Raw genomic sequence first — 118,572 nt, forward strand, 5'->3', positions numbered from 1 at the left:
AAGTGGAGAATGGAAAAATGAAAAGAAATCAAGCTGATTAGTTTCCAGAGTACACGGGGTATCTATCGCTAACTGCTAGGAGGTTTCAGCTCTTAAAAATCTTCCTGATATGTGCAATTAGGGAGCTATTTATTCAGTTGCTGCAGTTACTGCATGTCCCTTTTATGTGTTTTTCTCTGCCATGAACTACACTAGAATTTTAATACATACATTGCAATCTAGTAGATGGCATAGTGTGCTGTAACATTGGAAAAGAAGACATCAGAAAACAAACAATACAGCTTTCCCTAAAAAATATCTGTTAGTACCTGGCTCCTGAGATGCATTTCCATCATCTCAGAGAATTTTTATAACTTTACAGAGACTTCCTCTGGGATGATAACTAAAAATCCTGCATGAAGAGGTAGCATTTAAAGTAGAGATATATCCTCAGCTGGTGCAAATGGCAGAAGTGAAACTGCAGCAGATCATTCTAGCTGAGGATCTGATCTAACTAGTATGCAATTTTCCAAAAACCCATGGTCAGAGATGAGTAATGCAGGTCACAGAATGGCATTTCAGAGCAGAGGGTCCTTCTGTGAGTACGCTGACTCTGACAGCTAAGATAGAGCTGGAAGAAATTTTCTTTTTGATTTTCTGGATGAAGAACTGAAGAGGGCAACCATGATGCAGTCACATCTCTGGCAGCTCAGGCCCTCACAAATCCCAAGGCTGGCTCTGCAGCAACTGGTTTGTAACCCCTACACTGGTTAGAATAACAGAGCAGTTCTTCCTTTTCCATTCCTTCTTGTTTTCCCTAGACCACATCATTCCTAACTTATGTATTCTTATGATACTCATGAAGGAATCTACTTTTTTTTCTAATATCTGTGTATATTTTTTTAGTTATTAAATAGGACTTCTCTGGTGAACTGTGGTTGAGGAGTCCTACTGACTGGCAGGTTGAGATCCCACAGGAGTGTTAAATTTAGATGAAATTAGAAGATGATGGTAGGCAAATAATTTTTCTTTTCTGTTATGATTTCAGTTCAGTCTCTACTGAAAGTGCATTGCAGTAAGTGCTCAGGTCCGCATCACAGCTTGCATTCCTGTTGCTTCGGTCACTGACTCATGCTCGCGAGCTGAGTCAAGATGTGGGAATAGAGAGTGAAGGCTGCCAATTAGATTATTTGGAAAAACACTTGGGCTTGAGTTTTACAACAAGTGGCAAAGGAATTGAGCTCAGCTTGCCAGTTTTATTTCTTGTCCTCAAATAAAATTTTTCACTGTAGTCTCAACTGTTGTACTTTCCTTTTGTATGCTTATTTGTCAAGACTTGAACCTTTGCTGTTTGGAAACAGAACTGACTTGGGCGAGCACATGGAAAATTCTGGGAAAAGTTTCCCTCTGCCAAAAATCAAATTACAGCTTGGGGGTGAAGGGAAGGAAGAACAATTATTGTTGTGATTCTCGCACCCTGGTAGTGTTTCTTTGCAGAATATTTGCTTCAAATTTCCGTGTTGCTCCCTTTTGATCAACATCTCACTGTTGTTCTTCCTCAGGCAATATGCAAGCATGGGGATGGGGCTGTATGCCTCAGACAGCCTGGAGCATAGCTTTATTCCTGTTTAGAGGTTACTGAAATTAAAGCACATAAAGAACAAATTTTAGCACCAACAGTGTCATTTTTCAGCTGGTAGGAATTTCCGTGAAATACTTGTGACAAGACTCATTTCTCAGAATACTCTTCACAACAGGGTGAAGGCTCTTGCATTTCATATATAATCCATCTACAGTGATTTGTCTTTCTCCTCTGCAAAAAACACTTGCATTCAAAGAGGCCCATATGAATCTTATCTTGGTTAGCATCAGCAAATAAAATCATGTCTTCTTGAGCTAAAACACTGAAGGCTTTATACCTTATGCTGAAAAACTCAACTAGTAAATTCATAGTTTTTCCAGACTCATATCTTCTGTTATTTGGGAGCACTTATCAGTGACTTGCACAAATGAAACATGATTATTGAAACATGGTCCTATTGATCAGGAATTCTAGATTATATGCATAATTTTGGTACAGGAGCATGGTTTTTAGTGGTCAGAGTTTCATAGCAGAATTTAAAAACTGTACATTAGTTTTCCAGGTTGTCATGATGCTGTTAAAACTGAACACATAACGCAGCCAAAAGATTTTGCTGCTTCTTCACCTCTCAGAGCATAAATTCCGTGTAGATGGTTGTCTTCTGTGTTTATACAGTGTTCTGCACATGCAGGATTTGGACCAATTCAAATGTGCTTCCTGAGCTCACACAAGTTATTTAGAAATCTTGCTGTTTTTTTTTGCCTTTGGGAAATCAGGTACTTCCCCGTGGCAATTTGGTTTTGTCACAAAGAATGCATAAAAAGTCCTATTTTGCTGAAGATGGGATGGAACAAGAGGGGCCAGTTTTCTCTCTTTCCAAGTCCAACCAGTAGCTGGTCTAAAAGAAGCCTCTTCTGGCCTTTCATCCATTCCACAATCTTGTTGCTTGTCTGGGTTTCTGATCTTGGCTATTTCTAACATACAGACACAGCTTTGGAATGCCCACAGGTCCAGCAGTTGGGGACAGTGCCTGCCCTGCAGAAGCCTGTAACCTGCTTCTTTCCCCAGCTTAGTTAACACTCAGTCTCTCCAGGCAGGTGTATTTCAATTCTTACAGATATTTCTCTGAGTGAAGGGAAAAAATATTCTTAGGATTTGATGGATGTTTAAAAAGTGTTGTGGCATATGTAAAGCAGCTCCTTTTCAGTGCTTTTATAATCAGTAAGCAGAAACAGATGCTTGAAAATGATATTAGGGAGCAAATCTGCAGCAAAACAAAATCAAGTAGAAAGGTCGCTTAGCAGGCATCAGCCCAGTAATAAATAGCAATAACAACAACAATAATAAATAACATTTTTTCCTATTCTGTTAGGAATTGATATTGCCATCATATTATTCAAAGTTGGTTTTCATTAGCTGCCCTTTCTCTTCTGCTGCTGCATATTGCTCAAGTCATATTGGTGGTATGTTGTATCCACTGTTGCTACTTCTTCTGTTTGCTTTATGGTTTCCTTTTTCTTTCTGTGCCACTGTCTTCTCCTTGTGCCCTAATCCAAGCTTTACTAATCATTCTTTTTTTTCCTATCATACATTACAACACTGTTGGGGTTGGAAATTTAAAAACATAAGCCTCTGCTTCTTTTTGCAGTATGGTCAATTTTCTGCTTTACTTTTCCGGTCTTAGGTCTTTGGTACAGTCCTTGGAGATGATTCCCTGACATACACTTCCTGTTCTCCTGTTTTGTCACACAGGACCACATCTCTATTCTTGCCCCAAGTATACTGCAACCTCCATCCCACTACTGTTGTGGCACAAAAAAATTATCACATACAACAGTTGCATAAATCAGTTATTTGATGCAGTTTGGCATCATGCCCATCTCTAGATTCTTCATTACATTTGTTGAAAACCTGCATTTCTGATAAATCATTCTTTGTAGTTCAAAACATTTTTAAGAACACCCCAAGGATGCACAGGACTTTTCCCTGCTGTTGGAACCATGCAGTTAAAAGTTTGACAATTTTTATTTTGCCTACTTTTTTTTTCAATTCTATTGCAATTTTACTATTTCATGACTGAAAGCATATCCAGTGGAAACAGGGTGCTCAAGCCAGAAATCTGGTATGCCACACTGTGTGTTTTTTCCCTTTCTGCCTTATTTTTAGTTGCCAAACATTCCAGAGGAACCAGCTTGTCTCTGACATCCTGCTCAAAAAAAAAAAAAAAAAAAAAAAAAAAAAAAGTACTAAGAGTAAGAAACTTCAAGGCTTTCTATTGGCTTTATCTTTCTCCTAAGTGAGGCCAGATTGGAAGAGGTGGTAACTTGCTGGGAGATGATCGCAAAATGACAGTGCTTTGCTCATAGCCTTAGGCTGTCACATGAACAATAACAGTGCTGTTGCTGTCTCCGCCTACTCAGCCCTTTCTCAAAAAGCACTTCTTGAAGGCAGTTCTCAAAGTCTCTACACTAGCCATGCAAAAAGCTTGAAGAGCATAAAAGCTTGTCACCTTTCCAATCTCTCTTGACTTGGAGAAAAACACGTGCCGTCAAGAATTCATTTCCCTGTCAGGAGTAGGTTTCATACCATTACCACTTCCATTGCGAGCATTACTGCAAAATCTTCTGTCCGATCAATCTGTTTTATTAAAGCTTCTGGGGCCTTGCTACAGCTCATACACGCAAATGCGGTTTACACTTCTGAAAAGAGAGGAGCTCATGGAGTGTATTCCAACTAAATGTTGACAGAATTACAGCTATTTTTAGGTTTTATATCTGTTGCAGTACCGTTCTAAAGCTTGCTGGAAAGAAACCATCAGGCTGCTTCTATCTGAGTCTCATAAACTGAACTCACTTTTAAACTTGCCTTAAGCTACAGTACCTTTTGCTTCTTTTCGTTTTGTCACTGTATGCATCCCTCTCTGTCTGCTATTTCTTGAAAACTGGGAGCCTCTCAGCTGCAGAAACCCGTAGCAGTGCAGGTGCCAAATTCATACATGCCATTTGAAGACTTCCATCCTTGTGGGTTTCTGGGTTTACAGCACACCTCTCTGGAGACTTATGATAGCTGAAACAAATAGCAGCCTGAAAATTTCTAAAGCCTCTACTTTAGCCCTCACTTCAGATAACATAAAAATGTGTCTCCATCCACACAAAATCATAAAACTAGACACAATCTTCTTTGTTTCTGATATCTTGGATTCTCTCTCTTCACACTCCTGGGTATTTTCTACGTTCAAGTCAGATTCCTCTGCATGTCTATCCTCTTTCCTCTCCAAACGCGCTCCTCCTCCAGACCCTGGGTCTCTCTGTCTCTTCCAGAGCAGTTTCTGCTGACTGGGTTTATGGGACAGCCCCACTTCTTTGAAGACTTGCTGCTTCCTCATGCTCCAGACAGCTGTGTCAACGAGCCTTCCTGGGTAGCTTGAGCCCAGAATTGTGTCCAGACATTTAGTTCTGGGGTAAAAAAAATAGCTGAAATGTCCAAGGAGACATGGAAAAATTGAGCCCAATATGTTAAAGTCTGCAAGGACAGAAGAACAAAATGGAAACCTGAAGAGTAAGATTTTAGACATTTCTCTTCAGTTTGTCTCCTCAGGAGTAAACCTATGTTTTATTTCTCATGCGATACTCTTGTATACAGCCAGGAAGATGAAATTTGAAATGAATTAAACTAGCATAATTTTACTCCAGACAGTGAATCACTTTTATCTGCCTGCTATTTTTATGGCCTCCTTCACTATTGTATATGTAAACCTCTCTGAAACATTTATGGGTTTGTCGTCACAACACTGCTTCAAGGTAGAGAATTATTATCAGCTCATTATAACTGGAGAATTGAGGCACAGAAAAATTAGCTATTTGCTCAAGGTCAGGTAAGGAGCTTCAAATAGAAACTCAGTGCCAGTTCATTGGTTTCCCTCTCCCATTTGAGGATGTTTTATAGTGTACAGCTTTATATATGCTTTTGTGCTTTTGAGAGTTTTACAGCTATTAAATGACTGATTAATGACTGACTCTCATTCATTTATTAAAAAAAAAATCTCAGAACAGTTAGTACTGCTGACACACATACTGAATTGAGATTCTTGGCATATGAGTCACGAATTACATGTATTATTCAGAGGTTTCATAGACAGTGACATGACTGCAGTTTATAACCCTGCTCCCCCAAGGGACATATACTAATTTGTTCTGAAGGAATCTCCAGAAAAAAGTGTCTAGGTATTTATATCCACACTAATGCTGGGAAGACAGGTGGTTCTAATATCTAAACTTCCTCTATCTTTTTGTGACAGTATAGGGTAAATATCTTACTGTGCTTCACTGCATATTACTTTATATTTCATTATATATCCATTGTTGTTCTTGTGCTAATACTTGTATGTGAAAAGTTGCAATTATAAAAAAAAAGTGGAATGACCTACTTTCTAGCACAATTGTTCTCCATTCCGCTATAGACTGAAACATTAAAAATAGCTATTTTAAAAAGTAAAGTAGTTTTAATGCAGTCTCTGGCTTCTATAGAAAGGCAGGTCAATCCAAATCAGGCAAATACATGGAGCTGTGCAAATAATTTTTTTGTTCAAAGGCTGAATTGAAAAATGTAATGAAAAAAATGCTATCCTTAACAAATTCATTTTTAAATGCAAATAAAAATGAAATTAAATTAAAATATATGAACTCAATTAAACATTTTATTTGATCTGAAAAAGTAATGTTTTATAGCATTTTAAATGAAACCAAATACTATTTAGTAATAAATATGATACTATTTTCCAAATTGAGGACTCCCAGCTTTATTCTCACCATTCACGATTAAGTGTTTGACTACAGTGTCATTCTCTTGCTTGCTTTTTCTGGTTGAGACATCCCCACCAAAATGTCCTATAATCAAGTGACTAGAGACTTAACCTAATCTAGGATGACATTTTACTTTTTATTTTTAAAAATAGAACCCCAAATTTAGGGGCCAGGCTCCATGATGGGTTTTGTTCCAGAGAATCCAGACACAGAGAGGTGCCTGCCAGGCTGATGACATAGATGCTTAGCTGTGGATTGACAGCTACTTTGATTAAGCAACTGTTATTTCTCCTTCATTTCATTTTTTTGCTTAGTTCAGATGACTCTTCTTCCATCTAATTTCTGAGTGTTATCTGGGGACCCTGTACACCTTACATGGGGCTGAGGATTCTGGTGGGTTAATTCTAGGAATTAAATGTTGTAATGCTGAAGTAAGAAATGACAAAGACTTGTCTTATTTACTCTAAAGAAATTTTTAATGGATTGCGATGTGTGTGGGAGGTATGAACTGTAGTTAAAGAAGTATCTTAGAGCATTAGATAATTTCAATGAGTTAGTAAAATACACAGTTAGGGCATGAGTACATTTGATGAACTGGTTAGCTGCTGTCACAGGGAATTTTGTCAGTGACTTCAATGGGCTAGCAAATTCACCCATTTAAGGAAAGGAAATGGTTGAACAACCCCGTATTTTTTTTCTTTATCTTAACACATTTTTCTTACATAATTTTCAAAACACTAAGCAACCATTTCATTTCTCCCAGCTTTCATCAGCCTTTTGTAGTGTATGTTTGCTAAGAAAATCCATCTCAAGCATTAATCGTTAACTCAAAACCCCTGGCTTTTATGAACCAGCCTCCTCTTCTCTTCTCTTCTCTTCTCTTCTCTTCTCTTCTCTTCTCTTCTCTTCTCTTCTCTTCTCTTCTCTTCTCCTCTCTTCTCTTCTCCTCTCTTCTCTTCTCTTTTCTTTTCTTTCTGATTAAAAGCCTACTGTCATCTTCCAAGCACACTTCATTAGGGCTCTGGAAATAATTGCTGGTTACAGCCTGTTCTGAAGGCAGCTAATCGAGAGAGGGAGGGTGGAGAAGAGGGTGTTTATTTCCATAGTGGCTAATCTCCCAAACGAAGAATCTGATTATTCAACACCCACACTGAATTTATACCAGCTAATGCGGTAAATGTATGCCAGTGGCTCACATGTAATTGAAACAGAAAGGGCCCTGGTTCTGGTTAGCAGCACCTGGGGTGGTCTTGCTTTCCCCTGCAGCACCTGTTTGACTGGGGTCTGCTATTGAGTAACAATCATGTAGTACAAAGGGAGGTTATATTATTGGGTACATTTTAATTCTTGCTGGTATTAGTCATAGCTGCAGTGACTCATCAATCTGGCTCACAGAGTAAAAGCAGATTTATGCTTTATAGGGTTTAGCAGTTGGCAAGTGATTGTTTCCCCTTGGTGAATCAGACTTTTATTTATTTCGTGTAATCAAGAAGGAACTGTCTGTTTTCTGACCTTGTAGGTTAGTGAAAGGGAACAAAAGATTTTTTTTAATTGTTATTTTTTGGCATCATGCAGTTCGCAGAACAATGCAAAACTGATAAATGAACACATTCTGGTTGGCTGGCTGCTTGGATTATAGCCGCATGTCACATTATTTCAATTACTCTGTAGAATTCTTTTCAATTAGCAGAAATAGCTATTCTAATGCAAATAAAGTAGATTTCATACTCTTTAGAATCAGTCAGGGAAGATGGTCCCTTCCAGCAAATATCTGGATAGCCTTTTAATGCAGAAGGCACTGAAAGTTCCTCAAATAATCCTGTTAAACTCTTGCTGGACAAAAAAAAAATAGAGGAGTTTTGCAACATGCCTGGCTACTGGACAGAATTTATCCTGCCAGATTACAAACACGTCTCATGCAAATTATGAAAAAAAAAAAAATCGGATGGCAGGCTGGGACCATGGTAAGCGGCTCAAGGACAGCAATCTGGATAACAGACCGAAAATGCGTATAGTCATTCCTCAGTGACAGTGGTGCTGAAAGAATTTATAAAAGCTAAGAATAACTATCCAGAAATAATTAATTGGTTAGTGCTTCTTATCCAGATAAGGAGAAAATGACTTTTGGAAAGTTCATGAAGTTCCTAAACTCAGTATTTTGTTTGAAGAAAATGGCTTCACCAGCATGAAGCACACTAATTCACTCCTTTGTCCTGGCACTCTGTAGGCATTTTGCTAAGACCTGTAAATGATCTGCAATATGTTCAGAGAGTGCCAACAAACATTATTCCTCACTATAGCTACATTTGTTGCATAGCTTTTGAAGCTGGCTATTTCAAAATGTTTTTTCCTTTCCATGTTCAGCTACAGAAAGGTTTCAAATGCATTAAAAAACACTGGTGCTCAGCAAATCTAAACTAAATTGAACTGTATGGACTGAAATGTCACCAATAGTGTTGTCAAATGGAGGTTTTTTCAACTTTATTTCAAGTAGCTGTCACTAGTGTCCTCCTCTGGTAAGCTGTGGAGCAGGCTGTGGTGGCTGGCTGTGTACAGCGTCCCCTTGCAGCGAAGCATCTGCAGAGTCAGCCCGCTGGTAGGACCTGGTCTCTGAACATTGCGTCATGAGGGAATGGCTTCTCCGTCTAGTGACTGCTTTCCTGTTGGCCACACTGTGGAGATCTTAACATGTTGTTTTATTAAGGTCCTAAGTTGAGGAAGAACATATTCAGAATGCAAATGAGAAAAATTGTAGTTCCTCAAACTATATATTTGAAAAGGTATTTTGAAGAGGATTCCATGCTTCTTTTAAACCAAACCTTTCCAGCAAGCAAAAAAGCTCCAGCTTTGAGATAGGAACCAAATCTGTATTAGGTATAAATAAAGCATGACTGACTGATCCATTTAGCAGGGTTGGGGTCATCATGATAAAAGCTCCCGTGAACAGTTTTTTCATTAAGCAAGTCTTAATAATATTAGATTACTAATTTGAGAATGTTTGCCAGCAAAGAGTATGCTTTGCTTAGCAGTGTGTGGTCAATGAATTTATTCAAATGATCTGTGGACACTGCAGTTTCTTCTTCATTGGGATCTATAAGGAGAAGTTAAACAATCATGTGGGGGGGGGATGGTTGATCAAGATGATGAATTAGTGATCTGAGATCTCTTTCACCACTACATTTTTACTTAGTAAAGGAAAGATAAAACTATGGAAAACTACGACTGTAGATCTGAGTTCAGAGATGCGTAATTTGACTTGAAAGAAGATCTATTTCTATTGAAGTTGGTGGGTGATCTCTGGATAGATCAAAATTCATGCTTAAAGCTAGAGTGTTATATAACTTAGACAAAGACTGAAAGAAGTGCTTATCTTGAAGAATGTACTTAGAGCACATTCCCAAATTATGGTCTATGACAGTGGATACTGAGGTATTAGATTCCTTATCTCAGCCCTGATAATAAAGGGACGCACCCTTGTAATCTCAATTTTAGAAGCAAATGTTGTTGGATCTCTTCCTGTAGGCAACAAGATTTACTGTTGTGGGTAAAATGACCGTGAATAGGCCCAGCAGAAAAATTACTTGTGAGACACATGATAGAGCTGTGCTCTTCCACTTTCTGTTCATCAGAAACACATTGCTCCTGTGACCAGCAGATGTTGACAGCATAAGCGTAAAAATAATACATTGTATTTGTTGTTCCTTGTACTAGCCACTGTACAAAGATATAGTAGCTGAAATTACTAGTAGTCAAGATTTTATTATGACTCTTAAGATTTCTAGTGTGCTTCTTAAAGCCTTCTTTCCTGTTGTCTTATGATATGCAAGAATCTAAACTATTGCTTAATAAAAAAGCTTTCTTATTCACATAACCATGTAGGAAAATCTTAAAATTCCAAAGCCAAACACAAAATAGAAAGAACACAGCCTTTTCTTTTCTTTTTTATTTCTTAAGCTTCACAATTTTTGAAGTCAATCTCAAGGTATTGCTTGCTCTTCATTTGGAGGGCTCCCAATACTAAGAAAAAAGCAGACCCTATCGCTGGGGGACTGCTCTGTCTACGTATTACAAAATAAACAAAGGGTGGGGAAAATTAAACTGTTTTTGTGATTTTGGAAATTAAGCATATGGAGATTAAACTGCCAGTTCTTTGAAAACATTTGGTTATGTAGATATGTAGGGTCAGTGGCCAAGACATCACAGAGGCAGTCTGTGGTAAAACTGACCCTGGCTGTTCCTCTTGAAGTGAGACAACTGCTGTAAAGTGTAAATGAAGGAGTTGCTAGATCACTGACCAGCACAAAAATGGAATCAGCTGGCAAAACCTGTCACTTATTTAATAAGAATCACCGTGAAGAATCTCAGTGAGCTGCCTCAGTTGCTATTATTTTTGTCTCTAGGTTAGTGGTTTTCAGTGCTTTTCATTTTCTACACTCCAAAAAAGAAACAGGGCGATTGTGCAGATATCTGTGGGAGCCACAGAGTACAGAGTGAAAACCATTGCTTTGGTAAAACCTGAGGTCTTAGATTTAACCTATTAATCTGCATAGCATTACAAGAACTACTTAACAGGCAGTGACATCCTTCCTTACCATGTTTCCACAGTTTATTGATGTCTCATGGTCAGCTGAGACATCCACACTGGACTTTTCTTGCTCTGTAATAGAAAACATCGATGCCAAAGTATTCTTTAAGAGGGCACCTCCACTGCAGAATTGTCATCTCACACTAGGAATCTGAAAGGGGAACTCTCCTGATTTGCCAAACTAGCAAGGTCTACCAAACCCTGCCTGTTTGTTTTAATTTTACACAAATAGGAGAGGAGTATGATGTCACTGTGTGAAGTACTTTTGCTGGTCTAATGTTATTTGTGGCACAGTGGATGAACTGCACATGTTGACATTTTAAGTATGCTTGTAATCACAAAGGGTATCACAAGTCATGAATGAATGGTCTTGCTTTTTTATTTGATTAGAATAAATTAATAGAAATCTATTTGATGAAGGTTATACTGATTTTGATTTTATTTTTTTCAGTGGAGTTCTGTGCTCTTCTAGTGTGGAGATAACATAGCAGCCAGGTTCTTCATTAATCTGGCTTCCCTGAAGTCAATGGAGTGATGGCCAGCACCTTGGTGGCAGTGTCCTTAGGCAAGCTGTTAGTAGCAGGAAAAGGACTGTAGGAGGCAAAGACAGGTGTTGTCTGACTGACACAACAGGAAAGGAGCACAGATTCAGACTCATTTAGAGTTGAGGACACTTCTGAAATAGAAGGAGCTTGCACAAGGGAACAGATTTTATCTGAACCATCATGGTATCTCCTTGCTGGCAGTAAACTCACAAGTGAGTTAGCTTTTATCCTGAAAAGGGATTGACAGGCATGGGACGCAGGCTGGGACAGAACCTCCCTAAATTATGGAAATTCTGTGTCCTGAGTGATAGACACATGCAGTGAGACATATGCTTCTTTATAAATGCTAGAAGTCTGAGTAATAAGAGGGGGAACTGGGATGTCTAGCTATCCATGAAGACACCAGCATTACAGACACCTTGGAAAGTTAATGGAAAAGAGGGTGGTCAGTTATGGGGATAAGAATTCAAAACAACAGCTTTTAATGCCGAATAGTAGTAAAAGAAAAGAAAAAAAACCCTAGTTGTTAGAAATAGAGAGCAAAAAACAGGTAACATGATTATGCCACTGAGCAAATCTATGGTGAATTTCAAAGAACAACAACAAATACAATCAAAAGCATGAAATGTATTCCATAGAAGGAATGATTAAGTTATCTAGGAAAGAGATGCCTAAGGGTGGATAAGATAGAGGTCTATAAAATCACATGTGGTGAGCAGTGGATTAATAGGTGTCAACTGTCATTTCTAGTACAAAAAGTAGGGGCATCAAATGAAATTAGTGGGAGGTAGGTGTAAAAGAGAGCACAAATATTATTCTTCACGAAATAGTTGATCTTAGGAACTCTTTGCCACAGGATGCTGTCAATGCTAAAAGTTTACACAGCATTAAGGGGGAACTGAACAAGTCCATGAGTAAAAAAACAGAAAACATTATTAAATGAAAGAAAAATCCATATTTTTCTCAGGAAAAGTAGCTGAATTTTGTCTGAAAATATTGCAAGAATGAGAATGTATTTTGGCGAGGTATCTTGTGTTTTCCTTAAACAATGATTGTTCCTTAGACTTTGACTTTTGGCCACTGTTGGAGACAGGATACTGGACTAAATGTTTTTTTGATGTAACCTACTACTACTATTCCAAGGTTATATTGTTATGAGTGCCACTTATTTACAGCAGCTAAAGATCCAACCCATCAGCTATCAGAAGTTCACTTAGATGTTATGCAGCTTTTGCAGCTACCAACAAGTTCCCAAAGAGTTTCCCTTCGCAGAATCTCTTGGCCTTACAGGTAAAGCAGTTCTGCCTGTTTCTAGCCACATTAGACTATCAGTGAGTCACTTGTTAGGACTGCAGCTTATGGAAGCTTGTGGAGTAAGACATGGGGTCAAATGCTTCATTAGCAAGGGTAGGATGCACCACCCTGGAAAATCTTTTTTCCTCAATAGACCCTTGATAGTTCTAAAATCTAAGAAATGGGTTTTTACAAATAAACAACATCTGTGTGTTATCAGTATTATCCATCTTCAGGATGGAACACATTCAACTGGGTAGAGTCTGAAAACCCTCTCAGGAATATTTCAAATCCTTTTCCTAGGCAAAGCAAATGGATACTTGTGCCCCAACCCTACAGCCCACAGATTCCTGTGTTCACTACGAACCCCAGTGACCTCACTGAGTCTATACAGCTAGTCAAACTGCAGAACAATGCATTGCCTTTGATAGCCAGGAGACTATGGTGTTTTTGATGAGTACATTCCAATTTCATCACTTCTTCCTAATGAGAAAATTCAATTAAGATTGTCCTTCAGAGAATGAATTAAAATATACAAAGGGTGTTAAATGCAAAAGTGTTAAGCATCCATGTAAGCTCAAATCAGATATCTAAATGATCAGATGAGAAACACAGCTCTTGAGAACAAAGGTGCACCACTAGATTTATCACAACCTAACACATTTCTGTATGATTTAAAGGAACACAGTTGATATGCATAGTTTGGAAGTGAAATAGGAAAAACTGCAATCATTTATTAAGAAGAGATATGTGTGACTGCCAGTGATTTGTGTAAAAAAATTCCACATTATGAAAATAATCATCTCAGTTTTATCATAAATGAAAAGTTTATTTTAAGTATCTCCATATTTAGAGTAAACACAAGAAAGAAAAGGTAAATGACATTTTACTTCTCAGTCTTGATTCAGCAGAAGGACGTCTATGGTATAAAAAATTAGAAAATGTAAATCAGTTGCTTTCTTCAAGCTTTTTTACTCATAAAGGTAGGAGTTATTCATTCAACAACTAACCATGCGTTAATTATTTCTTCAGCAGACTCACTTGTGGTTTCACACAGTTTAATCAAACTTTGGCTCAGACTATAGTGGATAGTTACACTGTAATATAATTATTTGCTGGCAAAAAAGGAAAGCTTAACAAATGGGAAAATCCTACCTTTTGCCTTCTAAAATCTGGTTTATTGCTGCAAGAGTCACTAGTTTGTCTGGTTCCCAGTTCTATTTCTTTATGCCCTCTTGACTGCAAGATATCGTTTGCTTTCAATTAATTGATAGTGACTGCCCAACGTGTAGCAAATGCAGAGTAAAATGGGCTTATAAAAAAATCTCACCATAGAGATGGGTTAAGTTGCCTGCTTTGCTTCACATTTGCAACGGGCTAAGACCATGCACACAACCAGTCACTGTGGTTCTGCTGACAGGCAGTTTAGATGTGCCAACTTGTGCCTGTGGGAACATATCATTAAACTGCTTTATCCAGTACTTCACTGCATTAAAAAAAAGCTATGGTGTATGTCAAGGTTGTGATAAAAGTTTTATTTTATTGATACTACATGTAAATTAAATATGTAGTCATATACCAAATGAAACTTCACATTTTCTATCCAAGTTCTACTCAGCTGAGCTTCTTATGCTTAATTAGTGCACAGCTTTCTGTGTCTTATTTCCAGTACCAAGTGTACTTCCAGAGAAAAAGACATTAGATATTATCATTTTTTTGGATTTTATTAGTATTCAGAGGATCTCAGGACCACACAAGGAGCTCTTGGCAAATGTCAAATGTAGAGTTTTCCACAATACTGGGTGGCTGCTTCTTTGAGACTTGTTTGCTTCAGTTACGACCAACTGTTGCAAAAACATGTTGCTGTGCTCTAATGTCTCAACAGGTTATTAATTCATTTTTCATTGAGACTCCATGCGTAGATAAGACTCCACACCTAACATGCAGCTACCTCTCCCTGTCTGAATTCTTTCCATGAGAGAACTATATACATATTTGCCTTCTTTTTTATTGCTATGAGTGGGATAGAAGTCTGCAGATTCAGCAATAGATAAGAAAAATTATTCTTCTCTGACAATCTGATAGCCAAGTAACTTTACCCCTTGTATTTCTGCATTCTGTTTGTGTAAAATTAAAAATGAAATAGTTTAGGAAACTGACAGTATTTATTTACTCTTTCCATGTGCATGTGATAATGTGGGCTTTAACTTTGTATTTAAAGTATATCTACATTTTGAGCTGATAAGATTCAATATTTTAAATGTAATCTGTAAAAGATGCATATTAAATGTGAAATCAGTAGAAATTCTGCAGCAATGAATAGAGCATTAATCTGAGTTATGTTGACTCTCTCAAAATCAGGTGTTTAGTCTAAGCTAAAGATATAGCGTCGAGAGAGTAAGAGAGAGAGAGAAATGTGCAGGTTATCATTAAGTCCATTCTGAAATAAGTATCTAAAATAGATGGCACAAAGTCTTCCTCTGGAGATGCTTACCTCCTCTCATCAACAACAAGCTGAGCTTTGACGATAAGCTTCATTTTAACACCTTACTTTTTAATGGCTAAAATTAGGTGACATGAACCTTATCTTGCAAGTATCTACTCTCATCCAGTACAGCAAAGCGTTTAATAGCGTGCTTATATTTAAATGTAAGAAAAGTGCCATCAATCTTTCTAAGTGTTTTGCTGGAGCAGGGCCAGAGTGCTCATCACTTTGCAGGATCAAGCACTAAATTTTTAATGGTGTGTAGCACTTGAAATCTCTATTGATATCATTGCTCTAATATGCAGTTGCAGCTTTGAAATGTGAAGGCCAGACTTGAATGGATTTGTTTATCACTCATCCCTGATACTGTCTACACCAGAGGGAACTGAAGGTGTAGAAAAAGAGCACATCTCACATTTGGCTCAATACTGAACATCTGAAGGTCATTTTCATTGGGGATCTTCTTGCAATTTACAAAGACAAGAATGTTTAGAGCTCAGATACTGAAGTGGGAATAGATTTCCACACTTATTTAATTTACTTCATAGTTTACTAAGGCTACTTTAGGCACCTACCTTAAGTGCAATTCAGGACATATGAGTTTAGGAATCTGAATTTCCTTTACTGTCCATGGGAAAAAACACTCAGAGGACCAGTCAGAACATTAGTGTTAGCTGCCCATAATCTCCAGTGTTGCCCATTTTGCTATTTAATTGCAGAATTAATGTCTGGTTGTTTCCCGGCAAGGTATAAAGTACACATGGAAAATTAAGATACTGGAAGAACACAGAGCACCTTTTTGAGCTCATTTAACTCCTCTGCAAATTGGCAAGTAAACTCTGCTTCCACTGAAGTCTTGTGTCTAAGCAGCACAAAAGCGTTTTTCACGGGTATTTGCCATATTTTACAGTAGTATTCCACAGCAATCTAGATAAGTGGCCTGCAAAAGCTATGTTGCCGTTTGAGTCTTAGAAGCTAAACTTGTTTGTATTTGTATACATATCATACGGATAAAATAGAAGCAACTTAATCGTGTTATGCCTTAGCTTTGAATGTGCTAAATATAGCACATATTATCATTCTGCCAAAACAAACATACTGAATTAGTGACAAATGTCCAGAAAAATAGATTTTGACTCATTTACCACCCAGTCTAGTTTCCAGAATGGCCAGGAAGAGTGAAATACTTCTCTTGCCTACATTATTGTTGTTTTAGGCTAAGGAGAGGATTGGCTTAAACAGCTCTGCTCTGACTTTTACTATACTGTTTGACTTATTACAAATCTAGTCAAAACAAAGGAAAGAAAACATTTCAGATTTTGATGACTGTTACATGCTGATTTTTTTGAAACTTATATAAAACAGAATTTTGCATTTGCTTCACTGCCTCTAGCTGTTGCAATAGTGTTTGGCAGTTTTGGTCAGCCAAGCTGACTAACATTTCTTCTTGGTCTCCACTGCAAATGGCTTCATTCCCAGAACGGTCTGGTCTAAGATGATGGCCTAAATCTCTGCTCTCTCACCCATAGTGGGAAGAGAAATATCTGCTTAAGTTAGCAGATATTGACTGTCCAGTATGCTGGGCAAATGCACCAGCAAAAGCAGAATTAATGTGGGATGGATCAATTTATACTATCTTCTGTCACTTTCTTACATAAAGGAAGGAGGGAAATTAACACTCAGATCTATTTGTTGATGTGAAGCACTGTGTCTTAGTTTACAGGAGAAAAGACCTTATCCTGACATGTTTATTGATGGATGTCAATATCTCTACTGATAGCCTTCAGATGTGCTGCAGTCACCAGTTTTACAGACTGTTCCAATATACTTAAAACTCAGCTCAGATGTCAAACAAATGCCTAGCAGCGATATCTACCATTCTGAAAGAAAGAGTGAGATCAAAGGAGACTGGCTGAAGTTTGTTTGCAAGACCCTTCCACTGTCTCAGGCATGGCATTATTAGCAAATATGTACTAAGGAAACTGTCCAAATGTCTGTTTCTGGTATCCTATTCTTAATGAGCCTTGCATACACCTCTGGCCTCACAGAGGTGCACAAGATCATGTGGCTTAGCAGAGTATAAGATGTTCTTCCGGTGGTAGTGGGTTTCTATTCTACATATCAGAACAGGTGAAATAATGTCTACTCTTGCTTTGTTTATGGAAGACAGCTCAGTCCCTACAAATATAAAGCAATGGGTATCCAACCAGTAGCTTTAACCTTCCTCAAAGGCTTCTAATTTCTGTCTTCATACAGGACTCTCTGTAGGTGACCTTCCCTCAGAACTTCCTCTTGGTGTTACCTCAAATTATGGGACTGAGACCCATGTTCTGCTATGTATTATGAATGCTGTCAGACTCCTTTAAGATGGGGGGTCTTAAATTCCACATCCTATTCTGCACCCACAGACATATGTCATGGCCTAATCTACCTACTTTTATGGCTCTGGAAGATGAAGAACTTGTAGATGCAACATTTTCTTGGACTAAGGGGGTCTCCTATGGTAGAGGTTCTCTGAATAATGAGCTGTGATGGTGCTGCCACAGCAAACAATATGTGCAACCAAACAATCCAAAGGAGACCATTTTGGATTAAAACATGGTTTGGTTTGATTTTTTGATCTAAAAAGTTGACTCATGGTAAGGAAATGAATAGCAGAAGTTCATCTGGTGTAGAAATTCACCTGACTTAACTAATTAGAGAAAGTTACCTGCAATGCTTGCAGTAGGGTATTTCTGCAGCCTGACCCCACAAGAAAACTTCCCTGAGCCAAGATTCAGACCAGGAAAGTCATCTAGATGGGATGAGAGCCTCAAGCCTCACATGTAACAGCCAGGTAATGCTGGCCAACAAAATCTCCACACTTAAGTCACACGAAACTGTAGAATGTAGAGGAGGTAGATGATCACCTGGAGCAGAATATTTTTTACTATTCACCTTCAAATTATATTAAACTTATTAATTAAATCCAGAAGGTTCTGGAAACATTAGTGTTGCTATCCTCATTAAAAAAATGAGGCTGCAGAATTAGAAAAGGTAAAGGCTTCCTATCAGAGAAAGGAAGAAATGCCAGCACAAAATTAGGACTCAGGAGTTCTGGTCCTGCATGAATGCCATTAATTTCCCAACTATTAGTGAAAGTAAGTGTGATATTATTCTCATTACCCAACAGATCATTATGGTAATTCTAATGAAACTATTTAATTAATTAACTGATTACCTAATGTGAGTAGGCCTAAAGTTCAAAATTTCCTATCCTCTATGGACTTCACACATTACACTACAAAACTGCTTTTCTAACATAATCAAAGCTGGCAAAAATGCTATTGAATTTGATTGTATGCTTTTGTTTTTTTCCCTCTACCTCTTCCACCATAAGCAGACTTCAGTAAAAAATAGTAATCCTCTAAAGCATTCACGATACAGCCAATATGGAGACTTTCCTTGCTAAGTGGAAATAAATCAGTATTTTAGGGTATCAGGTTTGGAAGCGCACAGTCCCAGCCCCCTCTGGATTAGCATCCTCATTGCAAGTCTGCTAAAATGCACATTGTACAATTGTGCCTGAAGGCAAGTTACAATGGTTTACATTAAGAACAGAACTGGATTTGGGACAGCGAGTTTAGCAAGTATTAGGATAACGCTTCTTTCTTTAGCATTCTCTAGTCCTCACCCCATTTCTAAAAATTGCTGAACTATTTACAAATGTTTAAGAGAACCTCTGTGTTATTAGAAGAATGTTTACACTGCCATGAGTTGCAAATACAGTGAGAGCTATACAATCAGGGCCCACCCCACAGACAAGAGCAGCAGTGTATTGTTGAAATATGTACTGGTTCAACTCTCCGCTACCATACAAGGCAGCTCTGCATTCCTGCTGGTAACCTTTTATTACCTCCTAAGTTTTCCAGATCACTGCCAGATTTCTTGAACTTCGTGGAATGATTACAGGCTTTATAAATATAAACCTCAGATTCTGTTTGGCAGCTTCGTATGAGAATACCAAAATGAAGAAAATAAAAAAATATTTCAGAAAAGACTAAGACCTTTTTGGTGTTAACAGCTGCAGTTACACAATTTACAGTTTCAATAAACTTTACTGGTTAGAGTGAACCAAGTCTCAAAATAGCACGGTGATGTTGTTATTACACCCATTTTACATAGGATGTTAGCTGGAGAACAGAATGCTCTAGGAATTTAGATAATGTCACACTGCATTCAACAGAGGACTGAAATTAGACATCAGATGTTTCTGCTTTCCAGTCCTAGTCTGCAGTCTGCTAAACCGTGCTGACTCCTTATGCCTTTAGACAGGAAGAAAGTATTACATAAAAAGGATTCCAAACAGCTTATATTAGTACAATCATAGTATTATGACTGAATTTGAAGCAGCCACATTTCCATTTGTTATTTGTAAATAAGAAATTTTTAAATGAATATTCAAATTTGGAGAGTGTCCCCCCAAACTATTAGAAGAAAATGAAGTAATGAGAAAGATACAAGCCCACAAAAACAGTCTGAAAAGCCTCTAAATACATGCCATATAGAGAATTTTCTAAACGAAAAATGTTTGGATTCCTGGAATGCAGAGAGATGCTGTTTGTATGCTGCCCACAATGTTCTGGCTTCCTATTCTGAAAGATCATTAAAATGGTTTCTAAGAACTGATGAACTATTTACTGATTTTATTCTTACTGATTATGCCTGATTTCTGTCTTATAATCCTATATACAATTTAAAAATTATTTCTTAAAAAGTGCCTCCCAGCTCGTTTCAGTTGGGACTTTAAAGCTACATTATTTCTTTTCTTGATGAAAATATGTATCCAACAGAGACAACAGTTCAGCCCCAATAGCTTCCACTGAGTCAAATTCCTATAAAGTATAACTTGTTTGCTAGTACCTGGAAATCCCACAAAGGTGTAGGTACCTAAAACTTAGTTGTCAGAATGTGCCATTTTTAGGTCCAGGATCTGAACTGTGGAAAGGGTTAGTGCCTTGGAACAGGACCCAGAATTACCAGCGTACGGAACAGGGAGTTGGTCCACCAAAACACACCAATAGGAAATGCTGAAAATGCCAAACAAACACCCAAATTTTTCTGCCTCTTTGAAGCTTACTCGGATCAGACAGAAATGGCTGCAAACCCTGAGTGAAGGCATTTTTAGAGACACTCTTCCAGCTGAGTTGTTTGTGAATGTGTTCTCCATGTGGGAATGTAGTGTGTGTGTGTGTGTGTGTGTGTGTGTGTGTGTGTGTGTGTGTGTGTGTGTGTGTGTGTGTGTGTGTGTGTGTGTGTTGTGTGTGTGTGTGTCTTCCTCCTGTAACCTCAGCCAAACTTGGCTGAAGGATAGAGGTCTAACACATAGGGAAGTTCCTACAAGGTTTGTGAAACTTGTTTCACAAGTTTCATCTGTTAATGCTTCTGCGGAGGCTCAGTCTCTAGAAGACAACAGAAAATTCTCATGGGCAAATAAGATATAATGAATTCCATAACCATGGGAAATGCTTTAGTTAGAGTTTATGTCTTATTAAACAGCAGAAAAACCTCAGACTAGAGTTCTCTTCTGTATGAATTCTCTGCTGTCTAATAAAATGCAGACATAGATAAAAGTTGTAAATACACTTATAAGCATGTTTTCCCATATGGATTCTCTGAAGTCTAGTAAGGGGTAAACTCCTGCAGCAGCATAGTATAATACGTTTAGAATGTCAATTAATCACAACAGTGCTGTAAGCTGAACTTCACTGGTTCAAGTACTTGGGGAACTGTTTGTTCTGAGTCCCAGGATCCAGATGGGTCTCTTTACTGGGAGCTTTGGGTTAATTAGGGAAGGCTCAAAGGAGCAATGCATTCTCAAGGGAGAAATAGCACCTGGTGGATACCTTTTAGTGATATGTGAAAGTGAAAACCAGAGCAGGCCATGAGACGTAACTGAGGTGTAAAATTGACCCCATTTTTGGAACAGGCAGGTCTGTGACTATAACTTGGCTGGACAAGGCCCTGAGAAACTTGATCTAGCTTTGAAGTTTGCTCTACTTTGAGCAGGGGGCTGGACTTAGATGACCTCCAGAGGTCCCTTGAACTTAAATCTTTCTATGATTTTATGATCCCTTATTCCCTGAATTCACAGTTAAAAGGAATGTGATTGTTTTGCTATTACTGTGAGGTAATAAATTATCACCATTGCATGAACATTTGGTACAAGGCTGGGATGCGTTTAGTTTCTGGGAAATTAAAATAGACATTAGTGTTCTGCTTACTTGTGAATATAGGAATATACTCAGACTTTTTCAGATGCCTTCTACCAGCGTAGCTATGTTTTACTGGTGATTTGATTCCTCCTGATAGTTGGAAGTGTTATAAAATTAACCTCAGACAGCAGATTTCAGTATAGAATATTATCACACAACAACTGTTTTTTTTTGTTTTGTTTTTTTTTTAATTCCAGATCATGCTGTTTTCCACTCCACACAGTCTCCTGGGCTTACAGACACCTCCTCAGCTTATTTCCTCATTAAAATCTTCAGAAAATCTCTTCTCTCTTCCGGTTCAAACCTTCTTCTTTCATCTCTGTTTAGTATTTTCCTGGGTTTTGCCTTGTCCATTCAGCATGTGTGCTCTGCGTAACACAGACGGCATCTGCTGGATGGCTGAAGAACTTCATGGCTTTTTGTGGCTGCTGTGATTATTCTAATTACTAGAAAAATAAAAATCAAGACTTGTTATGGGTAAACAACTAATCTAGTGCAACTAATAAATAGTTAATATTTTATTATGATGCAACATTTTTAACAAATGTTAAAGTTAATAAATATATGAAGTTTGACTAGTTGCTCATAAACTGACTGCAAAAGTTTTCTACAACAATGCTAGGCTTGAAGCCAGATCTGAACAATGCTTGGCTTAATCTGTAGCAGATACATCCTCTTATTTGGGTCGTTTTTCACTTGTGGGGGAGGGGATGGGGAAACTCTGATCAGTTACATTTTTTTGTGATTGCTCATAGAAGTCAGCATTGCTGCTGTGATGGCGATATGCTGAAGCAGGTACTGCCTAGGTGCTCTGCAGAGTGTAAAGTAAAAAATATCTGGCTCATTTTTTTAATGATTTAAACAGTGAACATAGGGTGGCAATATACAATCTGAGCCTAGTCCTGGCTCAGAGGGTTTTGGGCTTCTAGTCCCTAAATCTGATTTATCTGTCATTTGTTAATAGAAAAAAAGACGTTAAAAAAATAAACATGCTATTTTCCATATTTTGACTAATGCCCCTTGCCCCCTTCTCCTGGATTGCTGATGATCTTTAGATGGTTTGTCTTCTGTCTACTATTTACTTGTTGAACCTCTTTGGTAGTATACTTGATTTTATTCCGTATCACTGCTAAGATCTATACTTAACTGATCTATTTATATACTTAACTTATTTACTGAGGGAGTGAATAAAGACAGAATCTGAAGGCCCAGTGCTATGGGCCTTTTAGGCCTTTGCATTTTGAAGTGCTAAAGGTAATGGATACAATATATGAAAGTGGTTGATCAGTTACAGACTTTGTGTGTGCAGAGAATCCTCAGCTTTCATACCGGTAGTAAGCAACTCTTCATAATATGGCTCAAAATTATATCACTGAACCTAGCTCTGAGTGTTCCTACTCTCTACTAAGACTGATAATGACAGAGTGGTATGATTTTAAGAGCATAAGAGAATGTAAGCTAACATTCAAACATGTACATAGTGGGGCCCACCTGCAGCAGCATGTGTGGAGAGTGCCTGCAGTGAGGTGACTCCACAGCTTGATGGTTGGGATGTTCTTCCAAAGTATGTGAAACACTGATGCTGAAAAAGTTCAGAGGCTAGCATCCAGCTGGAAGCAAACGCTTCACTCATCCAGCACTACTATAAAAGGTGAACACTCTTTCCTGTGTTTTACAGAGAAAACTATAATGAAAATAATTCTCGTGCTCAACTGAGTATTGCGGGTATGCAGCAGGCAGGCTTACACTCTCAGCTGGGCTGGGTGCCAGTCAGTGCTAGGATAAAATAGTGCACCTCTGTAGTCCTGAAGTGCGAAATGGTGTGCAGGTCTAGCAGAAGATTTTGTGTTGGCCTGTTGCATCCTTTTCCATGTACAAGAGCATTCACATACATTGATATAAGTCAGACTGGAATCTTCTCTGATACTGCTTTGCTTGACCGTGGATAAGAGAAAACCAGACGGGCCACAGTGACCCTGCAGATAGCTTTTGTGTAGGTGATTTTTAGGATGGCTTTCCACTATGACGCCACAAGGTTTGGGGCTCTGCTGTGGTGGAAGAGCAGGCCCAGGACATGAAAATTCTTGTGCAGACAATGACCTCAAATTGTTGGAACGAGTCTCTGCCCTTGAGCTGCTGCAGCCTCATCCTGGCTCTGTCCATCCCAGTCTTAAAGGACTGCCCTTGCGCCCTTGTGCCCTCGAAGAGCCTGCTGCTGGCTGCCTCACTGTTCCTCCCCTGGGCTGCCACAAGCAGAGTTTGCTAAACCAAGCTTTATCACCCTCCCACCTCCACCTCACCCATTCTTCTGTGAATGGATGGTCTAGAGCTTCCAAGCACCTCAAGTCAGTTCTGATTGCAAACAAACAGTTTTGTGATGAGGGTTGTTACTCCAACAAACCCAACAATTTTGCTTCACGCCAACAACTGCGCTCCATGACACTCCATATCTAGGATTCAGTAGGAAAAAGGGGAATTTGCTGTATTAGCTTTGCTCATTAGCACAGTTTTTTAACAGACATAGACATTAGATTCCAGAGGTTACAGTTACATATCTTTTACATATATCTTCTACATATATCCTATATATATAACATATATATATCTGTGTGCGTGTGTGTACTATATATATTTAAAGCTACTTAAGGTGTGCTTTTCTTTTCTTTCTAGCATAAAAATAACTATAATAAGCCTTGCATGTAACCTTAATCTCAGTAAAAGTTACAGGTTATTCCTACCATCTACAAACATTCGTAACTCAAAGATGAATTTCTTTAGCTTCATTCTTTTACAGATGCCATGGTTTTGGCAAAGCCTTTGCCAGTCTGGTCTTCACAGACCATGAAGATGACCTTTCCTTAAGTATAATGTATAGTAAAATTTCTTAGTAACAGTTGCATAAAATCCAAAGCTAACTCTATCTGCATGCGAAGGTGCATTCCAGAATACCGTCCTATATAGAACTGATGCAGCATTGATTTTACGTCATCCTCCAGAAGGAAAATGGTTTGCCTGGACTTTATATAAGACACATTATTTTAGCAGTGAGCCTCAAAGGATAAGGAAAACCCTGTTCTTTGTACAGTAAGAGCTACAGTGGCATTACCACCTTTGCTTCATCTAGACTGTAATGACTCCAATTAATGCACTAGCAGTTTGGAATTAAATGAAATACAGAAATAAATTTTGCTATATAGATTTAAAGTGATTACGGAAAAGGTTAAAATGTAAGTGCTAAAAGCCCTTCACATGCATGTGTATAGATATCTCATGAAGAGCAGCGGGAGGCATGCATGCTCAGAGCATCATAGCGCTCCTTTATTCTCAGGAGGGACCTGAAGAGGTTGCATTGCAACACTTGTACAACAGGCATCGTGTCACTGGGCTCTGCAGTATCCAGAAGCTCTAGCCAAGATTACAGACAGGTTAAGTGACGCAGAACTTAACATTCATCTCAATGGCATTTCAACTTGTCTATAATTTTTGGACACTAGACAAATTCCAAAATTTCAGGGAGTGTTAGAAGCATAAGAATCCTAGTGATTTTAGGGGAAGTTTGAAAAGGTTGACTGCTATTGCCATATGGAACAGAAAAGTCAAGTTCCCAGGTGTCCCAGTTAGGTCAGTGACAGAATGCCCTCTTTGGTGCCATCTGCTGCAATAGCTTAAGCTAGACAATAATTGCAAATAGGTATTATTCCAGTAGGAAACAAAGAGGAAAACCTACAAAAAAAAAAAATTGGTAAAGAACAAGCATAGCGTCCTAGGTCACGCAGCAGATTGAATAGGACACCTTGAAGAGAACCTCCCTGACACACTGTCCATAGTCTTCTCTAACAGTTCTAAAGTACTGTATCTATCTGCTGTAACAGTCTTGACTGCAATTAAATTGATGTCCACAGATCCTCCTGTATGCCAAGAAGAACAAGTTCTACTTGAAATCCTTTATTAACCCTTGATGATGTATAAAAATGATATAAAGAGCTACGATAACCACAGTAGTGATAGCCTCACACGAAGTACTTCAGGACAAGGCTGCCCTCATAGATGAGTGTACACTGCTCCACCACAAAACAGGTTCAGCTCTCGTTTTCTCCTGACTGGAAAAATACATATAACATATGTCATACATGAATCCTCAAAACTATTTACCTGTGCTAGAATATACAAGTACATGTGAGGATTTATCGATCAGGTACAGCTATTTGGTCTAATCCACAGAAAGAACTTAACTATGTGTCTATAGATACATAAAACCATGTTGATTTTATATGCATATACATGCACACACACCTATTGGAAGAGAGAGAATGTAAGTGCTTTCTCCAAAAAGTGTTAAAACTCTCATCTAGTGCAGGACTTAAGAGTCACAGCATTACTATATAATGAATTCTATTTTAGCACCTCCAGTACAACAAAACATCTGCGCATCATAACTTTTTTCAGTTTCTTCTGAAGCTTGTTTTGCATTGCCTTGTTCATTGCAACTTCAGAAAAGTACGAATGACCATGTTCTTCCTAAACCTCAACAGAACTAGTTAAACTCTGCTCAACACATTCAATATTTCTGCTTTCCCACTTATATTTTCTTTGGTGGCAGGTATACTTAAAAAAACGTATTAGTAATTTGAGGCAGACTTTTTCATCTGGTGGCTCATAATGGTTTTGAGGAATTTCAAGTCACTGTCCAGAACTGATGGTGACATGGCATACATGGTATAATAAAATCTTCAAGGTAGTATATACAAATGCTGTAAGATTGTCAGATATACAGAACAGTGAGGAAAGAAGGGTAAGCAAGCACGTTCAAACCTGTGAGGAAGCCAGCTTGCTGAATAATTTCTCTATTGCTGATTCAGTGATGGCTGAGGCATGCTCATCTCCCACCCCACTTCTGTCCAATTCCTAGTGTTAGCTTGTTGTACTGTATAATCCTAGTCATTCTTCACAGACAATTGTCAGAAGCACGCTTCTACTCTAAAAACAAACTTAGAGTCTCAGCGACATACAGTGTCTCAATACTCACATAACAGGATGAGACAAGCAAAAAGTTACTTCCTGAATGTTAAGTTTAGGCCTTTCCTTCTCATGCATATTGATTACAAGGCTCTACAGCCAAACCTATCCTCTGTTGTGAGTCGCTTTGTCTTTATTTAGTACTTACACTATAATCACTTAAAACCATATAAGATAACTGGTGGTGGCACAATAAATAGAGCTGGCTTAGTGCTTCTTCACATTGGCTCTTCCAGTCAACTAACTTTCTGAAAAGGGGGTGACAGCAGTTATAATGACCAAATACTTATAAGGTTCTCTTATCAAAGAGTAGACTCTCAAGAGTAGAATTTTACTTTCATATTTGAGGTTCAGAATTTCATCTGCAGAGTAGCAACCTGTATTACTGAAGTATGCAAAAACATCCACTTTCTAGTCTTAGGTTGCTAAGACAAATATATGCATAGGGTTCTCCATGATTTAAAGTGTTATGACATTGTTTTTATTATGGTAGTGACAGAATGAAAACCTCCTCAGTGCTTGTTTTGGAGCTTCAAGATGTTGACATTTTCTTTCAGCTAACATTGTAAGCATTACCTTGAAAGGAACATAAATAGTTCTCCTAATGAGTATAGGAAGGAATTTAGCACTCCTAATTATTCCCTAATTTATTGTGTAGTCACACAGCATTACCTTTGTCTCCCCTCTGTATCCTCCTTCTGCACCTTACACTTGACTTATGACATGGCCCTTCCCAGTTATTGCTGGGATATAGATTAAACTTTGTCTACTTGTACAGCTAGAGGCACCAGGTTCTAGAGAAAAGAGCTGGAAAGGTGCATGCCAAAGGGATTAGACTTCTTAGTAACAGAACTAGCTAAAGACAGCAAGCTCATATGCTTCAAGAGGCATAGAAACAGCGAGTCCCAGAAGATGGACTATAACACAGCAGTGCTAAGTGCTGAGGTAATGCTCTTCATCCTCTTAAGGTTATGCAGAAATAACTTTTATTAAACAAAACTGCATTGAACAAGCTTCAGAATTAAAAGTGGATATAGGGCTACCATGAGTGCAAGCAATCACAGCTAAGTGGTGGTGCTTGTGACATGGGGAGGATGGCAGGGAAGAGGAAATTGCACAACAGCTTTCCACAGAAAGTTACAAATATCAGCTGCAGCTCACAGAACAGATGGTCACAAGCAGGCGAGGACAGATCTACTCAAGACAAGTAAAATCCAAACCCTATAAAGCCATCTTTGTAGATGATCATTAGGGAAGCCTTGCTCCCTTCCCCACAGGGGATAGCAATCCCACAGCATGTCCAGGTATGGATTAAGGAACACTTTGGGAAAATGGAAACACCTTCACTCAACATGGCAGGAGTCCAGCCTCATGGATATGAGCTGACAGACATGTGCTTTTTGAGACATTCTAAGGACAGCAGAGAAAGGCTGTACAGGCTTCCAGAACATGGACCTGAAGTTTAGATCTCCATTAAGACAATATACACTTGTGCTCTGTTATTAGTTTTGCAGTACTCAACAGATCACAAAGCACTTGAGTATTTTCTCAGCCCCTTACCTCACCCATGTAAATTCAAAACTTTCAATCTTATGTCATAAAATAGAATCTTCTATGTGAACAAAGTAAATTCACACTAAATTTAAGTTGTATATTTTGTTTGAACAAGACCAATTGTTTTAACACCCATAAGCACAAAGATAACATTACATAATATTGCGAGTGCTAAGATGTGTGAGAGATTGTGTTCCCAAATTTCTGCTTGTCCTTGAGGTTCTTCTTCTACTTTGTGCTTCCCAGCCAGCAAAGGAAATCCCACAAGAACAGAATCAGCAGACATCAAGTGAGCAACACTAATTTTTATTTTCAAGTGTTACAACATAGGCATCATAAAGCTTAAAAAGAGAGCTGAACATAAAACTTGCATAGTCTTTTTCCCCACCTCCCTCTCCAAGGTTGAAGACTCTCCATTTGTTGTTTAGCTCAGAGAGATAGTTAAAGTTTCACTGTAATCCTTAAGAAAGGGAACCACAAGAAACAATTCATTTGGTTTCTCTAGTAAGCTAAAAAGCTAGTATACAGCCAATCTTTTTTTTTTTTTTTTTTTTACTCAAATACTGGAAGTCTCATGGGAAGACTTTTCTGCTTTGGTTTCCTTTTGCAGAATGACATTCTCAGAAATACATATGCTATTCTGTAGAACGACATTCTCAGAAATACATATGCTATTCTGTGCCACATCCCTCTGACAGAAGGCACAATTTATGAAAAGAACATTCATAAAAACAGAAATCAGTTCTGAAAGAACAAAAATGAAACCCACCAAGACAAGTCAAAAAAAATTTTTTTTCTTATTTTGGGCAAGAACTTCAATAATCATCTCCCCCCCCCCAAAAACAAAAATCAAAGTAACTTTAATCTTTATAAAATGAAGACATCTCTAGGTAAGAAAAGTTGCAAGAAAAAAAAAAAAAAAGAGTAATATGAGCTAAGATTGTTTTTCTAGGTACTCCATAAACTAGATGTTAGAGTACTCACTATCCCTCAATAGCCTGTGTGTCAACAATGAGCAAGCAAGAGCAAGCAGTTACAGGCAACCTTTTATTTATTTATTTAAACTTTGTTCTCCCTGCCTGCTTGAGGTCTAGTGAACAAAAATGCATGTGGCAGTGAAGTTGATCATTTTGTTTAAAGTGCTTGATGAAAGCAGGGAGATTATTAAAAATGATAAATTAATTTGTCAAAGTGTAAGAGCTATATTTATCATTTAACATATAGGAAGAAAAAAGGGAGCATATTTCACATTTTCTTCTATTAAACAAGACATAGCAAAAAGATCCTTCGTGGTGAAGAGCTCCCTTAACCTGTATACAGTTTGTAACACTTTTTTCCTATATTTCTGTGATAGAAAAACATTTTACATAAAGACTCAGGAACAAAATCCCAAAGAGGAAAATATTATCATAGCTAAGGATTGAAGATTACAGAGCATGTTTTCTACTCATTTAAAAAAAAAGTCTTTGGGAAAATGCTGTTTAATACTTTCAATACCTTTAAATGCCCCAGTACTATATACTTTACAGTAGAAATGCAAGAGACTTTGGAACACAGCAACACTTAGTTTTGTGTATGTCTTCTTTCTCTTAAGACATCATCTTTTTCTTACATTCCACTGAGCAAAAGACCATTCCTTCTATTGGCATAAACTTCTGGCCAATTAGGCACTTGCTGCAACAGGAACACAAGAAGCACTCCTGAGTAGCGTGCCAGTTGAAGTTGTTGTACGTCACACGTTGAACTTCCGGATCTATAGCATTATGACAGCCTTGGCAGATCTGATCAGTTAAAAGAATGAAAGCTTAAATAAAGCATAGACATCCTCTCCACAATTCCAGGAAAAGCTGAAATTCTTGGATTTTTTTGGAAATTAACAGGATAATAGACAGGTGTTAAAAGATTTTTAACTAAAATTCTGGCTTTTGATTTTTTGCTTTTCTAAAGCAAAGTTTTCAAGCAAATTGAAGGCTAGCAGACAAAATAACAAAATGCACAGAAGTCAGTTGTTGCCGGAATTAAATTCAAGACCATTATGGTGGTGATGACCTTCTAATGCCCAAAACAGTATAAGAGCTTGTTATGCCAAACACAACCATAGATTTTCATATATTAAAAGATACATTTCAAAAGACAAGTTAAAAAAATATCTTTTTGTGCATTGGCAGGTGTAAAACCATGCCACAGAATTAAAGGTTTCTAGAAAAGTTTTAGATGTAATTCATCTCATGTAGCTTTGGCTGCCAAAAGTCATCATCTAAATCTCAAGACAGTTAATGAAGAGAAAAAAGTCTCTCTAAAAGATGAGCTCCTCTCACCTACCTCAGAATAGCTTTAACACTCTCTAGCTGGCTAGAGATAACAGTTTCTCTCCATTAACTGTATAAACAATCTAGATGCAGATTAGACGGAACTCTCAACAAATAGCTGCTTAATTGGTAGAGACAAATAGACTAATCAGCTCCTGGATTATAGAGTTCCTAGCATACGTAGGAATTAAGAACTACCATGCTTTCCCAAAACTCCAGCTTTATTGTCAGTCTGCTTTGTTACAACTCGTAGTTAGAAATACACACAAAATAATGAAGTGCCTAGATTGTAGCTGCCACTGCTGACTTTTAACAGACCAAATAATCATGAATTTGAATCCCACTGGTCACAATTAGCCATAATTGACATAAACAAGATTTTTAGCTGCACTACTCATCAATATATATTTCACTCATCCTGTTAGACAACCCTGCCTCATCACTAGAAAAAATTACGTCCATTTTCAGACACCCCATCCAACCCCCACACTCCTTAGTTTTAGATCAAGTTTAGGAAAGAACAAAATACCTGGCTGCTTATAAAGTTTCTTTCAAGGGGAGGGAGGGGAGAGAATGCCTGACTTGGGCCCAAATTTGCATTCAATTCCCATTTTTCAGATACTCTCACACTAGGGAAAAGTAGAAGTTTCATGCTCCATAGGTACACTCCTTTCTTTCATAGCACCAATACACCTGCAAGGATCTTACCGCAGCATGGTTCTTCATGTAGCATGGTTTACAGACAGGCTTGTCATTCACCATTACATAGATTTCCCCAGCCAAAACACAATCACAATCAAAACAGCAAAAGTGCTTCAGATGCCAGTTTTGACCTTCCGCTTGGGTATATTCATTGCTGAATATTAGCTATGAGGAAAATACAACAAACATTAATTCATGCATTTGAATAGTATTTCCTTCAATAAAGATAGCCTCAGGATGTTTTGTAACTTCCCAGTAACTGTAGTTATTTCCACACCACAAGTGAATGTGTTAGTTTGACTTTGTTTCCAAAACCTTCCCATTCATTTATTGTGAATAGTAAATGCCAAAGACATCAGGCAGCCTGTTTTCTGTAGTCTGCATAAGGTGTACCGTAGTAAGGCACTCCACCTAGTGTCCCTTTGTGAGGGAACAGTTTGTGTATTACATACTCATCCTTGCAGACTGCACAAAAAGACCCCCAAATCCAAAACAAAACTGTGGATTTTCCCAAATGCAGTGTGTCCATTGCAAGGAACTAGAGCCGACATGTAACTGCAAACAGCTAAGACTGGTGCAGGGACATCATCCCCTGTACTGAAATACTTCACTTCAAATCACATTCAGTTTTCAGAATGGCAAACCTGTGTTTTAAAACAAAGGACTGGGATCTTTCCTACCTCATCACATCCAGCACAGCGAGGTTTTTCACTATCACAATAATGTCTTCCACAGTACAGGTTACCATTCTTCCAGAAATAGATCATGTCTACTAGAAGTTCACTGCAAGTGCAGCAGACAAAACAAGCTGGGTGCCACAATTTGTCATACCCAGCACGCTCTGCGTAGACAGCTGGGTCACCTTCTTTCATGTTCAGTTTGCAGCGATAGCAGAACTGGAAATAATTTATTACAAAATTAAGTAATTCTATGAAGAGATATGTTTACGGCAATTATATGTTACCTACGTGTTTCAAAAATTCCATTTTCCTAGACTGAAATTAAAGCATTACTTTACCTCCATGATCAGATAATATGACATGAAGCCACAGTACAGGCTTAACTAGGCAATTCAAGATGATTTACACACTGACATAGCACTAGTTAAGTGGATTATTACATTTTGCTATACTTGCATTCTTGGAATTACGGTCCAGTTCCTATAAAAGATTCCAAGAGATAATTAAAATTCATGTTATGTTTTATGAGGCTCACATGCTTAAGAATAAGGAACTTCCATCAAAGCTAACTGACTAGACTAAGACTGGAATACGTGACAAGAAAACAGCTGTGTACTTATAGGTCATGAGAAGATCAAGCCTTATCACCATCACCAATGAGGAAAAATTTATTACTGTTCAAACTCATTCTGCTTAAGGCTGCATTCTAGGGCTGCTCAGTCACTTTTGGCTATTGTCCAATATGCTGTGATTAACCATCTTGGGATGAGGAAAGCAATTATGGAAAAATAACTAAAAATTTTATGAACATACTACACTACAAATAGTCCCCCAGAAGTTCATAGATGATCTTCTGCTCTATACCTTCTTACAGAGAGGATTTTGTCATCAAGTCAAAGAACACAGGTGGCTTATGTAACTGAAACAGTTTAATCTATGGTTTAATCATTGATTTTGCATTTCCTGCAGTCCAATCAGTCTGAGGACTGGGCTGAGTGTTCTGGGATGGTTCCCTCCACAATCTACATTACTACAAGTCCAGCCCCTAATGGACTTTTTTTTTTCTTTTAAATATTAAAAGAAAGTCTCAGCTATAAAGTCCATTGGTCAGATTCTAACACTTGCTTCAGATGAACAATTCTAAAATACAGAGGGAAATACATCAAAAGGGTAGAGAGAACAGTCTATCAAACAAATAAAAGGGGAAGTATAAAAACATTTTTAAAGCTTTTTGAGTCTTCTTTCTGCTCCAGAACTCATACTCTCACAGAAGTCAGTTGGCAAGTTTAGTAGTATGACCCTGAGCAACACAAGATGATACTTTTACCCATCACTCATAGCATCCTCAGCCTTAGAAGACTAAAAGGCAAAGAAAATAGCTACTAATAGTTACTTTAAAAAAAGGTAACACTTATTCTGCAGAGTATCCATTTTTCTGTTATTCAGCTTTTAATCATAGTGAAACAATGTCATTATTACAAAGACAAGTATTATAGGTAGATTTACATCACCAGTGGAGACCTTTTTTTTTTTTTTTTAATCTCATGCTAAGAGAACTGCAGTCCATTTCTATAAATTCACTTTTTTTTTTTTTTTTTTTTTAAATGCAGTCTGCTTTAAAGCATTGAACTTGCAAGAGATGCCAAAGAATACATACTTTCAGACTCAGTCAGGAAGATGACTGATGACAAATAATTTGGAAAACAAAGATGCAGAACTAATGGATAGAAAAAAAAGTGTAAACAAGGAAAATGATTCTCCTGTTAAGTGTTCGTCAGCTCTGTGTCTGTGGTTCTGAGCTGCTTAAGAGAAAAAAATTTAGATATTCTCAGCTAAACCCAGTAGCATATTCAGCCCCACAGCAGAAGTCACAGAAAATCCTTAAAAATAATGAGAACTTAGGCATATTATTTAGGTAATAGGGGTACATTTAGCACCTAAAAACATATAAGCAACTCAAAAGCACACTGTTTTGCTTTTAAACGTCTTCCTAGGTCACTACGAAGAGTGATAAGAAGTGTCTGGCCTAAACTACAGCAGCCTTGCTCAGTCAGGTAGCTGAGTTAACCCTCCCTTCACCCCAAACTTCTTAGGAAGTAAAAAAAAAAGTGTAATGTAAAACCAAAGCACCTTTTGATACAATTATTCAACAGGAAGGACATGAACTCCCTTGACTTAAGGCAGTCCAAATCAGTTGGCCAGCAGGGTACAATCTAAGGTGTACGTTTCTGTAGGCTTTACTCAAGGAGGTAAGTGAAGAATTGCTGTGATGAAACTAGGGTAACTCAGCAGAAAAAGCTGAATTGCACAAAATGACAGTGATCTATCAGGCCATTATGAAATAACTCTTTAAGGACTACATAATGTCAGAATATCCAAGAAAAGAAAATGGTGAAAATAACAGAATAACTCAATTCTGAAAGTAGCCACAGATAACCAGACCAGTTTGGCACAGATGATGACCGATTACAGCAAGTAGAGATGGTCAAAGCTAAATTTTAAGTGTTCACTTCATATTCCATCCGAAGTGTGCCAGATGAAATATAGTCGGTTGGTTAAACACAAAAAAAACCCCACACTCACTGAAAGACATATGCTAAAATTATGTTAACAGATATACTTTTATCTTTATCTAGAACTTGAATATTCATTTTTTCCCATAAGTAACCTAGAGACAAATCATTTTTTATTTTGGGACTCAAAAGAGCACAAAACAGTAACACTTCTGGAAATCAAGTAACAGGAGTTTTTGCCACCCTGAAGTGAAAGTCTACTACCAGAAAGCAATGGAAGAGTGAAGAATGGCTTAAGGAATTGTTGGTAAGAAGCTACTTTAATTTGGTACTTCACTTATTGTGCCCCTATTTAGGATTCATAAATAGGTAGCTGAGACATGCACAGCAAAAGTTTGCAGGATATAATAAAGCAGTTCTGACATAAGTGTAGTTTTAGCAATATCAGTGAAAACAGGGTAATTTTCCATTACTCATTTTTGTTGAGCTATTTCAAGACAAAAATTACATGCCAAAGGGAAAAAAAAATATCGATCTGAACAGCTGGCTAGTCAACAGAGCGGTTGTGCAATCATAGAGCCTGGCTTGCTGCAGGTGGGAGGGAGAGGTGTAACTTTACTATTTCTTAATTTCATTTTAAAGACAACTCATCAGTTGTGTAATCTCAGTGCTTTTCCAAGAAGGACGAAGAAAACACAGGCTACCAAGGTTAAACTAAACTCTTGAAGAGTGGAGCAATCAGTCCTTAAGACTATACAAGTTTCTTCATTATTATTCTGCAAAGGCCATCCTGCTATACTGTATCTCCCAGCTAACATTTTGTGCAATGGGCATGGATAGATGATCTAGGAAGTTGTTTATTTGTTGCAGCTTACTAAATACTGTTAGCAGTCAAGGGTTCTGAGCAAACACTAACACACATTTCCAATTCCCCCTTCCTTCTTTCTCTCCCCATATTCTTAGCGTTCCAAATTAACAATGTTAATTGGATTAAAATGACCAGAGAGAACACTCAAATGGTAACCTACCTTTCATTTCTCATACTTACATACTGAGATGCCTTCTGATCTGCTGACTTGCCCTCCATTGCTCCTACAGCAGCTGAGGTGCCTCTGTCACCATTATTCACGTTATTCTTCTCGGTAGCTTTAGCTTCCACCTCACCAGGAAGCTTGATATCTCCTACGCCGAGTGCCTCGTTCTTATACTTCTTCACAAATTGTTCCATCTGCTTCACTTCGCTGGGAGATAGCTCGTGGCATTTTGAAGGATCCTGATCATGAGCGGGCAGCTGCTTTGCCAACTGTTTCTTCCTGTACTGTGCGCCTTCTGAGCCAGCAACAGGCTGTTTCTCCTTTGGAAGCATCTGCATATACTGTCTAGCCTAAACCAAGAGGAATTAGACATCAGATGCCACTTCAGCTATAGACCCATCCTTTTAAAAACAAACAAATGACTAAAATCAGCTCTATTGTTGTTAGAGACAGCCAAATTTCTCAAAAACAAGGTTCTTTCCGTAAACACTAAGCTCCCAAAACATAGTAGATGCAGATAAAAATACAGCAGGCACATTAATTGGCTTCTTCCCAGCATAAGGGACAGGCTTTCTTTTATGACTTTTACAATGTGTAGAATACTTACTCTGAGAAGTAATAACTCTGAACAGTAATTAACATTTACATAGCACTCTGTCTCTTAAACTGTCTAAAAAAACCCACTGATCATCAGGATAGCTTTAAGAAGTAGAAGCTGAAATATCTTGCCTGAGGCACACAGCCCATTGCAGAAATAATTCTAGCCAAATAAAGAAGAAAGCTTCATTTTAATAAAGCAAGGACAAGCCTAGGAAGTGAAAACTGTAACTGAATGTTAAGCAACAGTGAATTTAGATTGGAATGTTTAATTCATTCCCTGAAAAACAATATTTTAGAGAGGCAGGTCAGAGCTAATATGATTCTAGCATGGATCACAAAACCCAGCAGTACAGTAAGTTAACAATTAAAGCCTGAAAACTGAAGCAAAATCCTCAGAAGGCTATCTACTGTCTCATCTATTTGAGCTGCAAACATACTGGAAGCGAGCTTTTCCTTTGGATGTCAACACTGAACTTTTTCTTACCATATACAGTAAAAGCTATATGCAAGCCAGTGTTCCCCCTTAACTTTAAACAACGGCTTTTTTTTTTTTTTTAATTTTAAACCCACACTCCATCCAGTTTTTTCAAGTTCTACTAAAAAAGGCAGATTAGAGAAACTGCACTCCAGAGGACTTACAAATAACATTTCTTATTTTCTTCTTAAGAAAAAATAAAAATATTTGAAGTAGTCCATACAGAGGAGCTACAAGAGGCAAATTTATCCTTTTGATAAACTCTACTTGTTCATCTCCTATCAACCCCTGCCTTAAACACAAAGAAAAAGCAGCTTTGACTTACAAGTGTCTGATTCTGAACAGGAGGAGCCCACTCATAAGTGACAGTATTGATGGATATATTCTTCTTGGCTGGCACTGGATTAGTCAGTATCATCACATTACGTTTATACATGGGAATGCCATCATTTTTCAGCTTTGCAATAAGGGTTGTGTATTTTGTATCTTCAAAGAGTTTCCCCACTTTCCGATCTTCCTCATTGCTTGTGAGGACATCATGCTCTTCCTGGCCACATTTGCAGTTGCGGCATATTTTTCTGAAATTCAGAGAAATAGCAGCAAAGTTATAAACTCAGCTGCAAACTACATCTCACACTAGCTGCATGCACAGTAATGTCGTCACTGGGAATCTCAAACCTTGTTTTCAGTGTTTTGGTAAGGGCATATGAATTGTTCTCCAATTTTTCAAAGACCTCTTGAGGATATTCTTGATTTCTTCTGTTAAATCCTTTGTTTACCAAGATGATGATCACAGAGATATTTACCACTTACATTAGCACTTGTTAATAAAACATCATTCTTTCAGTGAAGCTACAGTACAGACCTTGCACATACATGTCTTATCACCCACCTATCAGATTTATTATGGGGAGTCATTGATCAGTTATGACCTAAATGCACCCACATGATAGCCAGTGATCATTTAGTTAGGCTTTCAGTTTGTAAGGCTCTCTTTATACACTCAGTTTCACATTCTGTACTATTTCCTCCACTATGCCTATTTGCCAATTACTCAAAACACTTGCTTGCAGCCCTATAATGTTTTGTTTTCCTAGAAAGGAAAAAAAAATGCATACAGCCATATGTAAAGTACAACTGCACCAAGATCTCTTAAATGCTGAACTTCCGGACAGAAGATGACAGAAGAGCAATTTGCTTATACAGACAAAGCCCTTCAAACAGCTCTGAACCAAGTCAAAGGTACTCTGGTACATGCTGTACAGAGAATTTCCACAGATAATAACTTTAAAAGGTAGAAGGCTCTACTTATTCAGATATAAATGGAATTATTCTTTAGTATACAACACATAACACATTTGAACTTCTTTGATTAAAGGGTTTTGGATCATAATGTATTAATTTAAGCATAATTAAAAATTCACATATAATAAGCAAAACCTTGAATTAGACAAGCTAATGTATTGTTTATTAACGGATTTCCTAGAGCTTCCACTCAAGCCATAGTATATGGAATCAGTGACGTTAGAAGTGAACTTCAACGCATCCTAAGAAAACTGATCCAACTTCTGGATCTCTGTTGAGCTTGAACAAGCAGTATTTTACCTCATTATCTATTCTTTATGTAGTGAGTAACATAAAACAGATGTCTGTAAAATGCTTTTCAACCCTACCCACCAGAATCCATCTAACACTCAGATTATCTACACCTTGCTTTCCAAAAATCTTGAAGGAAAGATGCACACCTTATCTTAAGGCATGTAACAAGTACATGTCCTGCCACACTGCAGGAACATGCCATGACTGCCACAGGCCCAATAAACGACAGAAGGGAGGAGGAAAGAGGACCTACATAGAGTTGATCACACGATAGACATAAGAAAGTGACCAGCCCCAAATATACACACTATACATGACCAGAGGTACCCTGGTTTACAATGTTTACTAACATTTTATTGTGACACATACAGCCCTGGTCATGTGATTATCCAACTTAGCTATTCAAAATCAGTCACTCTAGAAACAGTCAGCAAAACAATATCAAGGAGGACAGATACCCCTGTGTAACAAGAACTTCTACAAAAGGTCAATAATCAGAGTTAAAATTTTTTTACATATATTATATATATATAAAAAAATTATACATGTGCTATTTGATGGTTTGTATGATTTCCAACTCACCCCCATGACAGAAAAACAAGAGGCACAAATTTCAAAATTAACACTTATCTATGAATCTGTGACTGAGTAAACACTAAGCACTTTGCAATCTCCCAGCTTAATAAAACATTCAAACATGGACAAGCATAGCCCATTAAGCCTAAATATGTTAGGCATAGGTACATAGTATCTCTCTATATTAGAGATACTATGCAACTCTCAAGCACTTGCAATATCAAATTCTTTATGATAGTCAGCATCACTCTACACAAGTCCCTGAGATAATACTTGGGCTATTTAAAAGAATAAGAAAGCAATTTATGTTCAGTTTGCTCATCTTTTAAGGTATAATCACATGCACACTTATTACCAGCTCCTAATTGTCTTCACAACCTGAAGGTAGTTGGCAGTATCAGACCTTCCTTTTTCTGAGTTTAGTTCATTAATACATCAGTGACTAACGTGCAGTTATATGCCCCATGGTGTGCCTGAAACTTGACTTCAAGCACTTATTTCATTCAAGCAATTTTTTACCAGATATTTTCTCCACTTTAATGCAACCTTTAGCAATAATAAGACCTGATTTTAGCCTTGCCTCTTGACAGGATGTGCTCTAATATAACACGTGAGTGAACAGAGGTTCTCAGGCAAACTTCACAGATCGATGCAAGTAAAGTGTAGTTCTGTAATCCTGCTGTTCAGAACTACTATGCTTGCAAACAAATCTGAATGAAAATACTTCAATGTATTGCCTACGTGGTCACAACAGTGGTGTAACAGTTTGTCTAGCTCTCATCAGTCTATATAGCAAGCACTCAGCTGAAGTGAAGGAGCACTCAGTCTGGAGACTTAAGAGCTATCCCCAGCAAGCTGTGCAGGAATTGCTACCCTTCCACTGAAGTTTCTACACATGCTGAAAGAGCCACAAGGGCATCTTACTCTTGCTCAATTTAAGTCCTGAAATGGCACAGCTATTTTCCAATACAGACCTTTCTCTCAGGCATAACATATTTTTGAGAGCCAGTTTCCATTTCCAAATGGGAAAGCACCCTGACTCAACAGCTTTTATCCTCAATGCTACTTTGAAGGCTTAACACATCTCACAACTTTCAGAAATACTGAAATTATTTTTTTTTTTGTTATTATCCTGACAAATTGGTGAAGAAATACTTGTAAATAAATGAAAGCATACAACTTGTCCTCAGATCCTTCCTGGGTCCTACTGTGAAACTGTCATAAAACTCCTGTGGTTTATATTTTAATTGAAAAGAATGAGATCATCATCCTGATTTTCACCTGATGTCCCCCCTCCACCCATCCATCTCAAGCTTGTTTGAATTAAGAAACTGACTGTGCACATTTCAGTCTAATATTTTCTCCTTGCTCTTTGAATAGCGAGGCCTGAATTAGAGGTCAGGCACTGCCTTTTCTTTAAGGCTGCTCTAATGATTTATAGAACAGATGGCTGATGCAGGACTCTGCCTACGTTCAGTTTGCAAGATGCTGTTACATGGGCTACATTACAAAGCTACAAGTGGGGTGGTGCTGTCATTAGGGCTTCCTGATAATCCAAGTCTCCAAATGCAGGAGAAAACAATCCAGAAAGAATTTGGAGGATGCCAAGTCACAGCTGATGTCAGCATATCTTGGTAAGTTCACAGGGGAGTCCCCAAGGCTGCTGCTGTTTCCCCTGCTCCCCAAATCTCAACTGGATCTCAGCTGTGTGAGCATGTTGGTATGCTGCTAAGAGCCAGAAAAGGCTTTCTGTCCTGACTTATAATCCCCTTTCTTTAATAATTCCCAGAGATATCCAAAGATATCCAGTTGACATTTACACATACTACTTGCAATAAAGAGTATTCTTCTCAATTTAAACATACCTTCTTCCACTAAGCTGTCACATCAGTCTTGTTCATCAGGAGCTGTCCCTTCTGCAGGAAGAATATGCCAATTGCCTCTACTTCAGCTAGATTAGCTGGTTATTACTTTGCTATGATACAGCCATCTTTCTTCAGTTAACCCATCCCATTATTATCTCAAACTCCTACTTTACAGGTTTATCTGTAAACTGAAACCTAGTTTTTAGTCTCAGTTTTAAAGCGAGCACCTCAAATACCTCAGAACAACCAGTTGCTATTATATACACACATACACATACAGAGACAGAGATGCTATTATATACACACATACACATACAGAGACAGAGATTCATCTCCCCTGACCCCACCTAGAAGACAGCCAGCAAGACTTTTTTGTTCTCCCCCTCTGCTTTGTCACTGAGGGGTGATAACAGGGAAGGAAAAGGAGGAGGCTGCCCCATCTCCCCCAGTTTTCTTACACTTGAGTACATTCACCAAAACTACTACTGGAGGAGTAATTAGAGACTGCTGTTCATGTGCTTGCAGCTCTAGGACTTAAGCAAAGAAGAGAAGATTTGACTGGAGGAATATTGCACATGCTGGAAAGCTTTTCCTGTTCAAAACAGGATAGATAGGGAGGAAGGTTCAGCATTTGTGGAATTAAAAGTTGCACATCACTGTTAAAGACAGACAGTGGATTGTGTCTTGTTTTCACGTCTTGGGCAGGCAGAAAAGAGAAGAAGGAAGATACATAGATCCTATCTTCTCAGGCTTGTGAATTCCCATGTCATGGCTTTCTACAGAATACAAGGATCAAGGATTTCCAGTTCCTTCTCCAAAACCAAATCTTGCCCATCCTCTTATTTTTGCAGGTTTTGGTCTATGGAGGAAGAATAATTCAGACTGTCACCCTTTCTACACTAGTTGTGCAGTAGTTCATAGCGACAGGAAACATTTTCAAGCACAAAGGAGCTCTCAACAAATATTTGGCAAAAGACATAAGCCTCCTGTCCTCTGCATAGAGGAGAGGTGAAAAGGGAAAAAAAAAAGCCCTTTCCTTGATCCCTTTTGTTACAATAACTTGATATTAATGCAGCTATTGTAAGCTGTAAATGCTCTGAACCATACCTCAGCACTTGCCTGACAGCCTTAGTTTCAAAGGATATTAAAGCCAACTTTAAGCCATCTTTGCCTTCCAGGGACTGTATAGGCACAGAAGAGTCAGACACTGACAGCGGTCATTCCCAAGCTCAAGATTCTTGTCTCCAGAAGCTTTTTAAGATCTTGGCAAGCCACACAGGAGACAATTAGCACTTTCCGGTAGATATGACTAAGATAAATCAGAATGTTCTCTCCTGCTTGCTGGAGCTTGTCTCCAGTCCCACACCCCCCTCTAGTGGGAAGTAGGCTCCCAAAGAAGAAAAATCTATAGCAAGTAGTATTCTTTTGCAGTCAGCTTTCCCTGCTAATTTTGCAGAGGCAATTCTGCAAGCTGAAGGCATTTTAATATCTGAACTCAGACCCTGCCTACTGTTTCAGCTAAACTTGGAAGGAAATTTGATTCCAAGGGCAATTTTAAAAGCAAAACAGTTATTAATACTCTGAGATAAAACAGGTAATTCTTCACCATTTGATTATTACTGTGGTGCTTGGTGTAGCAATTTGCATTTAGCTTACAACAGGAGGCTTTCAAAACTTCAGAACTAAGGAACAAGTTTTAATACGGGCTTTGTTTATCACTATTTCCGTACCAGCCAATTTTAACAGTTCTGCATCTATATAATTATCCCACACACAGGGCCAAGAGTTATAGCACCTTCAAAGCCCTCAAGCTCCAAGCTCTCCTGTGTCCTACACCTCAGAAGACTATTGTATTTTCTGAATACTACAGCTATAGAGAAGAATATGATGTAGTCACACTGTGTAAAACCCTGATATCACATGAATATACTTGCATTCTTTCCTGCACTTTCCAATATGACTACCCAAAGGCAGAATTTATGCTTTTTTGTGTAGAAATAAAAAGACCAATTACACTACTCCACTCTGAAGCATGGCAGAGTTATCGGGTATTACTGTAGAGAGTAAGAATTATGTCACCAGCTTCACTCCAGCCAGGAGAGGGCAGTGTCACCCTGTACAGGCCACAGCTACAAGTAAAAGCTACTGATACAGTAATATGAAAGCAAACGATTGCTATCCCAGTTAAACTTCACAACTTTGACAGCTTCTCTAGCCACAATCTCTAGTTCAACACCTGTCTCTTACAGATGAGACAACGTAGCATGAACTACCAAAAGCAGTTCAAGTTTAATTACCAATTCAAAGGTAATATTCTTGTCCACTTCTGCTAGTTTGACTTCCACCTAAAATTGAGTTTCAGCTTTTTAAGCTAAGCAAACAGATATTCTGATGGCTAAGTACACAGATATTCCAAATCATCCCCTTCTGTCTACGTGATGACTCCTGAAATCTAACACAGAAAACATATATTAATATTTTTCCTTTATAAACTGTTTATGCAGAGTTGATTTAATTGACTTCAGTTTACATCCTCTTTGCCCCCAAAGCAGCTGCAGTGTAGAACAGCAATTTTCCAACCCACCACATGAGAGAAGCTGAGACTTATTTTTTCAGAGGTAGATTCCACACTGATCTGATACCAGGAAGAAGCATCTCAGGCATATTACAGCCTCCCCATTGTGTACGCATTCCAGTTTCCAAATTAAAACTTCAGTCTCAGCTAAACAGCTGGTATGACAGGATTACTATTTTCATATTTCTTTTTCCTTACTTGCTCTTTAAATCCTCTGCTGTCTACAGACTCTCGCTTCATAAGAAAACACGTGCTCTGAAAAGCTACATATTCAGGATCTACCACAAGGGACCCTAATCACAGGAGCCTAGTGAAACAATAAAAACCAAAAAACCCAAAACACATACCCCAAGAAACAGACACTGAATGAGATCAACTTTCTAACTTGGCAAGCATACTATTATGTGACCACATTGCTTTAGGCATTTTATTCCTTTTTATTCCAACTTCTTTCCTGATGAAGAATAGGCTAGGAATTACAAGGTCCCTTGATAATGAGAACTAAGAATAAGAGAAAACAAAAAGAAAGTTGAAAAAAAGCTAATTGGCCTAATCTTCTTTCACTTGGTATTTCCCCATCTCTCAAGCAGAAAGTGATATGACTTCTCATCTAATTATAGATAACAATACTATCTATTCCCACTTTTTTAAAATTGTTTTATATAAGTACTTATATATACACAGGTTAACTGTGTTCTGTTAGGTTTTTCTTGTACTACATCCATAAATCTACCTCAGTGACTTTTTTTAAAAAGCCTTTCCATAAGCTACTCCTGTCTTATATACTAGTAGATAGTTGTGATCACCTTAAGATATTACCACTACCAGAACCATCCAGTCCATTATTTATATTTTGTTTCTATAGTGACATATTACGGATACTTACTGAGAAGCTATAACCTCACCAGCTTCCATAAACAAATCTTTGCAGTCTGTTTTGACAGGTTATTTTCTAAATTCATTCTCAGTTGCAACCAAATACTTGGGTATAGATTTAATATGTCTGAGGAATTACCTGCATTTGTTGCCACTCTGGCTATGTTGGAAAAACTACAGTAAAAACGCCTACAAAAGAAAAGCCTGCTGTGGATACAGTTATGAGTGTAGCCATGTAGCATTGGAGAAACTTAATTACTTTCATCAGCTAGCATATGCTAACACTACTGACATTTATTTGTACATCCTTTGTAGACTATTCACTTTGAAATTGGTGCTGACTCTTTTTTCCCCCCTTCAAAACCCAGAATCAATAGACTACATTTCAAAGCACACCTAGGATAACTAATGAACTGAGCTAGCCAGAGCTGTGTGTTCAGGTTTCAGTAAAACACGAATTCTTAATGGAATTCAAAGTTCTTGCAGAAGTAATGGCATACACCACAGTGTAATCTCTTTACTGCAAAGATCATCAGCTCTTATTGGTTTAAGTATAGTGCATCATCCAAGGTCAAATACTATTTGATAAACTTCCTTAAAATTTGACACTTTCCGCACTCTTACCCACCAAATCATTTGCAGATGCATACAAAGTTTCAACTTCTTTTGAATGCAGATAAGATAATTTTAACTGAAATCCCAGATCAAAAGTTATGCATTTGGCTAGAAGCTGAGAAAGCGTTTCGTTACTGAGATACAGCATTCTTTCTTGTCATCTCTCTCACTGTAGGCATAGAGATGCTTTTACTTCAACTGTTTATTAAACTGATGCAAATGCTTCAACAGAAGTACTACCATTGACTTCAATGAAGATGAAATATATATTCGTAAGGGGTTATCTACTTCAATACTCTGTTCCAATGCTGCAAAGCAGTCCTGGCCCTGAATCTGAGCACACCTTTTTAAAGTGTCTGAACAGTAGAATAAAAAATAATAATAGAAAAAAGAGTTAGACATTTGCACACATGTGCCACCACCTGTGATGCTGAGTCACAGTTTGAGACATCCAATCACTTACCTCCAGAAATGAAGCTCAAATCCTTCACACTTATCCTTGCATTTTAAGCAGGGAGCACCAAATCCTTGCTCATGGCCTAACCCCATCTGTTTTAAGAGGAAGAAGGAGGAGAAAAAAAAAAAAGAAAAAGCTACTGTAAGTTTCAAGAAATAAGCTACGCGAATGATCTTACTGCTTCCCTTTACGATATACAACTCACCACTCAAAGGTTAATTGACTATGCTGACATCAGGACAGTATTTTAGGGTTTATCTAGCCTTCTGCTGTAACTCTGTGAAAGTGGTCACACAAGCCCTTTTACACGGTTGAGACAGCAGAAAATCAGCCTTAGCCAAAACCAAACATCTTTTGGTAACTTGTCTCCCCAAACTCTGCAAGCTTCACACGAGAGGAAGCAGATTCTTCACAACCCTTAACCTAGGTCTGTGCCTGTAAAACCACAGTGAGTGAGGCCACAAGATCAAGTCAAAGGACATTTAAGCCAGTTGTCAAGACAAAACAATCTGCAATATAGGACTTGGTAAAATACAAGAGATCAAGAAAGAAACAGATTCCACATTTACACACACTAATTTGAATATCTGATAGTCAGGAATAAAGAACAGATCTAAATGATAAATCTGATATTCCGGAGTATATCTGAAACTACTCTGACAGTGACTGAAAACAGAACACACCTTTCAAGATTGTTTCAGCCAGACACATACCGCTTACTTTCCAAGGAGAAAGAAACAGCATAGTTGGTTAAAGCAATGAGTACAACATGCAATGAGTTTCCCTGTAGAGAGATTAAAAGGGTATACGACCAATTCATAATGCAGAGGAAATATGAGAGAATATAAAAAATGATGCAGAGTAAAGGCTGAGTATTCAACACAAATATATCAACACATCAGCAAATTTAAATGGATAACAGCCACTGAAAGTCAGAAGTGAGAACAGACACCAACCACCATTACTTATGCATCTGTATAATATACTAAATTTAAAATGCCTCTCTCCAGTTCTCTAAACCTTTGGGTAAACCTCAGTCTTGAAGCAGATTAAGAACAGGACTGTGGTCACTGCTGGGTGCACAGGCTCACACCCACCAGGCGCAGGACAACCCCTCCTTACTGTCCCAGCCGCCACTCCAGTAGCATGAAGAACACCCCCAGTTAGCTGCACGTGTATTCGGCAGGAGAGAGAGTAATTGTGACAGATATGGCTCACCTTTCATTTGGCATTTACCATGAATGGAAAGTGAGCTAAATGCTAACAGGTTCTACTTCTAATCTAATTTTGTATTAGAGTCACCAGAACTAAGTTAGACATGATATTATAATAAAAAAGCCTCCAGGTTAGAATTGCCTCTGAAAAGTCATGTTGTTCTTTGTGTGCGTACAAGGATACAAACAGTTCATCTTTCATCTCACTTCTGCCCAAAATGAAGCAGCAGATTATTTGCAAACCACTTGTTCAGGACAGACAGCACACAGCATAATGCAAGGAAGACCGCACTTTCAGTTATTTTATAACTCGAAGGATTAGTCATTAGACATCTCTGAGGAATCACAGACTTTCCTGCAGATAATGGGCTATTAGGAAGAAGAGATCCTTTACAAACTATACAGCTACTGTTTACAACTACAAGGCAAAGACACTAAATTATTTCTTCTTCCTTTCTTATTTTCAGTAAATACATTCCTGCTCTGATCATGACAACACTTTTATTAGCCTAATGAGTCCAAATGTTCTCATGCTAGAGGGGCTAACCTGAAGACAGAGCAGTAGACATGTAAAAGATGAAAGCAAAGAACTTTATCTTCAAAATCATCAACTATGTTTTTGTTTATGCAAAACTAACAATAGTTTGTCTCTACTGAAGGTGGGTGTCTACAGAGGTCCTCTCATCCAGAGGCCTAACACATACATGCGATACATCAGGAAACAACTACAGACTCCTGTCCAGTCATACACACACAGAACAAAGTGTTGCCCAGGATGTTCTCTGAAGAAAAAGAGGAAGCTGAAGCCACACAAAACAAAACCACTTTGTTTTTCATGACAGGTTGTTTTAAATCCTCCTCCCTAAAAGCTGTTGAACTTAATGTGCTTGCACTGCCTGCACAAAAATGCAAAAACTTTGACCCAGATAGTTTTCTCTAGCTGCTATGCCAGCTACAAGCTGGCAATGGTTCCTTTGGTTTGAGTCCCCCTGCTTTAAAAAAAAGGGGGGGGGGAAATGAAGAGGAAGAGGAATGATAAATAATTATTTTGATTTAAATAACTTTAATGATAGTTTTATTACACTATTATTAGAAGGCTTGGAAACCTATGATCACTACGGAGAACTACATGCACAGTACACAGAAATAACCTTAACATTTCGGGAATTTCCAAAGAAGAACCCAAAATGCAAATAAAAATCATTTTCACAGTATATATTTTTTTCAAGACTCCTAACACTTTTTTTAGGCTAAAAGTATTTCTCCAAAGTAAGTTAAGATGACAAAACTTGCACACAGCTGTCCAAACCTCCACCCAAACACACAACAACCAACAAACCTACTCCCATCCTTGCAGCCATCAGTCCCAATTCAGACTTCTTCAGTGACATCAGATTCCACATTTCGTCCACAGTAATAAAGAGCACATTATTAGTAAATGCTTGTGCAACTGTATGAGGCAAATGAACTGAAAGGGCAAGCAAGATAATGACACTTATTCTGAAATGAATTTTTCTGTTTGCTGTGAAAGAGAGAAGGGAAAGATCTCTTTCCATGACAGGTCTGGTCACCTTACGGAACAGGTTTAGCCCAAAACTAACAGGCACATTCAGAACCGAGTTAGACCCCATGCCACATGTTCACAGCCTCTGCCTTTGTTCTGACAGGGAAACTATTTGTCCACTTTCCAAAAATACTAAAGATACTAAAAAAACAGTATACTTTGCTTTTGAGGTTGACTATATATAACAGTCAGCATATGTCAAATTCTTGCATAGTGCTATAACAGGTCTTGTTTCAGCAGTAAGAGAACATCAGCCTCAGAACTGACTCTTCTCCTATCACATGTTCAAGAAATTGAGAGCACCTAAAGCTACAATGCATTTCATCATTGCTGTTGCCTATGTTTATTCTCCATGCCTCCCAAATGACACATAACTGGCTGTGTTGGAGCACCCAGAAACACAGAGTGGGCTGATACCCTAGAAGGGGAATGCATGTCTGAAAACAGGATGGAATCAATTTTCCCCATAAATGGAATTATGGGAGAAGTGGCATAGATAGGTCAACTGAAAGACTGCCAGAGGAAGGTTCCTGCATGTCAACTGTCATTAATTTTTATTTTATAAGAGCAGCTATCCAAAACCATCTGGTATTACTAACATACCCAATACTGATTTAAACAGTCCAAGTATGGAAGATGATATAAATATTATTGAGATCATCTGTTGCATGCTGCTTTCAAGATTAAATAGTCCTCAAGGGCAAAGAATTTTAAATAGTTACAGCTCAGTGAGCATTACTAAAAAACTGCTCTATTTTAACTTGGACTGGAATCTGGTGTCAGAAGTTGACTATCTTTACATTGAAGAGCTATGTAGCTCACTTATCTTAAAACCAAACAATCAAATTCAAGTGTTTAATAGTTTGTTCAGATGGGTAAGATAAACATGGCAGCTGCTACAGTATTGTAGATTGTAGATTACCAGAAACATTTATTGTTATATTTATTGAACATGACTGAGAATGAACATCCAAAAAATCTTTTCTACTCCTTTTAATGTAAATCCTTTGGCAATTGTTGAAGTCTTGCTTCCTTAGAATGCTAATTTTGGAGTTTATATTCCTGTAAACGTAGTAAACTTAACAGAGCATCAGACAAAGCTTTTCCTTACTTGTGAAGCTCGAAAAAAACCCCACACACCCAACATCGACAGATAGATTATGCCTGTAGAGGTAGATGGCTAGCTTAGTTTTTAAGCAGATACAAGTGAAATCATATTTTGGCAGCAATGGTTTCTCCCATGCCGAAGAATGAATGAACTGTGCCACAGCTAACAGTGCTAGTAAAGAACTAATGAAAAAAGGATTAGCTTTTTAAAAGCTAAAAAAGTAATGTCACAAAACCAAAGATTATTCACAGTTACAAAAAATGCAAAGAAAGCAAAGATGATAAAACATAAGAAGATGAATTAAAACATAAGACACACAAGTAATTTTTAAACCTTGTCTACACTTTTCAAAGATCATAGAATAATTTAGGTTGAAAGCGCTCTCTGGAGGTCATCTAATCCAACTGCCCACTGCAAGCAGGTCCAACTAAGCCAGATTTACCTAGGGCCTTGTCCATTTGTGTTTTGAATACCTCTAAGGATACAGATTCAAACTATTACAAAGTTGGTCCACAAAGTGTGTGTGGGGAAAGAATTTTGCATGTTTAATTAGAATTTCCTATGCTGCAACTTGTGTCAGTTGTCTCTTGTATTATCACTGTACACCAACTAAAAAAAGAGTCTGATTCCATCTTTCCTATTCCCTCCCACTACGTAGCTGGGGACAAATGATACCAAGAATATTCCAGTGGAGTTCCACTGGAAATCTTGAATTAATTGTTAAATAGTTATCATCAGTCATCCTCCCCACCCAAAATACAGTCCTCAAAATAAAGCTAGCTACTCAGAGCTTCCTTCCCCTTTAAAAAGGAACCTTTGAGGAACAGAGGTAAGGAGAAGGTGGACGAGGAAGCTGTAAGAAACAGGAGCTCAGCTTGGCATTTCTAGGCCTCTCTGCTACGAGATTTCTTTTGCCTCCTTGGAGCCTTGTCAAGGGATCAGAGCTAACTAGGGTCCTGGTTCCTTTCTTCTCCCTTTCCCCACCATGAGGGGACTGCTGTATTATGTGTAGGATGATTTGTATTAGTCTTCCATCAGGTCACAGACAGTAAAATGCAATACCACTACTTAGCCTCTGCAGAAACAGAAGTACCAAAGCACTTCCGCTGTTTGAGACTGCTCCAGAATTTGAGAAGTTGTGGTTCTGCCTAAAAGCCTTCTTTGAAGTACAATACTCAAAAAACAGTTTTTCATTTGTACAGACACCGTAGAAGGAGAAAGCGACCAGTGTGCTACAATAATTAACAGTGAACCCTAGAACAGACTTAAATGTTCTTTACTTTTTTTTTTTTTTTTTGGGGGGGGGGGGGAGATCTTTCTCCCTTGTGTGTTCAAAGGACAGAAGTAAAGAGATTCTTGATAAAGCTATTCTTGGATTTACTATACTACAAAACCCCAGGACTCTTTCACTTTGACTATTTCTTAACTACTAATCCATTTAGATGTTAGTGGCTGCACATAAAATTGTGATTTTTCCCATTCCAATGCTGACTTAAGGGGGGAAAAAACCCCACCCCACTACAAAGCCACCCCCCAACCCAAAAACTGTACAATACAGCAGAACAGATTGTTGGCAGATCCTAATTTAATTTAGGTTAGGAAGTTCCAAAGAAGTCACATCAAGAATGTCAAAGCCAAATAAGAGGAAAAAAAATAAAAGAACAAAACCCATTAAAAGATTCATGTGTTACACATGCTTTATTGCTGAGATGCAATCTTGCATTACTATATTCTCTTCCAGTAGATTACATCATTAGTAGAAAAACACAACAAAAATTTGATTAGGTTACAGGCTTTAACATAGCTCTTCTGCTTTTAAAATCTATTTCTTATGATGCTAGACTAAAAAACCCCAAACCATAAAAAGTGATTACATCTGGACAATGCTCTTCCTCATAAGACTTCTACAGATACCACACAAGAAAAAAAGCAATGACTTCATCTGTAGTGAAGAGCAGGATCCCATGGACCATTCTATATTTGTTGTTGTTATTTAACATCCGGCTATTAAAATTGATGGCAAGTCTGTTCTAGCTTTTTTAAACGTGCATTTGGATCTAGGGGAAAATTTGACTGGAATTAAGATGCAGCAGCTCTTTTAAGGAACTCTATTTGCACATAAACGAGGATGCCAAAAAGTACTTGCATCCAAGAAAAATATTTGAAAGATGTTCTGAGCAGGACAGGCATAAGTATAAATCAGGGAGCTGCAGACTATCACAGTATACAAGTGCTAAGAATTTATTTTGTTATTATGTCTTTAGCTAAATATCAAACAGCTCAGAATATAAATATTTAAGACACTGCTGCACAGTCTACTGTCAAGAGACTAACAGCTACTACAGATTTCTAAACTAGCTAGAAAACAAAAGTGGTGTTTATTCAGAAAGCCCACTATTATGCTAAACTTGACTGCAGTTGACATGTATTATAACACTGTATAAACCGCCAATACAGAACCATCCACCAGTCAATGCTGCAGAGGCAAATTGAGATTTACTGTCTTTACTGCTCAGCCCTCCAATCCTTCCAAGATGTTTATTTTGAGAGTATGAGTTTTTCTAGAAAAACTAATCTGCTACAAGGATGCAAGTCACCATTGCTCATTACATCCAGCCCTACCTGTTTTAATGGCTTAAGATAACCTATAGCCCAAGGAAGAATCAGTCATTCAGAAGCTTAAGGCTGCCTTGCAAGACCTTCGCATGGTAGAGTTTTGTAAAGTCTCACGTACACTGAAGAGCTGAAAGGAGACAGACTGCCAGGACTACTTCACAGATGACAGATAACCACAACAGTGAGGCTGCACAAAGTGTACTAAAACACTGAAGCAACCTGGAAATGTCACCTTCCTTCCAGACTAGCCCGTACTACCAGGCAATCGCTTGCCGTTTGAGAACCCACACAAACGACTCCATAGGCCAGCCACCTCTCCTACAAAGCAGCCGTTAAGCCATTTGAAGTCTGACAAATCAAGCAGCTTCTCTCAACAATCCTTTTAAAAAATGCTTTCTTGAGATGCTTCTGTCAGCTTGCTTAGAAGAGGGGGCGATAACTTCATTGTCAGAATTCGCATATACTTTGTTTTGAAATCAGTGCTCTTGCCCAGCTGCATCTTCTAGCACTAGGTTTTCAGATCACTCATTAGAACAGGAAAAAATACATATATAAACATATAGAAAAACATATATCTTTTTCAGCCAGTGCTTCTAAAAGAAACCACAGTTACACAAACTCAGACTGAAAATGAGCCACAGTGAGAGTTAGGCAGACTTAAAAGCCACACAAAAACAACAACAAAAAAATATAAAAACATACATAAACACAGACTTAAACACATGCACGACAGTACCCAGAGTATAGTTACGTGCAATGTTATGTGAAATTGTCATGATACAAGCCTCCTTACTCCCTTGACACTGCACCAAGTCCCAGACCTAGGTAACAGGCATGACAAGCCTCCCCCAACACAGCCTTACTCTTCCTACAGGTCTCCAGGACCTACAAGCACCTCAGTTTGCAAGCCTTTATATTACTGCAAAGCATACAAAATATATGTAAGATACATATAAAGTTTTTATGCATATACACACAAACAAAATACATACCCTTTAAAATAAATTGGGCTATATGCTTGACAATATATGTTTTAACCCCAATCCCTCCCCACCCCATGGTGTGGCTTGTAAAAATTGTATTTACTGACGAACAACCATTAATTAGAAAAACACGTCCAGCACCTTTGAGGTAAAATAAATGTTTTTTGCAACTTTCACCCATAAGGCTTTGTTTGCCATTTTGATACTTACCTTTTTTGTTATTTTATCCAGCAGGAAAGAAAAAGTTTTTCTTTTAGCAAGACTTGCACAAGCAAAGCTTTGTGCCTTTAGTGACAAAATACTGTGGCTTGAAGTAAGAGTTCCAACTCACCAGGAAATACCTGGCTTGTAATTATGCCATATCAGCATTTCATCTGATCTTAGAAGTCACACAGTCTTGTATCCAACTAGTTTCTTGGCTTGCTGTCCAGCCATTTCATAATATTTTATGGTCAACCACTTGGGGAATACTTTCACCACAGAACCAAGTGAAAAAAACTTAATTTAGCCATGCTGCCTATGCCAGGCCAGTATCCAGCAATGCCCACCCTAGTTATTTTTTGTCTGGAATACCTGTCTGAATGACAGACAACAACTCACATCAGCACTACATTCTCATTTCTTTTTTAATTGGAGAAGGTGGAGTGGGGGAGAAAAACTTACTGTTTCAAAGTCAAATTAACTCAAGAAGTTCCTATCACACATCTACACTTTTTTTCATACCTTTTTTTGCAGCCAAAACTCACACCTGAATATCTTTGCATTTCCTTAATCTTACTACACATAAGGAACAGTGAAAAAGCTAAGCTTTCTACTATCAGAGGTTTCTATGGCAGTAACACCAAAGCAAACAGTGACGTCAACAGGAAACACAGCCCTACAGATATTACGAGATCATGCTTTGCAAAACACAGATATAATTGATTTTGCTCCTACATATTCTTTACTCAGCTTTCTTTTTATCACTAAAGAGCCTTACAGCTGTCTGAATTAATGACGTCTAAAGCATTCTCTGTATTTGGTTTTCCACCATAAAGAAACAAACTCAACAGACAACTCCTGCACATAGAAAAACTGTACAGACATTACTCATTTGAGAGCTGAGCTTCACCTTCTCTTTCCCCCAACTCCCTTCCCCATTTTCTACCACAACCACGATGCTGCTTTTATAAAGCAAGTACTATCTCATGAAAGCTTTTACAGAACAACAGTACTCATTGTCAGATTCTTATTTTCACTAATAAAGCACGAGACCATACTACAAGCAGGGTTATAAAGCATGACCATGACATAGTGATTCATGTTATGAACTTCACTGAGGTGACAGACAGAGCAAAAATACAGATTAGCAGATCTTTTCTAACAGGGTATTTAATGAAGCATTAAATCTTCAGTTTTCCTATACCCGCAAAGTGAAGTTTAAGAACACTGCATATATTGTATTTGGGAGAACTAGAGGTCTGTTCGCTGAACAAATGCTGTTCAAGTTAGAACTGTTTTCAGGCTTCAGCTCAGTTGTGCAATCGCTTTGTGTATACAAAGCTATCTTCATGATCCTTAAATGCAACAGCAAAGTCCAATTCCCTTTTTTAAAAAAAGGAGAAAAGTACACACTTAGTCTTATATTCCCCTCCCCTTTAAAGAGGTAGTATAATAGTTAGACATTAGTGAATTAGACTTGATGCTGATATAGTAACTGAGTGCCTTGCAGCTATATTTTTTACACTGTAAGAGTTATTTTCTGTCTCTGAAGAGCATGGTGACCTTAGCCACTCACAAAAAGTTATATATGATTTTGGAAGAACATGTGTATGTTCTGCAGGTATTCTCAGTGATGAAAATTCAACTTGAAATTTCTGTTTCTTGAAGACCGTGGCTGTCCAGGATGCAGGATTCAGACAAAAGACAAATCTGGCTATATGGCAGATTTGTCAAGTCTGGCTACTTGCAGAGATAGCAAGATGAGCTTTACAGCGCAAAGAAATGAAACAAAGGCGGTTAAATGAAAAGTCTGAGCTGAAGTTAAGTGTCCCTCACAGGCAGACTCCTAAGAAAGCTGTGAGAGAAAAGCAGCAGTTCTGTATAGCAGAAGACAGCAATAAAACCAGCTATTTATTGCTTAGAAAGAAGGGGCTGAATTGTAGTGGGTGGGGCAGGCGTTCTTCCTGCTCAAGGACAGAAAGGTTGTTTCAGCCCTGGTGTGCCTGCACCGGAGGGGAAGCAATTAGTGTTAGTTGGACAGTGCCAAAACTGCTAAAGCGAGCTAGAAAACAACAACTTTGGAGAAAAAAAGAAAAACCCCACTGATGTGAACACTGAATACAGACTTTCCTGAGCCAGCTCTGAATTGCATTTTTTCTCTATTCTTAGAGACACAGATATAAACACATTATTTATGTTCATGTTAATGTTTTTCTCTAGTATGATAATAACTAGTTGGCCTTGAAAGCCAATAGCAGCTCTCCAAAGTGACAATGTCTAAGCACTGGCAGAACAGCAGCAGACTCAAAGACTACTGATATTTGGGGAAAAAAAAAAAAATCTTAAAAATGTCACCTTGGAAGCTTCATCTCTTGAGTTTTCCAGAAGCAGGGAACAACAGCCTCATTATGCTACCCTAAGCAATTACACATTAGCAACTGCGGGCAGGGAAAGAAACTGTTCTTCGCCAGTATCAACTGGGTGTTTGAGTCTGTCCCACACCCTGCTCCCAGGGCAACCATTTCCCTGGGGCCTGCCAAACGTGAGGGCTGCAGTACCAGCTAGCCACACCTGTAAGCTCAGAGTCTAGTCTTATGTGCTATTCTGAGTTCCCAAAAGTAAGGGAGTCGTGACTTATTTGGGGACAACATGGCAGCTCCTGCTCTCTGTTCTTCACAAGCTTCTTGGAAGTTGCTAACCAACAGGGCAGCCCAGCTGCTCGTTAGTCACTAGCTTTTACCTTTATCTGCTAAACTGTAAACAGGCACTGTCATAATATTAATAACATTATTATTAATAAAAGGCTCAGCTTAAGGTAATAAGCAGCTTCTGGGCAAGAAGACTAATTCAAGTTTATTTCTGCCACAAGTGCAGAACAGGCAGGTGAAAATCTCTACATGTGGTTAAGTAATCCACTACTGCTGGGGGACTTAAACCCACACCCTATCTGACAGGCCCAGCACCATTTTAAGACAAGTTTCCCCTCAAAGACTGAGCAGTTTACTGGCTTTAATAAGCTTGACTGGTACTTGTTATATTTTAGATTTAATAAGTGTTTATGCATAGAGTGTACATGCTCACCTTAGTAAGAATAGCTGAACCATGCCAGACCACTATCCTGTTTCTGTCAGTGGCCAAGAACAGATGTCAAAAGTTAAAAAACTGGAAAAAAAATACAGCCAAACAACCAAGAAGTTGAACCCAGAAGAACAGATCAGGTATATAAGAATACTTCCCAGAATAACTTTCCACATCTCTCATAATTGTCTTGTTTTGGTGAACTTCCTCCTTTCTTGAAAGGTAGGAAGAAACAGGTTGAGAGAATGGGAATTAAAGAATGGAAATTGAAGTCATACAGCTGTTGTACAGTTGATGAGAATTATCATTCATTTTAATATAAAAAGCTTGAAGAAGTTTTGATTAAATGTCAGTCACAGAAAAGAAAAAGGATTCAGTACAGAATATATGGTTACATAGAAAGGCTTTCCAGTTTCCCTTTCACTGACTTGTCAGAGGTCAATAATGTGTATTCTCTTGGGAAATAAGCTTCACCTAAGCCACACAGAGAAAGAAGGTGGCAAGCGATGTGTACAAGAGCATACACAAAGGAAGAGTAAAAGAAGTTTTAAAAGCATGCACATACTAGAAACAAAGGGACAGAAAAATGGTGAAGCTCTTTACATCATGAAGAACTCTTAGCAATATTAATACTCTTAGCAAAGAGGAAAGCTGAACAGAATAAGATATATAAGCTACTTCTATACAAAACAGCTTTGACGGTTTTGTTTGTTACACTAGCTTTCACATCTGCATCTGAATTGATTCAGAAAAATCTTCAGGAATCTTTGAAGTTAATGAAAGAAAAGAGTGAAAGATGTCTAAAGAAAAATAGGTCAAGAAATAGTCAAAGTTATAACACATGCAGCTTTCCAATAATTACTGTATAATTTAAAGCAGATGTTCAGCCACAAATCGTCCACTCAAGCCAAGACTCAGTTATCAGCAGAATTTTATCAGGATTTCATAGTGCCTATTTATTTTCACTTTAGATAGAGAAATTTTGGAGAGGAATACTGTCTCTTTCAGGAGTATGCATCTCCCACCTTTTGGAGTTCAAATAACTTTCATGGAACAAGCTCCTTGATGCTGTCAAGTTTAAGGTTTAGAAGGGGTTTAAAAAGTATTCAGCAAGTCCATTCAAGAAGCTAGACTTCATGAGATAGAAGCAGCCATGCAAAAGTGACACCGCTGTGTGTACAGATCTAGCCACTCAAGGCAATGACACCACCTAGCTCCACCCATCTAGACAGTTACCCTGAGGCTGACTGGGGGTGAGACATGCAGCTTCTCCAGACCAGGACTCTCATCCAGGTTACATCATCACATGCAGTATCATCATCAAATAATGAAAGTAATAATTCACTGCTGACCTGCTTCAATAAGATTGAACCTTGAGTTAACCCATAGCCTGCCATGCTGCACAACCACTTCTGTATTTAACTCAGTTTCTAGTTTAGAAGCTGAAAAAGCATACAGCTATATAAAGACACATGTGCACACTTTTAAAAAGTTACTACATTTAAATATAACAATACAGGAATACAAACCATGCATGTGTACACCATGGATTTCAAAAGGCTAGTCTTGAAGTATCTGAAACATACTTACAGATTTAACCCATGTTCATACACAATGCTTTTTTCTTCCACCTTCGTGGTATCTGCCATGAGACTTGATGAAGTTCTTTGAAAAGAAGTCATCATGCAAGCGCTGCCTTTAATTTTGAATCTTTGTTTCTAGTGCTTTTACAAACTAAGAAGCATGTCCCATATGGAATCAGTTTTACTTACAAAGTTTGGAAAGAGAGATCTAACACAACTGGATTACTTACCAGCTTCTGTTACTTGTCCCTCACTGTTTGTCTCCAAAACAGCTAGTCAATAAGCCTTTAAAAATATTAGTATCAAAAAGCAAAAGACCCCGAACTTTCTATATCAAGACAAAAATCTATACAAGAGCAGAAGATGTGATTTGCTGATATGCTGAAGAGTAATTTTAGACCTCTGATGTGACTAGTCCATTACAAATGCATTTTGATTACCTGTTATTTAGGTTGTGCACGTATCTACACGCACAGACCATACACCTGAACACAACCTATTAGAGCTCATTTTTGAGCATTTACTTGAAAGATGGTAATGCATGTTTGACGGGACAGCGGATCCCCTTGGGGATCGAACTACGGCGCCTGAATGAGCGTTAAGAGCAAAAATAAACTTTTGTTTCGCTTGAGGGCGACGCAAGATTCAGTGAGAGATAATTTCGCAAGCAGCTTTCCCCGCCTCTCACCGCGGCTCCTTACCGGAGCGAAGAAGCCACCTCCAAGGGCTTCCAAGGGAGGAAGGCACCCACCGCGCCAGCCACCCGCGCCTCTCCGCGCTCGCTCCCTAACAGGGGGCAGCGGAGCCGGGGCTGCACCAGCAGGGCGCAAAGGAGCGGAGGGAGCGCCCCGCTCCGCCGCCCCGGGCTGGCTCCCAGCAGGCGCCCCCGGCCGCCCCCACGCGCGGCGGGCAGCTCCGCGGCAGCGCCGCACCCGTGCAGCTCGCGACCTCACCTTTTTCACTTTACTCTCCAAGTCCATGTTGCCTCCTGGCCGGGAGCCGAGGCAGCTCCCCGCGGCGGCTCTCAGGTGCGGGGCGGGGCGGTGCGATGCCGTTCACACGCCGCCGCCACTGCGCTCAAACTTCCGCTGCCCTGCGGCAGTGGCTGCAGCCGAACAAAGGCAGCTCGGGAGCCAATCCCCGCCCGGCCTCCCGTGGCCGCCAGCCAATCACGCGCCGCGCCGCCGCCGTCGCCTTGCGCTGCCCTGCGCGGCCGCGCGCTGTCCGCCGCCCAGGGCACCGTACGCCCGCGGAGCCGGAGCCGGAGCCGGAGCCGGCGTCGGCGCGGGCGTCGGGGAGCGGAGCGGAGCAAGGGCCCGCCTGCAGGCAGGGCTTTTGAGTCATCCCTTGCAGGATGATAAGGTCATGGAGAAAGCATTTGCTGGCGCAGCAGTTTATCCTCGAGTATAAGCGCTGGGAAGCTGCTGCCTCCCAAAGCGGAGGAAAAGAAGCATCTGGGGCTCTGCTGATTATTGACAGCGGTAGGCAAGAGTGGGGCAGTGATTGCCAGCCGAAACTTTGTTCCCACATGCTCAGTGACTTCCCAGTGACAGCTTTTAAAATTTCTGCGTGCTAGGGCTGAGCTCTTGAGTTGTGTCAAGAGGGCATGAGGTGACACAGGAGTGTCAGTTGTGCCCATTTGCAAATGGGGCGGTGGAGAGCAGGGCAGCCCTGTGGGCAGTGGCGGGCTGTGTGGTGGTTGGGGCAGATAGTGTGGTGGTTGGGCTAGGTGGTATGGCAGCTTGGGAGACTGTGGCTGTTGGGGGACTGTGTGGTGGTCAGGTCAGGCAGTGTGATGGTCTGGTTGGGTGGTGTGGTGGTTGGGGCAGGCAGTATCTTCAAGAAGGGCAAGAAGTAGGACCCAGGGGACTACAGGCCAGTCAACCTCACCTTGATCCCTGGAAAGACGATGGAACAGCTAATCCTAGATACCATTTCCAAGCATATGAAGGACAAGAAGGTGATCAGGAGCAGTCGGCATGGATTCACAAAGGGGCAGTCATGCTTAACCAACCTGATAGCCTCCTATGATGGAATGACTGGCTGGGTAGGTGAGGAGAGAGCAGTGCATGTGGTCTACCTTGATTTCAGTAAGGCTCTTGACACTGTCTCCCTTAACATCCTCATAGGCAAGATGATGAAGTATGGGATAAATATTGTGAAAGAATTCAGACTTTGATCCCAGTCTTCAAATTTTTGTGTCTGCAGTCAATATTAGGATGTGGTTGGTAATATAAAATGCCACAGAAAGTAAGCATTTGCAAGGTTTAGGCCTGATATTTCCTTTTGATACATTTGATTGAATACTTTCATATACATTTTCTTCTCTCATATTTCTTTTGATCTTTGGAAGGCACATCTGTCCAGACCTTACAGGTACCCTCGTCAGTGTTCATGAATAATTTGATAGATTATTCTGTCACTAATCTGAAATAGCTAATATTCCTTCTCCACACATACCAATTTTTCTTAAGTAAGCCTTAGGTTATTTTGTTTCTTCCCCAGTGGCCAAATATGTCTTTACTTCAGTTTTTATTTTGTTGTTTTTGTTGTTGTTGTCATCACTTGTTCGTAGATAATTGCAGCAACGAGAAAATTAGGCTAGATCTGTTTGTTCTCTCTTATCTCCGATCATGGTAGCTTTCGGAGGCTCAGCCTTTTGACATAAAAGGAAACTTCTGATTGACTTTTCTGCTGGAACTCTAGTAACAGCATCATGGTGGATGGCATGGGCCAGCTGCTCCTACCTAATCTGTACAACAGTCCTCAATGAAGAAGTTCAACAAAAAAACAAGAGAGGATGCTCTCAAGTCATAACATTAGAAGAAATGAGAGAACACAGACCATTAGGTGCCACTGATATGCTCATTGTGTTTCTGTTCAGAAAAGAGGTGCATAAGGGCTGTTCGTTGTGTGTGGAGGGTGAGATTTTGTTTTTCCTTTTTTTGTTTGCATTCTGTTTTGTTTGGTTAAGTTGTTTCTTTGTGCTGGTTTTGGGTATAAAAGGCAAGGGTGCCTTTCGGAGTGATTGAAATGCTGGTATACCTGGGACCAATATAGCCTGAATACCATTTACATGCACAACTTCCTCTCAGACTAAGATCAAAGGGGATCAGTCAGGTTATTATGTCTGTTCAGTGAATGAACTGTAAAACGGATAGGAGTGTTTTATGTAATAATGAAAAATGCCAGTAGACTTTGCTATTACAAAGACTTGCTAGATACCTTTGACTATGCTAAGCAGAGAAAGGAAAGTATTGTAGTCCTTGTCATGTGACTTTCATATGGGAATGGACATGTGAACATGCTTTCATTTTAGGAAGCTAAAACAAAGTAAAATAAAATCATGTATGGTTTAACCATATTTTGCTTATTCTTATTTACCTGGCAATAATAGCACTGTACTCTTTTAATGAAGACATTTTTTTCCTATTAAGTTGTGACACTACTGGCTTAATAATAATTTCATTCGTTTGTAATTTTCTTGAAACTCTTGAGTTGGAGATACTCTGCTTGTGATTTGTACATCTTTCAAGTTTGTATAAAGATGTCATACTAAAGTGACAAAACATAGTAAACTTTTAATAGCCTTTCTATCTATGAACTATGAAGGCTACAAATTAATATATGTAATCTAAAATGCAGAGACTGTTATAAGACTTCTCTTTTGCAAACCAGCAGATAGTTGCTGGAATATCCTTCCTCTGAGACCTGGATCAGGAAAGAATCCATTTTCAGAATCTAATTCTTTTCTGTGCTTTCTGTAACTTTAATTAGCCTGGACTTGGTGACTGCAGAAATAAGTTTGTGTTCTGTGAATTTGATCCTGTATAGCTCTTCCCCTTAAGGATTCTGAAGTTCTGAAGTTGCCAGACACTCAGCACTGACATGTGCCAGGACACAGAACTGGGCTTTCTCATAACGTACTTGGAAATACGGAATACCTTTTTTAAAATCTTACTTTTTTTTTGAAAAAAAAAAGCAAGACACATCCCAGCATTAACTTTCCCACAATGACATTCTTGGAGCCAACAGACAGAAGACAAGAAAAAGCTAATAATTCTGCCATATACACTTCTGGGAACATAGACTATGGAGAGTGCAAAATCTATCAGATTGTCTTGCTGGTTTTACAATTTTGGTTGCACTCAGATACCATAACGATGAATGCATTTGGAGTAATGATATATCTCCAAACATTAGATATGTAGATAACATAGATGATTTATAATTCCACCCTTGAATGAGAGAAAGGATGATATCATAATGACTTAGCAATGCTTAAAATTTGTTTCTGGGAAAGCTGTTATTTCATAAACAGTTCTTTTGTTTAAAATTTAAAGAAAATATATCAGACTAGCTTCTAGCTACATTCTTCTAGTTGCGTTGTTTACTCAGTGCTTCATGCGTTATAACCAATGACACAGTGTGCTTTTAAGATTTTTCTGTAAGTATAATCTTAAGTGTAATATAAATATAAGAGTCTGTCTTGCCTCAAAGTGCCTTAATACACTAATTTAGTTTTCAAAAAACATTTCAGATTGAGAAAGGGATAGCATTTGCCTTTTTCGTATTCATTTGAGTAAAAGAAGGGGACATAATGTGGAATGGCTTGGGCTAGATTAAAAAAAGAAAAGCCTGGAGTGGAACTTGAGTGCCTAAATCAAAAGTTGAAAATCTTACTGTCCCCTTCCCCTGTGCTTCCCAGCCAAGCACATATGTAGTTCTTCACTGTACTTTGTTTTACTTTTTACTTATCTAGATTTGGGCTTCTTTGAATGCTTAAAGCTACTATTGATAGACTAATTTGATACATCTCTCATGCTTGGCCTGTTCAAGATCTAGAGACTAGCCCTTAATGCATTTAGGCCTTCAGAGAGGCTTAATCTGTTAGGAAGTTCTGAAACTTCCATGCATGAAATAGTGACAGATTTAGGATGCTTACAAAATACAATGACAACTCTTGCTTTTTTAAAAGACAGTAGTGAGAAGACGCTCTGCCCACTTTTTCTGTAATGTTCCAGTAGTTACTGAATGTGCCCCTGGATTGGAAAATGAAGTTGTATGCATTCCTCAGCCTGATGGAGATCCATCCAGCTTCCAGCTGTTACGTCTGTGGTCTAGCTGCCAGACTTTGGCTTCATAGTCTGGTTGGCTACATAGATGAGGTGTTCTAGCTGCTACTTTTGAAGCTGTGACACTGTGCAGAAGAGAGAAAGAGGTCCATTGAATTAATGATAGAGTAGTATGTCTCTCTAAGTTAGTGGATATAGAGTCCCAAGACTTTCATTAACCAGCTGTTGGGTAAACCTACATAGCTAGGCCAAGGAGTGAGGACTTGTTACCCAAAGAAACCTCAACAAAGGCTACTGTCCTGCTCTTTCCTGTTCTCCGTGTCTGCTCCAGTGAGTCTTCAGTTCTTTTTGAAAAAGCGGCAAAGCAGAATGGTGGAAAATATGCTGTAGCTTCATGATTATGTCACTTGCCTTGGAAAGCCAAAGCTTTGGTCAGTCAGGGGAGGAACTTGAACCTGCATCTTCCACTTCCTGGGGAAGTGCTAGAAGCAGAAAGAGAAGGGAAAGGGAGGGGAGGAGAGGGAAGAAAAGAAAAACCTCCTCTAAAAGGAAAGAATGAACTGTACTTTGTTCTTTGAAAGAATTAGGATAGGAGGAGGGGGTTACAGGCTCTATATCCTAATAGACAGAGACGTTTTCTAGCAAGTATGGGTGATTCATGTAAGTCACAGAGAAATGGTTCAGTGTTTCCAGTGAAATAGATGGAGGCAGCTGCCTGCTGACTGTGATTCCTTTCTTGCTCAGTGTGCTTCAGAGTTTGGAATCTGTTCTGGATTACTGAACTCCTCTATGTGCTTCAGGTGCCCTAGTATAGAAGTCAAGCTTTATAATGCATAACTGTTAGGCCTTCAAATACTTTGCTGGATATAATTCAGAAATTATGTAGTGGATAATGGAGCTAATTCTTTAATCCATTTCTGCTGCGTAAACCCAGCCAAGAAATCAGTACTTACAAACATGCCAACCTGAAGAAGGCTCCTGCATTATTAAATCTCTAACTGAAGTAAATATACTTAGACCCGTACTAAAAATGTATTATAAATTATACTATAAATAACTTATAAATATGGTATCAGAAAAATACCAAATAAGGCCAGAGATGCACTTGTGCTCTTTGAAAAACTTATTGTACCATTAGATCCCATAAAGATTTCGTTTGATTTTTGACGGGGCTGACAAGTGTCCTCTGTCTCATTTAAGGATATGAGCAAATAGCAAAAGGCAGATATGATAATTCTTGTAGGATAATTTTTCTGTTGTGGTAGTTGCTTCTATTTTTTTCCGTATTATAATTTTTATTATTTTCTAATATTTTATTTTGATTTGGACCAGCTATCTACACTTTTCTATCTATTTTCCATCTAGACAGAGATCCAAAATGTTAGCTGTTTATCTATTAGCTACATTGACTCTAATTAGGTAGAATGACTTTCACGTTGTTTTTGTTGTTGTAAAGATCAAATCATAGATTCTTAATGTCCAGTAGCAAACACTGTTTTCTGCCAAAACTTTTCTTTCTTTTTTTTCTTTCCTTTTTTTTTTTTTTTTTTTTTTTTTCATGAGAACAGGCCAGTTCATTGAAGTCAAACCTTTTTGCAGGAATACAAATACTAGGAATGGAATTTCTGATCTCAGTAGAAGAACATAGGAAAAAAATTACCATCTTGCCTGGGGTTAAGGTATCTGCATGAGTCGTAGAAGACCAAATCTTCTGTTCAAGATCCTGCTCTGCCTAGCTCAGAGGGAAGGCTTTGGCCACAGCGAATGCTTTGACTGTGGGGTGGTTAGCCAGTCCAGTAAAGGACAAAGGGTGTTTCTCTCAGGTTTCTCACTTTGATTGTCCTTGGTTTCATTCCAGTGCAGAACAAGACAATTTTTGATCTCTCAAAAAAGTATAGGATAGGAAATAATTTCCTGCCCAGCTCTGCTAACAATATAATATTATGAGCACTTGGCTTCTTTCCCAAGCAAGGGAACTCCAGCAAATGTTGTAAGGTTCTCAGATTTTCCATTAGTAACAATTTACATACATATTGTATATAATGTCTAGAGATGGATAATATAACTACCAGCTGGATAGTTAATGCCTGTTTGGCTGTAATGTATATTTAATAACTTCAGCCTAGACTTACAGAGATGATCTCTAACAGTTTTGAAAGAAAGCAGTTACAGTGTATGAGATCATCCATTTATGGCTACAAATGCCAAAGAACATTAATAGGTAATTGAATTCTTTATGTGTCCATTCATAATTAGACTCTAAGGATACTTGCCACCCACATCCCAGAAAAGCGAGCTAGTTAAGTCTTAGGAAACAGGCACTGTGCATCAACCCTCTCGCATACCAGACTCCTTTTATAGCCATAGAAAAACCTCCAGGCTTGGCTGTGCAAGCAGAAATTTTTCTCTCGAGTGGATTGAGGTTGCCATTAGGGTCACACATCTCCAAGCTGCCTCTTCAATAGATCAGATTCTTTTGCTCTTTGTCTCACTGATCAAAACCATTCCTAGACTAACCCATTTGAGATTTTACCCAGTAACTTATAGCTTGTCAAAGAACAAGTCTCAAGAGGAAAGATTTATAGTTTCTGATGATGTATATGGTATACTGTAATAAGAATTGAGGTTAGGACAAATATCTAAAGTAAATGCTATGGTAAGTAAACTCCCTCCTTTGGCTTGCTGCTTCTTTTTGCTCCAGTTCTGTAAGATTTTCTGCTTCACTGAAATCCTTCCTCAGACTTAAATAGTGTCATATAATAATATGATTTTGCTACTAGTGTAGCAGTTACTACCTCTATTTGAATAGAAGTTTAGGCCTTAATCCAGCAGATATCTGTAATGGGCTTGGTGGGAATGCCAGTTAAGATTCATGAGCCATCCATGGAGAGCATTTCCTTGCCCTTGTGCATTCATTTGTATTGAAAAGGTGTCATTTATGTCTTTAGCAGCTGTGGAATTTGTTTGTTGCTTGTAATTCACTGTGGCTATTGTATTCTGATGTTTCATTTAAAAGCCTTTGGTGCAGAGGTTATGCAAGAGGATTAATCTTCAGGAGTGGTATTTTCTACCAAAAAGGTGGCATTGTCTCAAGAACAGAGCAGGAATCAGAGCACACTTGCATTTTCAGTGAATGAAAAAGAATTTTCAAAAGCTCTCAGGAGACTTGACTTGTTTTTCTGTGGCAAAGAGACTACAAAGCCATGAATTGAGCCAGAAGTGGATGTTTAAATACACTTGCTGGCTTTGGTCTTTGTTAAGCCTTGTTCTAGAATTTTTGCCTACATGCTTAGCTTTAAACAGTCACGTAGTCCCAGCCATTTCAAGTGGTGTATGGGCTTGCATACAATTAACCATACTGTGTTTTGGTGAGAAATTAAAAGATTTTCAGGTACTTAAATAGATACTTTAGTAAAGGTAACCATATATGTAGCTGAGGAGCACTTAGAGAAAACAACTGGTCATATCTAACAACAATTTCTGCCTAAAGTAGCAGTTCTATTTCTTCCTCCTTCCTCCCCTGCTATCTTTTGTGCAGTCTCATGACCTTCCTTGTGCCATCTCTGGTGCTTCTCTCATTCTCTCATTCAGTCTCTCATTTCAGCTCAGTAAGCTGGAAGGAATCTATTGATTTCTTCTTTTCTGTATGATAAATTAATTTTCCATCAGTTTAGTGAGCTGAATTGGTCATGGAGGAAATCAAACACCAGAAATGACACAAGGGGAGGGGCAGGGTGGCATAGCTGGGAGCAGATAAGGGGGAGCAGGATTTGGACCACCTCTCTAGGCAATAGTTAATTGTCGGGTTACTTCTGTACTTCTCATGGAAATGCATAATGAAGTAGGCAGAGAAAGAGGTAAGTCATTGCAGAAGGAGAAGTGGTAGGACTATTAAATACACTGATGAGACAGCTTTATTACAAAACAGGGTCTCGAGGAGTTTAGGGATTGGATGTTGAAGATGGGAAAGACAGAGACAAGCATGGTCATTAGTTGCTCAGGAGGCACTACAGAATTCATGCCATCCATACTGTATCACTGAGAAACTGGCTGTTATACATACTGTAGAAGAAGCACCAAGTCTGTGAGTCCCGAAGGTCAGCAGTGTGTTTGCAATGTGTTTGCACACCTTTAAGTGCAATACCATCCAGATTCTGACTAGTTCAATGTACAGTAGCAACATATTTACAGCATATAATTAAAGAACTGGAAAACAAATCATTCACTGATCAAGCATCTCATTATAATGGACAATGGGAGTATCGCTGTCTCAAAGCTCTTGGAAAAAATATAATGCATGAATGCAGAAGAAAACAGAAGCTTTTGAGATTATATCTGATTTTGTGGTTTCACTTCTTAATTGCCCATATGGTGCATTTCTTCTTTTCTGTACTTATTAGGTGTGAAGAATTGCAGCAGGTTTTCTGACAAATATTTTATACATGCACTGGCTCTACTCCTTTACTGGTAGAGACTGTAAAGGATTCAGAAGACATTACTAAAAAGAAACAGTATGAATAATATGATATATCAGATTAGAGCTTTTCATATATTTTCTTATTTTTTGTGTATGTGTTCTCTTACCCTTTGCCATTATTTCACTTCAATCTTTCGTCTATTCCCTTATATGGCGCGACTGAAGTTTTAGTTTACCTTTCTCATCAATGTTTTGCTTTGCTTTCTCAAAAAGTATTTTAATGTAGCTTGATAGCATCTTATATTTATCTGTTACTAAGGGAATATATACAAAACTGAACACAGAAAAAGTCAGCAGAGTCTGTGTGCCCATGTACATGTCTACCTCTCAATGTTTTTTTCTTTCCTTTCTTTCTTTGCTTGTTTTTTCATGAATGACAAAATATAGTACCAATAGCCAAGGCTATCCAACACTTTCAATCTAAGGTCTATTTTCAGTTCCTTCTAACTTTGTCAGACATTAACCATTCAAGCTGAAAACTTTCCTGCCTCACAAGCTATCAGGCTATGCCTTTTCTGCGTTTTACTCTTCCTTTTTTGTTTAATTTACTTGTGGAGAGGGAGATGATAGAGGGGAGAAAAAAAGTTGATTTATTTTTAATGCCAGCAAAGACAATTAAGGTGATTCCTAGAACATGAATTGTGGAGAATATTTTGCTTTGATTGGTCCAAGTTAAAAATTCTTGCCCCTGTTTCACTGGAAATTTTACTGACAGCTAAAGGCTCATTCTGGAGGCATTTTCATTAGAAGTGAATGGCTATGTCTAGCAAACAGGTGAAGTGGCTGTGCTGCTCTCCTCTTGAGTAGTCTTGTGGTTAGGGCATTGAGCTGTGGAAGTGTGGGAGATCCTTGTCTAATCTTTTCTCTTTTCATACTGAATCTCCCACACATGTCCTATAACCTATGGGGTAGGGAATCATTCTGTCTCCTTGTCTACCTAAAATATTTTGTACTGAGCAGAACAGCTTTGACAAGAAACCTTCTTCTCTTATATCCCTTTTAGTGCAAAATACCTGCAAAATCCTTTGAACAGCCCTTGCTCAGACAATTATCCATTCCATTCAATGTGGAATAATTGCTATTGTAGCCACACTTAAAATACTTGAATTTGACAATTTCTATAATCCCAGGCAACTGTACTATGCACTAGCTGATAAGCTTAAGGAAGTAAATATCCTCTTCTTTGCTCTTTTTGTAAATGGCTCTGAAATCACCTTGTGAATATAGCCCACATTTTTGAAGGGTTTTGGGTTTTTTTACATGACAGCTTTATTTGTCAAGTTCAGCCCAACATCACAAATACATTTATATTAAGTAAAACTGTATTTCTGCTGAGCAAATTATTCACGAAAAACAGTTTATACAGCTCTAAGTCTAATGTTTCTTATATTTGCAGTGAGCAGTTGAATTTTGGCAGAAAGCAGTTTGGGATGTCTCTTTTGATGTTTTGTAAAGAATAGATGAATTTGATTCTAACTTCTGAAAAACTGTAGTTCACAAAAATGTGTCACAATTTGGGAACTAAGTTTGAAGCTTGTCAGTACTACGTAGGTCCAGTGATCAGACAGTCAGCCTAGGCTCAGTAAACTGAACTGGTTATGTTCTTTGGGATATTATTCCTGTATGACTGAGCAATGTATTGAAGATAATTTTTTCAAGAAAAAAGGGCTAATATTCTAAAGAGTTTAAATCCTACTGTTTTTCCCTTTTGAAAAATATCATATCTGTACCTTGGTATTCATGTACAAAATGAGAATAACAACTCATCCTTAAACCCTGGAAAACAAAAAGTCATTCAAGAATCCAAGAATCCAAGAGCCTTCATATTCTGTAAGGGCGTTACTTCATAAGTGCTTAAAATAGATACATGACTCTGGAGCAATCAAATAGTGAGTCAGTTCCAACATTTTATAATTTCGTGATGTTAGAAAAGTCAAATAGCATGTATCTATTTATTTCTTCTGGACTAGCTTATCATTTTTGTTAAGAGGATGCCTTGTTTAAACTAGAGAATTCACTTGAGGTTTTGATCCACTCAGATTATTAAAAGATGTTTTACTGTTGTCACTGTGCTTTGATTCAGAACTCCAGCTACATCAAATAACTACAGCAGAATTGATTTATCTGCTGCTGCACTTATAAAGGTCTGCTCAGTAGTAAAAATACTCCACCGCTTCTGGCAGAAGAATGCTGCATTTTCCTTTGAATTCAATTTGCAGTTCAAATCCTGTCTTCAAAACAGGATTATCAAACACTGAATATATGCAGGATTCCTGAAACATCATAATGCAAATTGGCAGTCACTTATCACACATTATTAAAAGTTTTCAAAAATCACAATGTTGTCACTGTAATTAGAAGTCTCTTTATATTGTACTACATAAGTGGCTTGTTAATCTGAAATGAAAGTTATTAATATCAGGGTCTTAATTACTATAATTACATTAAACGTAGTCTTGTTGTGAAGGATGAGAATGCTGTTGTTGCTCTACAGACTTGTGTGAATATCTTTGAATGATTGTTATACAATGCCAGTGATTTTGCACTAGCCTTCAGATATAATTATGATTTAAATTTTGAAGCCAATTGTAGTATAGTATAGCATAAGTATATTTTCTACTTTCGAGTTCTAATATAACTAAGGATGAAAGTCTACTGTGGCTGCCATCACAACTTTGGAATCAGTTTTTGTGGGAAAAATAATCCATGGTTTTCTTTTTCCTTTGGGAGACGAGGTGAATGTGGTGAGATGTAAATGATCAAACTTCATTGGCAGCTTAGAATACCAAATTTTAATCTCAGGATACTTCTGAGGTCAATGAAAGGAAAATGATGCCATCCTCAGAAAATTATTTTTGTAGCTATTTTAAAAGCTGCTACCTACAAGGAAAAGTAAGGATTGAATTTGGAAAGCCAGATGGGATTTCTGGTTTAGCTCCTAGGTGGATTCTCCCTTTCTCAGTAATACCTACTCTCATTCACAGTGTTACTCATGACTTGTCACTACATATAAATGATGGGAGGGGAAAATATTATTTCATAGAATCATTCAGAGGGAAGGGTGGTCATCTACTCCAACCTCCTGCTCAGTAGGGTCAACACTCAGACTGAGTTGCTTAGGGCTTTGTCCTGTCAGTTCTTGAAAACCTCCAAGGATGGAGTTTATGCAACCTCTCTGGTCAACTTGCTCCAGTGCTTAGTTATCTTCATGATCAAAAATGTTCTCTGTGTATCAAGTTGGAATATCCCATGTTTCAATTTATGACCACTGCTTTTCATTCTCCCACTGTAGACCTCAGTAAAGAGCCTGGCTCTATCTTCTTGACAGTTGCTAAGGTCCCCCAAAACTGCCTCTTTTCCAGGCTGAACCAGCTCCGCTCCTTCAGCCCGTCATCTCAGATCAAGTGCTCCAGCCCCTGACTGTCTTGGTAGCCTTATGCTGAACTTGCTGTGGTTAATCAACATCTTTCCTGTACTGAGGTGCCCAAAACTGGCTGCACTACTCCAGAAGTGGTCTAATGAGTGCCAAGTAGAGGGGAATAATCACTTCCCTTAATCTAATGGCTACTGACCATCAGGACTCCCCAGGTGTTTTCCAATAGAGTTGCTATCCAGTCAGTCAGTCCCCAGCCTATAAATCCCTATAATGCAGGGGCAGCCCTGCCTTCAAGCATATTGACTGCACCCTCCAGTTTGGTGTAGTCTGTAAACTTGATACAGGTGCATTCAGTCTTCTTCTCCAGGCCACTGATGAAAATATTAAACAGCATAGGTCCCAGAATAGACACTGAAGGAACCCACTTGTAAGCAGATCCCAGGTAGAGTATGAACCATTAGCCGTTCTTCTTTGAGCCTGAGCATCAAGCCAATTTTTCGCCCACCTATTAGTTCACCCACCTAGACGGTAATGTCTCAACATGGAAACAAGAATGCTGTGGGATACTTTGTCAAAGGCCTTGCTAAAGACAAGGTCCACTGTTCTCCCCTCATCCACAGATGTAGTCATTTAATTGTAGAAGGTGGCTGGGTTGGTTGAGCGTGGTTTACCCTTAGCAAATCCATGCTGGCTATTCCTAGTCACCTTCTTTGTCTTCTTGTGCCCAGAAATGACTTCCAAGAGGACATGTTCCATGATTTTCCCAGGGACTGAATTGTGCCTGATCAGACTGTCATTCCTCAGATCAACATGATCTTAAGATGAATGCAACATTTGCCTTTTTCCAGTCACTGGGGACCTCCCATGATCTCTACAACCTTTCAGATATGATGCAGAGCAACCTCACAGTAGTATCAGTGACCAATTAGATGCATACCATCTGCTACTATAGATTTGTTTGGATCAACATTTCTTAAGAGATCCCTGACTCAATTCCCTTCCACTGTTGGTAGTTTTTCACTTGAATACTATCTCTAAGCACAAAAGCCCAGGAGACCTAGAAGGGACAACTGAGACAAAGATGGCATTGAGTATCTCACCATCCCTCCATGACCAAACAATGTTTCTATATTCTCCTTTGTAGCCTATCCTTGCTTCCACCTCCTGTATACCATCTTTTAATGCTGGAGCTTAGTCATGAATTTCCAGTCTAGGCAAGCTGGTCTGCTGGTACATTTACTCATTTTCCTGAGTATCAGCATGGACTGTTCTTACACTTGGAGAAGGTTGTCCTTAAGGAGATGGCAGTTCTCTTGAACTCTTTTGCTCTTCAGAGCTGTTTTGCACAGGATTCCACCTGCCAGTTCCTTGAATAAAGCAGTTTGCTCTCCTGAAGACTGCCTTTCTGCTTGCCCTTAGGATCATGAACTCCACTGTTTCATGGTCACTACAGCCAAGGCTGCCATCAGCTGCCATCAGTTATCACATTCCCAACCAGTTCTTGTGCATGAGTATCAGATTCAGAAGGGCCTCACCCCTTGCTGGCCCATCTGTGGTAACACCTGTGGTGACAGGTAACACCTGTGTTACCACCACCTGTGGTAAGAAGTTGTCCCTGTCACTCTCCAGACACCTCCTAGATTGCTTGTATCCTGCTGTGTTACCCCTTCAGCTAATGTTAGGGATGATAAAGTCCCCCATAAGAGTCAGGGTCTGTGATCCAGAGATTTCCTCAAGCTGCTTAAGGAAAAGTTTGTCCGCTTCCTTCCCCTGAATCGGTGGTCTGTAGAAGACTCCCACCAGGGTGTCACCCTCAGTAGGCTCTCCTCCGACCCTGACCCACAAGCTCTCACCCAGCCTGTGTCCTATTCCACAGAAAAGCTCCATACATTCAAAGTCCTCCATGTAAAGTGCAACCCCCTTCCTCTTCTTCTCTGCCTGTCTTTTCTGAAGAGTTTGTATCCATCCATCCATCCATCCATCCATCACAAAGCTCCTGTCTTGAGTTTTCCCATCACTTAGTAGTAGTTCTAATGATGCCATAGCTCTGTGTCCACATGAGGAACTCTAGTGCCTCACAAGCTGTGTGCAGTTGTGTACAGGTGGGAACTCTTTTGACCTGTTTTATCCTTCCTGATGGCTCTTTTGCTCCGATCACCCTGTCCCATGTACTAATGACTGCTGACCTCTGTTCCCTCACTTAATGGCAAGCTGTTATCATTACTTTATTGAGGTGCATCACCAGGTTGCCAACCCCACTTTTACTCCACTTCTTTGAAATGAATCCCATCTCTTGCTAGCAGTCTTCATTCCTGAGAGAGGGACCAAGGCTATCATAAAAGCCCCTTCTGTGTGAGTTTGTGTGGATGGGCTCTATAAATACCTGTGGGTGTGGATGTAAAAATAGTTACCAGAAAACAGCAGGCTGAAGAGAGGGAAAGTGCATGCTGAGAAGTCGTGTGCAAGTCTCCCAGGAGCTGAAAAGCTCCACAAAATATTGATCCTTCCGAATCCACAGGAACGGATCAACTAAGGACTTGAAGAGTTTGCTGAATCTGTACATGGCCACCAGCACTTATTAGCATTAACAGTGGGTTGTGTAACTAAGGCCACATCCAAAAAAGCAGTGGTAGTTGTATGCAGACAAAGACTACAGGATTTCATATACAGCAGATGAAACAAAGGACCGTTGGAGGGACTTTCTCATCAACTACCTGCAAGCCACTGGTGCATCAATATGACCCTCTGCTTCTGAGTAAACAGCTGGGGTTGGCCATTCAGCTGTTGCTCCAGCTGGATAACTGTGTGTGTACATGTGTATGAACTGTTTGAAGGAAATGCACCGTGTGAATTTATCTTCTTTTAATAGTAACAGCTTTATCAATAAAAGATGCCGTAATAAATACTCTCTATGACCTGTGTCTCCTTCTGACTTGATCTCCTATCAGGGAAAAAAGGAATTTACAACATGGTCATAAAAGCCAAAGTGCTGCTTGTGACACCAGCCATGAACCAGCTGTTAGGTCACAGGATGTGTTCAGTCCTACTTGGCCTTTCGCATTCACCTGTAGGACCGAGGGAAATTCCACCTGGGTTCCCATGTCCTTCACCTTCCTTGTCCTTCACCTCTCCTCTAGAGCTCTGTAGTTCCTCATGATATGCTCCAAGTCTCCCTTGGCAGTGTCATTAGTGTCTATGTGAATGAATAATGAGAAGCATGATCCCCAGAAGCCTCTCCACAGTGGCCTGGATACAGGTCCTTGGCAAGCAATGCACCTACCGTGAGAGCAACTCCATCTCCTGCATAAAGGAATCTCCAGCCATTAACAACCACCACTTCCTCTTGGTACTAATGCACTGTTGTGCATCAGGCATTGTAGCGATTCTGTGAACTCAGATCTGAAGGTTTTAGAGGGACCCCTTCTGTTGGTGCCAGAAGTCACAAGCTTCCAGTGTCCTCCATTGTGAGAGTCTCTCCATCTACCATAGGTTTGAGCCTAGCCTCATGACAGGTGTCTTCCATTCATCACTGGCTCAGGCTTTTGCCTCTGCAAGATGCCTTGGAAGACCCTGCCAGCCTCCCGTTTCCCCTCCATGATGGTGTAGTCATCTGCCCCCACAACCCCTTTTACTGGCTGCTCAGTGCTGCAACAGAACACACCACCTACAGGTGAGGCCACTGTCGGCACCAGCACAGAGACTCCCTACAGCCTATCACCTGGCCACAATACATCTCTTCCAGACTGCCATTGGGACTGAGGCCTCTTATGTGCCATTCTCCAGCAGGTGAATGAGTCCCATGGCACATCACCACCGTTGCTGCATACTACCTTACTGCCTGGAGCAGGTTTTCTAGGCCCTCTCCTAGGCAGCTAATGACTGAAGAGGCAGGAGATTTTTAACCAAGAACCAGCCTGAAGAAGCCTGAATCATCCAGAAGCTGTTATCTGCAGAAGTCCCTAGAAGCTACTAGAAGGAGCAGCTACTAGAAGGAGCAGCCTGAATGTAAGAAAAACAAAAACCAGAAAAAAACAGAACAAATCTAAATGAATAAATAAACGAACAAATCTCAGCTCATGAGAGGGAAAAGCTACCAATGGACAGTGTCTGCAGTGCAAAGTGGTGCTGCTGCTACCAGTACCTACTGCTGTCAGAGCTCCTTGCTCAGTAGAGTTCTGTCATCATTATTGCTCAGGGAGAAAGCAGATCGTAGGATAGCCTATAATTTCTTCTATTCTCTCTAGGGACAGATACTGCTGTCTCTCATACATTCAGGAAAAGCTTAATTTCATTGAATTTTAGATGTGTAGGAATGAAATGTATGAGTCAGAGCTAGTCATTCCAAGCTCCCTGTATAGCCAGTGAGAGAAATAGGCACTACTAGTGGATAATTCATCTGGCTTACTTAGACTCCAGTTTTAGGACTATGTGATTCATCCTTTAGAGATAGAAATTGATCTTTATCTTTTGCTCTCCAGTGAATTACACCCTTTCACAGCTGTGCTGAGCTTTTGCAACCCTGAGGCCAGTCTAGTTCAATCTAGTTCAGCTCATTTCCAAAACTGCAGAATCACAGATTTACTGAGTTTGGAAGGGACCTCTAGAGATCATCTAGTCCAACCCTCACCTCAAATCAGGGTCCATTAGAGCAAAGCAAAGGGTGCAACCATTGGTAGCAACCATGAAAGAAAGTTCCAAGAAATGTCGATTAGTTTGGCTATCTCGGATATTATTAGGCATGCAACCCTTCTTAAACTTTTTCACCAAAAGCAAGATTATTTGCAGAAACTCAAAAGAAAGTAGCATTAATAGCTCCTTTGAATATAAAATGCCAGCTGGATAGTCTCTCCAAATTACTCGTAGGAACCAAAGATTATTTGGAAAAGAAATTTATGACTAAGTCAGTACTATTTTGAGTTATCTGGATGGGGGTATAATACAAGGGAGTTTAAACCACAGGTTTCATTGTGCACTGATGGCTTTGGTTTCTTTGTCTCTTCTCTCACTCCATGCTGCTTAGCCTTCCCTTTTCCATCAACAAAAATTATTCAGTGCTTGAATCAATCAATTAGTGATGGCAATACTACTTTTACCTTTTTATAATACGAAGGGGTTTGGAATTGTATTTGACTTTGACAAAGTAATGGGGTAAAGTTAAATTTTATTACTGTTATGTGAAACAGAAAACTGAACAAATAATGTAACATGCATCAATTAGTCATTTCAGTAGATCACTGGCCTCCAAGGCTTCCCAGCTAATCAGTCTAAGTGCCATAAGTTAACAACTAACAATTCACACCACCCCCCAGCCTCTCTCTTCCTTTTGAAAGCCACAGACTTGTTTTCAGTGGAGTGCTGTGCCTCTGAGTTTCCCCATCCACTTCAGTCTGAGCTGATCAAACTTTGTGTTGTCAGGGGGTTGCCCTATGCCTTCTGTCCCCTAGATGTGGGGTTTTACCACCTCTCTTGTGCTGGTCTGATCCTGCAGTGAATCGGCTCAGCTTGCTAAGCCAGCAGGAAAGCAAGACAAGGGATAATATTCTGCCAGTTTATCTATTCCAACAAGTTCTCTGTCAGTGTTGGCACCAAGGAAGGGTTGGAAACAACTGATGAGAGGGAATTGTGACAGCTCTCACTTAGGCATAAACTGTCAGAAGTGTATCCTCAGGCAGTAATTTGAGGTGTGCTTAAATCAGCACTGACTCCCCCAACGCTGTCCTATTCTTTCTTAACTGTGCCCTGGGCCCACTTCTGTGTGCATGTTGGTGTCGGTGGATCACATCAATCTGGTTTATTGTGTGGCTCTAAAAGCAATTTCATTGGCACAACGGAGTATCTCAAAAAGCAAAAGTGAATGAAGGGGAGAGGGCGATAACTTACAACAGTAAGAAGTCAAACACTTGCAGTGCTCTTCTCCATTATAAAAGCAAACCAATCATTTCAGTAGAAATTACATATAAATACAAACTCTGAGACGTGTCTTGAAAAGGCTCTGTTTTCCTAAGAGTTTAGCGTATATTTATAAACTTGAAATTGTTGCAGCTCATACTGGGAAAAGGGGGAGGTAAGAGGGAACTGCTGAAATAAGAAATAGCAGTATGAATGGCCCACATTTGTCATTGCTCAAGACAGGAATTTTAAGAGCCGTGTCTAAGTCTAGAGGAACCAAATGCCCACATAGGCTGCTGTAACTCAAGCTGTGAGGTACTAGCACCACAGGTTACCGGTGGATTGGTGTAACCATTTCTCTAGGTGCTGCCTGTTTTCTGCTACACTGACAGTAAGAAGTGGTTTGGATTAAGAGCTCTCATACTAGTATCATATATATTCAGGCATAAGCCTGAGAAACTCCAGTGGGTTAATTAAACTGGCTTCAAGGCCTTTTTGTGCTAATAACTATATGACATCAGAGAATTTATTCCTGTCATTGATCCAAATATCTTTAAGTAAGTGCTGAATGAAGATTTCTTTCCACTGCCATGATTTTATTCAATGTACAAATATTTGTGCATTCAATATACACAACATTTCAGCATTTCAGAATTAGACCACTGTATTTTTTATGATTTCATTAAACCATCTCCAAAATATGTGTGTGTTAGAACAGGAATGTCTTCCAGCCTTCCAAAGAATTATTTCTTGTTATACAGAGAAGACATTTATTACTTATTTTGCTTTGCCCCAGGAGTCAAAGCTAGTTTAGCTTTTGAACAAAGTCCAAAGAAGAAAGTATAATGCTAGCTAAAGGTCACAGTTCTTCCAAGTAAAAGCTTAGTTTATAAATGTTCTTGGTGAAAACAGCTTAATTTTCTGACAAATTTAGCTCAGAGTTGATATCATATTAATTTAATGCACAGATGTGAGACTTGTTTTATTATTTTGCTTTTTCCTTCTTTTGATTTTAAGTAATGTATAGTCATTAATATTGGTGCATTATTCATGACAAGGTAATATATGATCTGCATGGAGTCAGGAGAGCATAAAAACAGATGGCTCTCAGCAATACATGAAATGCAGGCAGAGAAGAATGTCATTTTTGAAGGCCAGAGGAATATCCTGACACTGGATATTTCTATATCAGCATATCACACACTGACCTCTTTTTGTCTCAGCTGACAGAGTGGATATTGCAACATTCAGTGATGGTTTATGGAAGCAGAGAGCTAGAGAAAACAGTGTCTCCTGAACTGTATAAGAACAAAATTAGGGGAGGCCTAGAAATAGGAAACACCTGTGAGAAAGACAGGAAAAAACAGATTGGATCCTTCTCTCTCCCTCCCAGACAAGGAAAATGTAACATTTGTTAAAGTCATAGTTGTAAATCCTGCAGATCAGAAGACAATATTTTCTTCATTTCTAGTTCCACAGTCTGCTGTATCTTCCCGCTATGGATCTTCCCAAGTCGCTCATTCACTGTGAGATACTTAATTTTATGGTGAACCTGGGGAAGACTTTGACAACTCAGAAATGCAAATCTTCATTCTTGCTATGTTTTACAAGCTGAAAAGCTTAATTTGCAAAATTCCAGGCTGGTATTGCCAGGGTAGCAGCCATAAAAATCATCTTTATTTGAAAACTGAAGAAACCTGCTGAGGGAGTCAGCGAGAGCCATTAAATATGGAGCGCAGTACTGTGGTTAGGCTTGTGTATATTGTGACCCAAGAAAAAATGGCTGGTACTTACACCTAACCGTGATTTTTTGCTTTTGTTAGTGTAGCTTATATGCAGTGAGTCCCACAGTTTATCATTTGTACAGGTTGAGAAAGTGTGATGTGTGTTGAATTTATTAGACTATTTGTGCCATATAGATTCATGGATCAAACACTGCAGAAGCATGAGTCTAACTATACATGTACCATGGATGAGGTATGCAGATGCAGAGTATCTGTGTCTGGGATTTCTCTGTGGTCAGCCTTGCAACCCTTGACAGATGTACAATACCACTTACTCTGCCTGGACATATTTTCAGTGCAGAAAAATTAAATATATCTGGGGAAATGTAACATAATGTTATTTTTTTTCCAGCATCAGACAGATTTATAAAACAAGGCAGGGCTTGTAGATTAGACTCTTGCAGACCTGTCAGCACTGCAGATACTATTACAGCCTTAGAGTTGAAGAAGCAATGAGACTATTTCATACACAATACAGCTTGCCCATTTCTGACCATGAAACTCCTGAGTGCACAGATGGTATAAAGTATATAGAGTATAAACACTACTGTGAAAAGTAACATATTGTAAGTGCTGCTTGCAGACATATGATTTCCTCAGATATTGAGTATTAAAATGGCACTTTGCTCAGTAACATTAGAGAAGGGGATTTTTTCACAGTGAACTGTTGCATAAGCCACATACATTGTTAGTTTTGTTCATTCAGCAGCCAGACATCAGCTGATTTGTAAAGAAAAAAAGTTACCAGTCGATTTGCTTTGTGGCACATTTTGCCTTTTTTTTGGTCAAAGTTCCCCCCCCCCCCCCCCCAACGATCTATATGGCATTTGGTTTGACTTTATTAACAGATCTGATGTTCCTAAGGAGAAACAACACTTTTTAAATTAGATGAAACCATATGCTTCTAGTGTACCACATTTTTTGACTGTGTTAGCTGGAGTGTGTGTGTGTGTGTGTGTGTGTGTGTGTGTGTGTGTGTGTCGGGGGGGGGGGGAGTTAAAGCACATGAAAAACATCAACTGCAGCAACTTCGTGCAAAACAGAGGAGAGAAAGTTACCACCTAAGTCTCAACTCCTGCTAAAACCGGAGTTTGCTGCCACCTTATGGGTTTGTGAAGTATTTTTCTCCTAATAGTAGTTCATCATTATTAGAAATCTTAAAATCCTTTTTCTTAATGTATAGATGATGTCGTTCAGCTTCACCTAACACTAAAATGTTTAATTTTTTTTCTTGTGATTTTTTTCTCAAAATAAAAATCCTGCCTCATTTTAGTCTTATTTAGCTGATTCATTTGGAGATTCAGCTGTGAACCCTCTCAGCAAATATTAACCCCTTCCCCCACTGTAACATTTTATTATTTGCAGCTTAACTATATTTTTTTGGCTACCATATCTTCATTAATTATTTTGTGGAAGTTCATTTAAGATCTTAACTTACTGCTTTTAAACAGTCCTTTAAACTTACCCTTTAAACAGTCTGGATGACACACATTTAGCTATCTGCATGCCATATTGATTGTAAGGCTTGCTTATAAAGGCTGAAGGAGTTTAGTTTTATATCTAATGAAGACATACTGGTCTTAGCTCATATTCAGGAATGCCATACATAGGAAATGTCCTATTCTCTGGCCATAAGTGAAGCTTATGTAAAACTTTTTTCTTAAAAACAAATACTTACCTTAAATAATAATATATTCACATACCTAAGAGACTTTTAACATACCAATAGCTGGTCCAGTTGGAATAATAAGCCAGACAAACCCAGACTTAAAATAACAGACTTCCTAAATACAAGGGAAGAAAGATCAAGATACAAGGAGAATTTGTATCCATGTATTTTTATAAACATGCTTCCCCTCCAAAACTAAATCAAACCAATAAACATGATATTCATTGGGATAGGTATGAGGTGGAGTAGATCTGAATGGGGCCAAGATTTTCAGTCATACAGAAGTTTTTGACATAAAAAACAATCCTGTGTTGTCTTAGAGTAAAAACAGGAACTTTAAATATTTTTCAGAGAGACTTTCCGGAAAAGTAAATATCCCTCTAGTTAGTATATTAAACTCGTGAGGAAAGGGAGAGAATCCCTGCTTCAATAAGCATACATAATTGTTTATGCAAAGTGAAACAACTTGTGAAAAATAGAGTAATTCCATTTTATTCAAGAGCTTCTTAGATGCGTCTCTTCCCTGGGATACCAAAAAACTGGAAAGGAAGGCAGAGCTACTTCTGCACCACAATTCACTCTTTTGTTCTGCCCAGACATTCCAGGGAAGTTGAAATTGGGAACTTACTGCATTTAAAGGTCGTTTTCATTTCTGCAAGAAAGAAAAGTCTTTAGTGAGTCAGCACTTTTTGGCCAAATATCTCCATTGAAAAATTCTCTGTCAGATTTACTCAAAACAGCTCTGTGCTAGTGACAGGCTTTCTGCAAATTTGAAGGAAAATAGGTCAAATTGGATTGCAGGAGATTGAATCACAGGTAACTAAATCTCCAGTTTGTAACTTTCTCTTAAATCTTAATTTCTAGTTTCTCTGACTTGAAATGGCTCAGTAGTGCACATCTCAGAAACATTGTGTAGATGATGTTTTTGATAAAAGAACTTTAAAAAGAATATTAAAAAACGAGAAAAAAAAAAAGCAAAGATTTGCTTTACTTATGTTAATAATGCTAGGCTGTTCCCTCTAGTGGCTGACTGAGGGTAAGGGATGACTCCTGACAGTGCTTGGACCAACACAAAATGCAGTGATTTGCTCTGAAATATCTTTTGGTACCCAACATGTTACTCTCTGTGCTGGCTCCCTGTTGAACACAGAAGTCCAATGCTGATATATCCTGATATCCTCAGGGTATATCAGGGAGTTCAACATTTTTTCTGACTTCTTAACCACAGCAGGCTGGGCCACTTGAGGACAGTGGCACTAGGCATCAGTGGTGGTTGCTGTCACCAGTGCACATATTTCAGTTACATGAATTGCAAGAATGAGTTTTTGGGGGTTTTAAAAAGGAATTTTTCATATGAGAAGCCTGGTGAATAAAATTACAAGTCAGAACAGGACAATGTCTGTAGTTCTCACTCCAAAGTCTCTTCTAGATTTTAAAAGAATAATTATTGTTCCTGTTCTAACATGATATGTAGTTCTTTGCTACAAGAAAAAAATAAATTCTATGTTTGTTTCATAATTTATCATTTATCATAAAACATTTCCTTGTTAACATAGGACCAGAGGCAGAATTGCCTGAAGATAAAGTGAGTAATTCTTCACTTATGATTTGGTTCCTTCTCCTAGACTTGGATAATTTATGTATTTAGATAATAGGCAATCAAGGGAGAGTGCAAGGGGAGGAGTTCGTGGTCATCCTTTTTCGGAAGAGACCCATATGAAACATATATTTGTCAGCTGTGCCTGTATTAGACATCAAACTAAGAATTGCATTGCTGAAATTCTAGGTTCCCAACTTCGATGGAGAAAAAGGAACAGCTAGTCTTCCTAAGGTAAGCATGTAGTCGGTGTGTACTACTGAGTATTCCCAGATATCACTTAGTTTATAGTACTGCCTCTCTTTACTCCCTAGGTGGGGAATCATTAGGAAGTGCCGGGTGACGGCACCTGTTGGGTTTCAGTCTGCCTTTCTCTCCGACAATACCCCATCTGCCATGTCTGTGCTGAGTTGCTGTGTTCTTGCAGATATTTTGGGAGGGATATAGGCCATCAATACTTCGGTCATCTCCTTGCCTTGGTAATTATTTTCTTCTTTTATTTTTTCCCATCTTCCTATTTACTGTCATGTTCAGGCATTTGCGTTAGCTTTTTAAAAATAAACTGATCTCTTTCTCCATAGGTCTGCAATGAAATCACAATGTCAAAATGTTACACAACCTATGCTGGTTCTCTAAACTGAGGTCTCTGCTATATGTCTAATGTTTTATTTCTTCTTAAGTCTAAGAACCACTATTTTCTAGGATAAAAACTCTTCCAGGGTCATGGGGATGTCACTTCCACTGAGTGATGGGTAGTGAGCTTGGGCTCCCCATCGTGCTGGACGCGCCACTGCACTGTAACAGTTTACAGCAACTTTCCTTAATCCTAAGTGTTTTGCAAGTTATCTACAAATATGGATAAAAGACAAAGAATTTTACTACTATCTTATGATTTTAATTTGATATTGATATAATCCTGTACATTTAGAAGTAATTTTTGGAATGATCAGATGACACAATGACTCAGCAGTTAAGCTCCAGCATCTGCCCAACAGCACCTCCTGGGAGTTTCTAACAAGAACTAGGTTGTTATCAGTTTAAAAATTAGTCATATTGAATAAAGAGGAAGTCACAGTAAGTTGAGTAGGGAAGCATAGAAAAACTTCCTATAACAAAGTAGATAGATAATGATTAAAATACTAGTAATATTTCCTTTTTTCCTACTTCAACTTGACTGCTGTGACAACCAAGATGTTCTAGAGAAAGAGACAAAACGGTCAGAGTCTTTGGCTCCTAAGAATGCTGTACAAGCATCTGTAACATCCCATTGAGTGTAAAACTATGGGCTAAAAGGGTTAGTTCATCTCTAAAGGCCTAGGATATTTTGCTCTTGATGTTGAATGAAGAATTGGATCCAAAGAACAGATATTTTCTTTACAAAGAGGAAGGAATTTATTAAGCACTATCAGTAATGAGTTATCTGTTTCTCCCATTTGCTGTTACTGTTCCTCAGCTTCCCATGCTAGCTCTCATGTTACAAGGATTTACTTTGCAGTAGGAGGTTAGACTATGGAGAAGGGAGATTTTGTTCACAGGCCTATTTAAAGGTTCTGTCACGACGGTATGCAAACACCAGTGAACTGCGGCACAGCATTTGTATGTGTGGGTGGGGAGCAGGGTATCTGGTCTGGGAATTTCAGGTGAAGCAATATAATGAAACCGTGGGAGCGTAGAGAAGGGTTGTGTGGGTGGAAGTTAACTAAAACAACATCCTGAAGATCAAGAACCCACGTTCAGTCAGATTTTGTTGTGTCTAACATTAAGATGGGAACGAGTCCTTCGATAAGCTCTCAGCAGAGGTGGGAGAAACTTAGGTGGTTCAAGTATACTTGTGAGGTACTGAAACTGGCTCCTTAACGGCTGGCTGAAGGGCTGCATCTTCGGCCTGGCTGACTGCACTGCTGAACTTTTGCAAGCTATCAATGCATATATTGGTCAGCTACATATTAACGGCAAAGCACAAAAAGGCCTGGGAAACTTGTTACTGTAAAGAATTTAGAAACAGAATTTGGGGAGAGACTGGCTAATCTTTGTTGAATACTCTTGACATTTGGATTCAGAGGCTGCTAGAAAGTGCTTGGAGTATCAAAATCTAAATATCGATCCTTACTTAAGTGAAGATAAGAGTATTTCAGCGGAGGATTTCCTGTATGGTCATAATGCTTCAAGTGAGCATGCACTAGAAAGCTCAGGAAGTTTCTGTTTTCAGGGGTAGGTAAAATGTGTTATATCCAGAGTGTTAACAATGAGATATCACATGGTATTGTCTGAATCCAACTATCACAATCCTGCTTAAGTATTCGCACAATTTTACTGGAAAATCTACAAAATATCACAAGTGTGTAAAATGTAAAACAAACTCTGTACTAGTTTACTCTGTACTATTTACTGGAACATTTAAAGTGTGTAAGGAGAGAAATCATACTTATAATTTAAGATAATATTAAAATAGATATATGTTAAATTTTTCTAAATGCAGTTGACAGTATAAGGAAATAATCATCAGTCATATTCTTTTTACATTTAGCTTTTGGTATTGAATAGTACTGCTAATCATTAGATTCAACATGTGCATTTTATTTTTCATCATATGCAATACTAGTCTCTTGTTAAAAATATTGTGCTATTTTTCAGGGCCTCTTTAATAGAATTATACTATAGAAACAACATCTAAGAAATCCATTGTTTTTCTTTTTAAGGTAATAATCTGAAATTTCTCTTAGATGCTGACAGTAGTCAAAATAATGATGCTTTTACATTAGTCACAGCTTAACATTTCTGTTTAATAATTAGGAAATGAGTTTTCTGCGAAAAAGAGGAAGTGACTTTGTTTTATATAGCATGACCTTGTCTAAAGAGAGAGGCAGTCGCTCATTTAGAACTGAAGGAGAGCATGTTCTGTGTCTGAAAAGCCAATACAGAAAACATATACAACAAATCATGTGCCTGCAGCATTACTGAAGGTAACACTTTTCAGAATATTTCTTCAGAAAATAGAAACAGAAGGTGGCAGTTAATACTAATTGAAATAGCCTATTAAAAAGGAAACATAACTTCACTGCAGCAAGATGTGACAACTAAAGTATTTTTTAATTATGCATTTGTATTACAGTGATGCCCAGAGATATTCTGAATGGGCTGGGGTCGTTGTATGAGCACACAGGAAAAGACATTTCATTGCCATATAATGCTTAGAATCGTAGTTTAAAGGGTTAATGAAACAAGAAAACTAGTGTGTTAAGGGCAAGAATAATGCTGATACCAGCGTGTTTGTCTCTGCCGTGAAGATGTTGTGAACGGTGGTATTATGTGTAACTTACTGTATCTGATGTACTGGGCGCACTGACTTTATTATGGGACTGCTGTAGGATTTCATGAGGTTGATGCTCAGATGTTTAGACACAATTCTGGCGTTGCTGGCTGAATTGTATTCTTCGATGTATGCTGTTAAAAATCACTGTTAGAGCAACATGTGCAAGCATAGCGCTCATTAATCTTTGGCGCTGGCTGGTGTCCCGGCATGAGTCAGCTTCTCCTCGGTGCTCCAGCAGCACAGGCACACCGTGCAGAGAGAGGGGAATGGGAGAGTGATGCGGGGAGGGAGCCGTCACACTTTCCCTGCCCTGCAACAGTCTGTCTAGCGATCTGAGCCACAGCACCTTGCGGGTGACTGCTTGGTCCTGTTCAAGTCAAGCTCCTGTGCCCTCCGTGAGGCCAGGCTTCTGCAGGCGAGCTGTTCTGGAGGAAAGATTTCCAGCCATGTAAAACCCAATGGAAACCGGGTGGAGGCGAGAGGATAGTGTACTGATCGTCTTCATCATTATTCTATCACTTTTTTGTTATGCCTTTGATGAAAGACAGAGCATTGAATCTGGAGTGGAATTTAGAAAGATGTAGAATTTGGTGTAAATGATTTCACAATAGATTAGGCTCTTGCATACTGACTTCCTTTCACTTCTAAATTACAAGAAGTAAGTATAACGGCATTGGACGTAAACTTGTATCATCGTTGCTGATTTTTGTCAGAAGCATTAGAATAGAACGGTGATGAATGCAGAAGTTTATTTGCTAATTGAGATAGCTAAGCCTCGGTGCAGGGCTGTACCAAAGTGATCTCCTCTCTGGCTGTCAGAGGCTTCTCAAGCCAAGAAAAGGAGCGCTAGGTGAAAGACAAAGAAAAATACGAGACTGTGATCTTTAAAATATCTCACATTGTGGATGTAACCAAGTCCTGATTTTACATCCCTTTTTTGGTCAATCTATTTTTAAAGCCCATTATTAACAAAAAGGAAAAAAGAAGACTGTCTGTTTTACTGGCTTTCAGATTCTGCAAATCTGATGGAGACAAGAGGCCTGTTCATATGCTATTGCCCTTAAAGTCCCTGCAGATCTGGATGCCATGTAAAAATAGGTGTGTTCAGTAATTTATCCCAAAATGCTAAAATCTCTCTCTTAAATGCAAGACATTTTTTCTTTCCTAATAGCTGTCACTTCCCTCACATTTTCCATAGCACTTAGCATATCTTGTCCAATTAATAACCATAATTAATAGAAAAATCTTCACTTCTCAAATCATCTTCAGATCATTACCTTTTCATAACATATCTAAGATTTAAAGTAATAACCCATTTTATTATTTTTTCCACTAAAAATATATCAGTTCATGCTTGTTTTGGTCTATTTATCCTTGAAAATATATTTCTTCCAAAATAAACCAACAGAATTGGAAGGATGATCTCAACTATGTTTATATTTAATCACATTTTAGAAAATAGTGAAGGAATAAAAGATAAAATGTACAGTATTAGACTATATTTATTCATAGTGCATGAGTGCTACCATTGACATAAGTAGAGTGAAATACTATTAAGCATGAGTAAAGGCATCAGAATCCAGCCTTGAATGTATGGAGAATACTAAGCCTCCTATAATTGCTCAACTGTTGGTAATGGCTCTGTGTATATGGGAAAATGGTTGTTTAGTTATTTGATTGTAATTTTTAGCTGCACAGGATGACAATGCTGAAATGTCCCACATCTATATTTGGTAGATACTTCCTTCTTTGAAATGTCACTACATATTTTTAGATATAAAAAAACGGGGAATCTATATTCTTTCAACATATTGCACAGCATGTGATGTTTAAACAGAAGACCATGCGTGCCCTTTTTCAGAGGATTTTAAATTCAGTTATGCTTCTTCACCAGTTCCTTCTCTGGAAATGAGTCTTGGAGTCTAGGAGTGAGGATTTGGCCTCTGTAAGGGAAAAGTCTGTGTTGCATCCTAGGGCTTGGCCTTCCAATCAATGGGAGGCCCCTCAGCCTGTGTGCCATGGCTCCAGAGGCATGACCTGCACAGACAGGGCTCTGTCTGTGGTTGTTCTGCATGTGTGCAATTGCATATGTAGCAAGCCCAGGACCACTAAACTTGTACTTTGTTTACCTGGAATACGCGTATGCAAATATAGCCTATATATGTGTATACATTCATGGTATACCTCTACACATCTATGTATACAATGCAGAATGCCTAGCTCCCTATGACTTTGAAACTGGCCTTGGCTGGAAAGTATCATGAATCCTCTTCTTCCTGTTTTCTACTGACCCTCAGTGGTCAGGAGATTTCTCTTCATGGCCTAGAAGGAAGGAGGGCTGTGTCTGCACTTATCCGAAAAAGACTATCCTCTTAGTAGGACTATGGTAGGACTGGATGCTGAACAGCTAATTTGAAAATAATAATTGCCATTGCTTTAAGAAGCTTATCTAACTTCATGTATTTGAGCTCCAAATATATGTTGCTATTTTTTCCTTGCACATTTTTATCAGTAGCTTTTTCCATATGATTTTCTCTGTGTCATGTCTGAATGACTCACTATAGTTTCGGGATCTTTGTGACCCTTTTTCCTCTACCTTCTGCTGTCTAACACAGAAAGTTTGCTCTAAATACTGAAGAATACATAAAAGAATAAAATGTCAGATTCTTAATAAGACTAAGGCTCTTAGGTGTTGAGGTAGTAAAAGAACAGGATAAATAATTGAAAGATATAAAAAGTCGTAATATTTAGAGGGGAAAAAAAAGTATGTTTTTTAAATGCCAACTGAGGCCTTAATAAAATAGTATCAGGTTAAACTATGAACATATAAAAACAAGACAGTCTTAGATGTAGAAGATTTTATTGTTTCCATTTTGTTTTGGCTTTGTTTTATACTCAGTTTGCATAGATATGAGTAATTTCCTTATATGAACATTAAGACTGTCACTTGCATGTCATTTTCCTTTCTGATGGAATGCAAGTTTATCTTTGTTCTTTATATTTTGCATATTGTTGAACCTCCAAATTCTCTGAGACTCTAGCCAGTAGGTCCTGAGAATGTTGCATATTCCTCATATCAAATGCAGAAATTGATGGAGGTTTTTCAGTGCTGTGGATGATCTACCTCAAATTAGCTTAACTATTTACTGATGAAATGTCAGTATCTGGACCCATGTTAGTAACTGAGAAATTATTCATGTCAGTTTAGCTTTCTCACCAGAGTTTAAGAACAATGTCTGTGTTTGCATTAACCCGTAATTTTTTTCATGTCTCCTTCACATAATTCTGTCATTTTAGAAATCACTATCTTGTTCTTGCCTAAATACTCTCACTAGCTTTTTGAAGTTAAAATGCCCATAGTTAAATTTGGAAATCTGGAAATGCCCAATTGTTCTCTTTAGCTTGACTATCTGGCCTTTTTTTTCCTTCTTGCCACACTTATTTCTGCTGCCACCCTTACATATGTTGATTTACAGATTTCATTTTCTTCTGAATAGCCCCACTGAAAATAAGAGAGAGCTCAGCTTTTCAAAAATGACTCAGTTGTCTCCCCTCCTAACTAAATCTGATTTATTGCTATGACTTTTTCTATCTCAATTTTCTCACCTGTTTGTGACACAGAATCAGAGAGATGTGACAAAGGTTGCTTTTTGCCACTTCAGCGTCCTGGTGCTCACCCATTGATTGAAAGCTAGATAGCTGCAGACAGCACAGCAGGGCTCCTTCCTTTTCTGCTTTTCCCATTCTGACCAAGTTGAGATTTAAGAGAAAAGATAGAGATTATATCCTGGCTCAAAAGTAGGTAAGAAATCCCCCAACGGAGGGGGAAATGCTCTGTTGGAATGGCTGAGACAACTTAATGTCTCCTGAAACAGGTCTGAGGATATGGTCCCATGTTTGCATAATTTCATTTTCAGAGTCTTATGCTGACAAAATGTGAAACCAAAATGAAAGCACTTGTCTAAGACATTTGAGGTATAAAGTCTCAGGGGTAAAAAGTTGTGTATATTTTTTTTTATGTGTGGGCACTTAAACATCATGTGAGAGTGACTCAGACCTGCCTCACATTTATAAAATACCATCAAATTTACCAGTAACAGGTGGCAGCCCTTTTCGGTAAGCTCATCTTATCAATTCTACATTGAGGCATGTGTTATGGTAAATTCTTGTTAGACACCAAGTGTAGTTTATAGGTGAATACCATTGTTTTGGGGTCCCCAGTCCCTGATATTCAGGACAGTTGAGATTAAAAAAAAAAAGTCACTGTATTAAAAAATATGATGTTCAGAATCTAAAAACACTTAATATTTCTAATTGTGAGAAATATTTGTCTAAAAAAATTTGTAGCCAGGCTGATTTTCTTGCTAATATAAACAGGAGTGATTTCTAACATAGTGAATAATAGTAAATAGTTAATGGTATAATCTGAGCTTATACTGACGCCTATACAGGCCACCACTGAGAAGTGTCCAGTTGTCTGTGAGGGATTTTCCACCACTAGAGCTTTTAAAAATCATTTTATACAAACACCCATCAGGAATGATATGGGTAGAGTTTATCCCACAGTATATCTGGGAAGGGATGAAATGATTTCCTGATGACCCTTCCAGTTGTATTTTTTTGTGAATTTGTGTCAGAAGCTCCAATGTTGTTTCTGATTTATGTTGAAGTCCTGGAAAACAAATAGATTTGAAGAACTTGAGGAACAAATTAAAGAAGACTCTGCACGTGCAAGACAAACAGAAAAGGCCAGAGGAAAGTGTAAAGAATGCAAGATTTAAAGGCTGCTTACAAGAACTACAAGTAGATTTTTAAACTATGAAATTTTCTTGTTTCTTCCTTCTAACCTATCATCCTGTTTAGGATCTAACAGCAGAAAATTTGGCAGAAATCATGTGCATGTGCTCATTAATGTATGCTTGAAAACAATTTGGCAGAGTAAAAGCAGTTGCTGAAGAAGGCATGTATTGTGTGCGAAATCCATCACTTCCTGCTACTTGCTAGGAAAGTGCTCATCACAGTGCTCTGCCCTATTCCTACACATTAGTAACTCATGGGTCACGTTATAGATGATCATTACATTGGCTTCAATATGTATGGATTCTAAGGATTCAAATGTGGAGCGGCTTTTTTTTTTCAGTTTGTTTGCTTTTCTTCAGCTTTTTGTGATTGAAGTGTGGTGACACCAGTCAAAACTAGTGGTACCCCGTTAGTGAAATGGCAATAGCAGTTTCCTTTAAGTGGTGCTTTTTGACACCCCTCCATGCCTTAGATTTATTTATGATTCTGTGCTTTTCTGTGAAGATTCTTTTTCTCAAGTACAGCTTGTTATGGTAGAACTACTACTATCTTTCATTCATAAAGACAAACAGGCCTATCTCTTTGCATCAATATTCACACTTTGCATAAGCCCCTTAGAAGATTTCCATTTTTAATGGTTTTAATTAGCATTTATGAAAAACTGTGGTTTCATATGATAAAAAGTGACAGATTAAATTTGTTAAGTGGATAATAATAAAATGTGCGTTGATTTGTTTCATTGGAGTTTAAAAGGCCTCTGCTCAACGGGGCCTCCATGTTAATTCATTAAGCATGCTTTGGACCTTATGGAGATTTTTTTCTGATTTAATTAACACAGATCAAACTCCCAGGAGATTTCATGTCCTCCACACATGTGTGTGATAGAGACAGTAATTTAAAACCTATTTATAGGTCTTTGTGTTCATTTACTTGAAGAAGGGATTAAAAAAAAAAAACTCTATGAAATCATTCTAATAGAGTGGAGGCTAGTGAAGTTCTTCCCTGTAGGAGCCAAACACATTTAAAAGTGATGGAAGGGCTGTGGCTAGGCCTGGGCTCCAAAGATCTGGTTTATTCTCACGGCTGTGACAGTGGCATCTAGTCTCTGCCGCTAGAGTCATTTGTACCTTTTGTCCACTGATGTTTTATCAGTGATGCATAAGTAGGCCCTAGAGTAGGATGTAGATCACTTGACACCATCAGCCCTCTCACAGTGTTCATTGAGAGCTCTGGGGTCAAACTGCCCATCACTTGCTCTCTATCCCAAAACTCATGATTGAACCATGGCTTGGTTTTAAGACATGGGATGAAAAACTAGTGGTTAGGGCAATCTCCTGGGAAGCTGTGGGTTGTGGGTTTCAACCTCACCATGCTGAGAAGGTCCCAGAAACTTGGTTTCACTGTTGTTGGGGGACTGTAACCCTTTCTCAATATAAGAAATCACTACTAGGTCCTTCACATTTCTCTTGATGTGATTACTGTGGTTGTTCTGTTGAACTCGGTGATTTCTATGCACATTAGCTGTATTCTGAGGGTGCCTCACAGATCAGTCCCTTCCTATCTGTTTTTGATAATGTTCTGGGTGAACTGAGGTATTCAGATCTTCAGTGTAAGGTATGTCTGAGGAGGATCTGAATCAAACAGTAAAAAACGTTTTTTTTTTTCTTGTCTACAACAAATAATGAGAAGGGGGGAAGGTGGGGGAAGAGAGAGATGACTTTAATCATTGAGAGAGACAGTGGCAATGAACATGATAAATACTCCAGATTAATATTCTGTAGATGATTTGAGAATCGTAGGAGGAGATCTAAAACAGGTGTGCAGTGTCCTCCTGTTTCTTGGCTGAAATTCTGTTTTAAAATAAAGCAGGGTCTTGAGGGAGAAACAACAGTTTATAATCTCACAGTCAAAAAATATACCCTGACACTTTTGCAAGAACTAGAAGAACTGAAGGTGCATGCCTTACTTGGTATACAGAATATAAATAGCCCTTCCATGGCAGGGATCAGACTGAACTTAAGTGGAAACAGATCCAAACAGAATGAAACTCTGCCTTACTAAGAGAGTGCCATAATATTTTGCTTTAAAGCTCTTCAGAGTGCTGGGATTTTATTCAAGATTAAGACACCTACAGCCTGGTGTCTACATGTGACCTGCATGCCTAAACTCCGTCATACCCCATGGTGATCTGGTCAGTAAAGTTAGCAAAGCCTGGAGAGTAATTCAACTGATCAGCTACTCCAAGATGGACTCAATTGCTCTTTGATTACTGCCTAAATCTCTACTGACTGTAATGGAAGCTTAGACATCTAACACACTGCATATACCTACCCATAACACCCAAATTGAGGTCTCTGAATCTTGAGCTGAGCCTCAGCCAGAAAGACTCCCCTTGACATACATATTTTTCAAACACTCGATACTTGAAGTACTAGTGTAGTGGTGTGGCAGTATATTTTCATATACATGTTCTGCTATGAAAGTAGATTTTTTTTTTTACCTTTTATGTTACTATTGTAACAGTGACCATTTTATACACTTCAGAGTTCAGTAGAGATTTTCCAGCAGTGAGCAGAATTTTGTGAGTACTAAAAGATTTAAAGAGTATTTTGCTATTCTCCTCTCCCAGTGATTCTCTGAGAGGTGCTGATGTTATGTAATAATAATCAGGCAAGTCTCTATTTTGGTAACTAGATGTGGAATTGCTGTCATCCTCTATTCATGCTCTTTGATAGTTAAGAAAAATGGAGTTCTCTCTCCTTTGCCAGTTTTGTCAACAGCTAATAGAAAATGTGTGGGCTTGCACTGGAGGACTTTTGCTCCCTCAGATAAAATGTCAGCACCATTCGTCCCAACTTTGATTTTGTACATCTGCCAGGTTAGTTTTCAGTTATTTTTATTCAGTTGAGTTCTACTGCCCTTGAAAGATTTTAACAGTATTCCTGTTTGTTTGATTTTTTTCTATTTCTTAAAATGCATGATTATGATCCCAAAGGATTTGATTTTCTCTGCCCACTGCTTTATCTTTCAAAAAAACATTTATTTTGTCTTTAAGGACTGCTTTTAGGGACTCTCACAGGATTACTGGTGATTCCTCTTCCCTGCTATTAATTTGTGGATATTTTTTTATCTCCATCAGTAAAAGAAAAGAAATGCATGAATGAGCATCTTTTAAAGGTACACAATTAGGCTATGATGATTTGATATATGATCTGAGGCCTGCCTGCGGTGTAGTAGGTGGATAATCATCTGAATGGTTTGGCAGCTTTTCTCTTGGAATAGACATTTACAGTCAGAAGAAACTCTTAGCAAGGTAATTAATAGAGCTCTTAAATATTGAACTTTTAAGGTACATTTTCATTTTTAATTGCTAAAAACAGAAAAAAATCCAACTGTCTCTGTAGAAAAAAAAAGTAACTTAGTTACACAAATCATAAGGAAGGACCATCTGCTTCTCTTTCTTGAGGACTGGATCCAGTAAGTTATTTTAAGTCTCCTACAGGAGAAGGTTAGTACATTTTAGGCCTTTGTGCAAACAAGTGTCATATATGCAAACAAAAAAAGTATTCATGCTGATAGCTCCTCCTACAGAATCCTGGGAATATGTGTGCCTAAATCTGTGTGTGCATAACTTTAAACTTATTACAGTGTTAGAAAGATATTTGGCTTGTGCATGGATTCTTGAATTACACTAATTTGGATATTTTATTCAAGAGAGTAACTTAGTGTTTTCTTGCTTTCTAATTCTTAACTTTTGAGCAGCGAGATGGTGCGGGTTCTTGAGCATAACGTATCTCCTCTTTCCAAACGTCCTATAATTTGCAGAAGCACAGGCGCACCAGGCAACACTAACCTTTTCCAGGACAGAAAATTGTATAATGTTTCCAGTCCTTTTTTGGCTCAATGGATCAACTGCTTAGCAAGCCTTATAAATCATGACAGAACTCCTTCTCTTTGAGGCTGCTTGTGGGGCCCCTGCAATTTCAGGGAATGCTAGAGCCTCGAGGAGGAGAGCAGCTACTTGGGGGGAAGCTTTTGGTAAGAGGAACTGAAATCCATCCCATCTAATTTTCTTCAAAGAAATGTTAAACGTTCAGTCTAAACTTGTCTGGGCTTCCTCTAGAGAGAGGGAGAAGTAAAAAGGTAGAAAAACACTTCCCAAGGTGAGTCATTTTACCCTATGAAGTTGTAAAACAGAGATGAAATGAATCATTTTCTGTGTTTCCATTAAGGAGCCTAGATGGCGAGCTTAGACCACACATGAACTTTTAGCAAGATCAATGTACTCTGGAAAAAGATGAGAAGGATAAATAAGGCACAGCTCAACCCTGGCTAATGAGTGAGCTTATGTAGTCAAAGAACTTTCCCTGCTTTATAGTATCAGGACACTCAAGGCATGAAAAAAGTATATGTTTTCCTAACAGGTACAGGACAAAGTGAGGAAGTCAGAGATGGGGAGAGAAATATATGTGTTAAAGAATATTGAGCTGAAACTGTCTAGAGGTAGCTGCTTAGCACAACTTATATAAAACTTGCTTAGCAGGAGTAGCTAAATTTGTTGAAGCCTTAGGCCGCACTTAGATAAAATAATGAACTTTTACCTAGTTCAGTAAGAAAAGGGCCTGAGAGCTGGTTCAAACTGGAATGATAAGGGAGTTGCAAGCAGTTTGCATTCCTGTGCTTCACACTCCGAAAGGGAGGATGACAAGGCTTTGAAATAAGGCCTACTTGGGCACCAGTACCCTGGGGAACAAAGCCTCCTCTCACTGCTGAAACGGTGTTAATTAGGGGGGTCTGGACTATCTCGGGGTCTGGATTATATCCCTTTTGTCAGGACCTTGAGAGATAACACCTACTGTCACTGCTGGGGCAGTGCTAATTGCTGGAACAGCACCTCTTTGTCAGGGCCTTGAGAGACAAAGGCGGGACCCGAGGAATGAAGACACATCTGTCAACAGAAACCGCAACAGTAAAGATAAACAGCCTACCTAGGGACAGTGATGAGACCCCAGATCTAAACATTACTATTGGTCCAAACTACCGCATGAGGGGTGGAGAGCTTAGATTGGAAAGTATAATTGCCCAGGGATTTCTTTGTTCGGGGTCCCTTTTAGGAGGCAACCAGCTCGAGCTGTTACTATGGCACGCACGTGATTAAAATTTAATTATTTAATTTGCCTTGATTTTGATTGGCTCTGAACTTGGCTTGTGGGAACCTAGGGTCGAGCCCTGTTATGGTGGCCGACAAGCCTAATTTCCATAACAATGTGTGAGTGCAGCTGAGGTTTTTACCTTGTCCACCAGATGAACTCTACAGGTTATCAAAGGGGAGTTCCACTCCAGAGGAACCTCAGAGGACCTCAGACAGTCTGCAGACAGGAAAGAGTAGAAGAAAACAGATGATCTGATGTATTTGGGGATATTTCCCCCGCTTGAAGTCTGCAGAAGGGGAACCCCCAGAGAGCTTTAGTCAACTGGTCACGTGAACTTCAGGGAGGAAATGTTCTTTTAAATTGTCAAATATCCCTTGTGAGCAAGTTACATTTTGAACACTCTGAACTTTGTTTCTGCCACAAAAAAGTCAGAGAATTTTTACATTGTATCAACTCAGACACTCTGTCTCTGTTTTGCAAAAAAATCCACCTAATAGCACACCTCCAAATCTCTCGGTTTTGACCTCATTAGGGTGCTTTTGTAAATTTTAGAGTAGAGATGAGGTAAAAGCAAATCTCTACAAGGTACTCAGGGAAATCTTGACTATGTGGTAACTTACTTTATTCCGTGATAGCTTGTTAGACATTATAAGATGTAATAAACATAGAGAATATGTACACAAAATGGATCGCAAAAGCTCATTTGCTCATACAGACTTCCCCAGAATTAAGGCGGTTGAGTCTCTGTTTACAGAGTCTCTGTTTATGGTTTGTCTCTGTTTTACAGATGGGGATGCTCAGGCAGACAGCAGTTTAGGGCCTTGAGGGTGACGCAGGAAGTTAGTAGTAACATTGTGCTGTAAGCGCTTGTAACACTTGACCTAATGCCTTACCCACATATTGCAGTTTATTTTGCTTAACTTGCTTGAGGCCTAACTAACGAAGCCCAGAAATAGTTTTACTTTATGCATTTTGAATCCACATCACTTGTTAAAAGCTGTCACATCTCACTGGCTCTGTGAGGGATAGAATACATATTGCTGCAGCTAACTGAGTTTTTTAAAAAAAGAGAGAGAGATCCTATTTGATCTATGCTTAGCTAGGACAGCTACCTATTTTCAAGATGTTCATCTGTTTGACTTTGGATGAGCGAGAACTGAGGCTGTATATTGCGGTGAGTGAGAGAAAACACTCCCTTCTTCTTCCCGGGGTGTGGGAAGAATGAGAAAACCGCTCAGCTCTCGTTTTCTCCTGCGCGCTTCCGCAGCTTCCCCGAGCCGGCTGTCCCCACCCTCGCGGTTTTCCCGGGTGGCACCGTGTCCCGGCGCGGGGCCCGGGAGCCGGCGGGCCGCCCCGCGCCCGCTAGGTGTCTCTCTGCCCCCGCCGGGAGGCCCGCGGCGGCCGCGCCCGCCGCTCCGCGCCCGCCCCGCCCCGCGCAGGGCAGCGGCGCTCGAGCCCCGCGGCGCGGGGGAAGCCGGGCCCGGCCGCGGGCGCTCCTCTAGCGCGTAAAGCAGCCGCGAAACTGCCGGGGATTGTTCTCAGACCGTATAAATTCAGGCCTTCATGGATCAGTCCCGAACCGCGGCTACCAGATTTTGCAAATTAAGCCCATCAAGGACTCTGAGGCCTTGCTGAGGCGAACAAGTACCGGAAAGCGGCGGCATGAGGTAGATGAAGGTTTTCCCTGGCACGGGGAAATCCCTTCATGGCTCAAATGTTAACGAGTAGAAAGCAAACAACAGAAAATTTTGAAAACATTTGACTAAATTCCCTTCTACTTTTGATTGCTGGGTTTCTGCTTTCCTGAATCCTGTGGTGTTGGCTGTATCACTGTTTTTTTCAGACAGCACTGAAGCTCTGGGCTACAGAGAAAATTCCTCTGAGAGGAACAAACTGAAAATTAAACACTTCCATTTTCTTTCAAAAACAAATCCCGAACAAAACCGTCAAGATTCCTTTGTCATAAAAAAGCAGTAGAAACCTCTCAGCAGCTTTCTTAGGCAGCTCACTTTTAAGACTGCTATTTTTCCACTATAAAATTCCTGAGAGCCTTTTATACAAAAGAAAAAAAATACAGCTTTCTTCTAGTAGTAAATAGCATTCCACTTGGTTTCTGGAAACAGAAATACCTAAATATCTGTGGAAAATGTGTGGCAACAAGAGCACTTGGCTTTGTTTCACTGCTGCTTACATCTAGTCTTTGCCATTATTGGCTGAATTATGCTCCTCATTGTCACAGTGAGCCCTGGTGGCTCTGGCGATGTGCTGTGAAACCACTGGAGGTTGTGGCCCCCCAGTCAGTGTTTACCATTGTTCTAGAGAGGTGTGTTAGCAGCAGAGTAAAAGGTCAGTCGGAGTACTTGCTTTGTTTTTTTCTCTCCTGGACAGGAATTGCTTCTTTACACAGCACTAACTTTTTACCTGCTGCCCTGAGAGTCAGAAACATGCTGCTAGAGTGTTTCCAGTTGGAGACCCACTGGCGCCTTTCAGGAATCTTTATTGCATCCCTGAAAGTGACAGACATGCAGCCCTCTGCCGAGCTGCTCTACCCTGGCAACACTCAGGGCTGAGTAAGTGTGAAAATGGGAAGCTTCATAGAGCTCACTGCGTTTTCAGAATAGTCAAGGTATTGCAGGATTGTTTCTAGCTCAGCTTACCTGCTTTAAGTGTCTAATATGACAGCTTCGTTTCCAGCCTCTCATGCTTTATTGCAGAGGCCCTTTTGGGAAGGCGGAAAAGGCTTAAAATTATATTTGTGATCATTCCAGATTTCACTCTCACCTTACTTTAAAGATCCATTAAAGCTCAAATTAAGCAAGACTCCCGCTGTTAACCCAGTCAACTGTGAATGGGTCTGTGCAACTGTTACACATCCTTTGAAAGTAATACAGTAACAGGGGAAAAAAAAGAAGAAACTGCTAAGGTTTCCCTTTTGATATATAAGGATTTTTACTGCAAGGATTTTAGTTTGTTTTAAGGCTTTGCTTGCTTAAATATTTTCAGAGAAGAAAGCATACATGATCCTTAATTGCTTCCTAAATTAGGAAGCTGCTATATCTTAAGCAGAGAATTAAATTATTGTGCTCTTCTTGAGGATCTGTGTCTCGCTAATCTTCCAGATAAAATGAACTCTGAAGTGAAAGTCATTAATCATGATATCTTAATAACACACACTTCAAAAGGAGTATATGCCCTTTCTGATTAGAAAGATGCTATCTGTAAAGGCAAAGCTTAATGTGACATGCTGAGGACATCTAGTGGACAAAAAGTAAAATAGTAAAAGTGCCGCAACAGGACTGTTTCCTGCTCTTGTTGCAGTAAAATCAGAATCAGGACTCACATTGCTTGAATAAGAGTTCACTCTGTTTAAACACTAAACTACATGTTGCCAGACAAAAGAAGACTATTTTCTTTTATTTCTGGGAAAGCCAACTATGCCTTTATCTTGCCTTTAAGTAATATAATTAGTTTCATTTAATTATGGATATGAGAGTTTATTTCACCTTTTTCCACAGACTTATTTCTTTGGCAGGTAAATTAGTATATATTTATTTCTGAATCTCTACCTGTAATACAGAAGGATAATACTTACTAAATAATACTTGCCAACTATTACAATGTGGTTTGAGTCCTTTGGGTGGAAGATGTTAAAAACAATGTGTACAGGTTGCTTGAGCAATCTTTTCTTGCTATATGGGAACAAAGTTTTCTATATGGCCTTACAATGCAGTTTGATTTTGGGGCTGTGTTGTCATATTAGAGGGAAAAATGGCAGTCAGACTTTTGATTAATTACTCTGACTCACCACAGTATATATCATTGGCCTGAGTCCTGAATCCTTGTCGTGAATAATTTCAAACCTCCAGGAAGTGCTGCATTAATTTACAGGAGCTCTAATGAAACTAGTGTATCTTGAGGTTGGTCAAGGAGCCACAGTGAAATAGGGCCTAAAGGGTTTTAGAAACAATTTGGAAGCTGTTACAACAAAAAAATTGCCTGAAGAGCTGCCATACTGTGAGGCAAGAGACAGGGTGGGGAATAACCCCCCAAAATAACCTCCATCAGGGTACATAGTGTGGGGATTACTAAGGCCTGCTATGCTCAAAATCTTGTTTATGGGCAAAGAATGCACACCTTTGCCCAGACAGAAGTAAAGCCAAGCATATGTAAGCAAAGCGAAGAATTTATTGTTAGCATAAGGGAAATTTTAATGGTCTAATTAAAAAATCATCATTAGTCTAGATCTAATTATTACAGAAAAAAAAGAATAATAAAGCAGTTAGAGTACTCCTATACAGAAAAAAATCACAGTCATAGTAATATTGTAACACAGATGCTTTTTAGTTTCTACCCCTTTTTCTGGCATTGTGCTCACTCTTCCACTGCTCCTCTGGGTCCTAAGGTTGGTGGGTTTTCTCTGTTGCTGGCAGTGGGGGTGTTACAGTGAGCTGTCAACATCTGGAGTCCTTTGCTGGGAGGAATATGATGTTCGTATTGGTGGTTTCTTTTCTCCCCTCAAGATCCACTTGGATCATGTTTGCTAGCATGCATTTACACCTTTCTCTTTCTTTGCTGATCTGCAGCTCCAGATTATATCTGAATTTGCTATATATGGTACCCTTTATTGGTGTTGGATACTATTTCTTTGTTTTCTCTGTTGCCCCTAAAAATGGTTTTGTCCAAATCCAGGTCTGCATTTTTTTTTTAACTGACCATTAGTCAGTTGTTACAACCAGGGGTTCTCCAGGTCCAAACCTGTGCCCTGTCTCTTGTCAGCCCATGACTGTACTTCTCTACACTGTATCCTGGGTCTCCACTTCACAAGGCCTCTGCGCTCATATCAAGCCTGTATTTCTCTACATGCATCATTGTGGTAAAGTCATAAATATCTCATTCCACATAGACTAACTGCTTGCTACTGCTATCTATATAAAACTGTGGTTTTAGATACAAAAATACACACAAAAATAAATGAAAGTAAAACAAATTAGCCACAGACAGCTGGTCAATTAGAAAAACTGCTGTCATAGCTAAACCAAGTAAAACAAAGCTGCAGACAGGTCAAAAAAATTTCAGAGCCAGCCCAACAAGCCTCAGTCCTGAGCCTTGTGAAGTCAGTACAAAGGCGATGGCCCATTACTAGCAATGGCAATATGGTGTTACAGGGCTGCCTGGTTGCAGGGCTGGGTCTGCTTCTCCAAGTTCTGGCTCATTTGATGCTATGTTCACAGATTTGCAGCTGCAGTTTGGCCCTGGCACTGGGCCTGTCACCCGCAGTGATGGCCTTGATTTCAGAAGCTGTGGTCTTGGAAGCTCTGCACACCACTACTGGTCCTTGGATCAAGATTGCATGATATGACTTATTTAGGTTTACTCAGAAAGTTACACCAAAGACATTGACATTAAACTCAAAAATTAGGCTGACTGTGTGAAACTCACCCACAACAGATTACATTTTCTCTGTACTTTACTTCTGTAGTGTCTTTTATTAGGGTTGCCTGATAAATGTTAACAAAGGACTTTATATAACATGACAGATGATTCGGGAGTGACTCAGTTGTTACTATTATGTTTACAGACATATTTGCAAGCATATATAAGAGCAAACTTACTGACTTGCTGTTATGATTACAGGCAGAACAAATAATATTTAATACACACAGTAGCTGTCTTCTCATCTGTCACATTTCATCTATACACACACACCACACTTCACATACAAACACACTCACACAGTTATGTTCACGCAGACTTGTAATATGCCACATCACTGCTGATTGATAGGAAATTATTTGGATGACCCACCTGACAGTGATTTCAGAAGCCAAAGCCAGAGAACACCATGTAGTCCTGAGCAAGACTGCAAACTAGAAAGCATGGGCTAGCAGATGTTAACATACAGTGCAGGACTACAGCAAAATGGAGCTATGTGGAGGCCCCAGAGGGAAGTGGGACACCACTGCTACATGTTGACTCACTTTCCTCTTCGTGAAAGACAGTTGCATTCTTGAGCCCAGCAGCAGAGATTCAAGCAGGGACTTAGGTAGTTCCTCCATAAAGAAGCTGAGAACTGTAGCCTGTGTAACAACTGCCTTACGAAAGAGCTGGGTTACTTTGGATCTGAAACTTGAGAGAGCCAGGAAACAGACAGCAGTTCCTCAGAGGCATACTTTAAGCTATTCTACTTAGCCCACAATATGTTCTTCTCAGTGTTTCAAGAGATCTTTAGAGAAAGGAAATAGTGCCACAGCCTTAATTTTAGCATAGAATTTTTGAGGTGGTTCTTAAGAATGGCAAAGGCTACAGTTACTGTTAGAGGGGGAAAGGAAAATAAAGGTACACAAGCTCCAAGCCTTCCCTATCAGGAGTTGTTATAAAAGGTAGGAGTCAGACAATGTAGCAAGGCAGGTAGGTTGGAGAAGAATTATTCATCAGAAGTCTCAGAATTTGCTACCTTAATTCCCTAAAACTGTGGCTCCCCTCTCCAGACAAATACCATGATAATCCCCTATCCCACAATGAGTCACACTAGCCAGTGTGACTAGCCACTTCTCACAGCTCCTGACTACTGTTTTCCAAAGACATGTGAGAATGTGAAATGTGGGACTACTGAGTTCTACTGTAAGATCAGTGAATGAAGAGACTCAATATATGATTAAAATTTTCAGGTATTGGAATCTATGGGACTGTGATAAACTGTTACTTTATCTCCTGTTCATTTACAGGGAAGGTCCCCAGAACTCCCTTATGAGTTCTGCATTTTTATGAAGGCTGGGGGAAGGTAAAACCTCTTCTGAGGAAGAATCAGTAGTGGAAGACTGAGAGTTAGTTAAGGTAAACCTTACAGAACTCTTGAGCTTTAACTATGAGAATGTGAACATAACTTCAGAAAAATGTAAGATTTACAAAGATTGTGCTGCGTATACCCAAGTCACATTGTGTTGAAGTCCAGCACTTACTCCAGTGAGAGCAAGTCCATCAAGGTCTCAAAGTAGCTTAATGAAGTAAACTATATTTTTGTTTTTTGTTTTTTTTTTTTCAGACATTACACATTGAGACAGTTCACATTGTGATTCTGATGAAACTATGTTTGGACAGGAAATAATTTGGTCCCAGTGGTGTCTGCACATTGGATTAGAAAAAAAGATCATCCACTGTTAGATCTAGTGGCCCCAGAGGTTGTTTTCCTGCCGTTTCCTTCTTGACCTCTTTAATGGAAGGAGAAACCGTGTATCGATTCCATAAGCAGGTGTTTGCTCCTGGGTGATGATCAAGGTCAGACTTTCTGTTTCTAACTCTTATATGAGTTAATGGGGAAACTGTCCATGAAATTGAAGACATTCTGAAAGTAGAGGTTAAAAAAGCTGACCAGTCCTGCTGGTGTGACTGGTCCCCAAGACTGCCAGGTCTTTGTGAGCATAGAAAGCTTGAAGTTCTCAGCCTAGGACTGATGAGATTTTAGACAAGCTACATGGTGCATTCATCCCTATGGAAATGAACCTCTTTAAATGCTATTGGCCTCTAGACTAAGTTTCAGCATGTGGTGGTTCTGCTCATTCAGGAGAATGAAGGAATTTGCCCTGTGATATGTTAATAGCATTTTATTTATATCTGAGCAAAAGAGAAATGTGTGCCCCAGGGTAAGGGTGGGTTTGATCACCTTCAAGATAAGGTACTGACTGTAAAACTGAAAATGTAAAGTAGGAATGTTGGAAGCGATATATCAAAGTGACACGCAGTCACATAAAGTCAGACCTAGCAAAGATGGAAACTACCAAGGATTGATATAGAATCCAAGAACATGCCTAGTCTCATTTAAAACGCTGGACTCTTTTAGAAAATCTGTACCCTGTTCAAATTTGGATGGATTATGTAATAAAAAAGAAGCCAAGATTTTGTGAACTAAATAATGCGAACATTGTTTGTGTGGCACTTAGAGTAGTGCAACATAAAAATCCAGTTCTGGTAAACATGAATTTTGGCAAAACCTCCAGAAACTTCTCAATCACAGATTTCTCAGGTTTAAGTATTGTGCTAATGCAAAGTGCTCTTAAGGCAGGGAGACATCCAACTATGTACTTGAGACAGAATAAAACAAAGAAAATCCTATTTTCCAAGAAAGTGACTTGCAACTGTTGAAAAGAGTGCTCTGAAATTTCTAATTGTTTAAAAGATGGTAAGCCTGGCAATTTCTTTTGGCTAGGCACCAGTTTTCCCCCTCTCTGTCCTGTTCAAGTACCTTAAAACTCTCTCTTCTAGTACTTTAGCTTCTTGATTTGAAAAGGCTTGCCATTGTTACTGGAAATTCCTTTGTTTCTTATGTCCTAAGTGGTTTTGCAGATGCTGACAAACTTGTGGAAGAAGAAATGAAGCAGAAGCCTAGGGAGGTTTTAATATAGTAGTGCCAAGGTATTTATTAATGCAAGATGATACTAGAGAGGTGGGCTAGCTAATGTCTTGTGTTTTTTCCAGCCCTGTGATTCTGTTCATCAAATCTGTTCCTAAAAGCTTTCAATGAAGTTTTCCAAGCAGCCAATACTTAACTAATTTCCAGGCAGCAAACGTTTAACTATCTTCATCCTTATAAAGTTCCTATTGGTAGAAGACCTTAATCCCTTTACTTTTTGTCAAATTTACAATGGGAATAGAGAGTAGTGGGTGTCATGTTATCTGTAAAACCTTTTCACATATTGAAAGAATATTCCAAAATTTCTTCCAAATCTTCTCTCTCTTTTTTTTTTTTTGGATTAAAACAGTGCAATTCTTTTAACATTTCATTGCAGATCATACTTTCTAAATCTCTTACAGTTTTGTTATCCTCTAGGTTGTCTTCAGCTAGTCCGTCTTTGTATTACAAAGTAGTGCCCCAAAGTGGACACTGTACTCTAGATGATATCTCTCCTGTGCTGAATAAATCTAGTGTCTTGCAGATGATGCTCCTGATAATACATCCTGGAATGCGTATTCTTTTGCCATAGTGTCACATTTTTAACTTAGATTAAGTGTCTGATTCATTGAAATACCAGATCCTTTTGTTCAGTACTCCTGACTCGTCAGCTGTTCCCTTGTTGTATTTATGCATTTGAATCTACCTTTCTAAGCACTTTACTTAGCCTTTATTGAATTTTATCATGTTGGTTTCAAGCCATGCCTTTAGTTTATTAACATTACTTACAACTCTAATCTTATTCTGCTGATGGTTTGCAACCTGTTCCAGTTTGAACTTCTCTGCAAATATTAGAAGCATACTCTCTAGTCAGTCATCCAAGGCACTAAGGAACATATTGAATACAGCCTAGAATGGACCTCTGCAGTCTGTCGCTTGAAATGTTGTGACAGTTGGACAGATAATTTTTGATAACTATCTCCTGAGTGCTTTTTTCCCCTGGCAAGTTACACACCCACTTCATGATGTTTACCTATATATACTCTGCATTCTTCTATTTTGCTAGTGAGAATGACATACAAACAGTGTTGGTGGCCTTATTAATGTAGTGTACATTAAGTACCCCATCAAAACTCACCCTTTGTGAGCACTGAAACAAACATGATACTGGCTTTTTCAGCTTTTCTATATATCTGCTGTTCTCTCTTCTCCACTATTGAGCAATAGAGTGCTATTTCCCCTGTCCTCTTCTCATTTCTAAAGTATTTTTCTAGTTGCATTTTATGTTTCTTCTTAGTTGAAGCTCCTTTTCACTTTGATATAACATCTTATTCTTTTATATATTCTTTTGCATCTATATTTGTAGGTCCTTGTTCCTGCTTTCATATTTATATTTACATTTATATTTACATTTATATTTATATTTTTATGCTTTCCTTTTTGTTTCCCTGGCCCTTAAAAAGCTTCTGATGGAGCCATATTTGATGGAGTCTTACTATGCTTCCTATCTTTCCCTTGCATCATGACAGTCTGCCATTGTGTCTTCAATATAGTCCCTTTCAGTAACTGCGAACTCTCTTGCACTCCTTTTTTCCTTAGAATATCTTCCCAAGAGACCCTACCTTCCAGTTCCCTGAGTTTGATGAAGTCTGCTTTTTTGAACTCTATTGTCCTTATTCTGCTGCTCTCATTCCTCCTTTTCTTTAGATTTGTGAACTCTATAGTTTTGTAATCACTTTCACTGAAATTACCTTCTACCTTCAGCTTCTCAGTCAGGCCCTCCCTATTAGTCAGAACCAGTTCTAAAATAGCTGTAAGCTTCTCAGTAGCTTCTTCCATCTTCTTAAAAGAAAGTTGTCCCCAACATGTCCTGAAAATTTGCTGGACTTCCTGCATCCTGATGTGTTATTTTCCAGCACATATGTTTGTGTAATTCAAGTCTCCTCTTACTACAAGTCCTGCCCTTTGGATGCTTCTATTAATTGCAAAATAAATGTCTCTTATATGTCCTTCTGATTAGGTGATTTCTGGTAGGTCTCTATCATGACATTGCTTTTGTTTTTTTTCCTTTTTACTTTTTCCTTGAGATGTTCAACAAATTTGCCTCTCACCTCTTCTGGCACTTCTGGGGAAGGACCTACATTTCTGACATGCAACGTGGCACCTTTTCCCCCGGGCCTGTCTTTCACAATATTCCTTTATCCCAAGGTTTACAGGCAATGGTGTGGAGACATGACCATTACATAGCAGTCATTGACAGCTGCTTAGAAACTGAGGCAGTTTCTGTCTCATATTCAAAAACTAGAGAATCAGAAGACTTCAGAAACTTCCTCTGCTATGTCATATTCTTATTTATTTATTTTTCCAGATAAAAGGTTTAAACAAGTCTGAAGCTTAGTAAAGTTGGAAAATTTCTTGAGCAATTATCAAAATACCTTCTTTAATAGTTGGAACCATACATAGTCCAGATGAGAATTCCTACCTTAAATCTAGAGCTAACTGGTATTAATCAGCTAGAAGATCACGGGATAAACACAGGTTATATATAAGCACCAGATCCTGGGAGAGGGAGACAGGGTAATTCACCAATAGAACAGTTATTATTTATCTTTTTCCTTTCAAAATTCTAGCCTCTTGTCATTTCAATAGATTCTCTTTAGCTGTGAGCAAAGGTACAGAAATTCTGCTTCATAAAATTGATTTACTTCTCTAACAAAGTGGTGAATTGGATCATGCAGGTTATAAACAAGCCATGCCAGTCCACTGAAATCACCCCTCCCAGCAGTGAAAGAGATAATAGCTTTGTTTTTATGATAGAAAATACTGTCTCTCCCTGGTAAATAGTATTAACCCAAACAACAAAGCTAAAGAGATGCCAGCTACAGGCCCCCCCCCCGGGTGAATTCCATGGTCTGGAAGCTAATTGAAAATATTTATCATTGCCCCAAAAGTTGTTCTTAGTAACTTTGACTCATTTGCATTGAAAAATCACAGAATGGTTGAGGTTGGAAAGGCACCTCTGGACATCATCCATTCCAACCCCCCTGCTCAAAGCAGGGTTATCTGAAGGAAGTTGCTCAGTGCCGTATGCAGGTAGGGTTTGAATATCTTCAAGCATGAAATGTCCACAAGTACTCTGGGCAACCTGTTCCAGAGTCTGATCACCCTCACAATAAAAAAAGTTTTTCATACATTTAAGTGGAATTTCTTGTATTTCAATTTGTGCCCATTGCCTCTCGTCCTCTCACTGGGCACCCCTGAGAAGAATCTGGCTCCGTCTTGCTTACTCCCCCTATCAGATACATATGCACACTAATAAGATTCTCCCGGAGCTGTTCCTTCTCCAGGCTGAACAGACATAGCTCTCGCAGAGTCTCCACCCTGGGCAGGTGCTCCAAAACCCTAGACATCTTCACTGCCCTTCACTGTGTGTGCTCTGGGAGGTCCATGTCTCTCCTGCCCTGGGCAACCCAGCCCTGGGCCCAGCACTCCAGCTGTGGCCTCCACAGCGCTGAGGAGAGGGGAAGGCGTTCCCTCACCCCACCGGCAATGCTGTTTCTGGTGTGGCCCAGGAGGCTGTTGGCTGCCTTTGCCGCAAGGGCACACTGCTGGTTCATGTGCAGCTTGCTGTCCACCAGGACCCCCAGGTCCTTCTCTGCAAAGCCACTTTCCAGCCAGTTGGCTCCCAGCCTGTGCTGGTGTATGGGGTGGTTGGTCACCAGGTGCAGGACTTGGCCTTTCCCTTGGTTGAACTTCATGAAATTCCTGTTTGGCCATTTCTCCAGCCTGCTAAGGTCCCTTTGAATAGCAGAACAGCCATCTAGGGTATCAACCACTCCTCTCAGTTTTGTATCAGCTGCAGACTTGCTGAGGAAGTCCTTTGTCTCATTTTTCAAGTCACTAATGAACAGCTAAACAGTGTTGGCCCTGGTATTGACCACTGGAGGAAACCACTAGTGACTGGCCTAATTAGTTCAGCCAAACTTTGTGCTGCTTATCACAACCTTTGGAGTCCTGCATCTCAGCCAGTTTTCAATGCATCTCACTGCCCACTTGTCTAACACCTACTTTACCAGTTTGTCTGTGGGGATGTTAGGGGAGACAACATTAAAAGTGTTTCTAAAGCTGAGATAGACATCTACTGCTCTTCCCTCTTCCACTGAGCTTGTCACTTCACCATAGGCAGCTACCAGGTTGGTCTGGTAGCCAACTTGTAGCCAATTTCTTCCTCTGTAAATCCATGCTGGCTACTCCCAATCACTTCTCCTTAATATGTTTGGAAATGGTTTCCAGGATTAGCTGCTCCATCACCTTTCCAGGAATTGAGGTGAGGTCTCCTTTCTTGCCCTTCTTGAAGATAGGAGTGATATTTGCCATCTTCCAGTCATCAGGAACTTCTCCTGATAATCATCATCTTTCAAAGATCATCAAGAGTGACCTTGCAATGTCATCCTATCAGGTCCCGTGGGCTTGTTTAGGTCCAGTTTTTTTGAATGTTCCCTACCCTGTTCCTCCCCTACCGAAGGTAAATCTTCCTTCTTCCAGAAAAATGCCATAATAAGAGCTGCCAGAGGGTGATGGGGAGACCAGCCTAATGGCAGCCCATATTCATCTCAGTTAAAGATGTGAACAAGAAAATCTCTCTTGGTTAGATTTCACTTTATTGTAGGCAGTATTCTTAATGCCAGTCTTGATTTTAAATATCAAACAGAAAAAAAAAAAAAACCCTATAAAATCCAGCCCAATAATCTTGCTCTTCCTCATTAAAAATCATATATTTAGGCAAAGTCAAATACAGAAAATGTATCCTCTAACAAAGTTGTTTATTCCTGTAAGGGTAGGAGAAGTCATATTATAATATGCAATTATCTCTTAAAGGATATGGTAGATGAACAGCAATTTCACTCAGAACAGAACTGGATAAAACACTGTTCTTTGTGCAGAAGGACAGAACAAGACATTATTAGCATGTGAGGACTCCAAATGGCCATTCACTGATTCATACATCTATGTAAGATATTATAAAATAAGTAGGGATGTTGTGAATGTAATTCTGCCTACTTATTTGGAGTACTGAAAATATAATTGGCATTTACGTGTCTGTTTATCTTGTAATGTGTGGCAGAAAGTTTTCTTATAAACTTAGGATTCTTAATGCAAAAATTGACTGTGACAACCTTCTTTTATTTGTTTGTTTTCATCTACTGTGCCCTTTTGAACAACTCACTGCAGCCCAAGGAATCAGAATGAAATTTCAAAAAGTATCTTTTAGATTGGAAATTTGTATCCTATATCTAGGAATTTCTTTTTGCTTTGTAGAATATGTAGCAGCAACCGGGAATGGATAACTGCCCATGGCTTCATTTCCTCCTGATAATGCAGTGTTTGTACCTCTGTAAAACATCCAGTACAATACTGAAGAAATGAATGAATTATTTCCTCAGCCTCAGTTCTCCCACCTGCTTCTGCAAGTCAGCAGCCATCCTTGGGGGCTATGGATACAGGGAATGCTGTTTCTGTGGCATTTCCCTCATTCCCAGAGTCCATGTGTACCCAGAAGAGTTTGGACTCCAGAGTTCTGGAAACAGAGATAGCCAGGATGGGAGAGCAAGAACAGATTTATAGCAGACTTCCCTCAAGAAGAGTAGATATCAGGGAGGATTCTCAGATGTCCATTCTTAGTGCTGTTCTGAAGCAGCACTAGTGGTAGCAGCTTATGTCCACAGAGAATGGGGTCTGCTCAGGTGTGGTGTGGCCCCAGCAGGAGCAGTGGCCACTGAAGGCACAGGAGCTCAGAGGAGCCTTCTGCCGGATGAGAGATTTCCCACTTTGCAGCTCATGAATCAGAATACTAAGCTTTTCTCCCCTTGAAAGGCAAGATATAGCAGTTTCTCTCTGAGAGATCCCTGCATACCCTCTCTCCTCACTTAGAAAGCCTGAGAAAGGGTAAAAGATGTGCTGACTTCATTACCTGAACCAAAACTGGTGGGAACAGAACCAGGGTCTCAGTGTGTTTAGATTGGTTTGGATATACAAAATGTATACGTTGTAAAAAAAAGAAAAGCAAAACAGAAAAGCTGATTGAAATTTATTGATTGAAAATGAAATACACATAATAAAATTACCATTTTTTATTCAGTGGTAGTTGTAGTCTCAAAACCCCCCCCACTCAGTTGTAATGCAAAAATGTCAACACATACAGCCTTCCTTTCTAGGTATATGCTTATGCATTAAAAGCTAATGCCCTTATAGTACCTTCTAACAATTTACATACACTGAATCCACTATGTAGAGCAAAAAATATGACTTGCATAATGAATTGCTCACACAGAAAAAGAAGGTATGCAAAATAAACACATCAACTAGCTGAATACTAATTATCTATAAGCAAAATCTGGAGACACTCAGTATGCAGAACAAATCAGTTATTGCAGTGAACACCTATAACTAATTTCCTCCAGGAAGAAAATTTTCCATTAGCTTTAGTGAATTTATACCCATTATAGAAAGGTTGTAGCTAAATAAATATTATTTTAGTTTAATTGGATTAAAAATTAGAAATGCAAATTCTGATGCACCAAGTCTCTTAGTCCTTGTCTGTCTTTTTATGGTAATACCCTTCTAATGGTTTAAGCCTATAAAGAAAAAACACTGAAGATTTTAACTAGCAGCTTTGCAGGGGGGCAGAAAGGAGCAAAGAAGATTTAGTGGTGAAAAGAGCAAATAAATAGGTGCTCCAAGATTAAAAAGAGGGTAGAAGTGCATGCTGAGCTGTTGAAAGACCTCTCTGTGTTTAAAGAAAAATATTGTTTGGTTCTTTCACCAGTGCATGATCAAAATAAGAGGTACAAATTAGTTCATGGCTGCTGAAGCTACAAAACATCATGCAGAGAGCTGTCTTTGGGAACGTTTTAATGAGGAGAAGAGGTCATCAGACTGTGACATTGCTTTTCAGAATTCTTCAAGAACAACACAGACTTCCTGTTCCAAATGTGGTAAAGAATAAAACAACCTTAGTAGTAATCGTACAACTTTTGAACCATGTTCCTTGGAAATACTGTACCGTGCTCATTTTGTAGCTTTAGTTAGCTATGTCAAAGGAACTCTTCCATATTTTCCGTGTGCCCTTATTTCAAAAGTACAGTGAAATGGTAGAGCTTCAACAAGGATTATATTTATAAAATAAAGTTTTATTCAATCTTCTAAAGAGATTTTAATGTTTTCATTGCTCTAGGTGAAACGGTACACTGCGGCTCTGTTCATTAACATTTAGCATCAGTGCAAAAATCAAGGATTACCACATACAGTTTGAAAGGACATCCAAAATGACTTTGAAATTAAATTCACTACAATCTTAGTTTTGCAGCATTTCAAACGTGATTTTAAAATGTATAAGTTAAGCTAATGGCATTTTAGGTCAAATATCCCCAGCCCAATAACAAGTCCCACATAGAAAGTCATTATTTAAATTTGCGGTATACTGTATGTGCTGACTAGAATTGAAGAAGTCCATTTTAAATTTGATAAATAAGATGTATACTATAGTTATTTGTGCAGTTATTTGAGGAAAGCTTCCTTGAGGATGTTTAGAGAGACCATTAGCAAAGAGAAGATACTGGTAAATCAAATAATTATTCTAAGTTATGGGCCTCATTAGCAGAAACCTCACAACTGGAATGGCTTCAGGTTTGCTTACAATTATAAAAATGCCAGTCACTAGCAGTCGGCAGTGTTTTTTACTCCCAAAAAAACAATTGCTCATGAAAGAAATAGGTAGCAAAATCATGACTTCTAAACATATTTTTCAAAGCTTTCTAGTGGTAAGAGAAAATAAAAATGCATGTCAAATAAGCGTCATGGATCAGGTGATACAATTAATAGTTTGGCTGAAAAGTGACTTAGTTTTTGTCCATTAAAATAGAAAGGGCTGTATAACAAAACAATCTTTTTTCTGTTTAGAATAGTTGTCACAAAATTTCATTTTGAAAAATATCAGCAACAATGATACAAAGCTGGTGTAGAGGGACTATTGTTCATGCCATAGAAATTACATTGCAATTCTCTCATTTCATATTCTTTTAAATTATGACTGCTATGCTAAGAGACGAAAGGAAAATATAAACTATACTATGTGTCATCCGATTCTTCCTTTTCCACCAAAAGAAGGGAAAAATGAATTTGGTAACTGTCTTTTGTAATCAGAGAAGAAATCTCTGTCATAGAGGTTTCATTGAACTTTTTCGGGTGTAAAGGGTGCCAGCTGCCAAATAGCTGCCATCTGAAATATGTAACCTGAATATTGAAAGTCTACAAAAGAAACATACATCTATGTTTGTATTTGTTAAGAAAGACATGTTCTGATTGCCAAATACACTTTAGTATAAATATTTATTTTTATGCTATTAATCTTACAGCTGTAAACATTAATGATTACCAAGTCATTGCAGCCTGAAATACTCTCCCATGAATCAGTTTACTTAAGCATTTACATTTGTTTTATTCTCTGTAGTATAGTTTTCTCCTCTTTCAGATGAGGTACTAAATAGCCATTTGCAAATATTGTAGTTGTCTGTTTCACCTCTAAAAAAATCCCAACGTAAATTTTTCCCACAAAGACTAACAAGTTTATTGGTTTTCAGTTTAAACCTTTAATCCTGTTTGAATGGATTGATGTCTTTTTCCTTGATTTACCAGATTCTTCTGTCAGTGATTAGGGCCTGGGAGTTTGGGCTAATCTGAGATTTCTCCTCTTCTTGTATTGTCATTCTAGTGCCCATTATTCTTCTCTTTTCTCCTTCCCAAGAATACCACTGTATTCTATTCAATAACCATTGCTCACTGAAAGAAGATGTCTTAGATAGCCAATTAGCTGTTATGCATAGAGTTTTTAGCCAGCATGGTAGCAGTATTTGTTACAGGACTGTAAGCAAAGCATTGAAAAGTAAAAGTTAAAAAAGAGAGAGGAAGGAAAAGGAGATTCTGAAATTCTGAATTTTGCTTTCAATTATTCCAAACTACAACTACAGGCAGTAATGACAAGTGTAAGTTTTGAGAATCAACATGATAGGAGAAAAGAATCTTTGATTCAGTGGATAAACTGTGATGTAGAAATCCTGGAGCAGTTTTACTAGTAAGTATGCTTTTATAATTAGAGTATCAATGATTCTCTATTTAATGCATAAATGATGTAGGGTCCTTTGATAGCAAAATGTGGGCAGCTCTTGGAAACTTTTCTATAACTGTCATAAGATGAGACACTACACAATGTTCCTGAATTAAATGCCATTAAAACCAATGAATAGCTTTACTGACTACAACAGTTTGTACTGATGTAGGAAAAATCAAAACCTGTCCTTGATACATAAAATGTAAGTTTTGAAAAAAAAATATAGGCAGTCATAGAATAAATGGGTATATTCTAGATAAAATGTATATTCGTGTTTGCTGTGACCAGAGTGTACACTACCAGTCATCTTCTGTCAAAACCTTTTTTGGGTAGAGAAAAGAAACAAAAAACCACAGAAAATTCCCATAGCAGTGTTTGATTGTCTTTAGCATTCTAAGCTGGTGTTCTTTGTTGAAGGGCAATAAGATGTCTCTAAAATAGGGTGATACAGTAAAATCTCAAAAAAGTTTCATTCAAATCATGGTATTTGCATATAACTAACTGACATTATTTATTACTATTAGCAGAGCATTTATTTTTGTTACTATTAATTGTTTGCTACCTATTAATACATGGTCTTACTTTTCATATATATATTTTGTCTTTTAATTAAAACATTATACAAACTGTAGTCTGCTTTCAGACTTTCTGAAGAAGTATTTGGTATTCTTTCATTTGGCAAGTGACTTAAGGTATGTACTTACCTAAGCAGCTTGTTTAAAATTTTTAGAAAATTTTTTCAAAATTCATATTTTTAAATAACATTTATGAAATGTTATCAAATATCAATTAAACAGAAAATTCAATGACAGACAGAACAGGGTGTTTTAAACACAACATTTCCTATGAAGATTCCACTCTAAATGTCAACTAGTACCAATGAAAATGTCTACTGGTACCAAAGTAACTCTTCACATGTGTTTTACTATTGTTGGATTAAATGCAGTGTATCCCACATCTTGTTGGACTGTTCCTTAAAATTTTAACTTGATGAAAACAATTCATGCCAATTAACTACCACTGAACAGTGCTATGAGCTATGAGACATTGCGTGGCACTGAGTTATTTTCTGGATGAAACATAAACCTAAGATTGATGTTCATTGTAATCACCACAGATCATGTGGTAATTTAGCAGGATAGCACGAATAACCAAAATCCAGTTTAATTGATTAAATACTATTGCAACAGACTACATCACTGAGGTTTCTTATTTCCTAGCCTATTGCACACTGGTGCTTTTCTTTGTAAAAAGCTCTTACAAGATGTACCCCAGGTTGTTTTGTATTAGTGTTGTATTAGTGTTTGTAATACTGACTCATATATCCATAAATTTTATGGATACATAGTTTATCCGTAAACCATACCTTGGCTTTGTATATATATGTGCAACCCTCTTAGAGGGCAATGCTTTACACATAAGTCGCAGAGATCATTTCTAGAATTTATTTCCATAAAGAATCCATTACAGGTGTATACTTTGAGACAGATGAACAGTGGAGATCCTAAACTATAGCATTCTGTAAAAAGTAGCAACTGTAGTTAGTATGGAAAAAATCTTAAGACTTTAGTGACAGGAATTTCTTCTATTGAAACTTTGCTATATATTTGTAGTACAACCATGCACATGTAATCTGTCACCTCTTTCGGCCCCAGGTTTCTGTCATGCCAAGGCAGCAGGGCTGAGCTCTGCTTCCCTCAGCAGAGAGCCATCAGGTGGAGTTTAGTCTTCTCTCCAGGGTAATTCTGCTTTTCCTTGGGACCCTCTATGTATTCCTTCAATGCAACCCTGCAGATTCATGCTCAGAGACTGAAAGGTGAAAGAGAAGAGGAGAAAAATCTTTTAGAAATCTAATAGAAGCAACCTAATAGACAGTCAAAGTGCAGTGAGGCAAGGGCAGCACTGTGCTTGAAGAGGCCCTGATATGTGAAAGTAAATGGCCTTCTAGTCTATCATAATATCAAGTAATTTAGGAGGCCAAACTTCCATTTTGTGGCAGTCTTGGGAAAATAAGCTGTATCCCAGGAGAAGAACAAGAAGGAAACTCTGTGGACAGAAAGTATTGGCCTGTTATTCTGGTCAGGTCAGGACTGAAAGAAAATCACTTGGGGAGAATAATGATAAGAGATAAGAAAGAGACTGAGGGAGTGCAAATAGTGAGATATATAAAGAATGTACAAGATCCTCATAACTGATGTTATTAGCCTGATGCTGCCAATTTCATACTTAGACTGGTAGCCTGAATGTAGTAACTATGCATCAGTGGTGGCATTTATTAAAGCCTCATCACTAAGGTTTAAAATCCTGGTCTTCAGACTCACTTAAATGGTTATAACTATGGGTAGACAGAGGCTTTGATCCTCTTCTCCAGAATTTTCAGTCTCACTTGCTGATTGTTGGACAGCTGAGAGAGACCTGCTGCCTGGTTCCATGCATGTACTGCATTAACATCATTCAGTAGCAGAAGTTGGGTGACATTATATTCCTTTTGGACAAATCTACTGCAGGACACCTGACCTACCTGTATTAAATAAAAGTTTCAGATATTTTGCTATTATCTCTTTCTCTTACCCTTGTGGTCACATATCCTAGTTTTAAAATCAGGATGTGTGCTCTGCAGCTAAACCCTTGTTCACTGTCTGAGCTTTGCATACAAATAACAAGAAACTGTGTAGGGTAGCCACAACCCCAAAGTCTTTTCAGCTACCTAAGGAGACACTTCTCTATTTGTGTGTCATGACTCTTCAGCGCTGAAAAGTATTATCTTAAGGCAAAAATGAAGTATATGTAACTAGGGGAGGACCATTACCATTTTTTTTGCTCCTCTAAAGCATTTTGCTGTATTTGCAAAATTGTGTTGATAATCTTGTCCTGGTTAAAGTTTAACAATTTATGCAGCTGTTACAGCTTTCTAGTAAGGAAGCTGCAAAATTATATATATTATTTTTTCCAACAGCATAAAACAGGGTAGAATTATGACTCAAGTGGCCTGAGAATTTAGATTGTCTAAAATTTTTAACAATGTGATCATTTCTGAACTAATAACTGTTTGTGTTCAAACATTCTCATTTCTGGACATTGCCGCAAGCCAATTTCTGTGTGCGTGTGAAAATTTCAGTAGAAATAGCTCCATCACTTCTTGATTTCTGCAAAGTTAAAGAAAACATACATTTTGTCAACATTAAACCCTTTCATAGCTACCTACTGAAAAACTATTATTCCATGAGGTGGAGGTGGGACTTCACATTTGCCCAGAAGGCTATTGAGGATCAGAAAGTTGTTGTTTATCTAAAAAACCAAAATTTTCCAGATTATTAGATTCAGCATTTGTAGATTGCACATAATCTCTTGGGGTTTGTTAAAGTGTAACAATGAAATTCTTGCATCCCTTTGAGCTTTGCTGCAGTGCATAGTTGCAGAGACTAAGGAACAGTTTTTGTACAGCTGAGCTTTTGCCTGCTGGAGGCAACAGAAACAAGATCAGAGAGATGCTTCAGCATCATTTCCAGGACTCCCCTTGGTACAGAGACAGGGAAATGGAGAAGAACATAGAAATAGGAAAGCTAGCTATTGAAAAGTTGGGAAATGACAGGAAATTAAAATTGGCCAGCAGGTATTCACACTGTGTAGTTTAGGCTGTCTGCTGGAGGAATTTTCATGCTCTTCATCTTATTTAATATGTAGCAACTGTGCTTCTGATAGTGGCTCTGCTGCATGCCATATTACAGATTTCTTAGCACTAAGTTACCAAATTTGCAAGAATGAGAAGATTCTGCTGTGTTCTTAATGCCTGTGTTGGGTTGCCACCAGCCACTCCATGTTCAGGAGCATGATGACCCCTGAATTCTTATTATACAAAGGTCGCTCTCAATATATTAGAGTTTGAGGCTGTAAATACATAGTCAATGAACCAGCCTCTTTGGTATAACACAGTATAATGATTCACACCATTGGCAGCTTTTATTAACCATATTTTCCTATTTTTTGGTTATATTACTTCCTTTTCCTCTCCTCTCTCAGTATCTGTTATTAAGAGATTTAATACTTTGGTCTAAATAACAACTGTATGCAACCATTTGCATTCAGAGATGCAGCCCTAACATGTGTTATGATTGTACATACAATTATGGCTTTTTTGTTAGTATTATGCTCTTATCTGTTTTTCTTCATGCCTCATATCCTCAAGCCACATGAACACAATAGAATCTCACCTCATTTTCTCTTACAAAAAGAAAAATTTTGATTCTCCACAATGCAAAGTTTGAAAGAAAGGGATCTAAAGAGTTAAGAAAATACCCCCCCTCCCAATTATTGTTCTTTCACTTCATGAGATAGCATGATTTGAGATTTGATGTACAACTTTTGAAATCAATGGATTGATGATACTTTTTAAAGTATGCTTTGGTTAAGGCAAAACTGTCAAACTTAGCAGTTTGGACATTGGAAACAGTGAATTTTTATGAGAGGTTCCATGAAACTTCAATTTGTTCTCCATTTATCTGAAAGAACCTTATTCTAAGACATACTAAGGCATTGCATTTCATTTCATTGCATGGGAGGTCTTGGACCCATACTGAAGAGATGCCTGAATGACTGTATGAAGACCAGTTTGGGTCAGGAATCAGTCTGTCTGTGCCCATTGATGCTGAGGTAACCACACCAACATTGCTTCTAGATTGAAGTGGATACCTTGCATTACATCTTTTGATCTTAATGAAATGGGTCTGTGCTAGTCTGGGCATTTCAGTGCAGATGTGCCCATTGTCTGTCCTTGGGAAAGTTCGGCAGGTCACACATTGTCTGTTTTGGCATTTAAGTAGGCTCAAAGGGGGTTCCAAAATCAGAATTTCTCGCAATGCAGCCTAGTTTTGGTCAGGAGAAGGTATGCAGACTATCAGCAAAGGTGGGATATCTTGTCAGCTAAGTTTTGGGAACCAAGATGGAGAGGGCTGTCTGGAGCCTTCCTCACTATCTCTAGGCCACATACAGCCCTAGGCGTTTAATATAAACTAATCCTGCTGCTCTGCTGGATCAAGGACTATGTGATGTGGGCATCATAGAATGATTACTTTTTCCGTCTCCTTGTGTTGGTCAGGACACTCTTGTCCTACCTGTATATCAAGTGCATTGATTAAAGGAATGTGTTTGTTTCTCTATTGTTGGTGGTGGAGGGCATTAATTTCTTTTATGCAGTTCTCTAAGCAGGTATCCTTTTAGGTTATATTGTTAATATGCATGCTTTTATATTTGCAAACATACTTAGCTGTATTGATTAGTGAATTATATAAATGGAAGGAAGTAATAAACTAAATTAAACAACTACATCTTTCATTCCTGGACTGCTGGATTGCTGGTGTAATTTGCTTCTTTCAGAACAGCACTGAGGACTACTTTCCAGAGGGCTGAAGTGAAACTGCTGAATGTGATATTCTTGCGCCCTAGCGGTTTTCAGAGAGGATAATTTATATTATACTGTCAATTACGAGATCTGGTTTTGGCTCCATTGGTGGGAAATTTAAGTCTTAGTAGAAAAACGGATTCCTCCCAGATTGAAAAGATACAAATCAAACGTATATATTTAATATTGGGATCCAGCCTAATCATTTGCAACAGCTACAGTATTTTTAAGAGATGTCTATACATAATATTCAGATTCTCTAATGTTTTCATTAACAAAATTGACAATATTAGTCAGTATTTTAAAGTCCTAATTGGTTGTGTGCCATCTTTGTTTCCATCCTGAGTAATGTGAGGCAACAATTCTCAGTTAGGAGCTGTGGACCATTGGTGGTCTGTAAGACATCAGAGGTGATTCCTGAAATGATCGCAAAAGTAGATTGCACACACTTTTCCAAAATATGCAAAAAAGAATTGAAGAAAGTAGGAAAAATCAAAAAGAAACAAATGTTCAAAGATAATGATGTTTTTAAGCTAAAAAAACTTGAAAAGTTTTAAAAGGGCTTTGATTTAAAAGACTGAAAAATATTTTTTTTAGTAGCCTGGAAATGGATTAATATCAATGGTTGAGGGGACAAGCACTCTAATAACCAAAGCTTCTCCTGGCAGGCTGAAAGCACTTTTCAGCCCTGGAGCTTTTCATCCTCGGAGAGCGCAATGAGAGCTGAGGGCATTCAGAACCGGTGCTTTCAGGATCTCCATTAACTGTAATTAGCTATAGCCATAATCCCCAATATCTGTCATCTTGTTTAAATATTCCTGCCATCAAGTTCTTGGGATGTCCTGCCCTATAATACTGAATTTGCTGTTGGTACAGAAAGTAGGAACAGAGGCTGAGGTGGAATTTTCAACATCTCTTACTGACTGAAGAGCATGTACCCTCCTGAAAGTCATCAGGACCTCTGCTATGGAAACACTATTTTGAAGACTTCTTTTGAAATGTCCTCTTTATAATTCTACCACAAGATCATGTTAGGTAATAAATATAGTCTATATTGTAAAACAGTGGTGGCTCTAATGCTTTTTAGCTTGTGGGGAAAACATTGTTCATGTGTTTGCCTGAGTGTGCATGCACATCCTCACGTAATAAAACAGAGAGAAGACAACAATAT

At 38.7% G+C, this 118,572-nt stretch overlaps 1 protein-coding gene across 2 annotated transcripts; it reads right to left on the reverse strand.

Moving 5' to 3' along the window:
* Nucleotides 1-28,385: 28,385 nt before the first annotated feature.
* On the reverse strand, nt 28,386-58,632 carry TES (testin LIM domain protein). Of its 2 annotated transcripts, none has more exons than XM_026097357.2 (7): nt 58,272-58,632; nt 44,978-45,063; nt 36,734-36,986; nt 35,348-35,683; nt 31,787-32,002; nt 31,113-31,271; nt 28,386-29,876 (listed from the first exon to the last, which is right to left on the reverse strand). In XM_026097357.2, the coding sequence occupies exons 1-7, from the start codon at nt 58,296-58,298 to the stop codon at nt 29,685-29,687; spliced, it is 1,269 nt and encodes a 422-aa protein (XP_025953142.1). In that variant the 5' UTR covers nt 58,299-58,632; the 3' UTR covers nt 28,386-29,684. The 2 variants fall into 2 exon arrangements, with proteins under 2 accessions (XP_025953142.1, XP_025953143.1); XM_026097358.2 differs by lacking the exon at nt 58,272-58,632 and adding an exon at nt 57,549-57,632.
* Between the last annotated feature and the right edge of the window lie 59,940 nt (nt 58,633-118,572).

This window comes from Dromaius novaehollandiae, chromosome 1 (genome assembly GCF_036370855.1).
Source record: "Dromaius novaehollandiae isolate bDroNov1 chromosome 1, bDroNov1.hap1, whole genome shotgun sequence".
NCBI classification, from domain to species: domain Eukaryota; kingdom Metazoa; phylum Chordata; class Aves; order Casuariiformes; family Dromaiidae; genus Dromaius; species Dromaius novaehollandiae.

Excerpts from the sequence above, each read along its gene's own strand:
- TES (XM_026097357.2), bottom strand. The coding sequence starts at position 58,298 with ATGGACTTGGAGAGTAAAGTGAAAAAG. Across the intron at positions 45,064-58,271 it reads TGGAGAGTAAAGTGAAAAAG|ATGGGGTTAGGCCATGAGCA; the intron begins GTGAGGTCGCGA and ends CTCTTAAAACAG. Across the intron at positions 36,987-44,977 it reads TTTGAGCTTCATTTCTGGAG|AAAAATATGCCGCAACTGCA; the intron begins GTAAGTGATTGG and ends TCTGAATTTCAG.